Source organism: Anser cygnoides, chromosome 19 (genome assembly GCF_040182565.1).
Source record: "Anser cygnoides isolate HZ-2024a breed goose chromosome 19, Taihu_goose_T2T_genome, whole genome shotgun sequence".
NCBI lineage: Eukaryota > Metazoa > Chordata > Aves > Anseriformes > Anatidae > Anser > Anser cygnoides.
The window spans coordinates 2,408,897-2,544,828 of NC_089891.1; the positions used below are offsets into that span (position 1 = coordinate 2,408,897).

The window sequence follows — 135,932 nt, forward strand, 5'->3', positions numbered from 1 at the left end:
TTTTTTAATAGGGAGAAAAAAAAAAAAAGTGAGAGTTGTGTGATGCCTGCTGCTTGCTCCAGGAGCAGGTAGCTCTTTGGGTGAAACTGATCGTGGGCTTTATGGCATGGAGCCAAAGGAAGGGAGAGCCGGGTATCTGGCTGTGTGGCATTAACTCACAGCATAGTGCTGTGATGGGAGCTCCTTGCCATCAGGAATTTGGCCCCCAGGCTGCCATTCCCCCCTCCGTGGAGGACTTCTCCGTGGTGTGCTGGCTTGCAGCCCTGCAGAAGGGCTCACGTTGCTGTTGCCTTGCTCTGCCCTGGCACAAAAGCCTTTCAGTAAGTTTTTTTAACACGCTAGCATTGAACTAACTTCACAGCGTTTGTTGATTTGCGCATCGCTCAGCGCCTCGGGGTGTCTGCTGGCGTGGAGGTGAATCCCCCGGTGCTCAGAGCGGGGGAGCCCAGCCCCAGGCTGCTCTGTGTCCCTGCAGCAGGCGGGCAGCAAGTCCCCAGGGGGTTCAGCTGGCACAGACCCGGCCAAGAGAAGTCACAGCGCAGACACAGAACCGGAGGGTGACAGGAGCATGGAATGGTTTGGGTTGGAAGATCGTCCAGTTCCACACCCCCTGCTGTGCGCAGGGACTGATGGAGACTGCAGGGCAAAGTCACTGCTTTACTCCAAAAGCACTCTGTAGGCTGCCAAGCGGGTCCTTAGGCTAACGCAGCCCAGAAGGAGCGGCTGGGTGTGCTCTGACCTGCCTATCGCACACAGCCGGAGCGTGACGGAGCGCTGCTCCTCACCCCAAATCATCCTGTCCCCAAAAAGCCAGGGCTTTCCCAGCCCCCTGCAAAAACGGAGTTTCCAGGTTATGAAACATGGGGATGGACGTGCAGGGCTCTGCACGCTGATTTTGTTCACCCCGGAGAATCCGGAGGGATGTGAGTGCCTGTGGCCGGAGGCTGGTTCTCACCCGAATCCCTGGCTTGTGGCTACTGTAACGGGGCTCACCGCTCCTCCTGTACCCCCAGCTTCAGTGCCTGCTGCAGGGATCTCAGCCTCCACGTTCACAGGGGACAACGGGTGAAAACAGCCCAAAGACACCCACTCAGAGCAGCAGCCAGGGACCGCACATGTTCATGACAAACAAAGCTGAATTGCGAACGACGTGTGTGAGTTAGAGCAGCTCAGGGGCAGCACGAAGTTGCCGGCTGACCTTCCGTGTTCCACGCTGCAGGAGCGCATTCGTCGGCTGCCAGCTCCCCGGACTGGCGGCATTTACCTGCCTCGCTGCTGCGCCTCCGCTCCCCAAAAAGGCAGGACCCATGCATCTTTCATGTGGCTGCTAAATAACTTAGTTTGCTATCTATAATTTAATCAGAGCGAGGAGGCCGAACGAGGAGGCGTCTCCTGCAGGAGGAAGCTTTCCCGTTCTGCCTTAAGCCGCGAAGTCGGATGTCACCATTAGCGGGTGGCCCCCCCCGTAACGATGTGGGACCGGCATTATGGCTTTCCTCGGGAGCACAGAATCTTAAAAACGGACGCAGGCTTCGGTTGTCCTCGCTTGCACCCAGAAAGCACTTACCATCTCCAGAGCCCCCCTGCGAAAGCAGGCTCCCAGCCCGCCCCGCAGATGTTCCTGGCCCGTGCCGAGAGAGCAGGGAGGCTTCGATAAAGAAAACATTGTCCTGGGGCAAAACCCAGCGAGCGTGAAGACTCTTTTTTTCTTCTTTTTCTTTTTGCTGTGATTTGGCAGCATCGGAATGGATTTCTGCTAGGCTGGACTCAGCTCAGCTCGGGGCTGAGGTTTTTGTTCCCGCACCCCCCCCGACACCCCGGTGCCGCCCTGCACAGACTCTGCCCGCCCGCAGGGCACGTTTCTGCCACCCTCCTGCCACAGGAACCTCCCTCTGGTTTTATGCCGCCTGGTGTCCGCGGCACCGGGGCAGCCCATGCCATAGCAGCACGGATTTTTTTCAGAACAGCAGGCGGGTATTTTCCCACTCTCTTTGTAGCTGATGTTTAGGTTTTCCCCACCCCACGTTTGCTCCACGTCTGAGCCTGGTGTGTGCAAAATGTCAGCTTGCACGGCAGAAGTGTGAGAAAGTCGGGGGCTCCCGAAAAAGGCGTTTAGAGAAAAGGCACTTACACAACCCAGCGCTGCCTGCGTGCTGCAGCGCCAATAAATATTTGATTTGAGCTGAATGGGAAGGCACGGGGTCCAGAATCGTGTGAAGAGTGCAGGTTGCGAGCAGGATATTACTGAGAGGCAGATTAACATAGCGAGCATTCCTGGCCCTCGCCGCGCCGTGGGAATCGCTCGCTCCCAGCCGGGAGAGGCCGGCGCTACCTGCGGAGGGCTGGCAGCAGGGGCAGGCGGTGCCACCAGCGCCGTGCCCCGTGCCGCAGCTTGCTGGGACCCCAGCACAGCCACTTCCACGGCCTGGCACATGTCGCTGTCTAATTTGGGCAGGCTTGGTTGTTGTTTTTTGGTTCAGGGCTGTTTCACTGTCTCCCTTTTCTGTTCTCTCCCATGTGCCCAGCAGGTTTGCCTTTCTAATTCCCACCGCTCGCAGCAGCCACACCTGACGACCACGTTCCTGGCCGGGCTCCCCGGCTCCTGCCTCCACGTCCCAGCACCCTCACTTCTCCCCGTTGCCCTCCCGTGCTTTCAGCAGCACCCAGGCTCGGGTTCCCGGGTGCCCCCAGCCCAGCAGGATGCCCGACCAGGCTCAGCCCTCGCTGCCGTGCGGTGCTCAGGGGCGATGCTGCCGGCCTGGTGCCCCCGTCCCTGGGCAGACCGACACGTGCTTTTGTTAGCAGCCCCCCGGGAGCTCCCGGGGTTGACGAAGCCCGCTCTTCCCGCAGCACGCGAAGCACAACCCGGCTTTGGAGGAATCCCCGCATCCTCCCGTGAATGCTCCCCGTTTCCAGCTCCTGGCTTGGTGCCGGGGAGCCCCGGGGCTTCGCCCTGCAGACCGTGACCTTTGCAGAGAGGCGCTGCCGCTGCTGATGCTCCCTCCGGCTGCTGGGCACCACCGGGCCCCGACGGATTGTACCCGAGGCCGGGGCCGGTGCCCGCTGCCCCCTGTGCCCCCCCGGCCGGCCTCCAGCCTCGGCTCCCCGGGGGAGGTCGCAGCCCCCCTGTGGCCCCCGGGGGCCCGAAGCGGGCACGGGACGGGGCAACCGGGGCTCGGCCGCTTCCACCGCCACCGCGGCTCCTCCTCCTCCTCCTCTTCCTCCTCCTCCTCTCCTCCTCCTTTCTCTTCCCCTTCTCCCGGAGCCAGCCCGGCCGGGGGAGGAGCCGCCCTCGCACACAAAACCGCCCTCCCCGGCCCCGCCGGCTCCGCACCGGCGCCCAGCGCCCGCCCGGGGCCATGCGCGCCCCGACGGCACCGGCACCGGCACCGGCACCGGCACCGGGACCGGCACCGGCACCGGCACCGGGCCGCCGCCGCCGCCCCCCGGGGCCATGAGCGCGGCGTGGGGCGGCCCCGGGGGGCGGTGGCGGGGCGGGGGGTGGGGGCGGCGGCGGGGGGGCCGGCGGCGGCCCGGGGGGGCCCGGGGGTGCCGGGGGTCCCGGGGGACCCTGCGCTCGCTGGGCGGCCTGGCGGGGCGGCTGCTGCGCGCCTGGGGGCGCCTGGCGGGGGGGCGCGGGGCGCGGCGGGGGGCGCCCGAGGACGACGAGGGGGGCTTCGGGGGCGGGGGGGCCGGGGGGCGGCGGGCCCCGGGATCGGGGCAGGGATCGGCGGGCCCGGGACGGGGACCGGGCCCGGGATGGGGATGGAGGTGGGGAGCAGGGTGGGGGCGGCGGTGGGGAGCGTGGCACGGCCGCCGGGCGCGCAGGGGCTGCGGAACCACGGCAACACGTGCTTCATGAACGCCGTGGTGCAGTGCCTCAGCAACACCGCCCCGCTCGCCGAGTTCCTCGCCCTCGGCCGCTACCGCGCCCGCGGAGCCCGTGCCGAGGTCACGCAGCGGCTGGCGGCCCTGGTCCGCGCCCTCTGGACCCTCGACTACAGCCCGCGGCTCTCCGCCGAGTTCAAGGTACGGCCCCGACGGCCCCATCCCGGCCCCATCGCGGCCCCGTCACCCCACGGCCGCTCACCGGCTCCGGCGGGCACCGACACGGCGGCGCTGAGCCCCGCTCGCAGCCACGCGTGGGGCCACGCACGGAGCGCGAGGGATGAGGCGACTTCGGGCTGAGCCTGGGGCTCCCTCCCGCTGGGTGTCTGCTGCCTGCTGGGCGCATTCACCCCGGCATTTTCTTTATTCTGCCCTTACGCCAAGCTCCCCTGTGGCAACGTGGCAGCAGGGCGGGTGCCCAGGCGGCTGCAGAGCCCCACGAGGGCTCAGCCTCGGCGGTGACTTGGCACCGCGGTGCCGGGGCTGTGCCCATGTGGGGTTTGGGCACTACGCCTGTGCACGGCGCCCGGTGCGCTCCGTGGCTGGCTCGGTGGCAGAGCTGGGTTTGGTGACAGTGGCACCCGACTGGCGCTGCGTGTCCCCAGCGATCTGTGCTCGAGGTGTCGGGCTTGCTGCGATCCCGGCAGCGCGTCAGGGGCTGGGCCCTGAGACCGAGCTGGGCAAAGCTGGAGGGGACCTTGGGGGGCACCCAGCTTGGCTGAACCCCCCCGCCCCCCCCGGTCACACTGGTGGGGGAATTTGCTCTGCTCAGAAGAAGGGGAAACTGAGGCACGGGGCAGTGCATTCAGCTGGTGGCCATGGAACTGGGGGACCCCAAGGCCGAGCCTCGGTTGTGAGGGGCTGGAGCTGTGCAAGGGGAGACTGCAGGGGACAGGCTTGGGGGCCTCGAGGTTGTTAGAGCCTCTGCGGGGCTGTTAGCTCATGAACTGCTTAATTAGGGAAGCCTTCGTTATCGGGATGTGCCAGCCAGTTGGAGGGTGCTGGGTGCCGGGGTCTGCCCGCGCGGCACCGGGCGGTGTTGGGCTGAGCACGCCCCGGGGTGGCACCGCCAGCATCACCCGGCTGGGGAAACTGAGGCACGGGGTGGCACCGGGCTGGCAATGGGCTGCTGCTGATGGGGTAAGGGGGGCTTGGCCAGGTTGGGGGGGTCTCTGGTGGCAGCCCCGACCCCAGGAGCATCCCTGCTGCCTGCTGGGGCGTCAGCGGCTCCTGGTGCCCAAAAGTCGTCCTGCAACGAGCTGCTGGGAGATGCTCCCCGGCCGGCCCAGAGCTGCTGTGACAGCCCTGCAGCCCCAGGACAGCAGGCACCTGTTCGTTATGGGCTTAATTACCGCGGGCTGGGACTGGGATGGGATCAGAGCCTGGTGCCGGGGTGTCGGTTAGCTCTGGGACGTGTGTCCCGGGGCTCAGCGCCGTGCCTTGCAGAGCATCGTGTCCAAGCACGGCGCGCAGTTCCGCGGCAACGCGCAGCACGACGCCCTCGAGTTCCTGCTCTGGCTGCTGGACCGCATGCACGAGGACCTGGGCGCCGCCTTGCCCGCACAGGGGCCCTGCACCACCGCCGAGGTGGGTGTCCCCTGGGGGGAGGGAGCACCCCAATTCTCCCTGGGACCCCGCTGAGCCGGGGGGCGCAGCCTTGCAGCATCCAGCCAAGCCGGGCAGCACCGGCACAGCGCCCACAATTAAGCCTCCCTCTGTCTGTCTGCGCTCTCAATGTCCCCACCCCTAGCGAGGTGCCAGCACCTGGTGTGACACCGGCGGTGGCCGTTTGGCTTCGGGACAGGGCCCTCTGTGCCCCCCAGCATCCTTTTTGCAGCAGTGGCTCTCAGAAGCTGAACCCGCTGCTGCCCGCCCCTTGCATCCCATGGGCAGCGCCCTCCTCCTGGGTGTCCCCCCACCGTTGTGGGGTCCCCGTGGAGCCCAGCGCCTGCCCTGGGTCCCTGCAGCACCCGTGGGTGCAGCAGATCGCTGCCGGGAGCCATCTCGGTGACACTTTGGCTCCAAAGTGGTGCCTGTGGGGGGCACTTTGTGCTTTCCCTCCTGCTTTCAGAACCTATTAAACAGGAAGAAAAGCTGAAACGTGCTTTTTGCCATCAGACAGCAGCTCCCCAGGCGGCTGGGCGGGAGCTGGGAGCACAGCTCGAGAAATCAGCACTCGCGTCCCCCACCCCGAAACCCGCTGCTGGTGTCACGCGGGGTGACACGGGGTGGGGACGCTGTGGGATGGATGGAGAGCGCGGACACCGGGCCTGGGGACACTGATCTGGGGCTGAGGTGGCACAGCCCTGGTGTGTTCCCTGCGCCCTGGGGACAGGCAGAAGCCGCTGGTGACAGCTCACCAGCGGGACTGAAACGGGTGCTGCATCCGCCTGAGCAGCACCAGGGGTCCAAAGGGTTTGCTGATCGGAGGGCTGGAGGAGGAGGAGGAACCCTCTGGGGAATTTGGGGCAATTTGGGGGAATCAGAGGGGGCACGGGCACTGCTCAGAGTGAGTCAGGTCCCCCTCTGACACGGCAGATGGCCCCAGGCAGGCCGTGAGGACACGTCAGGCTCAGCGGGACCTGGTGCCAGCAGATGGCACCAAGAAAAGCCACAGCCTGTCCAAATACCTCGTGTGTTTTCAGGCTTGCTCATGGCCGTACCAAAAACTCTTCAGCCCCTACACCAGCCCAGTCCTCCTGCAGCATCTCACGGCTTTCCCCCTTCCCACGGCTGGCTGTGCGCACCCTGAGGGCGCCCATTTCACAGGACTGGAGGCTGAGGCAGGGCAGGGACAGGGGCCGGGGGTGGGGGCTGAGCCCTGGTTTTCAGCTGCCCAAGCCCTGAAAAGCCGAGCGGTTGTTGCATTTTCATCCACGTCCCATAAGGAGCAGAGCAGGGGAACGCCTGCAGGGCATCTCGCCTCCCCGTCTGCGTGTCCGGCCTCCTTGGCTCTCCCAGGTCCTCCCTGCCCCGGGGCTGCTCCTGGCTGGGGATCTGGGCCGTGCTGTCCACATGGGGATGTGCCCCCAAATCCCCCCGCAGCAGACGCCCATGGGGCTGGGCAGGGGTCACTCCCCATGCCACAGAGCCCATGGGGACACCACAGAGCCCGTGGGGACTCCGCAGCTGTGCCTGGCTCCCCATGCTCCCGTGGTGCCCCGGGCTCACCCCGCTTGTCCCTTGTCCCCGCAGCCCGTCCCGGAGCAGAGCAGCGGTGCCGCGGCGCCCCGCGCGCAGAGCTTCGTGCAGAGCCACTTCCAGGCGCAGTACAGGTGAGCGGGCACCGCGGGGGCCGCATCCTGCCCTCCGAGCAGCGCCGCAGCCGTGTAGTACTGCCGGAGGGGGGGACACCCATGGGCTGGGACCCCCCCGGGTCTGCTGGGCTGGGAGGGCTCGGGGAGGAGGGCAGCGAGGGGACACGTCTGGAGGTGTGGAAAAAAGAGAGGGGGAAAAAATTGAAAGGGGAGAGAAAAGGAGAGGAGAGAGAAGGAGAGGTGTGCTGGCTGCTGGCATTAAATATTGATTTGAGCCAGGCTGTGCTGGGGCTGTGCGGCCAGCACCAGGTTCTGCAGCAACAGTCGCTGCGGTGCCATCGATGGGTTTCAGAGTGAACAGCCGGCCGGGGCTGTGCGTGGCTCTGGGTAGGCACCGTGGGGGTTGCAAGCCCCCCGCCTCCATCTCGCAGCCCCGGTGGGGCCGTCCCGTCCCCGCATGGCTTCGCGCCGCGCCCCTCGGGGACGTGCCAGCGCCGTGCCCGTGCCCCGCAGGTCCTCGCTGACGTGCCCGCACTGCCTGAAGCAGAGCAACACCTTCGACCCCTTCCTGTGCGTCTCGCTGCCCATCCCCACGCGCCAGACCAGGTGAGCCCCCCGCGCCCCCCTCTCACTCCCCCAAAACGGAGTGATTTGCAAAATTTGGGGAAAAGGTTTGCGGTGTGGGTGCTGGCTGAGGGTGCGCCCCCTGCCCTGACGCCCCCTCCCCACGATGCCGTCCGCAGGGCGCTCAACGTGACGCTGGTGCTGCAGCGCGAGGCCCGGCGCCCGGTGCGCGTGGGGCTGGCGGTGCCGCTGCGGGGCACGGTGGCGGAGCTGCGCGCCATGGTGGCGCGGGAGGGGGACGTGCCCCCTGAGCAGGTACCGGGGGTGGTGGTGGCGGCACCGGAGGCACCCCAAATCCCCCCCCAGGCAGGCCCCCCAGCGTCGTGGTGTCCTGCAGGTGATCCTGGCGGAGGTGTCCCCGCGGGGCTCCCTGCGCTCGCTGGGCGACGCCGAGGAGCTGAGCACGGCCGGGGAGGGGGCGGCCCTGTACGCGCTGCAGGGCCCCCCCGGGCCCCCCGCAGGTACCGGGGTGCTGCTGGGGTTGGTGGGAGATAACAGCCCTGGGCTGGGATTGGTGGGAGATAACAGCCCCGTGCTCTGATTGGTGGGAGGTAACAGCCCCTGGGCTGGGATTGGTGGGAGATAACAGCCCCTGGGCTGGGATTGGTGGGAGATAACAGCCCCGTGCTCTGATTGGTGGAAGATAACAGCCCTGGGCTGGGGTTGGTGGGAGATAACAGCCCTGGGCTGGGATTGGTGGGAGATAACAGCCCCATGCTGGGATTGGTGGAAGATAACAGCCCCTGGGCTGGGATTGGTGGGAAATAACAGCCCCGTGCTGGGATTGGTGGGAGATAACAGCCCTGGGCTGGGGTTGGTGGGAGATAACAGCCCTGGGCTGGGATTGGTGGGAGATAACAGCCCCGTGCTGGGATTGGTGGGAGATAACAGCCCCTGGGCTGGGATTGGTGGGAGATAACAGCCCCGTGCTCTGATTGGTGGAAGATAACAGCCCCTGGGCTGGGATTGGTGGGAAATAACAGCCCCGTGCTGGGATTGGTGGGAGATAACAGCCCTGGGCTGGGGTTGGTGGGAGATAACAGCCCCGTGCTGGGATTGGTGGGAGATAACAGCCCCTGGGCTGGGATTGGTGGGAGATAACAGCCCCGTGCTCTGATTGGTGGAAGATAACAGCCCCTGGGCTGGGATTGGTGGGAGATAACAGCCCCATGCTCTGACTGGTGGGAGATAACACCCCCCCCCCCCCCCCAATTTCATGATTGGTGGAAGCAGGTGCCTGCCCTGCTGTGATTGGTGGCACCCTCCTTCCCCCTCCCAGTGATAGGTGGGAGCCGTGTCCCTCGTGCTATGATTGGTGGGGGCAGGTGTGTGCTGTGCTGTGATTGGTGGAGACTTCACCCCCCATTACAATTGGTGGGAGGCGGGGATCCCCTCTGCTGTGATTGGCGGGAGGTGGGTGCGCTGCGCTGTGATTGGGCTACGCCGTGCCCCCTGTGCTGTGATTGTGCCCCCTGTCCCCGTCCCCCTGTCCCCGTCCCGCAGGCCGCCCCCCGGCCCCCCCCATGCTCCTGCTGCTCCTGTGCCACGCCGCGGGCACCGGCCCCCGCCAAGCCAGGTACCGGCACCGCGCCCCCCCCCGTACCCCATCCCCGGGGGCGTCCCCGCCGGTGCCCCCAGCCCTGCCCCAGCCCCGTCCCCTCCGTCCCCAGGTTCGGGCCCCCCCTGGTGCTGTGGCAGGAGCGGGGCGCGTCGTGGGCGCAGCTGCAGCGCAGCCTCCTCGCCCCGCTGCGGCACCTGATGAGGAGCGGGGCGCAGGTGAGACCCCCCCCGCATGCCCCCTGCCTGGGGACGGGGCCGCGGCGTCACCCGTTCCTTGGCACCTGGGTGCCACCATCCGGGGGTCCCCGCGCTGTCCCCAGGGCTGGGAGCGGGCAGCCCCCATGGGTGGGACCCTGTCCCCATGGGTGTCCCCACTGCGGGCGCGGGAGCAGGATCGGAAGCCCCTCGGGACCCAGAATTAAATTCCCAATGCAAACGAGGATCAGTGCCTGCGTCCAGCCTGGGGTGGGCGCTTGGCCGGGGGTGGTCTCACTCCTGGTGCGGCCGAGACCCCGCTGAACCCCACTGTGCTGTGCAGGGCGCAGGGACCCTGTTCCGGCTCCGTGTGGCCGGGGACGCAGCACCCGGCACCTACCTGTCCCCGCAGGACGCCCGGCCGCTCTGCCACCCCGCCGTCGACAGGTGAGGGGGGGACGCGGCCGTCCCCATGGGGAGGGGGGTGCCGCTGCCCCCGGCCCCTCCGGGAGGGAAACTGAGGCACGGAGAGGGGCCGGGGGCTCGCGGGGCTGACGCTGCCCCGCAGGGCGCTGCGGCTGAGCGGCGCGGGCGGCCCCCCCCACGTGCAGCTGACGGCCGAGTGGGACGTGGCCACCAAGGAGCGGTGAGTCCCGCGTGGGGAGCGGGGGCAGCGTGGGGCGCCCTTCCCTGAGCCCCCCCCGGCCTCCCCCGCCCCGCAGCCTCTTCGGCAGCCTCCAGGAGGAGGCCGTGCAGGATGCCGAGAGCGTGCGGCTGCAGCAGCAGGCGCACCAGCAGCAGCACAGCTGCACGCTGGATGAGTGCTTCCAGCTCTACACCAAGGAGGAGCAGGTAGGGGGCACCCCGAAAGCCCCCCGCGAGCACCACGGTGCCGGGGGGAGGCTGCTGGAGCTGCCGGGCTCGTTTCGGGGTGCCCACAGCGCGCGGTGTCCCCAGCTGGCCCCGGACGACGCCTGGCGCTGCCCGCACTGCCAAGTGCCGCAGCAGGGCACGGTGAAGCTGAGCCTCTGGACGCTGCCCGACATCCTCATCATCCACCTGAAGCGGTTCCGGCAGGTGGCCGAGCACAGGCACAAACTCACCACCCTGGTGCGCTTCCCCCTGCGGGGGCTGGACATGGCCCCGCACCTGGCCCCGGGGGGGGGCCGCTGGGCACCCCGGCACCTGCCCGAGAGCCGCCCCCGCGCCTCCCTCTACGACCTGTACGCCGTCTGCAACCACCACGGCAGCATGCAGGGCGGCCACTACACCGGTGAGTGCGGGGCGGGACGGGGCACGGCAACGGGGTGCGCTGCGGGGCAGCGCGTGGGGCTGGGGGGCACCCCGGGGGGGTGGGCAATGGGACAGGGCGTGGGGCTTGGGGGCACTGCAGGGGATGTGCAGTGGGGCTTGGGGCACGCTGCAGGGGCCGTGCTTTGGGGTACAGCCTGGGTTTGGGGTACGTAGCAAGGAGATGGGGCACGGGGTTGGGACATGCTGGAGGGGGATGTGCAGTGGGGCAGGACGTGGGGTTTGGAGGGCACTGCAGGGGTGTGCAACGAGGCTTGGCTGGCACCTCCGGGGCACGTGTGATGGGGTTTGTATGGCGCGGGGTTGGGGGGCACTGCAGGGGATATGCTGTGGGGCAGGACACGGGGTGGGGGGCATGCACAACGGGCAGGGAACATGGGCTGGGGTCGTGGGGCTGTGTCCCAGAGCAGCGCCTGCAGGGGCCGGGCTGCCCACGCTGTCAGCACCACCCCGCAGCACGATGGGGCTCCCGTCCCCGCTGTACTGGGCGAGGGGCGGCCCGGGGGGGGGTCCCTTCCCCCTCGTGCCCTCCCTCACCCCTGCCCCAGCATACTGCTGCAACTCCCTGGACGGGCGGTGGTACAGCTACAACGACAGCACGGTGGAGGCGGTGCAGGAGGACGAGGTGAGCACCCGCAGCGCCTACATCCTCTTCTACCAGCGCCGCGACGCCATCCCCGCCTGGTCGGCCAGCAGCGCCGCCAGAGGTGAGCGGAACCGCCCCAGCGGTGGCACCTCACCGCCACCTGCACGCTGCCACCGGCCCGACGGTGCCTGGGAGCCTCGGGGGCATGCACGCGGGCATGGCCCAGTGCAAACAGAGCACCTGGGCACAGCCCAGCCAGACACGTGTGTGTGCAGCACCTGGACGCGTGTGTGTGCACGGTATGGTGTGCGCATGCGTGCACCCGGGGACGTGTCCCCATGCGTGGACAGTGCCGCAGGCGCACGCAGCACAGCTAAGTGCACACACGTGCATGCAGCGCGTTGTGCAGACACACCACAGCCAGCTGTGCACGCTTGCGTGCGCCTGGGTGATTGCACACACTGCACACGTGCTTGAGTCTGCAGCTGCACAGCGCAGACAGCACGGCGTGTTCACACTTAGCCCACACGTGTGCACACCCACACATGCACACGCAGCTCTTTGCAGCTCCCACATTGCTGCAGCCCCACGAGCAGCTCTCGTCCCGCTCCCAGGGGTGCTGAGCCCTCCCAGGGCTGCGGACGGGACCGGTGCTGGGGCCGGCACTGCGCAGCCTCTGCACGGAGCCCGGCCCCGGCACCGCTCGCAGCCCCCCCGCTCCCCGCAGGCCCCACCAGCTCGCCCCTGTCCCATCACTGGGTGGCCCGGCTGGGCGGCAGCAAGCGGGACAGCGCCAGGTCACAGCCCCCTGCCCCCCGTCCCTCCCCGCCCAGCACCCCGGACACCAGCACCGCCCAGGAGAAAGGTGAGCAGCACCCGCAGCACCTGCAGCACCCCCAGCCCCCTGGGGCGGCTGCTTCGACCTCCTGCTCCTTTCCTTCAGGCGGCTTCGAGGCGAGGCCCTCGGTGCGCGGCGTCCAGAGCCGCAGCCTCAGCGTGAAGCTGCCCCCCGCCCGCCGCGATGGCCCCCCCAGGCCCATGCCCCTGCGCTGGTCCTTCACCTCCCGGCCGCGGGCACCGGGTGCCCCAGGGGAGCTGCTGGTGCACCTGGAGCCGGGGCACTGGCCCCGCCGCCCCCACCGCGCCGTCCTCCCAGCGGGGGTGGGTGAGGATGGCAGCCCCCACGCTGCCCCCCAGGCCCGGAGCCCCTCGCTGGGTGAGGCAGCCGGCACCCCCAAAAAACCCGAGCTGCCCCTCTGCACCCCAACACTGCGCCGAGCTCGGAGTGCCGGTGCCGAGGTGACCCCGCGCCTGCACCCCAAAAGCAAGAGCCCCCCCGGGAGCGGGGAGCAGGAGCAGAGACCCCCCCGGGGGCGGCAAGAGGGCAAAGCAGGGGGGGCCGCGCTCTGCAGCAGCCCGCAGAGCCCCGAGCCGCCCATCAGGCGCTCGCAGAGCTCGGCCAGCCTCCCCCTGCACCCCTTCCGCCTGCTGCGGCGCTCGGCCTCGCTGGGCAGGGGCGCGGGGGGCCCCCCACAGCCCCCACCCGGCCCCCCGGGTGCGCGGGGCACGGTGCTGCGGGGCCGGGAGCGCACGGCATCGCTGCGCCACGCGGCCGTGCCCGAGTCCAGCTTCTGAGCAGGGCCCGTGGGGCTGGCGTGAGGCTCAAGTGGGAGCGTCCGGTGCTGGGGGCATGGCGCAGTGGGGTGCCCGCATTTGGGGCATTTCTGCACCATGAACATCCCGCACCCGGGTGTATGGTGCTGGGGGCATCGTGCACTGGGGTGCCCGGAATCGGGGCATCCCTGCACATCTGGCACCCCAGGACCATCCCACAAGGGAGCATCCTGCACCTGGGCACCCCGCAGCGGGGGCACCCCATGCTGGGCATGCCCTGCACCACGGCCCCAAGCGCCTTCCCAACCCACGCCTTACCTGGGAGCGAGCACCAGGCAGCGGGCGTGGGGGCCGTGGGGCAGAGGGATGTCGGGAGCTAGGAGTATTTATTCTGTACGGAGAGAGTTTTATGCAGAGACGGTTTTGTTTTGTACGAGGCGACTCCCTGGCAGGGCGGCCGGCAGCGGGGCGCCGCTCGCGCTCTCAGGGCTATGCAATACGCGATTCCTCCACCCAGCTTTTGTACGCGGGGGCTGCTGGCGGCGGCGCGCTGAGCTCTTTCTATTAAAGACACGTGAAAGGAGCCGGTGCCGCGTGTGTGAGCGTGTGGTGCCCACCCGGGGGGTGGATTCTTGCTGCCTCCCTGCTGAGCAGAGCTGAGCGTGGGAGACCCGAAGCCCCCCAGCAACCTCCTAGAGTGGGTCTGGGGGGGTTTGGAGGTGGCCGTGGGCACCCCGGGGCACGGTGCAAGCCGGCGGGGAAGGGGCTGGGGTGCAGCACAGCTGGCAGGCAGAGCCCCCGCCTCCTCCAACACCCACACAGCAAGGAACAACTGTAACGGGGTTTTCCTTCACCCCGCACAACCCCCCCCCTGCTTTATCCCCCAAACCCTTCCCCAAAGCCCACTTCCACAGCACGGCCCCACGACCACCGCCGCAACTGGCTGGAAGCCACCGCAGGCGTCGAATAAACCCAGGCTCGGGGCGAGTTCAACAGCAATTTGCACATTTATTTCGGGTGCTCCCGCCCTCCCCTCGCCCGGCCCCCCCCGAAGGGGTGACGGTCACATCGCGGCGGGGGCCGAGGGCAGCCTGGGGGGGGTCTGGGCTGTGCAGCGCGCGGGGAGCGGGGCCGGGGGGCCGGGAAGGCGAAGCATTTCCATTTACATTGTCCCTTGTATGCCAGGTCAGGTGGAATGGCTCCAAATAAAACAAATATATATATATATATTTCTATATATACAAATATATAATATATATATATCTATGCCCACCAGATATATATATATACCATCTCTCTGAAAAGGATAAAACGTTACTTTGTCTCTGCATGCACAACCAAAGCCTCTGCTCCACGCCACCAACCGACGACGACAGCGAGCGGGGGCTGCAGGCGGGGGACAGGGACGCGTTCCCCCCCCCCAGCACTCGCGTTATTGCTGCTGGGCCGTCCTCCCCCAGCCCCGCTCGGCCGGGGCCGAAGCAAGGAGACGAGACCCCGGAGCAACGCCACCCGCGTGCCCCCCGCGCCCCATTTCGGGGGGAGGACGGGGCTGCCGGCACCTCTCCAGCCCCGGTGGCACCGCGGGGACGCCGGATGCGCCCTGGGACGTGGGTGCCTGCCGGGGGGGACATAGGCACCGAGTCACAAGGCAAAGTCTGGATAAGGCGAACCCAACCCAACCGAACTGAACCGAACCCAACTAAGGAGCAGCGTCCCCCGAGCGCTGGCCGGGTGCCGCGGGGACGGGCGGGGAGGGGACGCTGTCATAGGGCCGTGCTCTCCGAGTCCTCCGAGTCCTCCGGGGGGGCTTTCACCGAGAGTCTCTGCGCGGCGTCCGGCGGGTCCCGGCGCAGGGCGGCATCGACGCCGAGGTGGATGGACGGGATCTCGAAATGGACCAGACCTGCGGTGGGCACAGATGGGCAGCGTGAGGGGCTGCCACGGGGGGGGGGGCACGGACGGGTGCTGGCACACGGCGTGCTCCGACGGGCTGGCAGCGCTTGGTGCCACTGCTGGGGCGGCACACAGGGCTCCAGGTCCCCATCCCAGCCAGCTGCCTGTCCCCGCACCTGGAGGGACATCACAGTCCCTCAGCAGGCCGCAGAAACCCACCCAGGGGAGCGGGGAAAAGTCCTGTGCCCTGCTCCTGCAGCTGCCGGCTCGGGGACCCTGCCACACGTGGCAGCACCCAAGGGCACCCAAGGGTGCAATGCCAGAGCGCAGCGACAGCTGGGTGCTGTGCTGGGGTCACCACGTATGGGTGCTGTGCTGGGGTCACCACGTATGGGTGCCGTGCCAGGGGCACCGTGCCTGGGAGCGATGCCCGGTGCAGTTCCCAGGTGCACCGACGCCTGGGTGCAGCGCTGGGGCTGCATCTCCTGGGCGCCCTGGTGCTGAGCTGCCTCCGCGCCTGGCTGCACACCCACTGCAGTGCCCGGGGGCACCACGCTGGGGTGCGCTGTGGGGGCTGCACCGAGGCCCGGGCACAGCACCGGGGCGCTGCAGGGGGACGCAGCACGCCTGGGGACAGCCCGACCCCACCGCTGCACGTTCCCCCCCCGTCCTATCCCCTCCACTCTCACTGTGTCACCGGGCACATCAAGGTCCTGTGCGTGGGGACACCCGGCTGCCAGCCACACTGCGCCCTGCAGGACACGCGGCGCCCCTGGGGCACCAAGCTCTGCCAGCACCACGTCCCCAGGCTGTCCCCACCACCAAAGTGTCCCCTGAGATGCCCAAGATGGGGAAATGCCCCCCCCCCCCCGCCACCACGTCCTGCCACCCCTCTGCAAAGCCCCTCGGGAGGCCAGCTGGGGACGCCAGCGGCTGCCCGCTGCCGCTTTGCTTCTCCGGGGCCGTGGGGCAGGAGGGAGCCAGCGGCACGAGGAAGCCGGAGCCAGGTGACAAACGTGTCCTTGCTGGCGGGATGGGGCTGGGGGGGCACGCGCTCACCCGCCCCGTGCACCCAGGGGTGGCAGTGGGGTGGGGGTGGCAGCGGGTGGCCCTCGGGGACAGCGGTGGTGGGCGACGGGGACAAAGAAACAGCAACAAGGTCAGGACTCAGCGGACACGGCAGCAGAGCTTTGGGGCACTTCCCAGGGACACTGCCACCCTCCTGGGGACGTTGCCATCTTCTTAGGGACACCGCCACCTTCATGAGGGCACTGCCACCTTCCAAGGGGCATTGCCACCTTCCTGGGGACACTGCCACCTTTCTGGGAACATTGCTACCTTCCTGGGGACACTGCCACCTTCCTGGGGACATTGCCAGTCTCATGAGGACACTGTCGTCTTTCTGGGAACACTGCCACCTCCCCAGTGATGTCACAACCTTAGGGCAATGCCACCTTCCCAGGGACACTGCCACCTTTGCGAGGATATTGTCATCTTCCTGGGAATGCTGCCACCTTCCCAGGGACCCTGCCACCTTCCTGAGGACACTGCTACCATCCAAGAGACACTGCCACCTTCCTGAGGACCTTGTCACCTCCCCAGGGACCTTTCCACCTTCCTGATGACAGTCATCTTCCTGGGAACATTGCCACCTTCACGAGGACATTACCACCTTCCTGAGGACACTGCCACCTTCTCAAGGACACTGCCACCTTCCTGGGGACACTGCCACCTTCCTGAGGACATTACCACCTCCCTGAGGACACCGCCACCATCCTGAGGACATTACAGCCTTCCTGAGGACATTACCACCTTCCCGAGGACACCATCACCTTCCCAAGGACATTACCACCTTCCCGAGGACACCGCCACCTTCCCAGCGATGCCGCCACCAAACCCCAGGACACGAGCAGCCGTCCTGGTCCCTCTGCTCCGCAGACGCAGCCGTGCCCCCAGACCAGAGCCCCGGCTGCCCACGGGGTCCCAGCGGGGTCCCCAGTTGGGGTCCGTGCCCTGGACCGCTCCGAGCACCCCGGCGCAGCCCCGGCGCGTCCTCAGCGTCCCGCAGCGGCTGGGTTACCTGTGGGCACGCTCTCCCCGGGGGCCACGGCGTCGAGCAGGGGGGGCTCCGCGGGCTGGGGGCTAGAGCCGGACGCGCTGGCCGTGGGGGGCTGCGGCGGCGGCAGCGAGGGCCTCTGCCTCGGCTTGGGGACGGGTCGAGATTTGGTTACAGAGCCGCCCAGGGGAGGAAGAGGAGGAGGAGGAGGAGACGGGGAAGGTGCGGCGGCTGGGGACAGCTGACCTGAGGCCAGGCAGTAGCCTTGCGGGTAAGCGAGTCCATAGGGCGCGGGGGTGCTCGGTGGGGTGGGGGACAGGCTGGCGGGGGACGGCTGGCCCGCCGGCGGCTCCGACGTGCCCCCCGAGGGCGCCTTGGGCGGGATGGGCGCCAGCTTCTTGGAGGCTGCGGGAGAGACAGACAAGGCGGACAGACAGACGGGCGGACGGACGGACGGCGGTCAGGGGGGCGAGGGGCGCGGGGAGGCGGGCGTGCCGCCGGGCACCCACCTTTGCGCAGGCTGCGCGGGCTCTGCTCGGCGGGGGACGGCGGCGCGGCCGCTGCCTGCTGCCCGCTGCCCTTCTGCGGCCCGGAGACGGGGGAGAGCTCCTTGGGTTTTAAAGTGCTGGGGGGGGGTGGAAAAAAAAACAGCAGTGAGGTCCCGTCCTCCCCGGCACCCGACGCCCCAGCACCCGACGCCCCGGCACCTGCGCGCGTCCCGGTGCGAAGCGGTGCCCAAAGGTGCCCAGCGCCGGGCTGGGGGGTTGCTAAAATCTGATTTTGCTTTAATTGGAGCTTTTTAAAGCAATTTCTCCGCACGGAAGCCATGCTGCAGGCAAGCCCCTGCACGGCTCGCAGCCATTCCCGGGGACGGCGGTGACACCGAGGCCACCGCCCGTGGTGGGGGCACCCAGGGGTGGCGGGGGCAGTTACCTGGCCAGGCTGGCTCCCGCAGGCGTGCGGCCGCCCCCGGGGGCAGAGGGCAGCGTTGGGGGCCGGGGGCCGGGCAGGAGCAGGGGGGCAGCGACGGGGAGCGGGCAGTGCCACGGGGCCAGGGAGCGCTGCGGGGGCACCGGCAGGGAGCAGGGCTTGGGGCGAGCGTGGGGGGCGAGCAGGGGGCGAGGGGAGGAAGAGGAGCAGCGGGGGGGAGGCAGGCTGCGGCTGCAGCCCGGCCAGAGGCGCAGGGGTGCGGGGCCGAGCCCCAGAGCGGGCTGTGCCCAGGGCAGGGGCCGGGGCTGGGGACCAGGGGCCAGGGGACCCCGCTTGTCCTCGGGGCGGGGGGGGCTGTAGCAGCAATCCGGCCAGGCAGGCGGCGCATCACCCGTGCTGCAAAATGTCCAAAAACAACCACAGAACAGCAAAACGATAGAAGGAGGAAATAAAATAAGACGCGAGCAGAAGCATCGGCAGGGGAGGAAGCAAAAGCGGCAGTGCAAACAGGCGGCGTGGGAGCGGGCACGGCCCCACTGAGTGCTTGGGGCTGCTGCAGGAGGGGCCGACACCGAAATGAGGGGGGATTTGGGGGACAGCCCCTTCCCCGCGGCTGGAGAGCTGGGCTCCAGGCTCTGCATGGTCCCAGCCATGGAGCCATCTCTAGAGGAGCCCTTGGCACATCCCCATGGTTTGCGGTGCCATCGGCAGCCCAGCTCGGCCGGCACCTCTCCTCCGGCCAGGGGAGGAGGAGGAGGAGGGTGGGGTGAAGGCAGCACCAGCACGGGGGACACGGTGCCCTGGGAGCCGAGCGCAGTGCAGAAGCAGGTTGGGAACAAACAGCTCCAAAATTTAGCAGCTGCAGGACAGGGGGGACCCGACGGGCACCCGCCGTGCTGGGCGCAGCAGCAGGGGACCCCGACAACCCCCCCGGGACAGGGCTGGGACGGCTCCGAGCCCAGCTCCAGGATCCGGCCCCTGGGCACGATGTGCCCGGGGAGTGCTGCAGGGTGGGTCCCACCTCCATGAGGACCCCACAGCACCCATGGGTGCTCACCCAGCCCTTCCCCGTGCAGCCTAGGCAGTGCACAGCTCATGGCTGGGGGAAAACAGCCCTGTGGGGTGGTGGGAGAGGGAGGCTCCCCATTTTGGGGCAGGAAGGTGTGATTCAGATATTTTCCTCTACTTGGTCCATGCAGGTTGAAGGCAGACACACAGACCTTGGGCTCGGGGAACGCCCGGCTCCTTCAGGCTGTCACTTTGGCCACTGCAAGCCCAGCAGCTCCTTCCTTGCTGTTATCACCCAGGTTCCAGCCCAGGATAACCACGGCGAGCCATGCGAGAGCCCCGCAGGGAAAACCCAGCTCGTTGCAGACCCCATGGGGGCACCACGGGGACGAGGAGCATCCTCTCCTCCCGCTCCCAGGGGGTGGCCGTGCCCGGGGAGGGAAGCACCACGGGGACGTGGGGGGGGACGGGGGTGTCCTTACCTTGCCCGCTCGGCTGCGGGTGGGAAGCCGAAGCTGGTGGGAGGAGGAGAGGGGGTCGCCGAAATATCGGGCGCTTGCTTGGGGATGGGCGAGTGCGGCGTGCCGGGCAGCTCGGCGGGCGGCGCGGGGGGCTGCGTGGCGGGGGGGGTGGCGGACGCCTTGCGCCCCCCCGAGGTGCCTCTGCGGGCCACCCACGAGGTGTCCATCACCCTGACGCCCATGCTGGGGGGACAGAGACGGGTCCTCAGCACCCGCACGGTGGGACGGGACCGTGCTCGGGCCCCTTTGGGGCGTCCCAACCCCGCACAGCCGCCCCAAGTCCAGCTGGTGGCCAGGGCTCAGGGCTGGCCGCTGCAGCGGGGTCTGGTCCCTACGAATGCCTCTTCCACAGGGAAGCTGTTGGGAATGGACCTCCACGGCCATAGGGCAGCGGTGGCTTTGCAGGACAAGCTTGTGTCACCAGCCACGTCGCCCTTTGCCCTGACACCAGCAGGCACCAGCATCCTCCCAGCACCCTCCCAGTCCTGCCGCGGAGGACACCGTACCTTTGGATTTTCCTAAGGCTGCATGGACAGAAACACACAGTTATTAGTGGAAAAGCAGCTAGAACGAGCCACACGGTGAAGCGCCTGCTGCTTGGAAAGGGAGCTGCGAGGCCAAGGGGCTTGGAGCGTGGGCGCAGGAGGGACACGGTGGGGGACCAGGTTGTGCTGGAGCTGGGGAAGCCCAGGGGATGGGGCTGGGACCTGGCTGTGGGTCCACAGCACTGAGCAGGGCACAGGAGGTGACACGGGGGTTGTGCAGCCCCAGCCCCACAGCATGGGCCCGCCTGCTCCCATCTCCAGCGGGCTCAGGGCTGGCGAGAAGCTTGAGTCTCATCTGGGCATCCCCAGATCGCATCCAAGCACCCCCAGCTCTCATCCCAGCATCACAGTAGGGTCCTCCCATCCTGGGACCACCCGACCTCCACCAGTTTGTACCCTGGGTGTGACTCCCTCTGTCCCCAACCCCAAACCGGCCCTACCCATCCTTCTTGTAAAACTCCAGCATCATGTTGTCCGTGGCCACGCTGAGAGGCCGCCGCGCCTGGTCGTGCTGCTTGCGGTCGGCGTGGTCCATGTCCGGGGAGGGCATGGAGCTGTAGTTGGCGTTGTGGTTCACGTGCATGGGGCTGCCGTAGTTCCCCGTGACGTTGAACTCAATGTCTGGGTGGCAAAGCGAGACGGGGACATCAGAGCTCTGACTCCCCTGGGCCAGGAGGGGCAGCCAGTCCCTGCGATGCCCGTCCCATCCCACCCCATCTCATCCCATCCCGTCCCGTCCCATCCTGTCCCGTCCCGTCCCATCCCGTCCTGTCCGTTCCCGTCCCGTCCCAGCACGGGGCTCAGCCCACCTCCGGGGAAGAACCAGTCCGCGTGCTGGATGAGCGGCTCGATGATGCCCACGATCTGCAGGGAGACGGTCGTCATCATCTCCGTGATGTTCCTGCAACACAGCGGGCAGCGGCTCGGCAGCTGCCACCCCGCCACGGCCCGACCCCGCTCCCTGCTGGGTTTTGGCCGCCCCTCGCCCCTCCAGCAGCCCCTCAGGTCTCTTGCCCGGGGAGCGGGTGCTGCTCCCACACTGCAGGAGAAACCTTTCGTGCCCCAGAGCTACGGCTTCAGTCCCCGTCCCCCCCTCGCACGTGCCCAGCGCCGTACGCTACCCTTCTGCCTGCGGCCAGAGGAGATTGGGACCCAGCACGATGGCCACGTTGCTCGGCGTCATTTTGTTCATGTCCTGGTACTCAGTCAGCTTGGCCAGGAATTTGATCAGGTACCTGGAGGGGCGAGCCCAGGCGCCGGTGAGGCAGGGTGCGCCCTCCCCACGCCCACGGCGGCCCCTCGCCCGCCCCACGCTCACCTGATGTTGTTGTAGTTGGCCTTGGGCAGCTTCTCACAGGCGCTCCACAGGGCCTGCAGCCGCTTCTCCTGCTCCGGGATGCTGCGGGAGGGGATCGGGGTGAGCACCCCACAGACCCCGGCCCTGCCACCCCACTGCCCGCGGCACGGGCACCGCACCGAGGGGGACGCTGCCCTTCACATCGGGGCGCTCGCTCCGAGCTCGTTCCTTTACCAGCCGGTACCACCGTACGGGTGGGTTTGTGCAGTTATACCAGAAGGTCTGCGTGCCCTTGGGCAGGGCGGATTTGCAGACCCGGCCAGGAACAGGACCAGAGCCCAGCTGTGAGGTGCTGGGAGAGCTGAGCCACCTTGGGCAGGGTGCTGTGCACCACGCTGGGGACATCAGGGTTTGGTGACATCAAGGCCACCCTTGCACTGGGACATGCAGTGCCCAAGGAGTATCACAGAGAGCCCTCGGACCCTGGAGGAAACATCCCAAATGCTGCCAGCCGGTCAGAAACAAGTCAACAAGGGTGCCCACACTGTTTTTGGATACATGGGAGCATTGGACCCGGAGCCTGGAAGCTCCCACACTGCCGCCCTGCACGCTGCTGGCCATCCGTGGGCCGTCAGCCTTCGTGCTCAGCCTCCCCACCCTCGGGAACTGCCACGGGGCTAAAACTTGCTTGTTTAGCCCCTCCTGAAACTCATTTGAAACTGCTTTGGGGAAGACCACCGGCCAGACCTCAGCAGATGCTGGCACTGGACCAGGGCTGGGGCACAGGCGAGGCCAAGTACGGGGCCGGGGCTCTGGCGAGGCACCCGCGGGGACAGCCCCAGCCCCAAGGCCACCTCCTGACCCGGACTCACTTGGAGGCCTGGATCCACTCCTCGTACAGCTCAAACGTCATCAGCGGCTCCGGCAGCTCGCGCAGGTAGGACTTGAGCGCTCCTGAAGCACACAGCGGGGACGGGGCTCACCACGGCTCACCGGGGCCACCTGCACCCCCCTGCTGACGGCACTGCCCAAGGTGTGTGCTGCCTCCCCAGACCCGGTAGGTTCATTGGAGCCTCCTCGAACCCCAGCAGCTGCTGAACTTCCACCCCTTGCAGCTCCTCCCTCTCCCTTTCACCTCCAGCAGCCCCTCTGCCTCTCCTTTTTGCCCGGCACCGTGCCCCAGGCCCCCCACTCAGCACGTCTCCGGGAGCACTCGGCCGGTGGCTTCCCGGCAGGACACCAGTGCCCAGACCCTGCGGCCACCAGGAGCCAAGCCCAGGAGGGGAAAAGCTGACTCATGTTTAAACCGAATTAATGCTCATTGACAGCCCAGCAGGCCGGGCTCTGCGTGCAGAGGGCATCTTGCATCACTGCAGAAGCAGCAGAGAGATGATTGAGAACTCAATTAGGGTGCGTGTGTGCAGCTCCCCGGCTGCTCCTGGTTCCTCTGGAGAATCTCAGGCTCGGCGTAACCGTGGGTTTCATCCCTCGGCAGGGGCAGAGGGGAGGTGCATGCACTCAGTGAGGGATGTCCAACTCAGGCTCGAAGGAAGCCTGAAACCAGCTCTTCGATGTGTTCACCGCAGCGCAAGCACCTCGCTGGCTCCTGCCCTCGGCAGCATCCCCCCCGTGCCCCAACGCAGGGCTTCCACATTGCCCGACACGGGCAAGCCCCCGACCAGCAGATCAGGACCAGGGCACCCCAAAGCCACCTGCCCGGGGAGATCCCCACCTGCGATGGCGTGCGGGTCGGCCGAGTACTCCTGCACGTCCACCACGCAGCAATCCAGGGCGGCCTTCAGCTTCTTCAGCTTGGAGGCGGAGGGAGCCACGCGGAACAGACCCTTGGCAGATGACACGGGGCAGCGTCGGCACCAGGGCACGGCCCCGAAACCTCCCCGGCCACTCGTCCCCGTGCCACCAGGGGTGGCCAGGATGCCGTCGGCCAGCACCCACCTCCTCCTGCATGCCGCACTCCAGCAGCATGGTCACGCAGGCCTCCACGGGGAAGGCGATCTCCCGCCCGCTGACGGCCAGGTGCTCCTCCAGCGGCTTCCCGAAGGACGGCTTCTCCATCCACGCTTCTGTGACGGGCAGAGGGGTGATGGGGGACAGAGCGGGGGGCACCCCGTGTCCTCCTGACCCCCCCAGAGGAGAAGTTTGGGGATGGCAGCGGCTGTTCGGGTGTTGTTGCAACCCCAAGACCCCACATTTCTGTCCTGGGACACCCAGAAGTGGGCTTTAAAGGTGAAATCCAAGCCAAATATTTCCCAGCCATCACATTTCAAGGGGGCTGAATGATGCTTTCCAGGGGAGCAACGTCTAGCAAACGTTTGCAGGGTTTTCCCCCTTCTTTTGCCGCAATTTGAGTCAGGAATAATTTGAGGAACAAAGATCCCTCCCTGCCCAACCACTGCGGCACCCCGAGCACAGGGCGGCTGCCGGGGTGACCACGCAGCGGCCCCAGGGGACGGGGACACTTCCTCAGCTCAGGGACAGGCGGGATGCAAAGAAGGGGAGCAGGCAGGGGGTGCACAGCTGCAAGCCAGGCACCACGCCACGCGGTGACACCGCAGCCCGAAGCCACGCACGGCTGCCGGCGTGACGCCGGGTGATGGGCTCCGTGTCCCTGGTGTCACCCTCCTCGGGAACGGGACAAGCCCTGCGTGCACTCACCCTGCTGGGCTTTTATCTGAGGCAGCACGTTCTGCAGAAGCGCCAGCGACTTCCTGTGGTACTCGGCCTGCACCTCGATCAGCTGGGGAGAGAGGGCACAGAGTGCGCGCGGTGCCGCCGGTGCCGCGGGGACAGGCACGGGGCTGCTGCAGCACGCACAGGGATGACGGGAGCGGCCGGCTCGCAGCGCTTACCGTCTGGAAGTAGTTTGCATAGTCGATTTCTTTGGCCACGAAGCTGTACATGTCAGCCGAGAGCTGGTCCTGCGGGGAGCACGGAGTTAGGAGCACGCCTGGTGCCGTGGCCACCACGATGGCAGACCGTGGGGGACAGCGCAAGCGCTGCACGCCAGCCTTCCTCCCTGCCTCACATCCTCAGCACTGAGCCCAACGCAGCACGCGGCATGTAACGCCTGCTCGAGGTGTGCCCAGGACCCCACGCGCCCAGCAGCACGGCGTGGCTTCGCTTTCTGCTGCATTACAAACTTCTCCACTCTCCCACACCCTTGCAAAAACCCCAATTTGCCATATCGAGCTTCGCAGAAGGATTTACATGGAAACCTCCTGGGCTGAACAGCACGAATCTGGCACAAATGGCGCGAAAGTTTGCTCTTCGCTTGCTGCATCGCTTCTCCCATGCGAGCAGCTCCTCAGCTGCACGTTTCTGCAGCGCAGAGCAGCAGCGCAGCCCGTGTGCCGCGGGTGCTGCATTAGCGCTCACGCAGCGCAGACTGGCAGGGCCCTCAGGTGCTCCTCCTGTTTTCTGGCAGTGAGGAGGAGGGAGCTGTCTGCTCCCAATCGCAAAGAGCCCTCCCGGAGCTGCACGCAGCCCCGCAGCTCACGTTTTCTATCCTTGCGCTTTCTCAATGTACTCTGCAGCTTCTTGAGCTGCTCCTTTCCGTGACTCCCCCTCCTGCACTGAAACCGAAGGAAACACACAGGGCTGGGAGCAGGTTTCTGAGGCCACTCGGGTCCCGGCTCTGTCCCCACGAGGTGACTCGGCCGAGCCCTGGGGACGGGATGCTCTCGGGCTCCCGAGGACTGTGGGACACGGGGGGCCAGAGGAACTGTGGCTGGGAAGCATCACCCACACCCAGCAGTTCCAGGGCACAGCGCCCGCTTTCGAGGGTGGCACGTGCTGTGCCCGAGCACCCCACAACGCCCAGCGGGGCCGGGAGAGGACCAGGGCTGCCAGGGGGCTGTGCTGGGCATGGGGCCAGCCACAGGGAGGGCTTCTTGTGTGCAACGGGGAGGCAGAGGGGGTGATGCTGCAGGGTTCCCACTGCAAGTGGCACCTGGGATGCGAGGGGATGCTGAAGCCCTGGCTGCACGTGGAGCAGGTGTCCCCAAGCCGTGCTGTCCCTACAGCTGCACCCTGACGTCCCCACACCCCCACGTGTCCCGGGGTGCCCCCGCGAGCGGTACCCTGCAAATCTCCACTCGGTTTGCCGCCTCCTCCATCTCCTCCCTGAGAGCGTCAGCTTTGGCGCCCGACGGCTGCAGGTTGCTTGACAAACTCGATGACTTCACGGACTGCTGCCACCTGCGGACAGCGGGCAGGGTGTCAGGAGGGGACAGGGACCACGCAGAGCCATGGCCGGAGCCCAGCTGAGCCGGTGGGCAGCAGCCCAGGGACCCCCTGCCAGCCCCACCGCGGTCCCCAGGGCTGAGCACCACGGAAAGGGGCCCAGGCCGTGCTGGGATGCAGGAGCCACCCCCAGCCCAAACGATCCCTAGCTCCAATTTAGCAATTATTATTTTTCAAACGCTTGCAGACAGCCTCGGGCACAGCCCCAAGCGGGCTGCTCCAGCATCACCTGGGACACGGGGTAACGCCAAGGGACATCCCACGTCCCCAGCTGGGCTCTGCCAGCCGAGCGCTGCTCTACAGCAGCAGGAGCAGCTGGCTCTTTGCCACCATGTAAGAATTCAGCAAGACAGGGAGAACAGGAAAAAATAAAGATTCGGGCCAGAAAAAAATACATTTTTTTTTTCCTGCAGTGTGCATGCAAGGAAAAGGGATTTTGCAGAGAAGAGCGGAGCTATGGGCTCATTGCAGAGCTTGATTTTGAGGCACAGTGACATGGCCGGGCTTCCCATGGCTGCTGGCCGTGCATTTTGCATCACCCCAGCCACCCAGGGACCTGGGGATTTACAGAGCCAGGGGCATCTCCGAAGCCCCTCGCGAGGAGCGACGCCTGCCCAGCACAGGCAGCCCGGCTGCAGTTCCCACCTCGTTCTCGAGGAGTCCATGTCCAGCACCAGCTTTGCTAAATGCTTCCTCTGTTTTTGGATATTTGGGATTTCCACCTGCAGCAACACAGGGGCACGGGGGGAGAGGAACACCTCACTTAAATCGCCGCAGCATTAGGAAGGCAGCACAGCCCACCCCTCCTTTGCTTCCCACCTGTGATGCACAAAACCCCTCGACACCAACATGCAAGTGTGAAAACCCCAACCCCAAAAGAGGCATCCTTTGGTCAGTAAGTCCTCCTGCACCTGGATACCTGGCTTACGGAAGAAAAACTCTTCCTGGGATGTGCCAGCCATAGCAGCAAAGCCTGCCACACACAGACAGCGTCTGCCAAGGGCTCTGCAGCAGCTGAAAGCCCCAAAGCTGCAGCCTGGCCCTGCTCTCCTGTCCTATCACCAGCAACTCAATAAAGCTCTTCGTATTTCAGCTGGGGGCGATAAAATCAGAATGGAGCCCATGACATTTTGCAAGACATAAAAGGGAAAGAAAAAAAAAAGCATTTGGCAAAATTAAAAAAAACAGAAAGTTGGCAGCAGGAGGAAAAAGGAAGAAAAAAAAAAATCCCAGACAACAACCTCCCTTGTTTGGAGCTTGGAAACGTGTTTCAGAAATAAAAGTGTTCAAGCCTCTGCCTTGAAGAAAGACAGAAAAGAGCAACAGCCAAGAGGGATGGCAGCTGAGCAGGGCAGGGAGCTGCCCCGGCAGCCGGGCCAGCGGACATGCAGACACCGGCTGCGCTGACAGCAGGAGCCAGCACCCAGCACCCCTGGGCGACCCCGAGACGCCACCGCCCACTGCGCCCGGCTGCGTTTTGCCCAGCCCCACCTCAGCCAGCACGAAGAGCGGCTCGATGACATCCCTCTCCACCTGCAGCTCGAACTGGATCAGCTCCTGCGCCAGCTTGTCCTCCGCCTCCCCGCACAGCCTCAGCATCTTCCTGCAAGGGGACGGCGAGGCTGGGGAGGGACGGCAGCGATCCCGGCCGGAGCCGTGGGGTGCTGTGCCCCGAGGTCTGCAAGGCGAGGGACAGGGACGGCAGGCACCGTGGGGACGTGGTGGCACTGCCACCTCTTACCCCAGCAGGGAGTCGTCGCCCAGCACCGCCGAGCCCTCCATCAGGCACTGCGCCAGCGTCATCAGCGGCAGCTTCTTCTGCAAAGGGAGCCCCCCCGCCCCGTCAGGCTCCCCGCGCTCGCAGGACGTCACGCTGTCCCCAGGCCCAGGTGGCTATGGCCACCCAGCCCCTCCTGCTGTCACCCAGCTGTGCTTCTGCATGTGTGCTCTGCCCAGGACCTCGCTTACACGGGTGCTTTATTCACATGTATACAACCCCTCTGCCCCACGCACTCATGCGCGTGCACCCGCGTGCGCCTGGCTAAAGGAAAGGAGGAAACGGCTCCGCTGCCCACTCGGCATCCCCAGGGGAGCCTGGCGAACCTCACCGAGCGCTTGTCGGCGTCCACGCCTTGCTGGCCCTGCAGACATGCCGTCAGCTTCTTGTGGGTGCTGTGGGAGACCTGCTTCACCAGCTCCAGACGCTTCTCCACCTGCGGACACAGCGGCACCCGTCACCGTCCCGTCCCTCCTCATCCTCACCCTGGTGCGGCCATATCCCTTTGTTAATCAAAGGGATTTTAATTGCCGGTGCGTCAGGCTGGGTACAGACTCCTGGCTGCCCTCCACCACCCTGCTGTGCCAGGCAGAGGGTCAGTGGCCCTGGGGACAGGCGTGGGGACAACAGCAGTGCTGGGACAATGCTGCGCGCTGCAGCCAAGTGAGGGCAGGAGCTTTCTCTCCCCAGGAAAGCTTTGCTTGCACCAAACTGGCAGATACTCAACCCCAGGGCTGAAAATTGCCTGATTTGCCTCAGACTTGCTTAAACAGGGAAGTCCATTCAAAAGTTCAGCGAGATGAGTCACTAAAAGTCAGCAAACAAGATCTGACGAAAAATGTAGCCGAGACCATCGGGGAAAACGCGCAGCTAAGCAGAAAGCGCAACATCTGGGAAAATTATCCGGAAAAACAAATAACCCTGCCCTGGGGACACGGGGACGTGCCGACAGGGCGGCAGGTCCTGGAGGGAGCAGAGATGGCAGGATATGTGTGGGACAGGCTGCTCTGCCTCGGCCGGGGCCCTGCACACTAGTTGTATGTATCTACACGTCCGTGTACGCCTCGAAAGATGGGGCACTCTGTGCAGGAGGAACACGGGTGTGTGAGACGGAGGCAATGAGACACCACTCCAAAAAGCGGCTGGGTTCCCGATTTTCCCTTGAGACAATCTCCCCGAAGAAGGCACTGCACCAACACAGAGCAGCTCGCCCCTTCTCCCCACAGCACCTTCCTCTTCCCCAAAAGACACGACCGCCCCACACAGCACCGAGGCCCAGGCTGCGCGGTGTCAGCAGAGACCTGAGTGTGCACGGAGAGACACCAGGAACTAAAAATGAAGCAATGAGAAACACTGACCTGCACCGCCAGGCTGGGGAGCCCCCATCCGGCCCCAAACCTCCCATCCCTGTCCCCGTCCCGCACCCCCCGCCCTGTGCCGCTGCAGCACCCACAGCCACCCGTGGGTGTCAGGGCTGTGGCTGCTCTCTTCAGGGCAGAGGCACTTTACCTGCAGAAGATCTTCGCTCAAAACCTCTGTCTTCTCGGCCCTGCAAGAGCAGAAAGACAGAAATGAGCTGGTGAAGGGCCAGGTGTGCGGCTGTGCTGGGCACAGAGGTATTTGCTCCTCCACCGGTCCGTACCGGGACCGTTCCGTATTCCTGTTGGAGACGTGGTCAGTGGGAGCGAGGGCACCCTCGGCACCTTGCCGATGACCCCGGGCCGCGTGGTGCAGCAACCCTTGGGAAGGCAGGGCTGCCATCCTGAGGGGCCTGGGCAGGCAGGGAGGTGGGCCTCTGCGGCCCTCATGAGGTTCAGCAAGGCCAAGGGCAAGGCCCTGGGTCTGGGTCAGGGCAATCCCAAGCACAAACACAGGCTGGGTGCAGAATGGATTGAGAGCAGCCCTGAGGAGAGGGACCTGGGGTGTTGGGTGATGAGAAGCTCAGCATGAGCCGGTAATGTGCGCTTGCAGCCCAGAAAGCCAACTGCACCCTGGGCTGCACCACCAGCAGCGTGGCAGCAGGGCGAGGAGGGGATTGTCCCCCTCTGCTCTGCTCTCGTCAGACCCCATCTGGGGCCCTGCGCTCAGCTCCGGCCCCCAGCACAAGAAGGACGTGGAGCTGTTAGAAGGAGTCCAGAGGAGGCCACGAGGACGCTCAGAGGCTGGAGCACCTCTGCTGTGGGGACAGGCTGAGGGAGCTGGGGCTGTTCGGCCTGGGGAAGAGAAGGCTCCGGGGGTCACCTCGCAGCAGCCTGCCCGTGCCTAAAGGGGGCTGCAGGGGAGCTGGGAGGGACTCTGTGTCAGGGGGTGTGGTGGTAGGACAAGGAGCAGTGGCTGTAAACTAAAAGAGGAGAGATTTAGGTTAGATATGAGGAAGAAATTCATTACTCAGAGGGCGGTGAGGCCCTGGCGCAGGCTGCCCCAGGAGCTGTGGGTGCCCCATCCCTGGCAGTGCCCAAGGCCAGGCTGGATGGGGCTGGGGGCAGCCGGGGCTGGGGGCAGGGGGCCCTGCCCATGGCAGGGGCTGGAACCAGGGGGGCTTTAAGGTCCCTTCCAGCCAAAGCACCCTGTGATTCCATGACTCTGTGCACACACCGTTTTAAGGCTCTCTGGTCCATCAGCCCCGTGAGCAGCCCCTGCATGAGCCCCACCTGCTTTTTTTTCCCAGTTATGGTTTCTGGTCAGAAAGCTTCTCCCCACCACATCCTAGACAAGCAAAGCCTGGAGCATCGTCACCACTGCCCGGTCTCTGCTGCGCAGCCAGAGATATGGCCCCTCTGCAGGGACCTGCACATCCCCGTGGGTGGCCTGGCCTCTTTACGTGGGGCTGAGCACACAGGGGTGGCGCACAGCCAGCAGGACGAACCCAGAGGTGCAAATCCAGCTTGCCTGGTTGTGCCAAGGCGCAGGATGCTGTAGGACCTCACATCCAAGCTGCAGGACATTGCAGAACCCCATGTCCGAGCTCCAGGATGCTGCACGACCCCACATCCGTGCCCCAGGACACTGCAAAACCCCATACCAAAACTCCAGGACACTGCAGAACCTCACGTCCGAGCTCCAGGACACTGCAGGAACCCACATCTGGCCCTAGAGCGTCCCTCCTTTGGATCACAACAGCTATCACCACGCTGGAACAGGGCACGCATTTCCCCCCCCATGCACCCTATCATTGCCCAGACACCCCAATGGGGTCTGAGCACCCTAAAATGCACAAAGGAGAAGGAGCAGCCCTCGTGCCTGGAAGGATGAGCCCCAGTGATGTGCTGGGCTCCTCTGGGGACGATGGTATTTTGCTGCAGAAAGGCCAATTGGCACAACTTACCTGCAAAGCCATGAGAGTCCCTGCAAGCACCCACGCTGCGCTGGTAGGCAAGGGGACATGTTTAAGCCATTGAACACTGCAATGTTTATTCATAATCATAGAGTTTTTTTTAAAAAAAACTTTAGTAAACCATTTCTTCTTTAAAAAAGTTATCTGTGTCAAGATGCGCTTGGACAGAGAGTGGAATTTAGCTAAAATGTAAAGGTCAGTTGTCCTCTCAAGGTTTGTCACTGGTTAACGTGAGACTGGAGCACGACAGCAAATTGCTCTCATCCTTTGGCCTCCTTGAAAAAAAACAAAACAAAACAAAACAAAAAAAAAACCACACAAATAATACCCAACACCTAACTTGCCCAAGCTCTGTTTGCTTTTCAAAACCCAACATGATTTTCTCAGCCCTGAGAACCCAGCTACAGAATTGAAGTGCTGCAAAAGTGGAAATGCAGAATATGAAAGTGGAAACGAAGAATTTGAAAGTGGAAGTAAAGGGCACCGGACGGAAAGTTCAAAAGTGGTGCCAGCGGCGCGGCCGCGGGCTTGCAGCCAGGGGAAGGACTTTGTCTGCAAGTTCATCGGCGAACACGCTGAGTTCAAAGCCTTTATGAAAATGTAAATGAACGGTGCTAAATCCAGCTTGCATAGGAAACTTGTCGTAGCGTCCAATTTAAGTCAGTTTATTTTTAAAGAGGCACAGAACCCATTTGGTTTAATTAAAAAAACTGGATTTAAACGTGCACCTTACACCTCCGTGTGTTTGGAAAGCAATCGACCTGCTCTCCACCTGCCAGGTTACGGCCCCAGGGGCTCTGCTCCTCCCCGCTGCTCCCTTGGCACACCTTCCTACAGCCTTTTGTGAAGCTTTTGTCCTGTCTTTGGGAGAGGGGGGCCCAAAAAGTCCCTGGGGTGCAAAACCCCATTTATCAGTCATTTCTAGCATTATTTGTGCTCTTCTAAGGCACCATGCTAACACCCGTGCCCGCCCATGTATGGATGGAAATGGGTGAATGTGGAAAACCAAGGATTTTTACACCCAGCCTTGGAGGTAGCTGAGAAATGAGCCCCTGGGGAAAACAGAGTTTGGAGCCCCTCAGAACCAGACTTCCCTTTAAAAAAATAATAAAAAAAAAAGGCTGTTCAAGTGTTACTCCTCTTCTGCAAATCACCATCGTTAACCCTTCTGGGCAAGGTTGGAAGCGGTGCAGAATTACCCTGGGCATGGCAGAAAGCAGCGAGTACCCAAAGGCACGGCCCCATCAGAACCCAAACCACCCCGCGGCCACGCGCATCAGAGCCGCGCAGCACCCACGCGGCGCTCCCTGACCTCGCTGCTGGGAGCAGAACACTTTCAGCATCAAGCCTCTGCTATACAGAAGCAGATATGGCATATGAAGCTAAATCTAGTCAGCACCCGTGGAGGGGAAGGAGCAGGGATGCACGTGAGCACCGTGCACTCACAGCACCCGGGGGAGAAGCTGTGCCACCGCCGAGCATCGCTGCCACCCGCTCCGCGCCCCAACCCCGTGTCAGCTCCGGAGGAGATGGAGCAGCTGGCTGCTTCCCTAGTCCACGCAACGGCCATCACCATAGAGAAAATGGATAAAATAAAAATAGTGATGTTTTTTGCATGCTTTCTCCTTTTCTGGACAGCCAAATGGAGGGGTTTGCACGCCCAGGCTGCCAGGATGGTCCTGCTCTGGCAGAGCTCTCCCAGCCATCATAAAATACCTCGCACAATGCTGCAATGCATGTGCACGAAGCAGGAAACATCTCAAACAGGGTAACAAAATCTGGCCTTGTTCTGCTTTCAAGCACGTTTGCAATACAGAAAAACCTCAGCGTCCTTACCATCCACCCCAACACAGGCACCCGGCACCCAGCCCATGGGACGTGTAATCGGGTTAGGGGGCCTCCAGCAAACAATTTGGCTTACTAAAGGGGGAGAAAAAAAGGCTGCAATCTTAGGGGGGTCATTCATGAGCAAACGGGAGCTCAGCACTGCTCCAGGTGGAGCAAGCAGCACATCCCTAGGGGTGCTGCATGGTTGTCCCCAGCCTGTGCCTTGCACCCATGGGTGCAGAGGAGCTGCCGCAGGAGCCAGGCTGCTTTTGCAGTGGGATGGAGACCCCACAAGGCTTCATGGCCATGCTGCAGCCACTGGCAATGGCATGGGCACTGCTGCGATGCGATGGCACTGCTCACAGCACTGGGAGCGCACTGGGCTGGCTACCACGTCAGGCAGGACGGATCCTGCACCACCGAGCCCAGCCCCGCAGGCACCAGCAGGGAATTTCCCTCCAGCGCAGCCCCACCAGCCGGGGTCAGCCAAAATGGGCTGAAATCGCTCAGTTTTGGAGCAGGTGCAAGGTCCTGCAAACCACCGGGCTCTGCCGACTTCCTGCCACCAATCCTAAGGTTGTTCTTTCTTTTCCAGAATGCTCAAAAAAAAAAACCAACCCAAAAGCAATTTTCTTCATTTCTGTGTTTGCTCCCACCGGCAGCACTCCAGAATCTGTAAATTATACCCAGGAGTGTGAGAACCGAGCAGCAGCTCCAAATGCACATCAAACCAGAACAAGCCGTTCCAGATGGCCGTTCTACACGTAAAGATTATAAGGGAAAAAACAACACCGTCCTACTCCCCAGCCATCGGATTGCATCGCAGCTCCATGCTGGCAAAATCCCGTCCTATCTGTTGTGTTCCTACCACCTCAGCCCAAAGTTAACACGGTTTTAGGGGGGCTGGGGCCTCTTCCCTGCCGCGTGGCGTGCACTGCGCTGGATGATGCTTTATTGTCCCCCACGGGTGCCTCGGAAGCTGCAGCCCTACAGAAACTCACCAACACCAAGTGAAGCCGGTCTGGGTCTCCCAGTGCTGGGAATCGTGTCTGGCAGCAGAAGGGATGCTCTCGTCTTCCAGCCAGACGTCGTGCCCCCCTGGGAATGCCCCCTGGCACCTCCAGCCAGCTCCTGGCCACCTCGCTTCTCGCCCAGACGTTTGTCCCTGTGCCTGGTGATGTGGGTGCAGGCAGAGCAGGACAGGGACCCCCGCACTGGGCACGACCGCATCCAGCCCCAGCAGGCTGGTGACGCCGTCCCCACTCACATAACGCATCCTCTGCAAGCGTCACCGCCAGGACAGGGGCGCGGGGACCCTCTGGCCATGCTCCCACCCCTTTCCCCGCTGGGGTCCCGCTCCCGTGAGCAGCCCCAGCCCCTTCGCAGCAGGATGAGCCCCGGGCTCTCCATCCCGCAGCCCTGCACACACCAGGGGGAGCACGGACACTGACAGCCAGAATAACCCCGGTGCCCCCAGCCCCAAAACCCCACTCGTTACACGCACCCTGCAGGCAGGCAGGCGGGATTAGTGGCTCTCTGTGCCTTCTTCCATCTTTCCACTAGGCAAAGGAGAGCACGCTCCTCCCCTTCCCCTTCAGATTCCCACCCCAGAGCTGTTTTTCTCAGCACAAATCCAGGCAATTATCAGCCTCGATCATCATCCAGACACTTGTGTCCCCGCAAACATCTGGGAGAAAGGGGACGATTTATACGTGGCGCTAAAAGCCAACGAGGGGGGGATGCAGCCACTGTTTGGTCGGCGTTGGCTTCTGCGAGAAATAATTGCTGCCAGTAGAAATCAACACGAATCAAGCAAATTAATTTGATTTAAACATAAATACTACATAATCTTCCAACATGAAATTGTGCGTTGACCTCGGGAGCCTCAGCGAGCTGTCTGCTTCCCCCGAGCATCCACGCAGCACCCGGATTTCTGTGCCGCAGCTGGACCGGGTGGCACAAACTTCCACCAGAACGGGGGTGCAACGGCTTCCCCAACACCGTCCCTCACCTGCCAGGTCCCAGGGCTGAGCCCAGCCCTGCTGCTGTGGCCGTGGTGCTCGGAGGGATGCAGGAATGCTGCTGCACCTGGTCGGGTGATGCACGTTCACCCCAATACGTGCTTGTCCCTATGTGTGGCATCCCCATGCATGGGCGTCGCGCCCCGCTGCCCTGCACCGCTCCGCATCACCACAGAACGAGCTTTTAGGACGAGCAAAACACCCACCACAAGGAGCTCGATCTTTAATACGGCCATTTCAACCCCATTCTGGATTTAGCTGCTGTATTCTCTCCAAAAGGGAGAAGCGTCACCAAATTTCTGACCGGGTGCTCCGAGCGGCGCTGCCCGCGGCAGCAGCCCCCGCCGGGGGCCGGAGGGGTGCAGGACGCAGCTGGGGCGGCTGCTCTCTGCCCGCTGCGGGGGCTGCGGGCTCCTGCCCCAAAACAGCCCGGCAGCCGGCCGCAGCGAGGGGGAGGCAGGCTGCAGGCGACCAAGGACTGACTCCCAAGGACGGCCAGGGCTCAGCTCCCCCTCCAGGAAGAAAAGGGCTGGGGACTGCCGGCACCCGGATGCCGGTGCACAAGGGGCTGAGGAAAGGCAACCCACAGCCAGCAGCCGTGTCCCAAAAAGCACGGAGGTGACCCAGCCCTCGCAAAGCATCCTCAGAGCAGGGCTGAGCACCTCTGCTCCCTGTGTCGAGCCCCACGCCACCCTCCAGCACCTCCTCGTGCGCCTTTGGGTGCCGGCACCCATGGGGCAATTCGGGTCCTGAACCCCAGAGCCCCGACTTGCCCCGTTTCACTGGGCTTAGAGGCACACAGAATCCAGCAGGCACCACGAAGATGCCACGCTCGAGGCGGTGACACTGCCGTGGGTGCCCTGGGCTCCTGAGCTGTGTGCAGCCGGCAGCAGCCCCAGCTCAGCTCCAGCTGAGCAGAGGCACGGGTCTGGCACGGGCAGCACCGGGTCTGTGACAGCGGGGCCCCAGCATGTGCACGCGGCTCCAGCGCGAGCTGAGGACACGCAGCCCCGCAGACTGATGGAGGGAGAGCTCTGCTCAAGGCATTCGCCTTTGCTCCCCGATTCGGGGCAGCTTGTGGAGCCCCCAGGCTCTCCCAGCTGCTCCTCCAGCCCCGTGTCTGCCCACGCCGAGGTTTCGTGAACCCAGGGCAGCCACGGGGACGTTGCTTATTGCCCGTTCCCACTCACCCCTTCCACGCTCGCAAACGCCTCGTTAGCCCCCCAAACTCGCTGGGAGCATTTCTGCCAGCCCCAGGGGCTCGGGGAGCCGACGGGAGAGCCGGTGATTTATGTGCAATTTGGGGACAAAACATTCAGACTGCTCCATTAATATTTCATCACTCCATTTGTCAGCGCTGCCGGCTTAGGAGGAGGATAAAAATATCCGCCCGCCTGCCTTCGCTCGCAGCTGGCACCTCCCTTCTCCCGCTGCCGCGCAGCTCCCGAGCCCCGCGAGCCGAGGGCCGTGATTCGGAACGGCCACGGAGGGGGGGCCGCAGGGACCAGGGCCCCACACCCCGTGCGTGCAACCCAGATATCCGAAGCTCGTCGCTGCCTCCTGCAAATCCCACGGGAAAACCCCCGGCGGCGCAGCTCATCCCCGCGCCCTCCGTCCTTATTTCCTGCAAGGCCGCAGGCAGAGCAAACCCTTCTGTACCGCAGGCCTCGGGATTTAAGCGGGGACGTCCCGGTGCTTAAGGGAAAGCGACAGCTCCAGGAACCGTGCGCCAGCCTGCAGCACCCCAGGCAGCCTCGCGCTGCACCCCAAAGCGCCACCGTGGTCCCCGGACACCCAGGACACGCACCCTGGGTCCCCTTTCTCCCCCCGCATCCATCGAGCACGTTCCCAGTCGCCTGCTGTGCCTTCAGGGACCTCGAAGTGTCACTTCGCATGAGGCTGCAGCTGCCCGTTTCCTTCCTGGCGCAGCGAAGGCAGCGCTCCGACACTTCTGGAAAGCCGACGAATTTCTGCTCTGGGAGCAGTGCCGGGGAGAGCTCCCGGCGGCCTCGGTGGCCCCACGCGTACAACGGGGAAATAGAGAAATAACCCAGGAACGTGGCACTTTGCAGGCAGCATCTTCAAAGCGTTTTACAGCCACTTACTGATTTCCCTTCTCTCTTTTCGCCCCGTGGAGATAAATATTATGAGCCTTACAGCCACGCTACGCAATTCTCCCGAAGGTCGGGCACCGAGCGCGTGTCCAAGCTGGGACGAGCATTCCCAGATCTCCGACTCTCCTTAACCGCCAAAGCAAGGATTCCCGTGGCCTCACGTGCTTATTTTTGTGATGCTGCTGGGAAAAGGTGCTGCGAGGAACCATCCGTGGCCGTGCCAGCCCCCAGGAAGCGGGAGGGCGCAGTGGGGCGGCGATGCAGGAGGGGACAGCTGGAGGGGACAGCCGGAGGGGACAGCGCCCTGGCCAAGCGGCCATTTCCTTCCTTGCTGCTGCCCTCTCTCCTTGCCCTTCCCCTTTTTCTATTGAGTTAAAAAACCAAAATAAAGGAGTAAAGGGCAGAGCACAGCCCTCCGGTCCCCATCCATCCCACCTACCTCCAAGCCCTGAGGTGCCGGGGAAGGGACGAGCCTTGGTCCCGCAGGGCAGCGCCGCACCTCTGGGTGCTGCTGCTCGCTGGACGGGGCACAGGAGGGGAGTTCCTGGTTTTATCTGACTCGCGTTAGAGCAAGTCAATTAAAATTAGTGCAAGTCAATTAAAAGGCGTGTTGTTCAGGTGTTGGACAGGTGAGGTGATGAAGGGAACGAGCCAGGGGGTGGCAGGACGGAAAAGCCTTGTGGCTGTGCCAAACTGAGCCCAAGCCACCCGTCACCACCACAGCGATGTCCCTGGGGGGGCCGCAGCCCCCAGACGCCCCCCAGGCACACCCCATGGCAGGGGGATGTGGCCACGGGATGGCACCGCTGGTCCCCTGCCCCCTGTCTCCTGCACAGCGCACGCATGGGGGGCATGGCCACCCCCGCAGGGGGCTTGCTGGGAGGAGCGGGGACCCCCTCCACCACCTTCTTCGTGGCCCCCCTGGTGTCCCCCCCAGTGCAACTCGAGGGACAAGCCCCAGGTACAGCGGAGACCCCAGCGCAGGCTGCACCAGCACCAGCCCAGGATACGGCCCGGTGGTCTCCAGCCCCGTCCTCGGCAAGGACTCGCGGGTGAGGCACCGCGGGGGACGGTGGCCCTGCAGCCACGGACCCGGCGCTCCGAGCTGCCGGTCACAAGACGGCCGAGCTGCAGCCGGGCACGGAAGAGGATTACTGATTGATCTGCCTGCTGAGCAGCCCCTGCGTGAGCGAGAGCACCGAAAACCCGGGACTCGGGCCGGCTGCCTCGCGGCGCCGTGCAGCACCGAGCCTAGCTGAGGACAAACCACCGCTGCTCACGCCTGCGATGGCCCGAGCTGCAAATTCACATCCCTGCCGAGGACATCCCGGGGACAACGAGCAGGGCTCCCGCAGCCCCCTTGCTCCTGCCCGCCTCACCTTCCGCCAGCATCCCCAAAACCACCGGCACCCGGAGCGCTGCGCCCGCCCGCACCGAGCCCAGGGGCCACCGGGCAGCGGGGAAGGAAGGAAGGATGCTCGGACACCATTTTGAAGGTGTGCGTGAGCTCACAGCACCACACGCGGTCCCCCGGCCTGCTCCCCGCTCCTCCCCAGGGCACCCGGCCCGCTCTGCCCCAGCGCAGCCCCTTCCCGAGGGGCTCCGGGGCCCAGCCGGGGACCCGCTGCCACCGCCGCCCGTGGGGACGCCCGGAGCGGGGCTGCGGGGACGAGGCACGGAGCTGCGGCCCCTCGCGCCCGCACCTACCGGGTGCTGGCCGGGTGAGCACCTGGGGCTCATGTCCCCAAGGAGGAGGAAGAGGAGGAGGAGGGATGGAGGGAGGGATGGAGGGAGGGAGGGATGGAGAGATGGATGGAGAGATGGAGAGAAGGATGGAGGGAAGGAGGGAGGGAAGGAGGGATGGAGGAAGAGGGATGGAGAGACAGATGGAGGGATGGAGGGAGGGATGGATGGAGAGATGGAGGGAGGGAGGGAGGCAGGGAGGGAAGGAGGGAAGGAAGGAGGGAAGGAAGGAGGGATGGAGAGACTGATGGAGGGGTGTAGGGAAGCAGGGAGGGACAGATGGAGGGAGGGAAGGAGGGATGGGGACACGGCCAGGGGAGCAGGGTGGCAGCCCCCGGAGGAGACCACCCTCCCCTTAAAAGTCGGAAAAGGAAAATAAATAAATAAATGCCCCCCCCGCACCCCCCACCCTCCCCCACGCACCGCTGCAAAAATCTCGGGGAATTACACAACAGCCACCGGCACGGCCGCGGGCCCGGCGCGCAGCGGAGCCCCCCCGACACCCGCGGTGCCCCCCCGCAGGCACCCAACGCGCCCTCCCCGCACCCAACAGGGCGGGCTGGGGGGGGGGGGGGGCACCCATGGGTGCTGCGGGGGGGGGGGGGGGGGGGGTCAGGCTGCGGCAGCGGTGCTGGGGAGGGGTCCCCGCGGCTCGGGGCGGGGGGGGGGCAGGGAGGGTGCGGGCATGGGGGGGGTGGGGGGTGTGCGGGGGGGGCCGGTGCGGTGCCCACCTGCCCACGGTCTGGTTGGCGAGCTGCCGCATGCGGTTGAATTGCTTCTTCATGGTGCCGGCGGCGCGGGCGCCCCTTTACGCGGCCGCGCAGCGCGGGGGGGGCGAGGGCCGCTTCCACCGCCCCTCCCGCATCCTCGCCCGGCCGAACCGAGCCGAGCCGGGCCGTGCCGAGCCGCCCCGAGCCGTGCCGAGCCCAGCCGGCCCCTGCGCGGCTCCGCGCCCCGCGTCCCCCCCCCCCCGGCTCCGCGCTGCGCCGCCCCCGCCGCGGCGGAGCTGGGAAATGTAGTCCCGGCGGGGGGAGCGGGGCGGGGGGCTGCGACCCCCCCCCCCCGGCATCCTTCTTTCAGCCCCCGGTGGACCCCCGGCATCCCTACGGCATCCTCCTGCAGCCCTCCGGCAAGCCGCCAGGCAGACCCCCCCGCCCCACCGCGGTCCCCAGCACCGCCTGGTATCGCCCACCATTCGTCCAGCACGCTCTGCAACCCCCCCCGCCACCCCCAGCATCCCCCCAGCACCCCTCAGCATCCCCCCAACATCTCTCAGCATCCCCCCAGCATCCCCCACATCCACCCAGCACCCCTCAGCATCCCCCCAGCATCCCCCGGCATACCCCCGGCACCCCTCAGCATCCCCCCAACACCCCTCAGCATCCCCCCAGCATCCTTCCAGCATCCCCCACCATTCCTCCAGCACACTCTGGAATCCCCCAACATCCCCCCAGCATCCCCCCAGCATCTTCCAGCAGCCCCCCATCCTTCCAGTGCCCTCCAGCATGCTCCCAGCACCCCCAGCACCCCCAGCCTCCCTCAGCATCCCTCCAGCGTCCCTCAGCTTCTCCCCTGCATTCATCCCCAGCATTGCTCCAGCATCCCCCTGCAATCCCCCTCATCCCTCCAGCACCCTCCGGCATCCTCCAGCGTCCCCCCAGCACTCCCGCTGATACTGTTTGGAGCCCCGCAGGGTTGGGGTGCTGGAGGTGCACCAGGGTTGATGTTCTTACCCCTGCACAGCTCAGCAGAGCTGCAGCAGGAGCCTCTCTGCACCCCGGGCACGGCTGCGGTGCTTTTTTCACCCAGGACACGGCCGGGGGGGGGCCGGGACACCTTGAGGTCCTGCTGCCCTGTGGGTCAGGGGGCGGTGGGATGTGGGCTCTTGGTTCGCAGTACACAGGAGGGTTACTCCAAACGCTGAGCAGCACGGCAGTGCTGCAGGGGATAGGCCCTGCACTGGGCTGTGAGCACGCTTTGAAACCATGCTACCACCTTCGGTAACAGCCCCGGGCATTTTGGTGTGGACGTGCTTCAGGTTGCCCCGTGCCCGACTGCACCGAAAGGGGCTGGGGGACTCAAGCTCCCTTACACCCGGCAGCAGCGCCTCTGCTGTAGCCTCAGAGGTCCCACCTGCAGCATGGGGCAGAGGGCTGGGGCTCTGGGGGAGGAAGGCGCTTCACAGCGGCCTCTTCTATGACCGAGGGGATTTTCTGGTGTTCAGCAGTTCCCATGAGCTCTCTGTTAGGTGCACAAGATCATCCCCGAAATAAGACTATCGGATGCTTCAGCTGCTGTTCTGGTCAGTCCAAACAAGCCCTGCAAATAACTCAGCGCTGCCACCGACGGTGCCGGCACCGGCACCAACCCGGGCACGCAGTGTCGTGGTGTGAGGTTCCTAAACAGACATCAAGCCCCAGCCGTGCTCCTTCCAGCTCCTGGAAACCCAGGAAAAAAAAAATCGATGCTTGTCTCGTGGAAAAAGCCAAGAAGCGGAGTGCTAATGAAGAGCAAAACCGCCCCCGGTGGACCTGGATGAGATTAGAGCTGGCCTGAGAGCGTGGGGCGTGCGGTGCCGGGGCACCACGCAGCCTTCTGCCCTCGCCCCTCTGCCAGGTGGCATCTGAGGACATTTCCAGGCTTGTGGGCTGAGGGTGTTTGCCAAACAACGGTCCTTCCTTCCTCCTTTCCCCCGCCCCCGTTACCGTTTTTGTGCAAAATCTGTAGGATTCTTCCTGGTGGCTTTATTCACTCCTAAACCGATGTAATTTCCACGCTGAGGGCCGGGTGCTGACGGCCACAGCCCCACGTGCTGCCCCATGCACCCCACACGAACCAGAGCCTGCCACCTGCAGGGATTTTCCCCTATTTCCCCATGCCCGTGTCCCCGGATCCACGGGCGTTTTTGTCACTCAGGGGCGAGGTTCGGGGCTGTCCCCGGGCAGGCAGCGGGGACCCCCGGGGCAGGAGGGCAAGGACCAAAAGGGATCGCCCTCGTTTCGGGGATGCAGGCTGCAGCTCTGTGTGTGTTTCCTTCCCATACAGGTGCAAGGAGGGGGCGCATGCTCCCCAGCGCTGAGTCTTCCAAAGCACCCCTGGGATTTAGGAGGAGTGGGAAGCAGGATTTCTTCCCCCGTATCTGAGCCCTTCCAAGCAGGCTTGCCACGTAGGAACTCCCTGATTTCTAGAAGCAAATCCCTCCTGCTTTCTTCTCCAGGCTCCTCTGCCTGCCAGGGTATTTCTAGAGTCAGGTTTTGGGTGTCTCCAGGATTCCTCGTTCTGCTTTGAGAAGACTTATGCTGAAGGCAGTTCGGGCAGAGGCTGCTGCTGTGATGCTTTCGGTTCATGGCAGGGCACAACCTGCCTTAATCCAGGAATGTTTTGCAGCCAGGGACCTCCTGGCATCTCCCCTGGCATCAGCTGGTGCAGGCTCCTTCTTTCCTCTTATTTTTCCACATTTAATTGCAGCATTTTCCTGGCGTGGCAAAAGGAGGAGGGGGGGCCACCCTGGGGTGACAACAGCTCGGCGCTGTTGAACCTCCAAGACCAGATAGTGCTGGCCCAGATTGGTCACAGCCAATTAGCATCAAAGCAACCCATTTTAGTGGAAAACAATACAATGGCTAACAGCCCCAGCAAGAACAGGGCACTGTCCCAGTTGCCCGCACCCACAGGTCCAGCACAGGCCCCCCCGACCCACCTCTGCCCCTCAGTGACCAACCTGCCACCAAAATGTGCCACGAGCAAATGCCGCATCCCACCGAGACTCTGCTTGGGTCTTGCTGGCCCCTGTGCCTGGGCTGCCTGCGGGTCCCTGCCCTGGGGCACAAGCCTTTTCCCTCTGCCTGCTCCCCAAACCCAGCCGGCACCGGGCTCAGCTCTCGGCTTCATTCTCGTACAAGTGTAAATAACCACCCGCACCCTCCGGCATGGAGAGGCGCTGGCAGAGCACGTCCCCAGGCAGCAGGGCTCGGCCACGCCGCCGTGCCCAGCCCGCGGTGCCTGCCTGGCCCCGCTGCACCCCGCAGCCATCTGCTGCTGCCCTGGCTCCGTGCCGAGCCCTGTGGCACCCGAGCAGCCCCTCTCTGGGCGGGTGGGGAGTGATGGCGTGGGTCCAGCTCCTCGTTCCCCTCCTGCATCGTTCCTGCAGAAATCCCGCGTGCCACCGGCCGTGCCACAGGAGCCAGGATTAAAGCCCCTGGGAGAGGGCTGCTTCCAGAGCCCAATTCCCAGGACGTTTTCCCCGTTACAGAAATGCAGACGAGGGTGTTCGCATTTCCAGCCAGGGCTGGAAAGCCCTCAGTGGAGGTTCTCCGTGTCCCCAGGGCACGTCACATCCCCGCCGCAGGGACATCCCGTCCCCGACAGGCAGCCCCCTGGCTCCCCGCACAGCCCTGGGACCCTCCGCTCGCAGTGATCTCTCCCCACCTCGACAGACGTGCTGGGGAAGGTTTAAGCACCAAGTTGAGTGCAAGTGCTATTTTTTCCCCTTCCTGGAATTAACATATTGCAACGAGCTTTATAGATATGGTAAATACACATATGCACAAGGCAAAAGGAACGGAGGCAGCGGGCCCTTGGTAAGGACACGGTGTGTTTGCACGGTGGCACAGGAGAAGGGGGGGACTTTTTTTTCTCCATGATTATTGCAGGAACAGTGAACAGCAGGACAGAAAGGTTTCAAGGCACTGCAGCCTGCACCTCTGTTATAACTGAGAAACGCCATGTATTTTACATTTTTTAAATGATTTTCTTAATAACTCGCTAACATTGTCCCCATACCCATAAACCAGAAAATGGGAGCATGGCAAGGGGCGGCTGGTTTTCCATGGGCACAGCTCAAGATTTGCTCCCTCTGAGCCCACCCCAGAAAGCTGCATCCTCTTAGTTAAAAATAAAGCCGCGTTAATAACCAAGAGCAACTGCCCGTGAGGAGCAAGCCAGGCGTGACCATGCGTGCCACTGGTGGGGCAGGGACAGCGGTTGGTCCCTTACTGGGCAGAACTGGGGCACAGAAAGCACGACTCCGGCGTGAGCTGCGCCCTCCCTCCTTCCTCCAGAGCCAGCAGAAGCAGTGCATAATTCCCTGTTCTCTGGGGAGCTTCAGGGAGGGACTAGTGCCGTGGAACTGAGCAAACGGAGCCTGCGCAGGAGACACCGAGCACATCGGCCACGGCCGCCCTCGCCCCGTGCCCGGTCGGGGAGGCAGGGGCTGATTCCAAGTTTAATCACATTTTTAGACTCGGGCATAACCTGGGAGCTGGGGCTCATCTCCTGCAGCAGTGCTGCTTTTCCTCCAGCAGGTAATTCCTCCGCTCACTTCATCCGCTCCCATGTGGCAGCACGTGGGTGCACCCCGCGGGCCAGCACCACGCGTTATGGGTGCCTCTCAGGCCACGCAGCAGCAGACATTTGATATTTGTGCCATCTTCACACCCGCTGCAAGCAGCCTCCAGGGCGTGCCCGCTTCGATGGGCACCGCTTTGGAGTGTGATCAATCCTGCAGGGCAGCTCAAACAAAGCCTGCCTTTGCTTTCCTCTTGTGGAAATGCTGATTAATGGGCAAAATGTCTTTTTTTTTTTTTTTTAAACCAGCAAAGTGATGCCTGGCAGCCCGCAATTAACCATTACCCTGCTCCCAATGCCTGGATCATGCTCTGCTCCCCTTGCTGCAGCTGAGCAGTCACCCCGTTACCGCCCTGTTAAAATTCAAATCGCGGTGTGCTGGGAGCCAGGCGGCGGTGACATTCCTTCAGTGCCAGCGGGAATCGCCTCACCTCGCTGCCTGAGCGCCAGGGAGGCGGCTGGGAGGACGGCCACAGCCACGGCCTGGGCTGGGTGCTCCTGAGCAAAGCCCAGCGGGGACCCCCGGAGGGTGAAGGGAGCGGCAGGATGGAGCGCAGGCAGTTACAGATGATGCTCACCCTATAATTACAGCCAAACTCCGACGCAGTGAGTGCTGCTGTGTCCTTCGGAGCGACCAGAAACACCAGCTCAGCTGCGGTTTTGCAGCCCCGTGCCTGCAGAGGGGCAGAGGAGGCACTAACGTGGTTTGCAGCTGGTTTCACGTTCGCTCTGCTCTGCACAGCCGAGGCCCCGAGGTGAGCAGAGCATCTCCAGCACGCCCAGGCTTTGGGCTGCTGGCAGGGGAAAATCGCATTAGGGTGATATTAATTGCCTTAGTGTATGTAGTGTGACGGCTTACCCTGAGCTGGCAGAGCCAAAGCGGTGCGTGAGGTCAGGGGAAGCCAAAGCTTCGCTTCTAACCAAGGCGGGGTTTTGCACTGCTGTTTTGCACTGCTGTTTTGCTGCGAGGGAGGTCAGACAGGGGAACAGGCAGCCCAGGCTGTGCAGACTCCTTCCTCAGGGACATCACATCCCAACCAGACGTGGCCCGGAGCCTCCAGTGCCAGCCCTGTGTGCAGTGCCTTGGCCAGGTGCCCCCGGGGGGCTCCAGCCCCGGATCTGTGGCCGTGAGCCCCCTTTTCTGGCTGTGCCGTGGCTCCGCTCCCCGTCCTGCTCGCCGTGACACGGGACGTGCCCCGCGCCTCCCCGCTGCAGCACGACGCCAACTAAGGGATGGGAACAGCCGCCGTGATCTCCTCCGGCAGATCTCCCCGGATCTAATAACCCAGACGTTACTGACTTCTTCATTTAACCGGAGCCATCTCCTCTCGCTCCCGAGTCGCTGCGCTTGCCTCCAACTGCAGCTCTTCCAATTACACACCAGTGCTGGAAAACACCCCACAAACATTTCTCCTAATTCCTTGAAGCTGCCCTGGAGATAGAGTCAGGTCTGACCCAGCAACAGGGCTTTGAAATGAAATCCAAAGTTCCTGGCAATCTCTAAGAGGATTTTTTTTTCTTTTTGAAAAGTGCTTTTTTTGGCTATGTCACATTGTTCAGCCCATGGGAATTTTTATCTGGCCCTTTCCTACTATTTTAGGCTTGGGGGCAGAAAAGTCCCATGGAGTGCTCCAGAAGGGATCCCAAAGCCCTACAGCAGTCGGCTTCCCTACAGACCCTGCTCCCCAAAAGCCCTTGTAAGAAAATCACTAGAAAGAGAAAAGCACCAAAGCTTTTGGGCCCATATGAAGTGCTTTGGGGTCACTTTGGGTCTGGCTGCACCAGAGCCCCTCCGTGCTCTTCCCCAGGGAGCTTTCTTCAAAGTGGCGTTTAGCTGCCAAAAGTGTAGCTGACGATTTCTAACTTTCCTTTATTTTTTTACACCTGAGATACTGACACTGCCCGGCGGGCCTTTGGGCTTAACTTATTTTGCAGATTATGGAGAGAAACTTAGAGCAAAGTTTCAGGAAGCTGCTCAAAAATGCAAAGTTTCCTCATCTCTGGGAGCTTTCTCTTGTTGTTTTTCTGGTGCCTTGGCACCACTCACTCGGGGTGATTCATTCATTTTCTCTCTTTTGTTAGTCAAACACGAAATACTGATGATTTTTGTTGCAAGAGAGGCATTCGTACTCCAGAAATGCAATGAGGAGGAGCTGCACTGGAACATCACTGGTGGCCGTGGCTGTGTCCGAGCGCTGCCCCCAGGAGAGGGAGCTTCCCATTGGATTTACACTGCAGTTCGCCTCGCTCCCGGGGCTGTTCCTTTTCTGTTGTTCCATGAGTCCTCCCTATTGTTGGGCTGCTACTGGAAAAGCCGCGCAAGCCACCGCGAGGCTGTTCACCCCTGTGCCAAAGACAGACGTGACATCAGCCCCTGGGCAAAGTTCCCCACGTGCAGGCACCGTGCCCAGGGCTGTGCGGCGTCCAGGGGGGTGGCACGGACAGACGGACGCTGACTGTCTGACCCCTGGGGTGACCTGCGGCCGCAGGAGAGCGGCCGGGAGCCCAGGCACTGCCGGCGGTGCTGAGCATCCCCGGCCGCCAGCCTGACACCTGCGAACCTGCCGCATGGCCCCGAGGTGCGGAGCAGGGCTCCTGCCTGGTTCTGTCGGCCGATCGCAGTCCTGGCTCGCTGTGCTGCCTGCCTCTGCTGTGGGCAAGCATCAGATCAGGCTCCTCTCAGCGAATGTCACTCAGTGCCCTCTGCTGAGGGTCTCCTTCCGTCGCAGGGACTGCTGCAAGTCAAAATCCTCCCTCTTTTCCTCCAGCGCTGTCCTCCAGGAGGAACTGCACCCTTTGCCGGCACCTGGCTTGTGATGAGCTCGCTCAGCCAAGGGCTGCAAGAGCTGCTGGCCGGAGGCGTGGTGTGCTGCCAGATGTGCTCGTGTCAGAGCAAGGTGCCCAAACCCAGGCTGAACCCCGTCCCTGGAGGAGACCCAAAGAAGCCGGAGGAGCCCAAGGACAGTTAACCCCACACCTGCAACAGCCACAGCATCCTGGACTGACGTTCCTCCTTGGGTAAAAACATGAGTGCAAACCCAAAATCTTTCAGAAAACTCTTCCCCCACCCCCGGACTGACCCATTTTCCACCCAAAATGAGCTCTGTGGGAAATTCCCACCCAGCCCCAAGCAAAACCCTACAAGAGCAGGGAAGTACACCCAGCTCCTGGGCTCTGCCAAGCTGGGGCAGCCTCAGTTCCCCGTTACGAAACGTCCCCCCCGGTCACTGCAGCACTGAGCAAGGCAGCCCCAAGAAGAGCAATGACCTGGCGATGGGCTGGGGGCTTTGCCGTGGAGGTGCCAGGGCTCTGCACCGTGTCCACGCCGCCCTGCAGCCCGCCCGGCCCCGCGTTGCGACACGGAGCCCCGGGTCTCACCTGGCCGGGGGGAAGCAGCGTTTCCGTGTCACTGACCCTGGGGACAGCCCCGGGGACACGGGGAGGGCTGTGCCTATATAGGGTGCCGGGAAGGGTGCGGGAGGCAGAGCTGGGCTCCTCGCTGCTCACTCCTGGTTTTTCCCTAGAAGGGAATTTCCTGATTTTCTCCTTGCTCGGCGGCACTGGGTGAGGATGGAAGCTGGGGTGGCCGGGGTGCTGCTGCCCATCCTCCTCCTCCTCCTCTCCATCCTCTGCCTCCTGGTGCGGAGCAGCGACAGGAGGAGCAGCCAGCTGCCTCCGGGACCTGCCCCGTGGCCCATTCTGGGCAACCTGTGGCAAAAAGACGTCCTGCCGCTTCACCAGAGCTACGAGAAGGTAAGAGAGCAGCTCGCAGCTCCCTGCTGCCCCCGCCAAAAGCATCCACGTCGCACGCCAAACCAAAGGGGGTCACACGGGTGACCGCTTTCCCCCCTTTCTTTTCTCTCTTTTCTCTTCTCTTTCCTCTTCTTTCCCTTTCCTGCTCTGCCAGACGAGCCAAAATCCCCGCATTTTTGAGCACAACCAGCACCTCTCTCTGGCTTCCTGCTCCGCTGGCAGGCCCCACGCAGTGACCCTAATCCTCCGGCCGAGCTGTGCCGCTGCCCCTTCCAGCGCCGCTCCGCTGCGTGCGGGGACGATGCTCGGAGGTGGGACACGACGCAATGAAGGGCTGAGGGCTGCAGCCCTCGCTCACGGCCGCTTTCCCCCCGTCCCCAGCTCAGCCGCAGGTACGGCCCCGTCTTCACCGTCTGGCTGGGGCGCACGCCGGCGGTGGTGCTCTGCGGGTATGGGGCGGTGAAGGACGCTCTGCTGGGCCACGCCGAGGAGTTCGGAGGCAGACCCGAAATCCCCCTCATGGCGCATCTGTCGAATGACTACGGTGGGTGGCTGGGCTTGCGCACGCTTCGTTGTTCGCTGGGTGGGCAGAAGGCCCCGATGGCAGCCGGCTGTGCCGTGGGGAGGGAGGGACTCAGCACCCTGCACCTCTCATTTCCACTTTCCCACCCTGAAAACCCCTCCATCTATTAGTTCTCTTGTCTGAGGACAGTATTAATTCCTGCTAGCCATCAGTACAGGCTTCCAGCTTTGTTCTGAGATCCTCAGCCTTTCAAGGATGCTGTGCACACCAGGGATGTCCCTACTGCAGCACCCGACGGCTCCTCGGGTGGGCTGAGAGCAGAGGGTCTCGGAGCAGCCACGGGGCAGGCAGACGAGCCATCTCCGTCGCCCCCCCCCAGGTATCATCACCAAGAACGAGAAGAAGTGGCGGGAGCTGCGGAGGTTCACGCTCAGCACCCTGCGGGACTTCGGGATGGGGAAGAGCTCCATGTCGCAGCGGGTGCAGCAGGAGGCCCAGCACCTCGTGGAGCTGCTGGCGAGCCTCGAAGGTGACGTGGGTCCTGCCTGCCCCGGGGGACACGCAACACGGGACAGGGGTGGTCCCCGGGGCTGCGTGCAGTGGCTGGTGTGGGTGATCCTCACGGAGGGACTTGGTCCCATCGGGATGGTCGCGGCTCAGAGATAAGGGTGGGAGATCCCGCTCCTGAACTTGCGCACGTGGTGGGGGACCACCGAGGAACATTTCATGGCAAAAGAACAGAAATAGGAAACTAAGTTTCTGAGAATGCACCAATACCAGTGCCCTGGTGCCACGGGGTTTATCGGGGTGATGTGCTCCTCTCCGACAGAGCCAAACTTCTTCCCCCTCCTCCTCTGGCTCTTGCTGATCCAAGGTGGGAGCAGGGCAGGTGGAGGCTGGGTGTGAAGCACGGTGCTGTCCCTGCAGCCCCTGAGCCCCTGGGGTACAGCAGTGGGAGCCCACAGCGGCTGGGGGTGTCTCTGCCTCCCTCCCCCCAGCTCCGAGCAGGGATTTAGGATCAGGCAGGCAGGCTGAGCAGCCCACGGCTCCGCTGCTCTGAGACCCAGCGGTCACCCAGGGCTCAGAGCTACGAGAAAGCGCTCGAAGGGCACTTTCTGTGTCAGAGCAGATAAACAGCTGTTGACTTTCCGATGTCTTTCCGGCCCCTTCTGTCGCTGCAGGAGAAGCCTTTGAGCCCACGATGGTGTTCAGGCACGCAGTGGCCAACGTGATCTGCTCCGTCGTCTTCGGGAGCCACTTCAGCTACAGCGACACGGCCTTTCTGAAGCTGCTGGACATGATCGGGAATTTTGTCAGCTTCTTCGTCTCCCCCATTGCCATAGTACGTGCCCCTGCTGTGCCCAGCAGCCGAGGGATGCTCCTTGGCTTTGAGCTGGCTTGGATGGGGCAGAGGGAAGGTGCGGGGGGCTCCGGCCAGGCACCGAGCCCTCCTGTGCCTCTCTGGCTGCAGGTCTACAACATCTTCCCCAGCGTCCTGCTCCGCCTGCCGGGGCCGCACAGGAAAGTCCTGGCCAAGTGCGAGAACCTGAAGGGCTACATCCGAGAGCAGGTCGAGCAGCACAGGCAGACGCTGGACCCCAGCTCCCCCCGGGACTACATCGACTGCTTCCTTATGAAAGCAGAAAAGGTAGAGCTGGTGCAAAGGGTTGTGGTGCCGGAGGCAGTTCCCAGGGGGGCTTAACCCCTGGTGACAGCCCAAGGGAGGCCCCCAGGGTTGGTGCCAGGGCTCATTTCAGCTCCTCCCCGGCCCTCCGTGCCTGCCTGGGGCCAAGGGTTGTGCTCCGGAGCTGGGAAAATCACCCGGACTGGGCTGAATTCCCTCCCTCTTGCACCCTTGCAGGAGAGGAGCAGCGTGGAGAAAATGTACAGTGACGAGGACTTGGTCATGTCAGTATTCAGCCTCTTTGGTGCCGGGACGGTGACCACCAGCAACACCCTGGTCTTCTTCATCTTGGTGCTGGCCAAGTTCCCCCACATTCAAGGTAAGGGCAGCAAAACGTGGCCGTTCCCTGCGCAGTGCAGGCAGGGGGCAGGCAGAGCCCCAGCCCATGCAGGGAGAGACCAAAACTGCCCAAAAACTTGGTGTGGCCACCCAAAGTGAGAGCCATTAGGGCAGATGCAGGCAGACAGGGGGCTCTGGGCACCAGCTCCCGGTGCCTGCCGGCCTCCCCTCTCCTCCCCGTCCCTGGCTGCAGGGATGGCCTGGGCTGGCCCACGAGAAGCCTCAATCCCACCCGATCCTGGCAGCTCTGCGGACAGAGGCCCTAATTCTGGTCCCTACAAGGGGTCACTCCAGCCTCCTCCCCCTCTGCCAGCTTGTGCTGTAGCCCTAGTGTGAGGCCAGGGAGAAATCAGCGGGGGCCTTGCAGGGAAAGCACCGCAGCTCTGCACCTCCTTTATCCCCAGCCAAGATCCAGGAGGAGATCGACACGGTGGTGGGCCCCGGCCGCGCGCCCCGCATGGAGGACAAGCTGAGGATGCCCTACACCAACGCGGCGATCCACGAGCTGCAGCGCATCCAGCGGGCCGGCATCGAGAACTTCCCTCGCATGACGATGCAGGATGTGGAGTTCAGGGGCCACACCATCCCCAAGGTGCTGTGGTGGCCCTGGGTGCTCTGCACCTCCGTGGGGGGATGGCAGCGGGGCTGGAATGAGATCTGCCCTTGTGCCAGCTCCCCCCAGGGGGGACGCCTCCCTCCTTCGGGCTTTGTGCAGTGAGAGGGCTCTGAGACCTCGCTGGGAATAACTCCAGGGCTGATTTCCTTCTCATGGTCGTGACCCGGCCGCACTGTGCCTGCACAGTTTGTAGGGCAGAGCCATCACTCGGGGCTGTTTCCAGCTGTGGGATGTGGGTGGGCTTTGGGGAGCACCCCTGCACCCCAGCTGCTCCTCGCTGCGCACTCAGCTCGGCAGAGCCCTGTGCCGCGGTGCTGACGTCCCTCCTCTCCTGTCCCCTCTCTCGCAGGACACAGCCATTATTCCGCTGTTTTCTTCAGTGCACATGGACCCAACCCAGTGGGAGAACCCCAAAGAAGTTGACCCAGGCCACTTCTTGGATGAGAAGGGCAACTTCAGGAAGCGCGAGGCCTTCATGGCTTTTTCAGCAGGTGAATGCTGCTGCGGTGCCTGGGTCTGCTCCGGATGAAAGAGCTGCACCTTGGCCGGCACCCACCTTGATTTGGGCTCCTTACCCATCCCTTTTCCCCCAAATGCAGCGATTCCCTCAAGCACTGGCCGAAGCCATCAGCCCCTGCTCATTTTCCCACTCTCTGTGCCCCCCAGGGAAGCGGATGTGCCCAGGAGAGGCGCTGGCCCGGATGGAGCTCTTCCTCTTCCTCACGACGCTGCTGCAGAGCTTCACCTTCCAGCTCACCACGGAGTCCAAGGAAACGGATTTATTCACCCTGTGGCGGAAGATAGAGAGGAAGGCGATACCGGGCACGTTCTTCGCCATACGGCGTACATGCCCTTGAGCGGATGGTCCTGGCAGGGAGGAGGACGGGGCCGTCGCTTCACCCCAGAGCAGAGCGAGCAGTGCAGACCTGAGCACCACGGCAGCAGCCACAAGCAGGAGGTGGCCTCGAGCTCCTGCTCCTCCAGGAGCCATATCCCAGCCCTGCCACCAGGCCTTGGGCGTCCTGGCCCCCTGACCTACCCGTTCCTGTCCCGGTGCCACCAGGACTGGTTTTCCTCCCCTGCATCTATCGGCTCTGCTTGAACCTCATCTCCTCATGCTGCCCGGAGCTCCCAGAGCTCAGTGGGGCAGCACCTGATTTTGGGGAGGGATTGGAAGCTTCTGCAATAAAAACAGTCATTGTGACTGGGTGTTGGTGTTCGTGAGGACACTTGGGGTGCCTCTTGGTGTAAGGGTGGTGGTGCTCAGCCTTCACTGCCCTTCACAGCACTGCGTGAGCAACCGCAATGCACCGTGATGAAACCCTTGCAAGCTACCACTTGTCAACCATAACATAAAAGAGGATGACTGGGGGGAATGTGCTGTAGGAGAGGGGTGCTGAGCATGGGAAGCAAAAAGAATTTGCACCAAAGTCACTCCTTTCTTCTTAGGGGGACCCACACTTTTAGCTAACCCTACAATGCAATGAGGGATTGAGTTGGCAGCCACCAGGCACACTCTAGTCTTTAGAAGGAAACATTGGGACTTTAAAGAAGAGGTATTTTTCTTTAAATCCCTATTCAAGGGAAAAATGAGTGGGTTGCATGCACACCCTGCCCGGGCTCACACCACAGCACTGCACAGTCGGGCACCTCGAATGGTTTTGGGCGCTGTGCCGCAGAGTCCCCGGCCAGCCCCAGGAAAGCAGGGCGCTTCCTGCTGCATCCCGGTCCTCCCACCCCAAACCTCCCAGGTACGGGACTTCAGCTGCACGTCCGTTCTGGGGGTGTCTTCATCTTTCCCGTCTTCCAACTTTTTTTTTTTTTTTTTTTTTGCGTATCCCAGGATGGATTGAGCCAGGAAAACATTCAGTTGGTTACAGCTGATTTGCCAATGTGGCTTTAAACTGCAAATGGATCTTAGGTATCTCAGGAGTTTACTGCTTGCTTCAGAACATGAACCCCCAGCCTCTGGCTATGGGGGGTCCCGGGCAGGCAGAGGAGCTCGAGGAAAATGGTTGCAGCTGGGGAAGGAGCACCTGCTCCCAGTAAAAGGGCTGATTCACAGCCCAGACCCAGACCTGTTGTGGTTCAGGAGAGCGTGGGAGAGCAGAGCAGATAAGCAAGCCAGCGTGCTGCTGGGTTGTCCTTCTCCGATGGCCTTCACAGCAGTATTTACCTCTGGCAAACAGCCTCGGGTGTGGCTCGGCTGTGTGCAGCTGTGATCTCATTTCAGGGGTTTTTGGAAGAAAGTGGCAGAGCAGGGCAAGCTCCTAGGAAGGGGGCTAGGTTTACTGCAGAGGGGCAGGGACCAGCGTAGGGGTGTTTTTCTGGGGCCTCAGGGCTGGCTTTGGTGGGCTTTGCCTTGCTGGGGTGCTCCTGCAGGGAGGGGGGCTGGCAGGAGACCTACTGTGGGGAGATGTGGCTGCTTGCTCTGGGACAGGTGAGGTCAGGGGTGGGTGCTGCTTGGGGGTGCCGTGGGCTTCTTCCACCCCAGGGCAGCACTTCCCAAGGGTGAGGGGTGCTGCCGTCCCCAGTGGATGCAAAAATAATACGTAATTATTTCCCAGGTAGCACTGTAAAAGGAGCATTTCTGTGCACGAGGGAGGGAAATGTCCCTCTGCAGGTGGGGTTGTGATCTCTGCAGCAGGGGGCTCCAGGCTTCGGTTGAGACCAGCAAGCACGCAGAGGCACCCGTTGCTGTGCTCAGTACTGGTGACAAGCGGTGGATTTGCTGCAGGAAAACAACCTGCACGGGGGAACTGCTGAGGCTGGGCTCTTTGTTCCTCCAAGGAGGCACGTTAAAATCCTGCACAGTGAACGTGACCGCAGCGGTGTTTGTGGGATGGCGACCCCAAGATCGCTGTCTCCACGGGGCACATTTGCTCTGCGTGCACTGGGCCTGAAGCCCCTCCAGGACTTGCTGCCTGGTCACAAGCGTTGTGTGCCTGGCCTATGGGGCCTCCTGCCCGCGGTAAGTGGGAGAGCTGGGGGGTGCAGGGAGAGCCCCTGGGTGTGAGGGGCTCCCTGTGCCTCCATCCCTGCGGGGTGAGCCCCCGGAGAGGCGCAGCGCTGTGCTGCCTGCTCTGTGCAGCTCAGCCCTCCTGCCTTCCTACCTCAGCCCTCCCGCCTTCTCCCAAACAATGGATGCAACGGCTTTTATTCTGCGTGTGTTTTTAACTCATGGGATCGTTAAATGAAGTCTTCCTTCAACCTGGGGAAGCTTGGTAACGTGTTTTTGGCCCAACAAAGCCAACAAAGTGCCTTTACACAGCTGCTTCCCAAACACCCCCTGGATCCCTTCTGCCCACCCTGTGCTTGGTGTCGGCGGCGCTTCAGCGTGTGCTAAAACCGAAGAGGAACCAGACCCCAGGCGGCACCCAGGGGCCGTCCCCTCCCTCCTGACACCCGTTTGCGCCCCTTGGCAGCCGAGGGGGGGGCTTCAGGGCCCCCCACCGCGTTCCCTGGAGCCGGGCAGGGAAGCACCGGGGCCGAGCCCCCCCGCGGCCTGCGGGGCCTGCGGTCGCCTGGCAGCCGCGGCGGGGCCGCCCGAGATGGCGGCGGCGCGGCGGGGGGGCCGCGGCCCGGCCCGGCCTCGGCAGCGGGGCCCCGCGGGTGAGCGAGGCCCGGAGCCGCTGCGGGGGGACGGGGCCGGCCCCTGGGAGCCGCCCCGGTCCCCTCGGTTGGCAGCGGGCGGGGTTGGGGTGGGGGGCTCCGAGGTGGGCGCCGGGCAGCCCCCTCGGTGCTGCTCTCCCCTCTCCGGCTGCTGCTAGCAGCCCGGGTGCCGCAGCCCTTGGTGTGGCTTTATTTGCCTCACGCCACTAGCGCCGCATTTTTGGGGTCTCTGATCCTTCCAGCTGCGGGCTGCGAGGGGGTGAAGCTGTGGGGAGAAACCCCAGGGCCAGAGGGGGCTCAGGGCTGGCGGCTGCCCCCGGCTCATCGTCCTGGGTGGTCGCCTGCGGGAGGAGGACCCCAGCCTGCGGTGGGGAGTGGGAGATGGAAAAACCTCCCGGGAGGAATTGCTGTGGGCAGCACGTCTCGGGAGGGGCGGTTGCGAGCTGAATGTTCTAAGGCACGATAACGGCGCTAAAGAAAGCGCTGAAGGGGCTAAATCTGCGTAGGTAGAAGGGATGGAATGAATAATACTGTGTGATTTACCTGTTAGCTGCTTAATATGCTACTCTAACTTCTGCAGTCCCCTAATTCACCTCTATGCCTACTGTGACTGCGAGGTTCTGCTCTATGCTGCTTTATTCCAGAGGAAGAAGGTACAGATGGATCATCTCCTGAATCCCCAAGAAGCTGTAGAATCAGCAGTCGTCCTCAGTCCGGCTCCCCGATGCCACTTCCACTCCAGCCTGCTGGCACTTCTGCACGCCATGAAAGTCAAAGTGCATCCACAGGAATTGCCCAGCTTGGTACTGCAGGTACCACTGAGTATTTTGGAGGGTGGGGAAAAAAGCATGGCAACACTTTTCTGGAAAGTCCAAAGAAGTGACATGCAGAAGGAGGTGGTCTTTCAGCAGAGACCATGCTCCTAGAGATAAGGAAAGATGGTGTGCCTCCTTTTGCCCACTGAGGACAGCAAGGTCTTCACTTAGGTTTAAGGTGTTCCATCAGCACAAGCTGAATTCTACAGCCTAGCACTGTGTATGGTGCTGCACCTAAAAACAAGGACAGCTGTACACTATGGGGAGCTGCAGGTTGGCAAAGATGCTAGCGGTGGATGTGGACACGAGAAAAAACTAGCGGTAGGATGAAGGGCATTAGCTGTATTAGCCTTTCCATCGTCTTGGGGACAACAGAGAAGTTTCCTGCTGCACTGTCATGATAAAAATCCTATTTTTATTAGAGGAAATCTAACAGCTAAAGGAAGAGTCCACCACTCTTCCCAGAAAAAAAAAAAAAAAATCTATGTCCTTGGCATAAGGCTGTTTTGATATTCTCCCTTAAGTCTAGGACAGACACCTTCCTGTGCTGATGACTGCTGTAGTAGAGGTGGAAGAGGGGAAATACCTCATTTGTAGGGAGAAAACTGTTGCACTGTGTTCCTACCAACAGTACAGTTAGTGGCCACTGAAGCTCAAGCACTTATAAGGCTGTCAATTCTGCTGTGTTATAGGTCATCAAATGCCAGCAGTGTACTTCTGGCCCCGAAACACCAAGCGCCTCATCCAAGCGGGCCTGAATGCAGCACCTGCCTCACCTCCTGAATCCTTAGCCCATGGAGATGTCACCGTGCCTCCTGCATCCCTCCAGTCACTCTCTCATGTCAAGTACAAGGACTTCATTCGCTGCCTGCCAGTTTACCTCTCCCAGTACATCCTGGGTAAAGCTTCCCTAATTTTCCAAGGATGGTTTCCCCTAAGGGTCACAGATGACCTCTGACATGGGTAGGGGTTCACTACTCTGTCCTCTTAATTTCTCAGGGCTTTTGGATCAAAAATCCCTTAAAGCTTGTGCTGCTGTGAATAGATACTGGGCTTTTCTGGTGAAAGAAGTCGAGAGGGAGCATGTATGTCAAGGCTTAGTACAGGAGAAGATCCGGTATTTGCAGGTATGGTGCCTGGACTTCTGCCATTACTACACACTTAATTTTTTTTTGCTGTTGTTGCTCAGACCATTAGATGGAGGTGCCTTTTTGGGAGGCTACCTCCCAGCTTCACCCTGTTCCTCCTTCTTCCATCTGCAAAACTAGGCTAGATGTTCATACAGTCACAAGCACAACAGAATAGCCTTTACTGACCTTTAGGGAGCCTGTAACTGTAAAAAATGGATCAAAATCAAGAATTCTTAATCAAGTAAACCAAGTTTGGTCACAAATGCCAATATTGGACTTGCAGGAACTAGTGGAGATTGTTCTAGCTGCCGTAGGGACTCATTGTAGCTCTGCCCAATGAGCTTTATTTGCTCCACATGGAAGAAGGAAATGCCAAGCTTCTTTTTGGGAAGTCAGAGATAGTGGTTGGGATGCAGTAAAGCAAAGCTGGGAAGAAAGGTTTGCCCTGGTTAGTATAGACCTGTCACAGACAAAGCAAGAGTAAAGGTAAAGTCCATGTGTGTGGGCTCTGCAGTGACTACGTTGCCTCTGCTGGTTTATTCTAGGGGTTGCGCCCTAGGGGAGCAGTTTCCAACTATGCTAAAATAGTCAATGTGACAATTCCCCAATTAAATGAAGAGGGACACGTCATTGAAATGAAACACCGCAGCTGTGAAAGTAAAACAAAGGTATGTTGGAGGTGGTCTGCCTTTCATGGCTTTTCACATCTCAGCATTTGGGGAGGAAGGAGGACATGGTGGTCTTGGAAGACAGGACTGTGAATTTGGACTTAGTTTGCTCTTCTGGTTTGCACAGTTGCAAGCAGTTCATAAGCACCAATGCATGCTCAGCCCCTTCTTGCACAGGAGGGAGCCACCATCCATGCCCAGAAGGAAATTCTACCTTGTCCTAATGCTGACCCCCATGGCACTGGCAAGGCTGGGCACAGGGATGTGGCCTTTGTCCCAAAAGATAAAGAGTGCAGGTGTCAAGGCTTCCACTACTGCCACTGAACAAGGCAAGGATAACAACCCATGTTTCTCTGCTAACCAGGGAGTTCCTGCAGGCTGGGTGTTCCTTACTGACACTTTGTATCTCTGTTGGTCTTGTTTGGGGAGCCAGCGGTGGATGATATGGCTAATGCTGTAGAGTAATGCTGTATTCCCCTTCACCCTGAGTAATACTTCCCTATTTCTCTTTCCATCAGGAGAAAGAGGAGGAGGAAGAAGACAATCTGCAGGCAGCCTATCATGATCTGCAAACTGACACGATCCAGCTGGAAGAGAGGAATGTTTTCTGTGGCTCCTACAATATTCGTGTCCTCACTGACCGGTACGCAGGCTGTGCCCGGCTGCTTCCTGCAGTACCCCTGTAGAGCCAAACATTGGCTTCTGAAATCTTGTCCTGTTCCTTGCAATCCTTTTGTGGGCATGTATGGCTGGAGGAGGGTCTCAGTGTCATTGATGAACAACCCTCAGTATCAAATCCATTTTTTATAAAGATATTAAGGTCAGTCACTTTTGATGGTGCAAGGATTAGGATCTATGGAGTATCACAAGGGATACGGGGCTGGGAGGAGCCCCTGCCCTTCTTAAAGCTTACCCTCCAGATACAAACCTGGGTCTGCAGAACTAGGGGCCTGGTTGTGGTGCCCTGCAAAGGATCTGCCTCCTGAAGCAGATTGCCCACCAAGTTGCTCTTTGAGGACCTCTCAGTATCGAGCCCCTCTAGACCTTGTTAACTGGTGAATGCTCACATCAATCACTGTTTCTTATCCAGATCAGACCAAAACAGAGTAATTCACTACAGCGGTGGCGACTTGGTAGCCATTGGCTCTACAGACCGAAAAGTGAGGTTTTTTGATACATCAGCAATGAGAGAAGTGCCACCTCTGCTCTCTGGCCATGCTGGAAGCATCAAAGCACTGCTCCTTGATGAGAAGAAGGGGTTTGTTTTTAGTGCAAGCTTCGACCTCAGCATCAGGTGAGCCGCCCTGGGACTGTGCCTCAGCTACCATCCCCATGAAAAATGGAGCTTAACCACCCCAATCTTTATGAATCCTCCTTCCCATCACTTTCATTAGAGTACTACAGAGAGGAAAGCTGATAATGAAACACGTCCCCCATAGAACTACTGTTTTCCAGTTTCACCTGATACTGAATGATAAAATAGGAAGATACTTTCTTATAACCTGTGTATGCCTGTATCTTCAAACACCAGGTATGTGTCTAATGGGTGCCTGCAGTGAGGCTCTGGCCCTGCTGAGGTCAGTACCAGTTTCTCCATGACACTACAGAAGTCTTGGTACCTCCTGCGTGTTGACACGAGGAGTGGAGATGAGCAGCTGCTACATCTTATTTATCACTGAATCTCAAGAGTGTTGTGATGAGGGGTGAAAAGCTCTACAGCTCTGGCATGGCAAGCGTACATCTTCCTCAAAGACAGGATTTAACAACAAGGGAAAGAGCTGTAGCGATTCAGGCTCTGTCCTGCTTGTCCTTCCCCTCCCCAAGAGGGCTGTTTGTTCAAGTGCATGCTTGAATTCTCAAGAAAAAGTCAACAGAAATCATCTTGGCACTGGCCAGTAAAGAAATAACCTTATCTGTAAAGCTCTGCTTTTGAAGGTTAATTGAAAGTAGCCATGCCAGAGGTGAAATCCAACTACACATTTCCAGGCAATTTGGAGGTAGATAAACAAACTAAATGTAAAAATTTAACACTAAGCCTGACTTGATTGTTCTGAATCCCTCATTACCTCAGTGGGCTGTCTCCTGATTTTGACCTGGCATGGATGTGAGATGAGCTGGGCCTGTTAAGTAGGAAATAAGTCATCAATCAAGTTGTTAATTGCTGGTTTCCCTTTCTGGTCCTTACTGTGTAGATGCTGGGATATATACAGTGGTGCTTGCATGAAAATCTTTAATGGTCACTGGGGGACAATCATCTGCTTGGATGTGCATGAAAGGAGGCTTGTGTCAGGAGCCAGAGATGGGATGGTGAAAGGTGAGAGCCAAGGGGAGCTGCCCAGACAAGGGCAAATGGCAGCAACAAATGGGCTGAGCACCTGGGAGTAGTGGGGTGCAGTGTGAGTCTGAAAACAAGTGTATAAATCAGAGGGTGAATTTTAGCGTCTTGTATTACTGCGTCCTGAACAATCTAAGCTGGGGACATACGCACACGCAAGGTCCCTGTGTCTCTGCAGATGCTTATAACTGTTGCTTTTATTTGGATTTAATGGCTTTGTGGCTGTAGGGCCAGTCTTGGGAGAGTGGTATCAGCTTGCAGCTTTGCCAAAGGTTGCCTTGTTACTTGCTTACAGATTAAGAATTAAAAGGATGTGCCATCTCAGGGCTTTGTATTTAAGAATTTTGCTATGTAATTGCAGTCTTTAAGTCAGCACCTGGCTCCAAGCAGAGCTGCAGGTACAAGGTGCAGCTGTAATTCCAGTAGCATCTTTTAATTCATATTGCGCTCAGAAAAAACATACCATTGGGGAAAACTTCTAATATTTCTCCCCTTTAATCCTAACAGTGTGGAACTTGGATAGTGGGGTATGTCTCAAGACTCTAAAACACAACGATGTTGTTTGTGTTGTTAAAATGGATGGGATCCATGTTGTCAGCGGCTGTGACAGAGGGCTGGTGAAAGTCTGGCTCGCTGATACAGGTGCTCTGGTCAAAGTAAGTTTCTTAGGAAGATAACTTTATGCTAAACTATCAAAAATCATCCGTACTATTTTATCATAGACTTTTTCTTGTTCTAAAGACTTTCTTAAAAAATAAAAGGACAAAACAGTCTAAGCTAATGAACTGCAGGATTATAGATAAAAGAATAGTATTAAAAACTGATTTTCAAACAACTAAATTGTAATCTGGGTTTTGATTTGCCTTACATTTAAATGCATTCATTATTTAATCTTTGTAGATGCATCTGTCTGCTCTTGTAGGAACATTCAGAACCTGAGAGGAGAGTGGGAGGGTTTAACTAACAGCTTTTAGGGCTGGAGGTGCCCCTTCCACCACGGTCAGGGCAGCCCACTCTTTTGGTGTGAACACCCAGTAGATCACAAATATACTGGTGCACCAGCATCTACTGAGCTTATATAATGATGATGGAAACTCATCAGCAACAAGCCCAGAATATTACTTTTAAGGGACTGTCAAAGTAATGCAGTTATCCCCAGGGTATATTGCAGTAACACCTGATAAAGCAACAATATAGTATACGAGGATGGTATTGAGTGCCGTAAGATCTCTTGGCATGTTTACATCCAGACTGCTGACAGCGTTGCATGTATTTCTTTTACTCTCAGATATTGGAAGGGCACCAAGGCCCAGTGAAGTGCTTGTCCTTTGATCGGTGGCATCTCGTCACAGGAAGCTCTGATGGATACGCCTTGGGATGGAGCATGGTGGGAGACCTTAAGAGATGCCTAACGGCTTTCCGCCACCCAAAGTAGGTATCGGTGTGTTTGAAGGTGTATTCAACAGCACACTGTAAAAAAACAAACTTTCCCTTATAGCAACACAAAATAGCTTAGTTGTCAGTCCTAGAACTTGAAAGAGGCTCTTTCAACAGTCATCTTAAAAAGTGTCAGGCAATCCGTAGTTATAAACAAAGTTTTTGTCCTGACAACCTAAAATGCAAACACACAGCCACTGGCTCACAAGCAGGGGTGACTTAAGACAGTGACAGCGTGTAGTCCAAAACTTCAAGGATCCCGACCTGTAATCAACTGGATGTCATGCTAACTGGTCAAGAAGAGATGCTGTATTCGTTTGCAGTGGCTGCGTTACTTGCTGAACCCTACCAACTGTGTATGATGTCATTTTGTAGATCTGTGAAAACTGTAGCATCTTAGTGTTTTCATTCACTTTCCTAGACATGAAAATGAAACTTAAAATGGAATAGATAGCCATAACCACCATTGTTGCTCTGAGGATGCATTGGTTGTTTGTTTGGGTGTGGTCATTTTGGTCATCTTCAAAATTATGAAGAACTTTATTACTAAGTTTTTAAATATCTTGATCGCTGCTTTTTGCTTTTTTATTTTTTTTGGCTTGTTATGGAGGCAGGTCACTGCATCTCCTGCAAGACGAGGTAGCTGATCTTGTCTCCCTGTGAAGGCATGATGATCATACCGACAGTTGCATGTTGTGTTTTTAGGGAAGTTCTGTCTCTGGAGTTTCTCTATCTCAGAGTTGTCAGTGGCTGTGCTGATGGAAAGATTCGTATATTTAACTACCTGACTGGAAGCTGCCTGAAAGTGTTGATGGCCAGTAGCAGAGGGGAACCAATATCTTTCTGTGTTGTAGGAAACAGGTTGGTGACAAAACTTGTAACCAGTCTCTTTACCAAATTATGCTGTAATTTAAGGAATTATGTGTTTTTCCTTCTACTCTCTGTCTAACAAATAAGGTTTAAGGGACTCTAATGCTTATGGACCGCTTTGGTAACTAATTTATTCTTATTAAAAATGGTTGAAAATTATTTGCTTAGTCCATTCAGCAGACTATACATTTCTGTTTCTATACTATTTAAGACAAAAACCCAACTGTAAAGTCACCTTCAGAACCCAAATTTCTTAAGATGTTGAATAATCAGGCCAAGGTCTGACAAAGCCTTTACCTGCCCCCTGATGGAAAATCCTTCCAGGTTCCTTCATGCCCACACCTCTAAACTAAGGGTGGTTCCCAGCTCCAGTGTAAGTGATAGCTTAAAACAATGGTTAGTAACGCTGTTTTGGTCGCAACTCTCAAACACAGCACTAGGTAGACTGCTAGGAAGAAAACTAACTCCATCTCAGCCAGACCCAGGGCACCCATCAAATTCAGGTTTAAATGTCCCTGATAATATGATACCTACAATTTCTTTTGGCATTACACTGATGTAACTCCGCTGTTGGGACACTTTCATCCTAATTATTTCATTAATTTCACTAACTTTCATCCTAATTATTTTTAAATGAAGTTGTTTGTAGAGAGAAATGAGAAGAGCGCCACTGAGCTCATGCAGACCGTGAGTTAAAAGTACAGCATCTGATTGATGGGACTAAGCGCTAATGCTTTTCCCTTCCCTAACGGGGAGTGATTGTTATCTCAGTTCTGTTTAATTACCCTTAGGTTTTGTGTTACACACAAGCAAATGGGCCCTTTTGGTAATATCTGCTGTGTTAATGATACCTCTGCTTTGACGAGCTTTCTCTTTCCTTCTCCAGGATGGTGATCAATGCACCCAGTAGCCTGCTGATGTTCCAGTTTGAGGATGTCAGGTGGGACTATACCCTAGCTGCTGACCGAGAGATGGTGCGGAAGGAAAAGCAGGAGACCTGTCCTCTGAGCAGAGCACTGTCTCATTCCCAGCAAACCAAGTGCCACGTCGTCGGCCGGATGCATCGCCTCGCTCTGCAGACGCGAGATGCTGACCAGCGCATGCTGTCTTGCTTGATCCGCGGCCGCCTGCCAAAACACTGTGGAGTGCCTCAAAGTACTACATTCAGCCTTTGCAATGCACCAACTTTGCTTCCTGAAATGCGTTAGAAATAGTTTCAAGTACCCAGTGCCTTCATCCTAATCAATAGTCAGACTTTCCACTTTTTTAAAGTACATTTGGGTAGATTGCATTTCAACGGTTCTGTTGTTTCTAGGCTTTAGGAAAACCTTTGCGCTTTTAGAGAGGTTTGGTATAAATTCAGCACACTTAAGACAATAGTTGTCATTTTTTCAACTAAGTAATACTTCAATGCTATTATTCATGTTCTTACAGCTGGTGTGCATGGAAACATGCCATTGATTCAGTGCTTGAGTTATTTATTAAAGTCCCCAGAAAGGCACTGGACGCCTGCATCCAGAATCTGCCATTGCTGGGAAATGCAATTGCACATAAGGAGGCACCTTTTACATTGTAATATGATGTAGTTTTTAGAAATCACTAGATACTTAATACAGTACCACAGTTCTCCAGTTCTGTGATCAAACTGTATGTTGCAGATGAACTGATGGGCTGAGAAAGTTTTAATATCATCAAATGCCAGCTACCTCGATACAGCTGTACTTGGTGCAAGATGTACAGTTTGCAGAAAGAGGGAATGGAATATTTTAATTTTAGGGGCAAAAATGTGGATTGTGTATACATGCAATTAATACTTTTTAAAAATCAGTATTTGCTGTCATCTCTAAATTCAAATACTTGTGGATTAGTTCTAACACTTATACCTTCAGAAACTGTGATAAAAGGCAAAGCAGTAACCAGAGGCTTGAAATCTCATCAGTTTTGAAGATATTATTTTTAGCACCAGCAAAGCTTAGAGATGATGTATTCTTTTGTTTTCTAGCTCTCTACGATGAACTGAAAAAAACAGCAGCTTGCAAGCAACAGGAGCATTTGCTTGAGAGCACAAGGACTCTCCACGTTCAGGCACAGCAACAGCAGGAGCTTTTCATTCCTGGTAACCAACAGCCCCATGCTTTTGCTTTGGGACGGCCAGTGAGAGCATGTTCAGCAAGGATCCTGGCAGGTGCTGGTAAGAACTTGTCACAGCTAGGTAGGGCAGTGGTTCTTCAAGTAAGTGCACCTAAGATGGATAAATGGATTAAACAAAAGGTAGCGACCTCTAGAAAACAAAGCCATTTTGGATGAAAGGTTTGCAGTGGTAAAACAGATCATTTGCGGAGTCTGCAAAAACTGCTTTAGATCAATCAAATAGGAAAAGTGATCAACTCCAACTATAAAGCCTAGTTCTCTGGTGTCCAGGCTTTTTTTTATTTTTTCCATATCCTTATTCTGTTTTTGATATCTCTATCATGTGCAGGAGAATTCTGTACAAAATATGTTCAGGTATTTAGTATTTATAGACAGCAGCTACTCAGAAAATCCTGTTGAAAATATTACATGTGGAAATTGTCCCATTGTTGCCAGCAACGTCAACCTAGAATTTGAAAATGATAGCACTGAGATCACAAACGTGGTTCTTGGTCACATGGCATTTCTCTCCTAAACTTAGAGTTTCTCCTGGGTTTTAAATTCAGAATCTGTTGGATCTTAGAGTTTGACAGACACTGAAAGGAGGGAAGGGGTTGTCCCGCTCTGCTGCAGCCTTGCCTCAAGTGCTGGGTGCAGTTCTGGGCACCCCAATGTAAGAAGGACACAAAACTCTTGGAGAGCTTCCAAAGGAGGTCTACAAAGATGGTGAGGGGTCTAGAGGGGAAGACGTATGAGGAGCAGCTGAGGTCCCTGGGTTTGTTCAGCCCAGAGCAGAGCAGGCCGAGGGGAGGCCTCACGGCGGCCTGCAGCTCCCTCACAGGGAGCGGAGGGGCAGGCGCTGAGCTCTGCTCTCTGGGGACAGCGACAGGACCCGAGGGAACGGCATGGAGCTGGGACAGGGGAGGGTCAGGCTGGGTGTAAGAGGGTGCTTAGGCACTGGAACAGGCTCCCCAGGGCAGTGGGCATGGCACTGAGCCTGCTGGAGTTCAAGAAGTGCTTGGACACCGCTCTCAGATGTAGGGGTTGGTTTCTGGGTGGTTCTGTGTGGAGCCAGGAGTTGGACTCGAGGGTCCTTGTTGGTCCCTTCCAACTCAGGCTATGCTATGACTAGTCTGTTTCACTGTATTCTGCCTTTCCAAACTGTAACTTAATGTTCTCTGAAATACATTTCCAGATGGCAGAAGCTTCAATTAACCAGGTTAGCCGTAACAGCCAAGCAATGATATACAAACAGCACGACTTTGCTTTGCAATGCGACAAATTAACTGCTATGGTGAGGCTATGGCACTGAGCGCTGTACAATCTTTGTTAAAATCTCCACTTATTTCTTAGTTGATGATGGCATAATTACACAATCCATCCCAATGTGTCTGTTAGACACCACAGGTCACTCCTGACATCACTTCAGACATTAAAGCTAGACTGTGAAGCGTGCCTTGTGACTTCCAACTCAAATGCAGCTCTGAGTAGTAGTAGTTCAAAGTTGTTCTTGGATGTTAGCTTTTTCAGATTTCTACCAGGAACAGTCTTTTCTTGAAGCCTTTTCCCAGTGCACAAACTGTAGGACAAGAAAGGGGTGCATGGGAAGTAGTGGTGGAGAAACCTCATTCTTCTTAGAAACTATAGCTTCAAACGAGGTGGATACCTGGCATCTCCACATAAATAAAACTTGTATTACAGAATTACAGCCTTTTGTTTGGCCTGTACAGACTATGGCAATGAACACTCCTCAGGTCACCAAGGCAGAATTACCTCAGGTGCTGACAGTGTTGCTGGTAAGGCTAAAGATGAACAAGCTGAAATGGGCTTTGTTGGTGTGTTGCCTACACTGCCTGTCCTGTAGATAAACTTGGACTGTCTGTATGCCCATCAACCCAGCACCCATCCCTGGTCTTACTCAGAGTACTGCCCTACCAACAGTGATCACAGGTAATGTCCTTGTGTCCAGTTACGTTCAGTGTTGTTTTGTTTTTGAAAACAGATGGCACATCTGAATATGGCACTCCTGTCTGTGTACCTGAACATCCTGACATGGCAGAAGCCATTCTGCAGCACAAAAAGAAAAAGGACTCATATTATCCAGTGTCCTCTTACAAGTTCCTCTTAACTCTCAACATGCTGCAGAAGAGCTGCAAGTCGTCCTTTGCCCGCTCTAGTACAAAGCCTCCTATAGCAACTGGGAAAGCATGGCAAGCTCCGTTGCATCAGCAACGACGCCTTGAAAAAAGGCAAATATACATAACCCCTCTGCAGCACAAAAAGGATCAGACAGCCCGGCTCCAACGTGTGAGATCTCGCAGTGATTCTCTGACTATGAAAAGAATTTCTACACCCTTCGAAACCAAAATGCTGCAGCTCAAACTGAAAAATTCTTTGCATGGACCCACTGTGAGTTCCTCCATTCCTGCTCCATGCATTGTACGTCCCAAGGCATGTGGTGGTTTGCTACAGGAAAAGAAAGCTCATGGTGGTCACGGTGAAGTCACTCCTCTCCCTGAAGAGCGGAGTCAGCTTAGCAATCCCTGTACAACTTCTGAACTGATCAAATCAACACATGCAGGGATGGCACAAATGAAAAATGAAGCAGTTTACGGGGGAAAGAAGCCCTTCTGTGCATGTGCTGTCCAGACTGATGGCGGGTTCAGGCTTCTGACAGGAAACCAGAAGGAGGCACATGAGGCGTCTACTATAGCTCAGTGTCAGGCAAACCAGGCAAAGCTCTTAGAAGATCATCAAAAAGCATGCAAGAAGGCCTGGTTAAGGAAAACTAAAGGCCTACCCCCAGACTCTTTTACTAAGGAGGGGAAGATAGCTGCTCCTGAACTTGGACTTAATACTTTTATCTGAGATAATCGAGTAGTCCAACAAACCACTGGTATCTGGGGCTTCACAAACATGGCAGCTCCCTTGTGGTGTCCTGCTGAGCCTGCTGTGTCAAGATCCCTGTGGTTTCTAAATAAGTATGAAAGACATCTCTCTTGTAAGTTTTCCGAAGAATCATTATTGGGACCTTCATCTCTTTCTCAAGGTAGTGAATGGAGTGACTCCTGGATAAAACCACACCTGGGTTTTGTCTTATTAGACCTGTTGTCACTATAAACACAGTGCTGTTGTTGAAAAACTAATACACAAAAGATATGGCTCAGCTGTTTGAATAGAGATTTTTATTGTTCAAGTTTATATACACTGACTAGAGTTTATAAGCTAAAGAAATATGGGCTGAGAAAATAATTGCTATGTTTACACCTAAATGTGCATGGTTTCTGCTAATATTCAGGACCTGAACTGGCTTGAGCTGGGAAGACAAAATTTGCCCAGTTGTACAGCTTTGAGCTTTTGGGCCAGTGTACCAGAAGTCTGTTATTTCCTCACATTGAAAGCTTGGGGCAGGATCCTTCTGCCCGTGGTCATGTCATGGGTCCTGGTGGCAGCAGTTCTGGTTTGAGGTGAATGTCTGTGGGACCCCCAGGCAGCAGGGTGGTGATTTAAAAACAAAAAACAACTAATGTGTTCTCTGACTTCCAGTTCCTGGGCTTTCTGCCAGACCTTGTTAACAGTGACAAATAACAGTAGTTGTACCCCCAAAATTATAATGAACGGGTAAAAAGTACTAAGTGCCAGTGTAAAACTACAAGGACGGCAGAAAGTAATGAAGATGGGTGAGCTGGACTGTTGCAATTGGGTTTGACTGCTGGAATACTTCATGGGCAGGGAGTGAGGGAGGGCAGGAGGTTGGCAATGGGCTGTACTGCAGCGCAGCTGGGCTATGGCACAGGGATTATAATGGTCTGAAGGGGCTTTGCCTGACTGTGGTTCTCAGACTGGAAGCAGCAAGGACCTCACAAGCCACGGGATGGCACTTTCTCACAAGAAATCAGGCATAAGCCCAGCACAGCCGCTGCCAGAGGCCCTTGGGTACAACTCACTTGGAAGAAAACATCTCGTAGAGGCAAAAAACTCACAGAAAGGGCATCTCATAGAAACACAAAGCTTGTGGAAAGGCTGATGCCTTTTTAGTCATGCTAAAACGAGGAGGATTAGAGCACTGTCGTCCTGTCTGGAGCCAGGTCAGCATCTCCCTGTGGGTGCGGGCACTCGGGTGGTCGCAGGGTGCTGCAGCCGGCAGAGGTGGTGTAAAATCGCTGGCGATGGCAGGGCTGGACCAGGGATCTCTGTGGTCAGCTTCAGTTCAGCACAGAGGGTGCGAAGCTGGGCGCTGAGAGCCAGAGATGCCTTTGAAGATGTCGTTCACGGTGTGCGGGGTCCCTGCTGGAGGTTGCTATGTGCGAGTTTGTTTTGCTTATTGCAATTCACGGCTGAGGCCAACCAACCTTTGTGTTCCTGGCCTTTGGGGACCTGGGGGGGCACCCGGGGGGTGCTGTGGGCAGGAATGGCGGTGTGCAGGGAGCGGCGTGTCTGGGCAGGCAGAGATAAGGCCAGGCAGAGCGGCAGAAAGCGTTTTGGTAGTTTTGTGGTTTTTTTTTTCGTTTGTTGGGTTATTTTTTTGGTGGTTAACGCGCCCTGCTGCGCGTTACGCTGCTCCCCTGGTGCCTCGCTGCGTTTCTCAGGGTGCTAATGAAAGAATTAAGCGTCGGTTGGAACGCAGGGGGGTTCTTAACCGGGGCTGTGTCCCTTATGGCACTGACGCTACCCGGCTCCGGGCGTTTTTCCTAAAATCTCCCTGTTTCTGCCCCACACGGAGACCCTCCCCTCCCCCGGCCCTGTGGCAGGGGCCGGGCCCACACAGTGCCTCCCCCGCCCCAACTTCCGCCCTGCTGCCGCCGCCCCCCTCCCCGCGGCGTCACCCGCCCGCAGCGCGCAGGCGCGGCCCCCGCCTCCACCTCCCTGGGGATTGGCCGGCGGCGGTGACGTGGCGGCGGCGGGCGGGCGGAAGCGAGGGGCCGCGGCCATGCTGCGGCAGGTGCGGGCGGGCGGGCCCCGGGGGGCGCGGGGCCGGGCCGGGGGGCGGGGGGTGGGGGGTGGAAAGGCCGCGGGGTCCCCGCAGCGATCCCCGGGCCCCGCCTCGTTCTGGGCCTGGGGTGAAGGCGGGGGGGGGGGGGGGGGCGGGGGGGCTGCCGGCGGCTGGGAGCTGGCGGCGTTCGCGTGTGCGTTACCGGCTGTGCGCGTGCCTCCCCGCAGGACAGCGGTGAGGACATCGAGGACGTGTCGCTGTTCGACGCGGACGATGAAGCGTCCCGGAGAGCCAAAAAGTCGAAACTGAGGTCAGCGGCCGGGAGGGGGTCTGCGGGTGAGGCCTAGAGAGAAGCAGGGAGGAGGAGGAGGAGGGGCCGCCCCGCTACATCCGAGTGCAGGGCAGCAAATGCCTGTATTAACTTAACAATAACGGGGGGGGGCCGCCGCGTAGCTGGGAGCGCCACGTCCCGAAGCTCAGCTGGAGCCTGTCCGTCTGTGCCTTTGTGCTTCTGGCCGTCTCCACGTTAAACGCGGTGTTTGGCGTCCTGCGCGTATACCGACGCAATGTCTCCGAGCTGCGTGTGGCAGGAGGCTTTTGCTGTGCTGAACGCTCGTTTCTGGGCTGCTCTGTTATCCCTTCGCCAGTCTCTGTTCCCAAATTGTCTTGGTGCTGCCCTGCTGCCTGCCGTGTCCTGATGTGGTCAGTCCTGCAGCCTCGTTCCTCTTCCTGCCCCAGGTCCTGGTGTCGTGGTGACCTTAGCTCTGTAGTTTACGTTTCTGAACTGGAAACTGCATAAGTGGTAAAGAAGGGCAAGTCTGTCATGTCGAGAAATGTGATCTTTCTTCAGCTCAGTCTGGTGTTTCTTCAGTCAGAAAACCATTTTCAAATGTACCCTATAAAACACCAGGTAAAATTCCCTGGCCCCTTCCTCACCAAATTCTCTTTGCACCCGGGATGTGGCTGCAAGTGGAACATGTCCTCCTTACGATGAGCTCCCAGTCAGTTTATTCCCTCTATTTTTGCCAGTTACTGCACGCTGTTTTCACGGAACGGTGCTGATCCTTAGCCGTTGAGTTGGTGGGAGAAGATCACCTTGCAATGTCATTTCTCTGAAATTGCTTCAGTCTTGTCTGAAAGAGCTGTGACTGTGCTGTACTTCATTCCAGGCATCCAGTGGCATCATTTTTCCACCTGTTCTTCCGAGTCAGTGCGATAGTTGTCTATCTGCTCTGTGAGCTCTTAACTAGCAGCTTTATTGCCTGCATGGTGACAATTATCCTCCTCTTGTCATGTGACTTTTGGGCTGTAAAGGTAAGTTCCTCTAAGGCTTTTTGTTATCTTTGCCTAGTTATATGAGAATAATTGAACAGGGTGATGTTCGTGTCCCACAGAAAGTAGCTTCTTTGTGCCTTTCTACCAGAATGATACCCGAGATACCCCCAAGTACTGTGATGTGTTGCAAAGCATTACAAAATAATAACTTAAACCAGTGTAGTTGACTTCTGTTTGAAAATAAAACAGAGAATGTATGTCAGCCTTTCTTTTAAGGTAATGCAGGCCTTGTTATCAGGAAGATCCCCTTAGAATCACCGCAAATATGCCTCATTTATGTTGCTACAATAATTTATCGTTGTACTGAACGTACCAGAAAACAGACTGCTGTGGATGTAAGAATTGCATAATGTTTTCTCACGTGGGGCAAAAGAGCAGCATTGAAAGCAGCAACCCAAGCAGCTGAACTTTGGCAAGATTAAGAGCAACAAAATACAAGATCTTTACGGTGTGATGCCTGTCATTCTAAAATACAGCCAGCGTTGTTAACTCGTGCAGCCACTGAGCGCGCAGACTGCTGTGAAGTCACTCCAGCAACTGCTGCTGGTGTAAGAAGTAGCATTTGCTGCCAGCAGCATTTAAAGCTCCTTTTAGAGCTGATAGCGATGAGGTCTGGGGCTGAAAGCTGCCATTTGTTCCTGGGTCCGGTGCTGAGGTGGAACGCTCCCAAGGATTTGTGTGGCTAATGGTTTCTCTTAGCAGCAGACTGAAAGCTCATGGCTTTTTTTTTTTTTTTTTTTTTTTTTAAAATTTCAGAATGTCACAGGGCGACTAATGGTTGGCCTTCGCTGGTGGAACCAGGTGGATGATGATGGTAGAAGTCAGTGGATATTTGAAGCCAGAAAGGTAAATTCCTTTTTTATTTCTTTTTATTGTTTCAATTTTATCAAACCCCTGTTAATTACCAGTTATGCTTGTGATGGTAAATTGCATGATTCAGACACGTACTTCCAGCCACAGATCTGTAACCACCTGCTTGTTTCACGTGGGCTACTGAATGAGGATGACTTCATTTTTTTTTATTTTTGGTTTATTTAAAAAATCTCATGGTGTACCGATCTGACTTCACGTAAGTAACTGGTTCGTATAGAATGCAGTAAAGGTTCCCATGTCACGTCAATAACGTAGACATTTTCTGGTGTGAACGTGGAACAGCTGACATAGTTCCTGCATCCTGTTGAAAATTATGGGAACTAGGAAGCAACATAGAGCATTCCTCGTGGTTGCTGCTGCTCCCTTGCATTCAGTAGGGCTACTGCTATGCCTCTAGTATCCCGTCTGTTGGCACCTCACATCACGTCACGTATTTACTCTTTTGGTCCTTGTCTCTTACCTCTGTATGTGTGGAGCTAACGGCACTTCTGGTGTACAGCTCCGGTTTGAGGTACAGGTCATTTTCTGCAGTCTGTAGTGGTGTAGAGACTTGACCCTAAACCTTCCTCCAGCTGAATTTGTGCCCTTACTGCAGGCACATTCTTTTGCAAAACTGTGCTAGTTTAGAAAAACTGGAACGTGTTAGGGAGGGGTTAAAAATAAAAAGCTGAACAGCTGAAAAGTAGGAGATGCAGTAAGTTTAGCCATACGTTGTTAAGCCACGCCAGGTTTTTTAGCTATTGATAGGAAGAAGTGAATGCTTGATTGGGATCTGCTCGATAAAGATTTTATAAAATCAGTGGTGTGGTGTGAATCAGGTGTGTCTGTAAAAATTACCCTAGTTTGATGGCTAGGTGTATCAATATTTAGTTCTCCCAGCGTTAGGATGGGTGATATTCTGGTTGTTGTGTCCTGGTTGTGGTGCAAAAGTGGAAAACATTATCTGTTTGGCTGCTTCCGTGCTTTGTAACAACCACACAGTAAATATAATGCTTCCCAAATTTACTACGGCCTTTTAGCCCCAGGTATTCCAAGAGGATTTGTTGCTGCTGCCTCCGCTGTTTCTGGTAGCAGATTGACAAAAGGGCCCTTTAAATGGAAACATCTTCTGTTACAGAAATATCTTAGTGATGTCGAAGCTGGCCTGGAAAGCACCCAGTAATGTTGTATAGAGACAGAACTCAGAAGGCTTGTAGATTCTGGACTGCTTTTAATGACAATGTGATCTGTATGATAGAGCAGCCTGTTAATCTTCATTTACCTTCTGTTTCTAGGTATCAGCACAAGGGAGTAAAGCCTCCTCGGAAGCAGAGTCCCGAATTTTCTGGTTAGGTCTAATCACCTGTCCGATGATCTGGGTGATATTCGCGTTCAGTGCTCTCTTTTCTTTCAAAGTGAAGTGGCTGGTGAGTTGCCTCCCTCAGCTCGGTGACAGAGTTTGCATGTTGCCAATAAGCCGGTGTAAATCAACTGCAGTGTTTTCCTGTGTCCTAGGCGGTGGTTATAATGGGAGTAGTTCTCCAGGGAGCCAACCTTTATGGTTATATCAGGTGCAAAGTCGGCAGTAGGAAGAACCTGACCAGCATGGCGACCAGCTATCTCGGAAAGCAGTTCTTGCGGCAGGTAAGATTTCCAGGGTTTTGGAAACCCAGCCGTTGTATTTGCTTCTGTCTGGAAGCTCCCTTTCTGCTTGAGCCGTGAAAGGAAAGATTTAAAAAGCTGTTACTTGGAGTTCCCTAGTGGGACCCTTCACATATTGCTCCTTGTGAATTTGAACCCCCCTGGTTAAGTCACAGAGTAACTTGCTGGTTACTGGCATCAGGTTCCATCTGCAGCGTATCGTGAGCTTGTATTATTTATTAGCGCTGTGGAATTTACTGGAATGTGGCTGGTCTGTTGGAAACGAGGAGCACAGAGGGAAAACAGTGACAGAATGGAATGGCTTTTGATAAACCCCGCTGCTCTTGGATAACACGTTGCTAAATTACTCCTTGCATTGCACTGCTTCCTCTTCAGGTTGCGCTAACCCCAAAAACATGTATCTGAAGGGATGCTGGGTTAGTCCTTGTGCTTCAGTGCACAGCTGCAGTGTGCATAGCCCTTAGCTGAAAGTCCCACCGCTGCCTTCTGTGGTTTTTCTCACTTCCAGCTAGCTCTTCTCATCGGGTCCTTTTGTGCCCTAGCACTGGATTTCCTTCCTTCCATAGGTCCCTGCAGAAGGAGGTTCTGCCATGCACTGTTCAGCCTCTAGGTGTTCCCTGAACTTCTGCTTTCCCCAAGTTTCTTGACTGTGGAGCTTTGTATTATGCAGACAACTGGGGACAGGTGGCTTGGCTACCACAGCGTCACGGATGTTTACTGAAATCGTTGTCATTAGTGCGATAAGAAGCTTAAACACTGATGAACCCTCGTTCTTGGCAGTCTGTTGGGTTTGTGCTCTTCTGTAGCTGTATTTGCTTCCGAGTGCTTTTGCCCCTGCAGTGGTTAACCAAAGGCCCAGTCTGGTCTCAGTCTCTGGCAGGAATGTCCCAGAATCACGGCAGAGAGTCACACACTTCTCCTGTGATGGACTTTTTTTTTTCTCTTTTGCAGACCGTGGCTAAAGATGACCAAACAGCATCTTGAGTGTGGTGGGAAGCCTCAAGCCGGATTGGATTCACAGAAGTGAACAACGGAGAATGTTGCTCTGACAGTGAGATTTGGGAGCTGCGTGAGCGAGGTGTGAATTAAAAGAAGTAAATAAATTGTGCAAGGCTTCCTGTTAACGCTCCTAGCGGTTTATATTCGGTTCTCCACTAGCAGATTGTGTTTATGTTCTTTCTTTAGTTTGATTAGTTAGAATTAAGTTTTCTGAACTTTAAATAAAAAAAACATCCTAGATAGCTCTGGTGCAGGTTTCTACCTACTGGATGAAAATGCCAGGCATCGTTCTGAAAAACCATGCACAAGCTGAGCCGTCTCGTGCCCAGGAACCACCCCCACCGCCTCCAGCAGTTGGTACCTCAAGTAGTTTTCAGTTGTGGACTCAGCTGCATTTCGTTCTCGGAGGTCATTGCTGCTTCTGTTACGAAGTTTAGGTAGCTCTTTTTTGGCTCTGTGTCTCTCATTCTGTGATTTGAATGGTGCTGAGGTTGTTGCAGTGAAGGAAACGTTGCTGTTGGCTTAGTAGGAAGATGGATGAAGTCTCGTGGAAACTGCAGAAGTGACTCGTGCGCAGCTCTGGTCTTCTATTAATCTGAAGTGTTCCTGGAGGTCTCAGTAACATCTACGCAGGAACCTTGATTAAATCTTGGGATTTATGGTAAGTCCCTCTTTTACCGGCTGGCCTGTGTCTGTGTGGAGAGCGCAGGCAGAGTAAAACCAGGCCGCAAGGAGAGCTGCACGCACGGTTTCAGAGGTGGAGTGAATCTGGGACCAGGTGGTGACAGAGCTGTTGCAGCGATGCCACCTGGTGTCGTGTCACTGCTGCACGGCAGTAATAACGCATTTGGTGTGTTCCTGTGGCCACGAGGACGTGGTGTGCTCTGGTCTGCAGGCTCTTCACCGTCCCGCAGTGCCCGGCAGTGGGGAGTGTGGCTGGCAGGGGTACCAGGAGGCTGCGTTACACACGCAGAGAACTCCCTGGGCTCATTTCAACACCCGTGCAGCTGGTTCGGGGTTGCCCATTTACACAAGAGCCGAGGCTGGATGTTGACTGTTTGCCTTCCGCTGTTCAATGACCAAAGGGTGTTTCGGATCACCTGCCTGCTGGGGCCGTCTGAACACCTGGCGTTACTGTGCTGATCTGCAAGGCGCTTACGTTCCTTGAATCCATGCAACGTGCTGTCCCCCAGCTGTGCTCCCCAAGGGGTCTGCGGGCTGGGAAAAACCATCGGTACGATCGTGAAGTGTTCACCTAGGTGGCAAGCAGTGGTGTGTTCTGTGTGAGAGGCGTCAGGTCCTTCTTGTCACATCAAACTGTTCAAGGCAGCTTGTGCTTTCACGGCGGGGGGTAGTGCGAACTTCTGATGAGGTATTTTAAATTAAGAATGTGGTTTCTTTTTGAATAAATGGTATCGTAAATTGTGGGATCGCATTAATGCTATATGTCTCCCTGTACTGTAGCAATACTCGGGAGCTGTACATTTGTCTAACTCTTTGGATTGATACCTTCCTTTTGTAAATATATATTTATAAGATCTTGAAATTAAAAGAATGCTTTGTTTAACCAGACCAGGTGTCCCTTCTGTGATTCATGGCTGTGCTCTGTTTATGTTCAGTGTTCTTGCAGTTGATCGGGGTTACTGAAGTTAAACAGTGCTAATGATGAGCTCTGTCCCCATCGCTTTCCCCGAGAGTCTTGGAGAGCTTCGCCTGTGTAAACACCTTCTTCATAAGCACGCTGGAATTGTTGTCATACAGCTGAAGTGTCACTCTGGCAGCCAGATCACTGACGGGGGTGGCTCGGTCTGGCTGTTTCTAGTTTGATTCTTGGTCTACCACCTCGTGCACCTGTTCATTGAGACCTGGCTCGAGTGCCGAAGGTGCTGCTTTTGAGGGGGCTCTGAGGACCCCTCTGTCTGCCCAGGTCCCAGGCTCGGTGCTGGCAGGTGGCAGCGTGTGGCCGTAACGCCAGTGCAGCCACGTGGCTGGAACTTGTCCCCTTTTTCCTGGACAGGACGGTCTGTTTCTAATGAATGAACGTCACCAGGCAAACCGAAGTAACTCACTGGAGTAAAGGTGCTTCTGCAGCCACGCGGGGACGCACGAGTGCAGCATCTGGCCCCTGCAGCGTGCTGGAACAGAAATCCTTTCTGCTGCTGTTGAAGGAGCCCCCCGTGTGCCGCTGCCGTTGGACTGACTGCGCTGACTACGGCAAAGCCTCAGCCGCGAGGTAGTTGTTTAAAACATGTTGAAAGCTTTGGACTTCACGTTTACTGCTGCCAAAGCTCCCCCCACGCTGTTCCTGGAAAATAGTGTGCTTTTCTGAAAGTTGCGGTGTGATTAATCAAGGACAGAGACATTTATTAGTACATGCCTTTAACTATAGCCCTCTGTGGCTTATTTTTAGCCTCTTGGCAAACATTCAGTTTTCTGGCTTCTGAGAAGCTGGCATTTTATCACATTGCTCTGCAGCGTGGATCAGAACCAAATTTCTTATCTCTGCTCCACTTGGGTGTGATAGTTGTTTGATTTTTTTTTTTTTTTTTATTTGCTGCCTGCTGGAGTTTCCTGTGAAAGAGGAAGTGGGAGTCGCAGCGGAACGGGGAAATTCTCTGAATATGCTTTTTTAGGCAAGTCTCGGGAATCCACGCTAGGTCAGTTTCTCGAGCATTAGCTGCGTCATGGTGGCCCCACCTTAAGACCTCCAGGCCTGGGTGTTGGCTGAACTTTCAGGATTCACAGAAGCAGAAATAATCCAAGAGCAATACTAGTAAATAAATAAATAATAATAAAAAAACAAACAAACAAAAAAACTCCAACTATTTGCTCTGAAATGGCCAAGTGAGCCTCAGTTGTTGCAAGCTGAAAGGTGGGCTTGAAATCCTCCTCATTTTACAGGCGGAGTTGTTTTGAGTCCTTGGAGCATAGCCTCCAAAAGCAATGTGTTTTCTGCCCTGATGTTCTAACAGTGTGATGTGTCTGGATAGTCTCAAAGCACAGAAGCTATACAGGCACTTCTGCCCCATCTCAGTGCATCTCCCCTGCCCTGGGGCAGAGCTGCTGGGCCAAGGATGCGGTGCAGGAGGAAACGGCGCTGAGTGGGCACGGGCAGCCTGGCACCAGGCACTTGGAGCCTGTCTTTTCCTCCACGACCTTCTTGGAGACTGGCCGGGCCCGGAGGGCTGCAGGGAGAGGTCTATTGTAGTGGCTTGGCAGAGGCCCCAGCCAGCCCTGCTCACACAGGACAGGACATCCCAGCTGGTATTTCCTAAACAAAAAGCTGCAGTGACTAGCGGAGAGTGACCTTTGGGGAGACCAAAGGGAGCAGGGATGCGGGCGAGGAGGGGTGGATGCTGGCCAGGGCCCAGCGCTGCTTCCAGGCCTCCTGGCAGGAAGGAATTTCTCGCTTCCCTCCTGCCTTTCCGTGCAAGCAGCCCGAATATGGGAGCGGGCGTCCCATCTTCCTGCACACAGCCCTCCCCTCCCCACCCGCAGCAAAGCGAGAGCCTCCCAGCCGCCCTGATAAGGCAGGCGAAGGGTACAGAGAGAGGAAATGCTCTTCCTGTTTTCCTGATAACAGCACTTCTGTATCGCCGGGGGAGCACAGGCCCGTCGTCGCCTGTCTTTGTGCGCCAAAAGCAAAGGGACTTTAATGTGACTCCGGCTCCTTCGTATCCTCCGTGGTGTGGCGCAGGGCAGCCGACGGCAGGGATGTGCTGAGCTGGTTTCCACTGCTCGGTCGCACCCTGCAGCCCTCAACTGCTCGAGTTTCATTCCTGCTTCGCAGGGGCAGGCACAGCCTTTGCGTGCCACCGTGGGGACAGGACAGCCTCCTCCTCTGCTTGCAGCTGGCACCCGCGCCCCCAGCTCTTCCTCGAAGCGGTAAGAACGGTGCTCTGGATCCATCTGACCCCGTCGCACCCAAGGTTGTCTCCGGGCAGTCGCCAATCCCACGTGCCTGGCAAAGACCGAATGGAAATGACAAACTCACAGCTGTGCCTCCCAGGAGCGCTGTTTGTACCTCCGCAGGTTTGGGGCTCTCTCATCTGATGGATTTTGCTTCCATTGATTTGGCCGGTTCCTTTCTCAGCCCACGCAAACCTTTAGCATCTGCAGTGTCCTGCTGCAGAGAGCTCCACAATTAATGCCGGCTGTGCAAAGGTATTTCATAGCTCGTTAGTGTGGAACCTGCCAGGCCAGGGGTGCTCTCTGTTCACCTCTTTATATGACAGAGGCTCCAGGTTTTGTGCTCAGCGCTGGCTTTGAAATGTCCCCTGGCAGACAGACTGCTGTTTGCATTCACAGATGAACTCTATCCACTTCCAATAAATGGGTTCATTCATATAAAAAGGGCCGCTCTGCATCACGCAAAAGGTCCTTCTAATCCAAAAATCGGTTTCTGACCCTGCTCAGTGATGCTAAGGAAATGGTGTATAAAACAATGATGACTCTCTTGCAGTTGCAGTCTGGGGGACAGGATCTGCTCCTTTGTGTTTAATAGCGATGAACTTCATGACTTCATGGCATCATCCCCTCCCTCCCTGTATATCACATAGAAATGATGCATTCCCAGGAAACCCCTTTGTTGACCTTCCCCTGGTACAAAACCTCCCATTTTAGTCCCATCTTTGCTATGGATCCTTTCACAAACTATTAATTTCTCAGATTCTCCAATTAATGGCCATTAATGCTAGATCAATTCATCCCCCAGCTGCTTGCTATACATTTCAAACAGCTTCGTTATTTCCCAGGTGGGACTTCTCTTGGCAAAAGCTGCATCAACGCTCTGCAGCTGCTGCTTGTCTCTGTGAATGCTGCTCTTCGGGACTCTGAGCGGTTCGCTCAATAAAGGAGTTAGATTTTCTGGTCGGTTATTCCTCATAGTCCTCCCAAAATCTCTTTAAAAAAAACCAAAATCTGCCTCGTAACACCCTCGCTGCCTTCCACCCAGCTGGCAGCCCCAGGCAGTGGATTTATTTGGGGATTCGTGGCTCGGCAGGTTCCTACCTGAGCCCTTTGCACTCCTCCAGGAAACCTTGGCCCGGTGAGTTTATTATTGCTTGTGCTGCCAGCTTGCTCAAACCTCTTCCTCTGTAGTTCATTTTGGGCGAGTTCTTTAGTTTTCAGTTTTTTTTTCTTTTTTTTTTTTCAATCACAAAGAAACGTGTAAACAGTTCCGTAGTAACCTTTGGAGTAAATGAGTCACTTAGCTCTTCTGCCACAGGACGCGCTCGTTTGCTCTTGCCTGCTGCAGCGTTTCCAGATCAGAGGCTGGAGCTGGCGAGCCGCGTTACTCACCGTTTCCTACTCCGCGTACCGACGTTCAGCCTGGCCCTGCTCTGACAGTTTGTGTGACTTCATCCTCGACCGACAGATCCCATTCACCTGCGGGATCTTCCTCTCCTGTCATCTGTCCCCAGCCGCGGGTTTTAAAGCTTCCGTGAAGCGCCGGTAGCTTGGTTACATTTCTATTTTCTTGGAGCCCTCCCTCACATCTGGGCCCATTTCAGAAGAGATTTGAGTCACCCACCGACACCGCCTCTGCTCTTGGGATTTCCACACCCGTGTCCTGGTGCTGCTCTGCTGCATCTCGTGGGTTTGGGGAGCCCACGGGGCTGTGGGTGCCCAAACCCACCTCCAAGCAGCATCCCAAACCCAGGGCTTCACAAAAATATTCTTCAGATGGTGAAAAAGGTAAGGGCCCTTCTGCACAGCTCTTTGGTAGGTGAGCCTCGGTTTCCCATGTTTCAGACTGCAGGGTCGTGCCCAGCTGGGTTTAATTAGGATCTGCAGCTTGGAGCTGGGCTGAAGAGAGCAGGCACCGGGACTTTGCCTGAGTCCTGCTCGCTCCCCAGCCGGGAAACCAGAGCCTCGTAGGCTGAGTCCGCCCCGTAGCCAGGGCTGGCAGGGGCAGGAGTGCGGCACAGACCCCGCTGCAGTTTGGGGCACCTTGTCCTTACCCGCGGGATGCGGTGCCTTTATTCACCGAGCATCGCCACCCACGCGGGGTTCATCCCCTCGGGCTCTTCTGCAGCTGCCAGGAGCAGGATAGCAGAAATCCCACCGCTCCCAGCTGCCCTGGCAGCAACTCAGCAGAAGGGCAGGAAATCAGGATCCGTAGCATCTCTGTTTTTTCTCCGTTTGCAGCAGGGTGGGGGGCGCAGCGTTCCCTGCGGTGCCGGAGGACTGGGCAGCTTGGAGGGGATGTTGAAACACCCTTTTAGTAGCACCCACCCTGTCATCCCCTGGGCGAAACCCTTTATTCTCCCACAGCCCTTGTGTTTAAGGACAGCTTCAGCAAGCACCTGGAGCAACACCACCGGGCTGACCGTGCTGTCGGGGCCCTTCCAGCCTCCCTGCGCGACGCAGGCTTCGGTCTAAACCCTTGCAGCGGCAGAGGGAGCTCTCATGCTTGTCTTTTAAATCAGAAAAAAAAAAAATGAGCAAATAAAGTTTTCTGGAAGAGCTGCTGGAAACGCCTCCTAGGATCGATCCTGCACCCGGAGCAACCTGCCCGGCCTGGCGCATCCCACGCGAGCGGGGCCGTGGGGACGGTGTCACCGCCCTGGGCGTCTCCGCTGGCCGCGGCCGCCGTCCTCCCGCGCCTCGCAGAGGGATGACAAAGAGGAAAACAATAACCGAAGCCACCGCGCCTTCCTCTGGTGCTCCCTCTGCACTCGCTGGGGCCGAGCGGGGATATAACGGGAACATGATTTCACTGCCGTGATGCCACGGGGCGGTGTTGTGCAGCCGCTCGAGCTGGAAAAAGTAAGTAAAAAGCAAAGTTGTTCCCAGCTGGGTGTGTGCGTGGGACCGGCCGCCTGGGCTGTCTCATCCAGCAGGCATCGTGACCTTCCCGCTCCGGGCTTTGGATTTTGTGTGGAAAATCTCCCTTTTCAATAAGTGCTTCATCAGAAGTGATTCAGCCTCGCCTTCCTCCTCCTCCTCTTCCTCCCGGTGCGAGGAGAGTCTCGGTGAGGATTTCGGTTTGGGGCCCTCGCCTGGAGCAGGCAGGGCTCGGCGCTTTCCCCACAGGGAATTTTTGGCTGTGGAGACGCTTGGTGGCTCCTGCTGGGAGCCTGGGCACTCCTGTCCCTCCCAAGCAGGTGCCCAGCCCGAAGCACAGGATTTCTGAAACGCCCCACTTCGGTCTGCCCCCAGAAACCAGAAGGGATTTTCCCATCGGTTTTAGTCGGAGCCTCTGGGTTTACCTTTTGGACACCACGAGGGAAATCATGCCTACAGCTTGAGGCTCCTGTCTTCAGTGCTGTGCAGAGCAGCTCAGTGCTTTCCCTGCCTCCCAAACGATGGCGTTTTGGGGTGACAGGACCCCCTGGTGCCAGGGGCTGCCGGCTCTTAGCCCCGCACACTGACACCGCACGGCGCTTAGCCTGGTCCTGTACAAACCTGAACAGGTCACCACCGTCGTTTTGTGCTTGCAAACACCCCTCTCCATCTCCTCAGGCTCTCACGTTCCCCTCTTACTGCCAGTTCCCACAGATCGGCCCCCACATCCACCAGGGCCTGGTTTTGCAGCTTTCCCTTATCCCTCCTGCTCCCCGCGTTGGCTCAGCCCCGCTGCCCGGGTGGGCTCTCGGAGACGCCAAGCACAAACATCCCCAGTGTGATTTTTGGCAGCGTCGGAGCTTCTGGCTTCAGATCTATCACCAGGACTTGTCATTGCGTTTAGCTGCTTTCCCTTATCCTTGCTCCCATAAGACCTCAAAGTGCTCTGACATGATTTTGGGCTACCCACAAAACAGCCCACCTGCTATCCAGGAACCGGATTCCATTTTTTACAAGGTGCGGCCCCATTTTGCATGTTGAACCTCGCCATCTGACATCCCCTTCCACGCAGAGCCCTGCAGCAGCCTCATCCTCCACCAGCATGCTCCACCAGCATGCTCAGGTCTTCTCTCCAGGCTCCTAGGTCTGTCTGAGCTGGGGTGAAGCCTTCGACGTTCTCCTCCCCAAATCCCAGTGTCCTGGGATCTCCCCATCGTGTCCTAAGCAGCACTGGGGCAGCCCCTTCCCTGCTGCGTTAGCTGGGGTGGGAACTGCAGGGACTGGAGCTTGCCATAATGTCCTGCGAGCACACAGGGCAACGCTGGCTAAAAACAAGACAGTAATTCCCTAAATTACTAAAGAAAGCAGCTACAGAAAGGCTGCCCTGTGCCCAGCTTGTTGGCATTGTGATAACGCTGCTGGCCCCAGAACAACGCACGTAAGTACACTGAAAGCAAAAGTGTCTGGTGGCCAAAAAAGAAAAGGATTCTTTATTACTTGTATGGCAGTGAGGAGGCCAGTTCATGGCATTTTCTTCTTTTTACAACATCATTTTGCACCGACAATAGGAATCCAGGCTGTATTTCCAGGGGATGCTCCCCTGGAAGCGAGTGGTTTCACGGCACGCCAAGGCTCAGGAGGCAGCGGGACCGTTCTCTATAAAGGTGACGATGGCCACAGAGAGCTCAGGTGTGCACCACCTGAACGCCTTCCCCAAACGTGCATCAGCATCAGGCCTGCCCTGATCCCAGCCTGATTGCCCCGGGGGGGGGGGATATCTGCCCCCAGCCCCGCAAAGGAGCCGAACACGCTGTGCTAGTGAGCCCTTGAAATTAAATACTTCTAAATTAAACACATCTAAAGCATAAAACTCACCTCTCTGAACTATAAATCAAGCCCGTGCTCTCTGGTAGGTCACGTTTGCATACTCATAATCACCCTCTTGTTGCTTAATCATTTTATATTAAGTACCTCTTAAAATGAGTGTACTCATGTAGAAAAGTCAATTAAAAATGAGAGTCCAAATGACTAAGGGAGGATCTTGCATCTGTGTCCAAGTTGGCACGCAAATATGGACATTTGTAGGCAGAACAGTCATCCTCCAAATATTTCTGCAAAAAAAAAAAAGAAAGCCCGGGCAGGGAGCGAGTGATGGGAGCGCGCAGGACCGGGGCTGACCCAGGCGGGCGCTCGGGGCGAGGAGCCTGCTGGTGCTTCGGCTGCAGCTGCCCGTCTCCACCTTGACCCGTGCAAATCCAGCTGGGCAAGGGCAGAGTTGCTTGCAAGTACACATTTCCCTGCTTTCCGGTGGCCCTTTGCCAGCTGAAGCCTTGGGAGAGGAAGAACGTGTGGCAGCCCAGCGCCGCGGCGGGGCTTTGGCTTGAAAAACGCTGTCTGTACTGGGTGGCGTGACTTCGGGCGGCAACCTGGGGGTGTCCTCTGCTTCGTGCAGGCTGGGCCTGGCTGGGGAGTGTCCCACGGCTGCCTCGGGCGCTGAGGTTCTGAGGGGAAGTACGCGTCCTGGGACTGTGTGCCCGCTTGGGCCTGGGGAGCCAGGCAAAGGTCGCCCCCCAAAACGGGGCTTTGAGGTCGTCCACCAGGAGCTTCCCGGCGGTGCGCAGACAGTTGTGGCACTCGATAAAAATCAGGTTATTCATCTCCTCCCGGCATTTGTGGCAACTCTCACACCCGATGCCCATGGACAGACACCCTCAGGCACGCAAGGACACGGGGACAGTGCTGGACACACGAAGCAGATGGCACAGGTGTTGGCACCCAGCACACCTGGGCATGAGAAAGCAGGTCCCTACGGGGACCCAGCGCCCCCAGCCAGCCACCCACACGCCCCCCACCCCTCCCAGCACGGCCTCCTCGGCAGCACGGCCATTTTTTGCTGTGCATTTTTGAACCGAAGGCAGGGGCAGGGCTCGGGGCTGTCAGTGCATCCTCAGGGAGGTCCTGCAGCTGCAGAGGATGAGCTCAGCACGCGCTGGGCCGAGCGAGCCACCACCTTTTGGAAGCCCTGGAAGCCAGGACAGAGGTTGCTGTGATTCCCCTCAGGCAGTTTTTCAACTTAAAATGACCTTGCCTCCGTTCCTTGCCTGCTTGGCCGCTGGGTGCTGCCAGGCGAGGGGGGTTTCATGGCCAAACTCCGTGCAGCTTTCATGCATCTGTAATAACGATGCAGAGCAATCTGCCTGCAGGGGGAGGATACACTCCTCCCGTCCCATGCAGTCACTGCAGACCCTGGGTTTGCTTTTCCCACAGGCTCCATCAGGCTTTGATCACCTCCGCTTCTTGCAGCAGCCCGGTGGGACGCTCAATGCCCCCACGGCCAGCCCCTGCTCTGCAGGTCCCCCCCTGCTCCCCTGCTCTTGCCCAGGGCTTCTCGGCTGTGTCACGAGCCCCCTGGGGACCCATCCGTGTGCCAGAGCTGCCCCAAGCTGCTGGGCACCTCACTTTGGCTCAGTGGCACCTGAAGGGGCCGAGCATCAGGATCCTGGGCAGGCTGAGCCCCCGCTGGGGAGGGCGGTGGTGTTTTCGTGCTGGTGTCCGCCTGCACGGACAAAGGACAGCAATTTTCCTTCACGGAGGAGTTGGGGCAAAGCAGGGCGAGATGTACCACAGGTTGCATCCATGTGCTTTGACACCAAGCCCCTGACCTCAGCGTGGGGCCACCGGCCCTGCCTATGCCCCCAGCTGCAGTGAGAAAAGTCTGCCCGTGGTCTCCCGTTGCAGGGGGAGTTGCTGATGATTGAAGATGTCCCGGTTCTGAGCCCAGGCCACAAACACGGGAGGAACCTGCGCCTCGTGTGCTGCAGGGGACACCGCGGCCATGCCCCGTGGCAGCGCCCACCTCCACATGTACCCTGCGGGCCACAGGCGAGCTGCACGGCCCAGGTCCCTCGCAGCCTAAATAAGAATTCGAAGGAAATTCCAGCCCAGACCCCTCCTGGCAAAGCTTCCCTGGCTCGGCTCTTGTGGTTTGATCGCGCAGGACCTCTGACTTGCAGCTGCAAATATCTTGTACTTACACAAGAGGAAGCAGCCGGGCTGATGTGCATGGGAATTATCCCATGTCCTCAAAGCCCACTGGGCCTGGACGCCATCTGTGCGACCCTGCCCGAGGTCGGAGGTGAGACATTCCGTTTTTCCTGTGTCATTCGGAACAAAAAGCAAAATATGGGCTGGTGCCTGTGTGTGTCAGGGCGGCTGCGATCTGTTTTCTTTAAACGTGGTTTAGCAATCCCACAGCGCTTCCAGCACGCAGCCCTGCGAAGGCACAGCCCGGGGATGTGTCACATTCCTGCGAGGAAAGGGAAAAGAAGAGGAGCGCAAGTGAAGGGCTGCAGTCTTGCATGAAATTGGGAGCGTGTTTGTAGGACGTGGCAGCTGCAGGAGGGAAACAGCAGCTGTTGCGGCCATCTCAGTGTCTGGGGAGAGCTTAAAATGCAGGACAATGAAAACAAAGTTGTCAAAGTGCTGCTGCAGTAAGACGTGCAATTTGTTAGGTCATTACATAAAGGCTCCTGTAAATGAGCGGTATCAGTTGTTACCAGCTGGAGTGATGGGTTTAGATTAACTCATTTAAATTGGAATCGATTAATTGAAATTCACCTTCAGGGTGAAGTCGAGCCCAGCCAACTCAGACCCCTGGGCTGCCCACGGACAGCTCACCCAAAGGACACCCACTTGGGACACCCGAGGAGCACCCAGGGCACAGGCGTGATGCTGCCGCACGTGTCGCCGCACCCCCCTCACCCCTTGTTTTAGCCCTTTAGGGATTAATTTCAACATCTCCTGCACGTGCCCCATCCTGACTGCACTCCCTGCCTTGGGCTCTTTGGGGGAAAACCCAGCTGTTTGCGTGCTTCCACCACGAGGGGGGCCATGGTGGGCTCGCTGTGCTGGGGGACACCGGAGCCTTTCACCTGGGGCAAGGGCAAACTTTGCCCCAAAGAGATCAGGGACAAGACCTCAAGGTGACCATGGGTGGATAGGAGGCGGTGAGGTGCTGCCAGATCGTGTGTAACGGAGCTCCTCGCCATGCTGGGGCCACGGGGTCCTGGCTTAGGTTCTCCAAATCTTTCTGGAGACGCTGCTTCCAGGAGGGAGTGCTCAGTCCCAGATTGGCACGTTCTTCCCCCAAACCAAAAAGCCACAGGTGTCAGTGGGGTGAGGGGAGGTGGGTTTGGGCCGGCCTCACGCTGGGATGCTTCCTACGGGGAACAAACGAGGCACGCACGGAGGAGGGGAGGAAATCCCCCTTGGAAAGGGAGCTTGGTTACCGCACCTCGTGCTGAGCCCAGACAGGAAAACCTGCCCTTGGCTCCCCCTTGCCCTGGCAGGGCAGGAGGTGGATTTGATGCATCAGGAGAGCTGCTGGGGGCCCATCCAGACACCCGCTCCCCGCCCCACTGGGCTGGCTCAGACCTCCTGGAGATGCAGCGATGCGCTTAGCTCGGCGCTGCCTGGGGCGCCGCGACCCCGCCAAACCCCCCATGGCCACCGCTGTGTCCCGGGAGCTGCGGCTCTTCCCCGGCTTCACCCAGCGGCGAGAGGCCTCGTTGCATGGGACAGGGCTGAAAATTCCTCGGCACAGCCCTCCGAGAGCTCTGGGGTCCTCACTGGTGTGCGTCACGGCACAGCTCGCTCCGGCGCCACTTCCAGCCAAAGTGAACGAGGGCTGGCCTGGGCGGGCAGGGGAGGCGCTGGGTGTCTGTCACGGCCCCCTTGCCGCAGCATTTTGCTGTTTGCATTTATGACACTGACCTGGTCTCTGCTCCTCATTCCAGGTTTTCACCCTTTGCTTTTTAACTGCCCGATTAGCAGAATGGGCAGCCACCAGCCTCACCCCGTGTCACGTCCCGCCGTGGCCACCCAGCGCTGCTCTCACCTCGACGCCACGTGTTTGCTGCCTTCGGGGGCTGTCTTTGAGCTTTTGGGGAAAAAGGTGAAGGAAGAGACTGAAGAGGTTTTTTTTTTTGTCCTCAACGTCTGAAAAAAGTGTTTTGTTGTTGTTTATATGTTTGTTTTTCTAAAATTATTTTATTTTATTTTGATTTTTTTCCCCAGCAGCTTTGTTTGTTCTTCTGGCTCTCAGTGGGGTTTGAAGAGACACGGAGAGGATCGGATAGTTCAGCTGTGCAAGAACGAGTTCAGGTGTCCAGCCCTGGCAACACTTGGAAGATTTTCTTGCCTCGTTTCTTATCCAAAATGCAACAGGGACCTCCATGCAGTCTGAGCTCTCTGCATCCCACGCTGTTGGGCTTCTTGGCCTTGGTGCTGTATTTAAATCCCTCATCTTCCTCTTCCAGCCTCTACACGAGGCCACCCGGCCACCTCCTGCTGGGGTCTGCTGCTCCATGTCCCCTCCAGGTGACATCTCCCTCACCCACCTTCCTCCTCGTGCTTCCTGGGACTTTGTGAACACCTGGAGTAGGAGATGGGGGAGTCTCCCATTGATGTCTGTGATGCTAATTTAAAGCTTTCCATCCTTCTCCATGCCCTGCTCCCCTGCTCCTGCAGTGGGATGTGCTCTTGCAGGTCTCCTGGAGCTCAGGCTTTGCTCTGTGCTGCTCACAGCTTGAAGCATGAGCTCACGGAAAGAGAAAGGCATCGGCTGTGCTGTGCGTGGCCCGGAGCGTGCCAGAGGAACGCCAGGAGCCCATGCACAGCTTATTTTTTTGTGCGGCTTTACGTGCTGTGGAGGCAGGCACTCTGCCGAGAGTCACCGCTGCTGAGACAAAGCTCCATCAAAAGCACCGGCTGCTGCTTTGCCCATAAATCCATCCCTGCCTTGGATGAACACGTCGATCCTTTTACCTCTGCACAGGGGGGCACAGAGCAGCACCCTGCCAACACCGCCGGGCACGATGCCACGCGGGGTTGTTCTTCAAACTGTCGCTGGCTCCCCAAATCGAAGGGCTGGGTGCCGTTGCCCAGCTCTGTGTTGCAGCATCTCCTCCTGTCCCAGCTAGGAGAGGGCTCCCTGGATTCACAGCGTGCTGCAGTGCCTCCGGCCCACGCCGTGTCTCGTGTCTGCTTTAGCACTGGCCGGGCAGCAGCCGTGGAAGCCGGGGCTGCTGAGAGGCTCCACACAGCCACAGCGGGCTCGGCGCTGCTCTGCTGGTGGCTGGCATGCAGAGCAGGACTTGTGCAGCCACACTTGTAATGGCTGCTGATGCTTTTACGTGGAAAGGTGTTGCTGCCCTGCGCCTCCTTCGCACAAGCCGGGCTACCAGTGCGTACTGGTGGAGATGTGGAGGGTTTCCAGGTCCCCGTGGAGAACCTGGATCCTCCTCCCAAGTCCTCCACTTGCAGCCCGGAGTGCAGACGTGGCTGCTGGTGCCTTCCCCTCCCTCGGAAAGAAGTTGCCATCACACCATGGAAACCAAAGCCAGGGGTAGGGAGAGCTTTGCTGGAGCTGGGCAGGCAGATCAGGAGAGCACAGCGCCGGGGCTGGGAACGGCATGGGAAGGATGTGCTCGACTTCAAGCCCTGCTCGGGGGATGAGCCACAGCACGCCGAGGGCTGCCATCAGCTCTGACGGGAAGGATTTGTCACAGCTCAAGGGATGGAAACGCTTTGTCGCTGTATGGAAGCAGCTGGAGGGATCGGGGGATACAACTGCTGTGGGTCCAAGGCAGAGGTGCAGGCACTCGGGGAGAGCTGCTCCTTCCTGCAGCCGCCTGCTCCCAGCAAATCAAAGCAGACACCCAAGACTGTTGCCATTACTTTATCACCCTCGTTATTTTCTTATATTCTTGGATGCCAAAGGCACACATTTAGAGACGAGACCTCGCATTCCTCTGGACCTGGCAGTGCCACCAGCCTTTAATCACAGCTTCAGCATCGACCCCTTTGCAGGAATTAGTCTGCCTCAGCTCCCTGCCTCAGTTTCCCCCAACGCCAGACCTCGTACAACTGTTCCCACCAGGACAGCGCTGAGCTGCCCTCACTACCAAAGTGCTTTCCCTCCGGTAGGTCCATCTGGACCACAGCAGCATCTCACCACGCTCCTTTTCCTTGCCTGGTGACACCTCCCCAGCACGAAGTGAGCACCACGAGGCGAGCAGGGAGCTGCAGAGCGGGTCCAGCCCACGCGAGGTGCAACTACCTCACCTCTGCAGGCACTGCCTCGCTGGGTCCCTCTTGCCATGCACACACCGAGCTTCCCTTACTAAAAGCAATAAATGTGGTAAATGCGTGACGCATCCCACTTCTGGGGGAAAAAAAAGTGCTTTGCTGTAAGTGACCCGGCGGGGTGGCAGCGGATCCGTGTCACGCCAGCCCCGCACATCCCCGTGAGTGGCTCGGGCTTCCTGCCGTGCTGGCAGCTCCAGGCTGTGCCTTTGTCCCAGCGCTTCTTTTCTCGGACCTGGAGTGCCTGTCCCCAGGGCAGGGGGCGGCGAGGAAGCGATTATTCACTTCCAGGAACATCTGAACCAGGGAAAGCTCCTGGACGCCTCGCTGGGGACTGATGTCAACGTCTCCTTGGTACCATGACTTTGGCAGCCAAGGGGGCTGGGAGGGGGGCTTGTGCATCGCAGCTTTCTGAGGCAGAATAACCTCGCCCCCAGCTCCGAGCCCTGCTCCTGCCCCCAGCCCTCCTCCTCTGTCCCCTCTCCTCCAAGCCCAGGGCTGGGACGCGGCTGGGCCGGGACACCAGAAGTGACCTCAGCGCTGAAACTTGTGGCTGTGCAGGGAGGGCTCTGCCTTCTGCGCGTGTTCTCTGAACTCCTCTTTATTTATGATGCTCTGGGAAAACAGTTACCGGCAGCCACAAAGAAGCCGCGCGAGCGCCCGCCTTTCCTGCTGCTGGCCGGGAAGCGCGGCGGAGGCGCCGGGACACGCCCGGGGATGGGGACGGGGATGGGGACATGGGGATGGGGATGGGAACGGGGATATAGGGATAGGGATGGGGATATGGGGATGGGGACGGTTCTCTCTCCTTTGCACATCACTGCTCATCCCATCAGAAGGGACACGCTGGGCAGACAACCAGCCCAGATCCCCACTCCCGGGGTTGTTTTGGGATGAATTGCTGACCTTGGCTAAATTTATTGTTTTCTGCCTCTTGTCTTTCCCAGCGCATCCTCCCCGCTTCGCTCCCCCCGCCTCGGTGCCTGCCGGCTCCCAGCCCTTCGGCAGCTCCCACCCGCTGCCCCCGCCCCGGGCGTTCCCCTCTGCTGCCTGGGGAATTGCCAAACCCAGCCCCTAAATGGGACGAGGGGGCAGGGGAGGAACGCATGCCATCCCCCCTTCCCCTGCCATCATAGCCTGGGGACACCGAGGGTCACGTGTGGCTTCCTCTGGGTGAGGGCGGCAGGGAAGCTGGCACCGGGGTGCGTGTGGGTGCAGGACGGGTGCCGGCACCCCGAGGAGAGCTGGGCTGGAGCGGGGCTTTGCCCACCCCGCTGCACAGTGCAGGCTCTTGTGGCACGAGATGCACCGTGACACACTTCCCAAACTCGCCTGCTTCTTGCCAGATGTATTACTCAATCCAGGCACGCTGTGGGCGTCCAGATCCCTTCCCTGTGAGCAGTCGGGTGATGAGCATCACAGCAGGCTTCCCGCAGGGAGTGCTCAGCCACCTGCTGCAGGTGCAAACCCGCGCGAGCAGCTCCGTGTTACAGCTATCACACGTCTCTTTTACCTGCCTGGCCTCAAGGCATGCGCCCTTAGGGATGCACAGCAGCTGGAGGCTCAGAGCACTTGGATTTATGGTGCTGCCATGGGGCAGGAGGGTTGAAAATGGGCTGAAACCCCTCAGCTCCCTGAGGAATGGGCTCCAGCTCCAGCTGCTCCCCAACCGTCCCTTCTTTGCCCGGGGTTTATCCTAAAAAGCAAACTGGAAGCTCTGGGAGGGATCACAAGCTCCCAAAAGCTCAGTGCAGAAAAAAATCCATGAGGTCAGCCTGTTCTTCCTGCTGCTATTGCAAAATTTTTTCAGTGTAACTTGCAGATGCAGAAGTTGTTGTGAAATCTCCCTCCTGCTACAGCAGGCTGAGCTCACGGTCCCTGGCTGGGTATTTTTAAATTACACAGAGGTAAAAGCAGGATATTTTTAGAAGTCCTACGGGTCCACCAGCTGATACACATAAGGAGTCCATTGGTGCGATATCTGTGGTGTGCTGGTGCCTGGTGTTGCTTTGCTCCTTGTGCAGGGGTGTGCAATGAGTGCTCAGTTCGCCAAGGCTACAAGACAGTGAAAACGCCAGCTGAGCTGCTGTGCAATGCCAACAGCCAGTTTTTAAGGGAGCTAGGACCCTATGCATACAGGTTAAAGTCTTGTTCTGGGGCTGAAATGTAGCAGGGAAGTACGTGAGCTCTGCTTCTGCACGGATGCTCACTTTGGTTATAGCGGTTTTAACACACCAAGGTTGGCAAATTCCCTTGTGTGCCCAAGCCTTTAGCCTTCTTCTGCTGTACTGGCTACCAGGAAAATGAGAATGACATCCCTTGTCTCACATGCCGCTTGATGCACGTATCCAGATCACCGATTCCCTGCCAGAGCCGCCCAGCTCCAGGTGACAACGGCCGTGGGAGCAGCGCAGCTGCAGGCAGCGCCCACCCCGCGCGGGTGTCACAATGCGCTGCGGGGCGCCCGCGGGGTGAGCGCTGGCGGGATGCTGGGCTCAGGATGTGCTCTGGTGGGACCGGGGATGGGGTGGGAGAGGTGGTGACACGGGCACAGCATCCGCCGGGGTGCCCTGTTTGCCACGAGGAAGAGGAGGGTCTGAGCGTTGGGCAGATGGGGGCAGAGAGGGTGCCACCGAGCACCCAGGGCGTTGCTTCCCTGGGCAGCTCTGGCTGCTTCTCCCCCTTTATGAGCCCAACATCTCGTTGTGGATGTGTGGCTGTGCTTGCAGCAGTTCCTTGCTGCTCCGGGGGGCATTTTGAGCAAGCTCTGCCCCTCTCGCTGTCAGAACGCCCTCACACCCTCCTGGGGGGCTCTGGGTGCTGCCCAGCTGGGTGCCTGGCGCTGCTCCCTAGCGCATCTCTGCGTGGGACATGGCTTCCCCAAAATGAGGTTGGACCACCAGAGAAACGCCCACCAGGGGACGAGGAAACACCTGTAGGGACAGCTGAGGCCACACACAGGGCAACAGGAATGGCTGGGGACATCGTGGTTGGCTTTAGGGTTATTTCTGGGGAAAGGAGCTCTGTACGAGCGCAGTGCCTGCCCCCCCCCCCAGCCCTTCCACCAGCTGGCTGATTCAGCTGAAACTCCTCCAAACAGGACAGATCCCCCAGGGCGTGCCATGGGGTGGCTGGGCGAGCAGGCACAGCTGCTGCCACTGACGGCGGAGCTGCTCTGGGGCTAAAAGCACCTCCAGCAGCAGGGCTGAGCTTCCCCCTCTCCTTTTAATGGGTGCTGGAGGGGCTTTGCTCTGTAGTGAGCATCTAGCTATGGGCAGAGCAGTGCTTGGCATGGCCCTGCTGCTGCTGGGCCTGTCCCAGGGCTGGAAAGAAGTCCTGGACTTGCTTTTCTTTGGCAAAGCAAAATCATGCAGAATGGGCAACAGAGGTCCTGGTGGGGAAAACTGCAATGAGGCAATGGGGGCTGCGTGCCCAGTGTGGGGAGAGCTGGGGTAGACCTAGCTCATCTGTGGCGCTCCTGCTGTTTTCTTTGAGATGCCTGCCTTCACAGCCTGCCCAGCGCTCTGTTAAACGTCAGACATGTGGAACTAGGTTCAAACCCTTTGCAGCCGGGTTCACACCGCCCGTGGTGGCCCTCGGACCAGCCTGCTGCCCGCTGTGCACGAGGCCGTGACCGTGCTCGGCCCGGAGCAGCTGCAGCGCAACATCTCTATAGAAACCCCGTGTTTGTTGGCAGCACCGCAGCATCCTGCTGCTGGCCTGGGGGAAAACGCAGGAGAGGTTTTAGCCCTGTAGCCTCTTGTGGTACTTTTTTTCTTTTTCTTTTTTTTTTTTTTTTAATTTATCCTCACCTCATGCTTAGTGAGCAAGATGGATGCTTTTTAAAGGAAATCCTGAAGCCTTCAGAGCAGGAAAATTTTGACCTCTTGACACGGATGGAAACATCTTCAATCAACAGCTCGGGTGCAGGTAAGTGCTCAGGGGGCTTGGGCAAAGACCTTGGTGCCCCTTATTCGTGGCCTTAGCCATCCCCTGGGTCGATGTTTAAACCTGGCTGCTGTATGTCGCTGAGGGTTCGGTGTTTCAGGAAAATAGCAGGGCTCATTTAAGCTGCTCGTGGTAGGTTGTGTCCCCAGGTGTGAGCTCCTTCCCCAGGTCTGTAGCAAGGGAGGGTGATTAGTGGCTAATTACAGCCATTGTAACAGGATGCTTCAGTCTTCGCTGCACACATGATCTCAAACTGGGGGGGCAAGGGAGCGCCTATTTGCAGCAGGTGATGTTCAAATGAGTGTTTTGTGTGTGGGACGGGCACAGTGAGCGTGGCCGTGTGTGTGTAAGGCAGCCTGGCTTCCTGCTGCGGAGCTGAGAGCACTCCTGGGGCTGCGGCTTGCACATAAGAAGCAAATGAGAACTTCAGTGATGTTAAGTCTATTGGATATTTATTGTTTGGTGTTTTGCACTTCCCTGGATCTTGTCTAGCTCTTTGCATTATGTGTTTATATGTATCTGGTACCTGGCTACCTGCTCCCAGGATTTTTTTCCTGGGGAAATAGATGAGCCCGAGCACAGCTTCTGGGGCTGGCTGCAGGGATGTGCAGGGAGGGGGGGTGATGTGCACGGAGGGGGCTGCCTGATGCTGAGCCATCCTTGCTGTGCCAGAGCTTCTTGCTGTGATCTTGGCTAGATCAGTAACTCTCTAGCTCTTCCCCTGTTTTTTGCCATGTTTCTGGGTAGTAAAACCCTTGCATGTGTGTGAGCTCCCACAGCATGAGCTGCCCTGGCACTCTGAGCACAAAGCAGCACCACCCCCTGGGCTCTCCTGCTTGTTTTCCACCCAAACCTCTGCAGCACAGGGACAATTCCAGCTGGAGAGGCTGATACATTGGATTAAGAGGCTATTTTTCATGTCTGTAAGCTAATAGATATGTAGTCGATCAATATAACTGTGTTCTATACATATGGTTGTATTAATGCACAAATGGCCAGGGTATTTTTTGTATGGATATTAAAAAAAAAAAGTTCCATGCATCTTTTCTCTTAGTATAGCATTGAATAGCTGGATAATGGTGCTTAGATGGCCAGTGGCTGTCCTCTTAGCATAGGGCTTGAAGCTGCCTTGATACCTGTGTCTTGGTCTTTGAGCAGGTGGTGACTTGTGTGGGATGCAGGTGATGTGTGCCCGCGGGCGTAATGAGCTGAGATCCCCCAGCTGGTGGTGCTGGTCACCTCTGGGGTGCTGCTGTGCCCCTTGCCAGCCCTCCAGGCCACCGGGGAGGCTGCAGCACAAAGTGCAGGGATGTTGGGGCTGCCACTGGCTCATTGCATGGTCCCTGCCCTTTGGGTCCTGGGTAGTGAGGCACACGTCACCCTGAAAGGTGACCTCAAAATCAGTGCACGTGTGGGACTCAGCCCTGCGCTGGGCTCCGCTTGCCCTGGGAGGAGGGATGTGCTGTCCTGGCACTGAACGTCCCCCTCCTGGCATCCTGAGGGGGGACACCAGCTCCCTGTGCCCCCTGGTTCCTCCAGCCCTGCCCATGCCCCAGGCTGCGGGTGGCTCTGCTAGCACCGGGTGTGGGGGCTGCAGGTTGCTGCCTCCCTGCTATGGAGAAAGGATGCTCATTGGAGAGAGAACAGCCCTGCTGGGGTGTACTGGGGGAGGTGGAACTGTTTTCCAGCCCTGTGTTATGGGCAGGAATCACAGCTGCTCTGTTTCTAGCCTTTGTTTTGTAGCCTAGCTCTTTCTCAAGGGATGAGGTGTGTTTTTTTGAAAGCTCCTGCTCTGCGCTCTGCTCCTCCAAGTTCTGCTGGGATTGCTGATCAGCAGTGTCTGAGGAGAAAAAAGCCTCGTGCTGCGTGGAGTCGGGCAGGCAGATGCACACGCTTTGCTCCTGGAGCCTTGCCCGGGGGACATGGGAAGCAGATGTTGGAGCGCTGACCTGCTGGATAGGCGACGGCTCCTGGCTGCCTCCTCGGTCTGCCTGGGATGGGGCTGGACTTAACTCTGCAGGGGCTTGGGGGGCGTTTGTTTAAAGGTCAGGTAGCTGCAAAGCAGACCTAAAAGCCCTCTTAAATAGGAACTGAAGTACAACTGAGAAACTGAGGTGCTCTGATTTTTCTCTTCCCTTGTCTTGAGGTAGCCTGGGGGCTGCCCTAAGTTGTTGGGCTCTCTTCTGGGGTCAGTCCTGCCACTCCAGACCCATCCCCACTCAGTCTTTGACCACTGTGCCCATTTGGGCTGGATGGGGCCTCGCTATTGGGAAAAGAAATGCTCTTCAGCTGCCTTGGCAGAGCCTGGGTGTGTTGGCTTACCTGCTCAGACCTTTCAAAGAGCATGACGGCATCTGCTGAAGCACAGATCAATGCTCTCATCACTGAGGAGGTTCACCTGGACTGCCACAACTGCCATGTGTTTTTTCTCCACTTCTGGAGGTAGGAGCAGTGATGAGGCAGTGCTGGGGCTCCTGCTGCTGTTCTGGGGCTCACTGAACTGTGTGGAAATGGACTGAAATCTTCCAGTTCTCCAGGTGGGGCAGGTGAGGATATCTCTGCCTTGGGACGGGTAAGGAGAGCTTCTGCCAAGGGCTTGAGCTGCCCTGGAGGAACGTGTATCAATGGAGCCATCAGTGCTGGGTAGCTGCTGCAGCGAGTGGCCGGTCTCTTGTCCCCCCAGTTCACTGTTGTCACCTGTGCCAGGTCTGGACTGTAGGAAACTGAGGCTGGACGAGTCTGTCCTGTCCCACATGTTCCTGGAGCTGGGAAGTCTCGGTACTTCTCTGGGCTTGGGGCAGGACACTGACTATGTGAATTTAGGGGCTTGCTGTTGGTCCTTCTTGATTTACCCTACAGAGCAGGTAAAGCTGGGGGTTGGGTCAGGTCTTCATCTCCATTTGAGCTTCAGACCCAAAGAAAGGCCCAAATGGGTGAGATCCTCGGCTGGGCTCCACAAAGCTTCTGGACTTTGGTGATGGAGATGCAGGAGGTGTCTGACTCCTTCCTCTGCGTTGTGCTCCAACGTATTGCCGTGGCTTGTGCCAGGTAACACTTGCTCACTGGTCCATAAGTGAGCAGTAAGGGCAATATCTTGCTGAGGATGATGAAAGTGGGTCCTACATGCCCTCTAAATAGGGCCAGGCAGCAGGCTGGGCTGCTGCATAGAGCCTGGGTGCGCTGGCAGTGTTTTGGTGCTTTGTGTGCCTGAGCAGTGTTAAATCCCCTTGCTGACCCTGGGGCCAGGACACAACAGGAGGGAGGAGCTGGTGCAACCCAGCGAAGGAAACTTTCCCTGCCCAGCATGTGAGCTCCAGCAATTCCAGGAGCGTTTGCAGCCCGGGGCAGCGAGGGTCCTGGTGCTGGCCGAGCACACTGCTGCCTGTGTCTGCCTCCGGGTGGGAAATTCCTCCCAGCGCGGATGTGGCGAGGGAACGGCTTGCTGCAGAACAGGGAGGTGCCTGTGCGAGCCCATCCGAGTTCCTTTGCTCCTTTAAAAAAAAAAAAAAAGATTCATTTTATTCTGCCTTGCCCATAGGCTCTGTTTACTGCTGTATTTACAAAGTTGGTTGGAAGTGCATGGCTGAAGAGAGTATACAAAAAACAGCTCTAGAGGAAACGTGAGCAGTCTGCTTGAGAAGGAAAACCTTTCAGTGCTAGGATGACTTTCCTTCTTGGAGTGAGGGGCTGTTGTGAAATACGCGCTGGAGAGGATGTTTCGAAGGACTTGAGCGCTTCCTGCTCCAAGCCGTATGTACAGCTGGAGTAGCTTCAGCCCTGGCTGGTGTTCAGGACAGATTAGGAAAACTAATTGGAATCAAATGCCCTGATTTGGCCCCCCAGAATGTAGAGTATTTCAAGTGGTGGATTTGGGGAGCAAATGTCTGCTGTGCAGGGCTGAGTGCTGCAGGTGGGGACGAGATGTGGCTGAGGACACAGCAGGGACTCGGCTCTGGGAGCTCAGCACCTCCGAGGGGGCTTCGTCTGCATGGAGGAAACACCGCCCAAGGATGCGTCAGGGCTGGGAACACAAAACTCCCTGGCTGACTTTGGAAATAGCTTTCTGTACTTTCATTTGGGATCAACCTGCTTTATACAGTGTTTCATTGTTCTGAGTTCATTCTTTTTCCTCTATCTGAAACAACTTTCCTACCAGCTCAGGAAAAGTCAGAATTTTGGGTACTTGCTGCAGCCACTCATTGGTTTTGTTTTGGTTTCACCTTCTTAATTTACAACTCTTGGGAAGATGGTCTTGCTTCCATTTTAGAGAAAATGGAGATAACAGCCAAAATGCTCCCTGGCAAGCAGAGGATGCAGTAAGGCTTCAGGGAACTGAGCCCTCCTCTGGGAATCACTATGCAGCAAACAAAAAAAAACAAATGACTTGATCATGGCTTAGGAAAAGAAAGTTGCAAGTGATTAATTCAGTGATGAGTGCTCATATTTATGAAGAAACTCATGTTGCTGATGCTCAGGCTTCTGCAGTGTTGCTTTTCCTTGAAAACTATATCAAATGCTTCCTTGCAGGAAACTCACAAGCAAATATCTTGGGGGTGCTTGCAGAAAAGCAGGGTATGATTTTAACTGTGGATGACTGATGTGGGGGCTTCAGTGTCAGAGCGTGTGTGTCCTGCAGGGACAGGGCTGTCCCCTCGGAGGGGCTGCCTGGCGGCCCCGTCACCGAGTGCTGCTGCTGGAGCAGGCTGGCTGCTGGAAGAGATCACTTCCCTGGCGGCTGCTCCAGAAATCGCCACAAAGCTCTCTTCAGATAGTTTCGGATGTGCTCCTTACATTTATCCTGTGCTGCTGGCTGGCTCTAGCTGCACGTCCTCCAAGTCTGTGTGTACATCTGGAGGGGTGCGAGCATGCTTAGCTTGCTTCCTGACCTCCCTCTCACCCAGACTCATCTCTCGTGAGCTTCACGCGCTTATTCTTACTCTTTTCCCTTATCTGTGCATTTTCACAGCTTTCAGAAAGTTACCGCCATCTAAAGGGTGTGAACAGGCTGCCCTGCAGCTGTAGGACCGTGGGGTGGTGTGTGTGTTACCCGAATCACTGTCTGGTGGTCTTGGCACATGGGAGCCTGTGAAGGTCTCTCTGGGATCAGCTATGTTCTTTGTATTGCTCCGAGCAAAAACTGGCTGCCTTCCAATTTATGGCTAAAAAGCAGAGCCGAGTGACACTGAAGTAGTAAGCAACTGCCTAAGTGTGACTGCACAGCACTAAAATGGCTGGGGGCTTGGTCCTGGGCTTTGCAGGAGAACATCAGCACATGTATGTGTTAGTTCATGGGGATTGGAGCTGTGAAGGATGGGGGCTTGGTCCCAGGGCTGGCCCCAAGCTGGGTCCTAAAGCTGGAGCTGGTCTCTGCAGGAGAGCAGGGCACCCGTGAACAAGAGGATGATCTTCCCCAAATAAAGACTTTCAGGTTCTCATAGCTTTGTGTGCATAGCTAGCCAGCCAAAGGTGAGACTTTGTGTCCTTAGAAAGCATTTGGCTTGCTTGTTGTTATTACATTCATGGCTTGTTCGCAGCGTTCAGTGAGGGCGCTTTCCCTTTGGATGAGCTGTGGTCTAATAATGGAGACGACTTCCCGTGTTGAGTGAAACTGGCTGTCAGAAATTTGTCTGAGATGGCAGACATGGAAAGGGTCGTTGCTTTGTCAAAACTGACTTCCCTGCTACGGACTGCAGAGGAAGGGCTTGCTTACAGGAGGGCTGTAAAGCACACCAGGCAGTTCTCCTGGGGGCTCCAGCTGCTGTGCTCCTGGGCTGTTCCTGATGGATAAATGTGCCTGTACTTCGACCTTTAAAAATAACTCTTTTTTTTCCCTGGTGTGCAGCAGCCATCAGTGTTTCTCAGGCCACGGGCTTGCTAAAATCAGGAAAAGGAGGTCGCCAGGAGGCTGCTTTCGCTGACCTCCTCTGCATGAGTTGTTCCGGGAGGCTCCCGCAGTGACCACCTGTGGGATTTTTCTTTCCTGGCCTTGTGAAACTCTCACCCTCTTGTGCAGGCTGCTGCCCTGACAGCAGCGTTGCAGAATCTGGGGGCAGCAAGAACAGACAGGAACCTGCTGCAGCTGAACCACGCCAGAGCCTTTGAGCAGAGAAACGTGACAACCCGTGTGGGTGAACTCAGCAGCCCATGTGCCCAAACACACGGGCCCCTTCCTGAGCTATATTTGGTGGCACGTCCGTGCACGGCTTCCTTTTATGCCCTGGCCTTTGTTCGGCTCCTGTTTGTTGTTCAGGAGCTCTGTCCTGGGTTGTCCCGGGTTTCCTTCGGGCGGGCCGGGGACGTTCCCTTCCCCTGAAAGACAAATTGCATGAGCTCGGGGTTTCTGTTCCCGAGGCTGATTTGCCTGGATGCTGAACATTCCTGCCTCGCATTTTTGGCGTGGCGGGCGAGTGTTGCAGCCTTGCAGCATCTTTCTGCTAAGAACAGATGCTATTTCGGCCCTGGGCTCATGTTGCATGCCACATCCAGAGCTGCTTGGGGCCAGGGGCTTGCACGTGCACACCTTGCCACCATGCCACCATGGGCAGCTGTGGCATCCCCTGGAGGGCATGAGGAGGGTCCATCCCTGCTCTGCTTCCAAGGGCCAGGTCGCTTGCTAACGCAATCCTGCGCCTCTGTGAGGGGATATCTGTGGTCAATAAATGGAATACTTTGTCAATAAATATTCTGTGGGTCTCCAGCTGGAGCCAAGTGCTGCTGGTGGGAGATGGGATGGGGCCAGGAGTGCAGGCACATCAGGATGCACCCCATGGCTGGAGCACTGTGCTCGAGCCCCAGTGGCACCCCAGGGCTGTCAGGGAGGTGTTTTCCTCTGCTAGAGGGAATTTCATGATGAAAAGAAATCAAAACAGTGCAGGTTTTCTGTTTTAAGGTTTGCTGTTTTGAGAGATTGTTTTGACCAAAAGGCAAAGTCTTCTGTTCTCTTGGCTGATCAGGGTTTTGATGCAAAGTGGACATTTTCCAGTAGGCGTTGACTTTTTGACAAAATGAGAGAACTCCAAGAAGCAGATTTATTCCAGCAAAATAGTTTCTAGCTGAAGCCTTTTTCCTCCCAACTCATCTCCAGCCAGCTCAATTCATTATTGCTGTTGAGATTGGATGTTGCCTGATCCGAGTGCTTTTGTACAAATACCTTTTTTCCATGCATAATGATTAAAAGGTGGGCTCTTAGTGAAAGCAGAAGAAACATTAAACAGGAAAGTCTCCATCCTCAGGATCATTCAAAACCTGGCCAGACAGCCCTGAGCAGGCTGCAGCTGAGCCTGCTTCAAGGAGGCAGGTGGGACTAGAGGATCTCCAGAGGTGCCTCCAGCCTCGGCAGGGCTGCGAACAAGGCAACGTGCTTTAAGACTTGGGGCCTCCCTTGTGGCAGGGAAATATCAGAAGCCGCAGAGGCTTGACCTCTTGCTCAGTGAAATTCCTTCTGGCTGCTGCTGGGGCTGGGGACCTGCAAGCACAGCTCCTTCCTTGTGCTTCCAGGACAGGCTGGGAGAAGGGGACCCTCTTGCAGCAGGACCAGGTGTGCTGCGGAGGTCGGGGTCTGTGAGCTCAGTGCGGTCCTTGCCCCAGAGAGCTTCCAGGATGGGCAGGGAAGACGACAGGGCTGGAAGCTTTGCCTCCTGCTTCTAGACACAGGAGTGGGGGTGTGGAGAAGCTGACTCAGTCTTCCAGGAAATCCACTGAAGAGTAGCTCCATCCCTTGGTCCTCATCTGCTGGAGGCTCCCCAGCTACACGGGATCCCTCTTTTTGTGACCAGTTTGTATGCTGGTGCCTGTTTTTGCAGCTGTCTGCATGCTGCAGCTCAGCACGCTGCCTGGGTGTCCCTGTCCCTGCTGCAGGACCACCAAGCGTCCAGCACCTCGGTCTCCAGCACCACATCCTGACCCTCTGATAACAGCACCCAGCGCCACGGGGCTGTAGCTGACCACAGCAGGGGTGGAAGTGCTCCGTAAGGGAGAGGCGGCCTCTCCCAAAGCCCCTCCGGGAGCAAGAGGGTGTCCCCCATCTCTCATCCAGCTGGCAGTTGGATCAGGCTGCTGGGTGGGAAAGGAGGTGTTTTCTGCAGTAACTTCTGATCTGGTCTTCTCTGTTCAGCCTGGAAGCTGAGAAACCCTTCTCAGCCAGAAAGTGGGATGTCCATCAAAATGGTCATTGGAGAGGGCTTCTCCAGCAGCCACGTGGAAGCTGTTGGTGGGGATTTGCCAGGACAGTCCTTGAGCCGCTGCTGAACTGTTCCAGCTCTGCTTGAGCACCGGGATAACAGCAGCATGGGGAGCTCCGTGGGGATGGTCAAAGCTGAACCTGGAGTCTGGGTGTGAGCCACCCTGGCAGTCTTGCACCATCCTTTCTATGCTTGCTTGCTGTATGTGCACTGTCTTTTCCTCTTCTTTTTGGCTGAGTCACATTATAGGATGTGTCAGTAAAGGGAAAATATGTGGCTTTCCTGAGTAATCCACTTCTTCTGTGAAATTCTGTTGGGATTGCAGATAACAAAAGAGGCAGGAAGGAGAAGAGCTGGAGCCCAAAGCATCCTTCCCGTTCCTGTGGGATGCAGGAGCCATCAGACGCAAGCCCAGCAATGCACCAGTTAACATTCAGGCTGTCTCGCCTGACAAAAAGGCAGCACTAAATAGCTGGGTGGGCCCCTTGGCATCCACAGCTCCCGCTGCGTGCTTCACGTCTGAAAGATGTGCGATTCCATCCAGGAATCTTTCAGAGGAGAGGTGCTCTGAATTTAAGTGGCCAGACAGAGCTAGCTGTGGTCGTGGCATGGGATCCCTGCGAGAGCCTCAGCAGGAGCCTGCATCTCGGGGTCGCCTTGCTGCAGGGGCTAACGGCGCAGTAATTAGGGTAAAACAAATATTAGTTTGAAGCTGTGCCTGTAACTCAAATCTCATCACTATTCTTGATGCGAGGCTTGATTGCAAAACCTTCTGTTTAATTTGTGTTGTATGAGCCCGATGGCAGCTGCTTTAGCGGGCTGAGCGTGAGCCAGGCCGTCCGCTGGCGGGGAGCTGCAGCGCTGCTCTGTGCCGGGCTGGTCTCCTCGCGGTGCTGTCCGCATTGTTCTGGCGTTTGCTGGGGTGGTGTCTGAGCGCAACCGAATAGGAAGCTGGCCTTGGAGGCTGCGAGGAGGGAGAATACTCTTTTCCTTCCTGCGGAGCTCTGTGTAAGCTTTTGTTAGGGCCGTTTGTAAGTGTGGCCAGATCCATGTCTGGGTTGAGGTTTCTGTTGTGCTTCAGCATCTCCTCCCTGTACCTGTTAGATGTCAGAGAAAATGCCCAGGGGCATGCCCTGCCTTCACCGCAGCCAAAATGCCGCGGGGCTGTCGCACAGGACAAGAGGAAGGATGCTCCATGGGGGCAGCTCCTGGTGAAGGAGGGAGGAAGAGCCCTGGAGGAGCAGAGCATCCCTGCTGCTCCCCTCCACAGCGGCAATTTCCTCGCTCCTGCTTGCTGCCTGAGAAACAGGGACTCCTCTCATCTCTAGCTGCGGGCAAGGCTTTCCGTGTGCATGCACAACAGCCTCCTGTTGGCCTTGCAGAGCCACATTTTACAGGTCTGGTGCTGCAGCTGGGTGGGCAGGGGTGGGAGCTGCTGCTCCTGGCGAGGGCGGACTCCAGGGGGACTCCCCTAGTCACCAGCCCAGCTCTGAGCTCAGTCTCCAGACCCAGAGCGTTAGCCTGGAAGTTGCCCCATCCCCTGGCACCTCCAGGACTTCAGCTCTGCTATGAGAAGTAATCGCAGCATGGCTCTTCTGGAGGCAGCACGTGGCTTGGTGCGGTGAGGCTCTGGTACCCAATGCCGAGCACCCTGGCCATAGTGCCTGGGGCTCCCTGGCTGGTGCTGCTCTCTGCTTGGGCTCGGGTTCTTGGCTCGCTTTGTGTCACATTTTGCCTGGGGCTTCGTTCTCATGCGGAGAGGGCAAGCGTTAGGTTGTGAGGGGCAAGTCCTCACTGGGAAAATCCTCCTCCCCTCCTGCTGGAGTCCTTAACCTGAGCGCAGCGCCTCTGCAGAGCTCTTCTGCTGTGGGAAGGACATGAACTTTTGACTCTTTCTGACTAATGTTGGAAGCTGCTATCCCTCCCTGCATGCCTGCACTGCCAGCCTGTTTCTCTCCCCTCATTCCTGTGATTTCATCTGACCCCAAATCCAGTCCTTGCCGCATGCGGGGTAACCGCGGTGTGTGTTAACCACCAGCTCGGGGTGGTTCAATGCTTGTGCAAAGACTGGAGGTGCTGGGAGCTGTGGCAAGATCCCTGGGGGGGAACGCAGGTCACTGTGTTGCAGCATCCCTGAAGCAAATTAATGTGTGCTTGCAGAAGAGGAGCCCTGTGACAGCAGGAAGCTCAGTGCTTTCTGTCCAAATATTGATCAGATTATGTGGGGAAGGCTTGCAGCCTGCAAGGAGCCTGCATTGCTAGCTCAGAGCCTGCTGGAGCCTTGTGCTGGGGGCAGGCACCCTGTTCTGGGCAGGACCCACAGCTGTCCGTGCTTTGCTCTGGGTACGAGGCTCGGAGCATCTCCACCGAGGTGTGTGAGAGCCCTGCAGGAGTGGCTGGGTGCGCCTGCTGAAGAACTGTGGGTGGAAAACATTGCTTTGAGCTTGTCAGCTAGCAGTGAAAAATGGCCATCCTTCCAAGGAAGCACTGGCTAACGCCTTAGGAAAGTGATTACTGGGAAAAACATGGTCATTACTTGTACTTCGGTAGGCTTTACTTAGCTCTGGTACCCCACTGTGCTGGGCACCCGAAACAGCAACGCCAAGAGGGTGATGCTGGGACAAGGACGCATGTAAGGACTTCCACCAGCTTGTCGCTGCCGAAGCAGAAAGTGAAATTTGGTGCTGGGGAGCTGGGAAAGCCCGACTCTCCCTGGAAATCTTCCCAAAGCAGGGATGTCAGCAATAAGGCAGTCACAGGGACGGTGCTGTTGGTGGCTTTACTCCACAGTGTGCGCCCTGCTGCCACGTGTCCTGGTGCTCCCCCTGCCCTGGCACCTCTGGGGACAGCCCGAGCACTTGGGAAGGTGCCGTGGCCTTCCCGTGGGGTTAGTCCAGAGACAGCATGAGAAAGCACAGCCCCAAGTGACTCAAAAGCCCCAAACACCAGTATTTGTGGTGGCACTTCCAGCAGACCTGCCACAGGAGCGTCCCATGGTGGAAGAAAGCAGTGCAGGAAAACTCCGAAAGCTCTGACTGTGAAGACTGCAACGTGCACGTTGATCTGTAAATGGGAATAACATCTCTCTGGCTTCCCTGGTAGTGTTTGTATGGGTGGAACGACATGCCTGATTAAGCTTTTTTCAAGATCTGACTCACAACGAGGCTTGCTGCATTGCTCTGTCACTGTGAGCTGTGGGAGGTTTGCAAGAGTCATTAAGTGGAAGCCGCGCTGTAACAACACCCCACGCCAGCTCACTTCCAGGCAAGATCAGAGTCAGCGTAGCTCAAACGATGTGGTCTTTACAAATGTATTTCTTTACAAACACATGAAGTGTTGCGGCTCTTATTCCAATCTATAGCAGCCTGGAGGGCTTCTAAGGCAGCTGTCCGAGCCATGACGCAAGGTGTACAGCTCTGCTGCAGAGGGTTTATTTTATTACCATGGTGTTTACAGACATCAGAATTGCAGAGGGTGGTTTTAGGGACTGCAGAGTGCAGGGGGGTGGCACTGGGGTGTGCATTGCACCCGGGGGGTTTATGTGGAAGCAGTGATAGCAAACCCGCAGCCAGCTGGGGCTGGGGTCGGTGGGGTGCGGGATGAGGTGGCAAGGCAGGGAACTGGGGGAGCATCCCGTGAGGCAGCCCACTGAGGGGCTGGGGCTGTGAGCTGCCACCAGGAGCTCCTCCTGGGCAAGGCCCATCTCTGTGGTCCTGCCAGAAGTGGCACAAACCTGTCTACAGCCTGGGCTGGGGAGGAAAATGCAGGAGCCTCTTCTGCTGTGGAGGTTGTGAAGACATTTGTGGCCACCAGTGCTTTGGGAGCTGTGGAGCAGCATGTGCTGCTCTCTGCTCTGCAGTAGGTAGAGATGCCATGGAGTTAATCGGTTAATTAATTAATTGGGGGTTAATTGCTGCCCTGGGCAGCTCCTTGCAAGGTGTGTTAGGAGGCTGAGGATGTGGGGATGTGATGCTGGCTGCATCCCTGTCCTGCCATGCAAGAAAGTGTTGGTAATGCTGCTGATTTTTCCAAAACCAAGTCTCTTTCAGTCAAAGATTTTTTCTGGATGAAAAGTATTGTCTTGCTTTCTTTGGTCTCTGATGTCCAGCGTGCAACAGCCACGCTCCCAGACAGGCATTGTGCATGCTCAGGGCTCTGCAGAGCTTGCTCTTCCACCCCCTTGCATTGCAGGGACTTCTAGGCAGGTTGTGCACGGACCAATGCTCTCTGGAAGCTGCTGCATGGTAGCCTGGTGTTACAGCATGCCAGAGATTAACCCGTATTCCTTGCATTCACTCCTCACAGCCCTGTGCTTTGTAGGGCCTGTATGAGGAAGAAGGTAGTGTAAGGTACTGGGGGGTACTGGGATTTGGATAGGGGTAGATGGCACTGCTCTGAGTGCTTTGGGGAGCTAGTTGCCTTCCATCATGTGCAGTTTATCCTAAAAATGGCATCAAAGGAAGATAAAGCAGGAAAAGGAAGATATTTACAGATTGCTCGGGGCCTCATGGGGTTAACTGCTGCCCGAGCTCATAGACCAGTGTTGTGGAAGTTGAGCAATCTGGGATTTATTACGGAAACTCAAACCGGGAGTTAGGAAGGAGAGCTCTAGCCAGTCAGAGCGCTTTCTCAGAGGACTGAAGCCCATTTTCTCCAAGCTAAGCACTAATTCGAAGTGGCAATGCCAGAACTTCTTGCAGGGGCCTCTGGGACACGAAGGATGAGCAGGCTGGTCTGTTTGAGCTGTGCCACCGACTCTGCACGCCACTTGTACTGCTCTGCCGTGTGCTCCTTGCCCACTGGGCTCGCAATGCACCCGTTGTTCCCCAGGCAATGCTTCCTCCCCTGCACTGGCTGGAAACGGCGGCGCTGGTTTCTCACCATTGACTTCCCTGTGGCCATAGAGGTGAAATCCTCCCTGAGGATGTGCAGTGCCACAGAGGCATAAAATCTGTGGAGGCAATGGTTTATGGCCAGGTGCTGGGGACCAGGAAGGGCTCCTCAACTGAAAGCCGAATTGCTTGGAGGAAGAGGAGGCTTTGCTCTCCATCCGGGCTTGTTTTTTTTGGAGGCAATCAGGGTTTAGAGGTGAATTGGTATCCATGCGAAAGAGATGGTGCCTGGCTGTGCCCAGCGTGACCAGGCTGGCTCCCTCTGCTCAACATCATGGCTGCAGATGCACTCAATGTTTTTGGTTTCCTCCCCCAGAATCTCACAGTTAACTGGGGAAATATTATCCTGCCAACTCCTCTGCTGATCCTGCCGGTGCCGCCATCCACGTGCAGTCCCCACTCGGTCCCGGCTCCCTGCCAGCCCCGCTGCTGGCTCGGTGGGGTTGTTCGCCCGCTGCTGGCATGGGGGCACGCTCGGTGCTCGCTGCCTGAGAATGGGGTTTTTATTTTCCATGCGCCTTCAGCCTTTTGTGTGAAGGCTGTCCTAAAGTGACCTCAAGGCTCTGGCTGTGTGCTGTACATGTTCTGCAAGAGGAAAACGTGGCGGGACTCCAGATGAACTTGGAAGGTCTCCGTTTTCCCCTTGGTGCTGAGTGGGTGAGGCAGGGAAATGCCTGCAAGAGGCAGGAGCTGTGCTGTGTCCTGGTGGTGAAGGGGATTTCATTCCAGCAGCGGTGGCTGTGTCAGGGCTGGTTTGTTGGGTGCTTTGCTTGCACGGAGGCGTCTCTCTGGCTGATGGCAGACGTCAGCTTTATTCCCTGTCCCGGCTGCTTTCCAGCAGCACGGGCAGCAGCTTGGCTGCCTGTGGAGGATGAGTTGTTTGACCATCCCCGGCTGGAGATGGCACGGGGAGGTTCAGGATGAGCAGTGTGCGGGGCCTGTGCCAGCCTCACCGAGCTGTCAGGTTGGCAGGGGCTTGGGGAGGGCCAGGCAGCAGATACATCCTTAATGATCTTGGAGAAATCTCTGCACCCGCACCACAGCGGGATGGAGAAGAGCTCTGTGGTGTTTACGGCACCCTGTAGCTGCTTGTTGGCTTGGCTGGCTGCTTTGGGGCTGCTCCGAGGCCAGGCGTGAGCCCTGCGGCACCTCAGGGCTCTGCTGCAAGCAGCGGGGGCTCTTCGGGGATGGAGCGGGGTGGCAGCAGGGGGACAGAAAGCACTTGGAGGCAGATGCAGGGCCACATGTGAACATCTTGTTCTCTGCGTCCTACTTTGTCCTGCGCTGTGAAGCACGGGCCAGCGCGTCTCCAAGGGGAGAAAATGCCCAGAAATTCCACTGACCCTTCAATATCGTTTCTGTTCTGCAGCGAGACAAAAAAGGTCCCTTTGTGCGAGGGCTGAAAGAAATAGCCCAGTCCCACAGCCTCCCTGAAGCCTTAATGTCAACTATTTGCCTCCTTGTGCTTGCACACAAACAAGCACTTTCTCTTGCCTGTCCCTGCTCTGGCCGCTCCCCCAGCTCCGTGCCCTCCTCGGTGACACCAGCGGTACCCAGCCACCTCCTGGTCGGGCTCCTGCAGGTGGAGATGCAGGACCAGCTGGGAGAACATGGGCTGGAAAGCAGTGGAAAGACAACTAAGGCTGGTTTTGGAAAGAAACGACCAGTTTGTGCTGCTTTTAATTCAAGGGGCTGCTGCATGTGTGATAGCAGGGGGTGAATTCTCGCTTGCAGATACAGGCATGGGGAGCTGGTGTATGTTCCCCTCTCCACCAGCCTGGCCCAGTATCCCGTTCTGCTCTTGCCTGGATATTGCCCGTCCTGCTTTGGGGTCAGATGTCCTCCTGGTGTGACAATCAGATGAATAGCTCCACACAGCCCGTGGCAGCTGAGGAACCACCCCTGCTATTTTAGTTGCTGTTTGTACATACACACGCTGCAGTGTCCTGGGTGTGATCCTGGCACCCAGCTTTTTTTGTCACGTTCCCTTCCCCTTCTTAAGAAGAAAAAATAAAGTGCAAAAGACTATAACATGTCTGTGAAGTAGAAACAAGTTACTCAAAGGCCAGCAGCATTCCTGCTGTTCTGTTCATTCAGCAGCCTGCACATGTGTGCTGAGCACAGCTCCTGTCCCCAGCCCTGAAACCTGGCACATCGCTGGGTGTGTTGTAAAACATCTCCGTGAAACCGGGAGCCTGCGGTGCTTTCTAGCTGCTGCTGCTGTGGGAACTCTTGGTTTTGGTTCCTTTATGTTCCCCTGTCAGCTCTTCCTAACTCATGACCAGTTCAGAGGGAAGCTGGTCCCAGTAACCCTGCCTGGATCTGTGATGTGCTCACTGGGGTGGCTCTCCTAGAAGGTGAGGTGATGGAGGGGACATGGCCTGCATGGGTTCACACCTTGCTGCCTCCTGACAGCACCTTGCAGGAGTATTTGGGGGTGATGTGGTTGCACCTGCTGGGGCAGGAGCTTGGCTGACTGCTCCTGGGCCATCGTGCTTCACCCCAGGGCTCAGCCTGCAGAGCACCCAGAGCCCCTTGGAGGCAGTGGCTGGGCACCACCAGCTCCACCTGACGTTAGGTCAGGCCCATCCTGGAACAGACAAATAAAACCTTTGTGATGCCGTTTGTTTGGATGATTTTTCACTGTGGTCCTAGCGCTCAGGCAGGGTTTCTCTCCTTCCTAAGGTCTTTCATGGGGTATATCCTGTGTTCCCAAATTCCCCCTGCTGCCTCTTCTGTTGATCTCTTCCTCCCCCAGTCCTTTCAGAGGCTGTGATCATCTCTTTCCATCTCTACAAAACAGCTTCCCAGTTCATATGTTTGGGGAGGAGTTTGGGTTGGAAGCAGTTCATGGAGCATTTCAAACAGTAAAGTCAGATGAATGAATAAAGGATGGTTTTGTTGCTCTTATCCTTTCATCAGCTTTGTTTGGTTTCCAGCAGTTCTTTTTGCAATTGCTGTTCCATCTGGCTCCTTGCTGAGGGGTCATATTAAAATCTTTCTGAAGATGAGTGAATTGCTGTTGAATTGTATAAGGGCTGAAGCTAACTTCTGGTGAAGTAGCACTTGTATGTTGCTTAAACTGAAAGGCTGAAGTATCTTTGGGCAGGAACCCTGAAGACAGGACCCTCCTGTCCTGAAAATCCCTGGGCGATGCAGGTTAAGCTGAGAGACTGTAAAATACAGTGTTAAGGTATGCCTGATGGTCTGAAGCCTGATGGCTTTCCTGGAGGGGTGGAGGTGGTCCCCACCCTGGGCCATGGGGAAGATGCGATGGGTACAGCATGGGGCTAAAGGCTGAGTGAGTGGTGGGGAGTTAAACTGCAGGGACTGGTGTTTGCTCAGACCTAGGACCTGTGTGTGAAGCATCAGCATCTACTAGTTCATCAGAGACTTCTTCCAGGGTGGGAATTTGATATGATGGGAAATGTCTTCCTGATCCTAAATAGCTATAAATTAGAAGGCTTTGCAGTAAGCTCTGGTTTAACACCTGCTGGCAGAGGGGCCAGAGCACCTTCAGATGAAAACAAGATGCTCATCTAGTTGGAGAAATCAGCTGCTGATGTCTTCCCACCTCAGATGAGCATTATTTAGTGCTGTATTTCTGTTTGGCTGTAGAAAAACAGATGCTTCAATTTGCTTGAGGTGGGATTTTTCCAGTCAAAGGCAGACAACGTGATCCCCACCCCAAGTGCTCTGTGGATGAGACTTCCCACCACCTCCAGTGTGTTGCAGGAACGCAGAGGCTGGGGGCCCAGAGCCCGTCAGCAAGGGCTGGCTTAAAAACAGAGAGGAAAATAGTTCTAATTATTGCAAGCTTTTAAAAACACAAAATAGAAGCTTATTATTTTGCAGAATTCCCTTTGCAGCGTGTAATTTCATTCCCCCCCCCCCCCCCCCCCCCCCCAACCCCACTTGCTTTTACTATGCGTTCTGGGTGCTGTCAGAACAGCCTGATTTATATGTGACAGCCTTGGCTGTTTTTCAGGCTGGTCCCTCTAAATATAAGGGTGTGAAAGCTGTCCCGCTGCCAGCAGCGCGCTCAGAATTAACTCGCCCGAGTGGCAGCACGGAGCGATGTGCTGGCTGCTTTATGGCTTACATGCCGTTCATAAAAAGCAGCCCTCCCTCTGCTCTCTTGGGAAGCTTTTTCCTTTTATTACGTTGAATATCTCAACCTGTAGTTGGAGAAAATAAAGTTGAACAAGCAGTTGCTGTTACCTCACTGTTTCCCTGCTACCAGCTTCCTTGTGTGCTGTCAGTAGAGTTGTAGTGCATGAGGGAGGCGTTCATTGACCAAGGGTTCTGGCAGCAGAGCTTTGTCTAAGGTTTTCTTCCCATCCTGAAGAGGCATATAAGGAAAATCAGGAAAATTGAGTGTAACACAAGGGAAGGTATACAACACAGCTGACTTGCTTTAAATGCCTTGATATTAGCATTGGAAAATTGGGGAAAGTCTTAACTGACAGCCTGAACAGCACTTAGCGTGTGCTTTAATGTTCTGGTTAATACAGAGAAGTTGTGTTCACAGCATAACGTTCCTTCTGTGCACATCTGTGAACAAAATCTCCTCTTGCTGGTGGGAGGCCCTGCTGGTGGGACCGGCTACTTTTCTGGATGCAGAAAGAAGAAACGAGGACCTTTGACTGTCAGTGTTTCTATAGACCAGAACGGCTCAGTTGGAAGGGACCTGCAAAGGTTGAGTCCTACTGCCTGACTGCTTCAGGGCTAACCAGAAGTTAAACATTATTATTATTGACGTTATCCAAATGCCTCTTGAACACTGATGGGCATGGGGCATCAGCCACCTCACTAAGAAACCTGTTCCATTGTTTGACCACCCTCACAGTAAAGAATTTTCTCCTAAGCAGTAGATTTGGGTTTAAAACTAGCCGCATGTCCCAATTCTCACAGGAATTGTAGTTCTTTTTGGTGGCTTCCATTTTAATTTTTGTATTGCCCATTTTCATTCAGCAGCTCAAAAGGATCATTGAGTGGTGTTTTTTAATGTGGTTCTGTGAAGTGTGCTGCTGTGGTATCCCAACAATTGTGAGTCTGATTTAATTGCCTGGTTGGATGGGGCTGGCTGGAGGCTTGTGCTGCCCAGCCACTGCGAGGTGACCCAAGTGGCTCCCTGGCTCTGGTCTCTCTGCTGCCCATACAGCAACGCTGGGCAGGAATGGTGAGTTTTTGCTTGCAAATAAGGTGTTTTGATTTGATTTTTGGACCAAATGTATTCGTGAATGCCAGGATACATCTCAGAAATGCTACTTAAAGGATATAAAGAAGAGCTCCAGGCACAGCCCTCTGCATGTGGTATGGGGAAAGCTAGGGGCTGGGTCTCTGTGCTGGGGAGAAGAGAGATTCTCTCTGGATCTGAAGTACCCAGATTCTCAGAAGGTATAAAAACTTTTAGAGTTGAGAATTGTGTGAAGTGGTCTGACTGACTTTCCTGAGCATTTTAGAAAGGTTTTAATATTGGAGGGATTTGCAAAGGTCCACCAGGCAATGTTTGCAGGAATAATGGCCACAGGTGTTAAATCAGCATCCTTATAAAACACACTGACTATGAATGCATGTGCCTTGAGCCCACTGCTGTCCCCAGATAAGCTCCACTTGACGAGAGCAGGATATAATTCTAGGTAGGACATTAGGAAGTTGAAGTCAGACCTGGAAATGCCCCTGCCCTGTGAGCGTGAGCGGGTTTAATTTCACATTTCCCACCTGAAGGCTGATGGGGAGTAGTGTTGTGCTACGTGGCCCCATCCCACAGGGAGCCACTCCTTGCAGCCTCCGCAGTGGGGCAGGGGGTGCCATGGGCTGCCTGGCTGGGTGGCTGTGCTGGGGCGATGAGTTTTATTTCAGGGAAAAAAAAAGTGATGCTAACATGGTATTTTTTTCCAGTTCAGTTCTAGATATTACATCTTTTGGGGTCTCTGGAAATCATGCATGTAGGGGGATTTTTTAGCCTTATACTCTAGGGTTGCTACTTTCAGCAGAAGTGCATGAAATTTAATAGCGCAAGGCTGAATGTTCAAGAAGCTGAATGTGCTGCAAGGGCCTGGCTCAGCTCGAGGGCTCTTGGCTGGCCCAAAGGAAGGGCAGCTTTCAGCTGGCCTTAGATGCAAGTGAGGTGCCCTGGTGCCTTTGGCACTTCAGTTTTGTAACCATCACTTTTAGCCACTTTCTGACCTTGCTTCTTCACTCAGGTTCTGTCTTTACATTTGATATTTCTGTCTTCATCGTTATCTCAGGGAAGGGAGTCAGAGTTCAGAATTGTGCCTGGTTTGTGAGCCCCAACTGCAGCATGGGGTGGGATGTGGAGGGAGAGCCAGGCACTGCGTGCTTGCGTCTTATCACAGCGCGCCCACTGCCCAGGCAGGGCAGCGAGATTTGGTGCAGAAAATGAGGTGGAAACAGATGGGAGGAGAATGGTTGGCTGGGGAGGCTTGGGGGAAGTCCTGGTGGCTGTTGTGGCTGCAGGGAGCAGCCCGGCTGGTGCCTGTGGCCTGCACGAGGTGCTGCATGTCCCAGGCTGATCGATTGTGGCAGCAGGACGAGGGACACGGGACAGGCATGCGGCCTGTTGCAGGCCCGTGCAGTGCGTGGCAGAGCAGCGCAGGCCGTGTTATCAGGCCGTGCTCCCGGCTGCATGCCCGAGGGAATCCCAGGCTGGCACCAGGGCAGGAGAGCAGCACGTTGGAGCATTTCCCCTGGAGCATCCCAAAAGGAGACATCTCAGAGATCATCATCAGATAAATCCCAGGCTCAGCCTGCGATGTCCGGCCCTAATCCCGGCACTGCAGCAGGACGGGACAGAGGTCAGCCCTGCGTGCTCCAGGAAGCCCTTGCCAGGCCACCGGGACGGCCTGGAGATGGGTCTCACCGGCAGTTGCTCACGGAGCAATGGACTTGATCCGCCTGGAGAACTTCCAGGGATGTTTGTGGAGCCTTTTCTCCCCGTGCTCCGACAGCACTCCCAGGCCAGTAGCCAAGCACAAGCTGTAAATAACAAGTGGCGGCTGCTGACCCACTCTCATGTTGCTGTGACACGCCGTCAGCTCCAGGCTTTCCCTGGATTCTTCTCTCCAGTGCTTTGTGTTCCCATCCTCTGCTCCCCAAGCTGTTGTGGCACCTGTCTCCTCACACCCCCCTCGACCCAGCCTCGACATAGCCCATGAAAAGGGTGGAAACCAGGGGCCAGGGCTCTGAGGACAGGGGATGTTTGTCTCCTCTCTCTGGGGTTCCTCTGTTCACAGCGGACTTGGGAAGAGCTGGAAGGTCAGAGGAGAAATCTCTGAGACTTGCAGCAGGCTCTGTCCCAGCGCCTCAATGTGGGCAATTCAGAAGGCAGGTCCTGTGGCCTCACCTGGGTCTTTCTTCACCAAAGCACCCACAATTACCCAGGAGTGTTCACCTGACAGGAATCCAAACTTCAGCCTGTCACCGAACTTTCCCACCTCTGCAGATATCCACACTGGGGTTGCTGTCCATCACACTGCCTTTTTCTTCCTCACCATTTGGGAAATCGTAGGAACCTTTCCTTTTCTTGCCCTGTGAGATGCTGCTCTAACGCTTGAGCAATGCAGTCGGGCCCAGGCCTCTTTGCGAAACCCCAGTCTACGTGAATATCACATGAGCAGTAGTATTTACCCAGGATCAAAATAATACTGTGCAAAGACTGAAATATTAGCGCATGCACGTGTCTTCCTGCTCCAAACTCGTGAGCTTAGCTGGCCTCCTCTCACCAGAAATGCTCTGGGCTGGGAGCATGTGGCTGGGTGCAGCACAGGTGGGTGTTCCAACAAAAACAGCGAGAGGTGTGGGTCAGAGCCACATCTCAGCACTGTAACCCTTGTCCTTCCCTCTTCCACCACCTCGTGTTGCTCATTCCTCGCATTTTTGTTGCAAAACTGGTAGCTTGGGTGAGGGACCGAGCTGGAGATTTGTTTGCTTTGCAAACCATCTAGCAGGTTTTGTCGTGGGGCTATATGCAGAAATAGCTCACCATCTCCTTACAGTGTGGTCCTGGCCCTCTTCCAGCCTGTGTTTGCTTTGTTGGGAGCTGCCGCTGCCAGTGTGGTTGTCACTGTCCCTGTCACCCTCGCAGGCCCCTGGTAGCATCCCGCAGCTGTTGGGGCTGTCCTCAGAACAGGCGGAGAGGTTTAACTGCACCCCTGGGGCACACAACGCTCCTTCCCGGCTCTGTTGCTGCTGAATTAAACTCGCAGCCCAGCCCTGTGCCGGGGCCAGCTGCCCAGGTTTCCCTCAGGGTGTTTATCTATTATTTTTTAGTCTATTTTAAAGACCTGAGCTACAACTTCTAAAAATGAGGAGAAGGACTCCAGATCAGCTCTCCTTCTTGTGCCTTGTTTGTGTTGTGTTTGGGGCCAAATCCTGCTGCAGGACTGGACCCCTCGTGCATGCTGGCTTGGAAAATAGTTGGATTGTCCTTTAATGCGACTAAACCTCCTATAGCATTTCTTCTCTGCAAATTAGCCTGACGAGTTCGTCGTAAAATAATGCTGTAACAAAGGGTTAAAAACTGCAAGTACAGAGTGAGAACAAGCCGTGGAAGGGCCGTGGACTATCTCAGCTTGTCAAAATAAACACGTCGCTTCAGCACAGCGTGCTGCCCTCAGAAAGCTTGTAGCTCAGAACAAGGCAGCTTTTGGCAGGGCTTTTCCCTCTTGTAAAGCTGAGAACGTGTAGCATAGGTATGGGACAGCGGAACTTTATAGCAACAGCATTTCAGTGAGACTTTTTTTTTTTGTGGGGGGGGGGTTGGAAAGTTTTTGTTTTTTTTTTTTTCCTGTGAATACGTCAGGTTGTTTCTATTTATAAGCTTGGGGAAGAGCCCGCGCTGCCTGCAGGCTGCTTGGCCCCATGCAGGGCCCTCTGCTCGTCTTGGGGGGACAGGCACAGCATGGGGGTGGCACCGGGGGTGGCTCAGGGCGAGCTTGGTGCTGGACATGTCCCCGCAGCATGAGCGTGGCTGGTGCAAAGTGAATTCCTGGTGCTGGCACAGCCTGCAGGAGCAGGGAGCCTGCAGGAGCAGGGAGCCTACAGGATGTGGCTTAGTGCAGAAGGCACTGGATATGCACCCCCCCCTCCCCCCCGCCTTTTTGTCCCTGTGGTTTTGGTGGAGGATAATCTGAAGCAGCACGTTTCTTTAAATGCTCTTCTTGGACATGGAGCTCCAGGCTTCTTTGGTTTTGGTTCGTACCAGGAGTGCGTGTCAGGACCTTGGGAAATGCTCGCAGCGCTGTCCCCATGTGTCCCCGTCCCTGAGTACCCAGAGCTGCCCTCATTCTGATGAAGGCCCAGTGTTTCAGCTTAGTGCCAGAGCCCTAACACATCCAGGTGTATCTTTTTCTGGGTGTTTTCCTGTTATGTGCAGCGTGGCCATAAAGAACTGACTCTGCAGGAGAGGAAGCAGAATCTGTCCAAGTTAAATAAATAAAAAGGAAAATGGTGCATGGCTGAGAAGTAAAGACTGGACTTTGTGCAAATACCTGACTGATTTAGGTGTAAGGCATGATGCACACAGGTCTGTAAATCCCACCTGGGGAGACTTTGCCTCCTTCCCCTCTGCTCCCAGACCTGCAACCAGGGGCTGCGGAGTCCTACAGGGTGTCCAGTGAGCTGCCACGGAGGTGCTGTTTTCAGGACAGTTGCTCCATCCTTCCCTCCTTGCCTGCAGCTCATCCTTCCTTGTTGCCTGCAGGCTGCTGTTCAGAGCTTGCTGCAGACTGGTCGCAAATACCCTGTAGAGCAGAGTTTGTCCCTTTGGTGGAGTTGGACCTCCAGGGCAGTCTCGGTCAGCACGGCTCCTTGTTGTCCATCTCATCCCAGCTGCTTGTGCTAAGCCAGGTTGTGTTTTATTACTTGACTACCTGGTCATAAGTTCCCTAACTGTTGTACTAGGCCAAGGTAGTGAAATTAAAGTATTAAAATCAAGCAGGAAATTCTGCTTTTGTGCCATGTGATTTTTAAATGATTGGCATTTGAGTGAAAACAAGCTCGTTTATGAAAGATCTTGTATCTATGTAGGGTAATACTTTATAAATGCAATACCAGTGGTTTGATTTGTGATGATCTAGGTCCCTCTTCCTCTTCTGCATGATTTTTTTCTTTTGGGATTTTCTGCTGTGTGAAGTTTCCCTTGAGCAGACATCTTCTCAGGTCTACTCAGTCTAATCCTTGCAGACTTTTCTACCAAGGTTTGAGGCACAAGACTTGGGTGATTGAGGGTTTTGGGGCACAAAGTTAAGACTGGAAAGATCTTCAGTGTGGTTTTGCCCTGTTGTCAGCATTGATCAGTGCTGCAGAAATTAGATCTGATTATTTTCCCCATTTTTTTCTACTGTGCATCTCAGGTCATGCTGACCTTCTGCAGCTTCTCCTTGCTCAGTGCAGTCAAGCCCTGTACCCCAGTATAAATAAAGGCACAAAGGCTGGAAATGGAAGGTGCCATCTGCATTTCTTGTGTGGGTTATCTGAGTCTCATTGCAGAATAGCCACCAGGTGTTGCCCTGCTCTCCTCTCCCATAGTGCTGCCTGGCCCTCTGTGCTCATAGCAAAGCCCTCACTGACCCCAGCTGTGGTCTTCAGCTCCAAAGAGCCTCTGTGGCATCCCTGAAGGCATCCTTCCTTCTCCCCTTCCCAAAGGGGTAAGAAGCCAGGAGGCAGCTAGCTGCGGTCCCGTGCTCTCATGCTCTCTCTCTTGGCTTGCAGAGCACACCCAGCCCTTGGCCAACGTGGGCCTGCCCAGCCACCTCATCCAGTGCCACCGCCCACGTCCTGCCTACGCCACCCACACGGCCCCGGTGGTGAAGATGCTGGCTGAGCAGGATGACTGGAGGAAGGCTGCAGCCGCCCGCCCTGCGTGGAGGGAGCCGAGCCCGGAGCCTCCAGGAGCTGCTTCTGTGGACGAAGCCCCAGCGCCATCAGGGCTGAGCGGAGGTGGCAGCGGTGCCGGGATGGGGAAGGGCTCCCTAAGAAAGTCCACAGCTGAGAGCAGCTTGTTGTTTCCAGGTGCTTGCAGTAGGGTTATCTTTGCAAGAAAACCTCCCTCGTGTGTGGTACCGTGTGGCTCCCTGGCATGTTCCAGCAAGAAGAAATGACTTGTCTGCAGCTGGAAATGAAAAAAGAAAAAGGGAACTCTCAAATGTTTTCCTGAGCGCATTAAATTAGAAATGCAAATAGACTTCAGTTTTTGGACTCTTTCTAAAAGCCTTATTTGAATGAAAGCAGATGAGTGCAAAACATGGGGGGGGGGGGGTGGTGCATTTTGCCCTTGTCTGCTTTCAGGTCTGGACAAAACTGTAACCACCACCTCTCTGGCTCGCTTTGGACACACGGGCAGCCCTTTGCTGCTCGCAAACACCCCACAAGGGGTGCGGCGCAGGGGCACGGTATGGAGATGCAGATGCCTGTGCGCCCACGCAGCCCAGCACACACAGAGCCCCGTTCTCTGCCCTCCAGCACCCCGTGACCCCGCTGGCAGCAGTGCCCAGCGCTGCCGGGGACTTGGCTGCGGGTAATGGCCTCGGGGGGCTGCACATTGGTGTCTGTGTCTGCTCGAGATGTTGGGCAGCTTCGGAGGAAAAGTGCCCTGAGGAAATCCATGTCCATGTCGTCTTCAGCTGCGTGGGGCTGAAGGAGCGATGACTGGAAGGGTGAGGAGTTGGCCACTTGCACTCAGGCCCTGCCTATGCGTTTATCCCTTCTTTCCATTCTTTTTTTTCTGTTTAAGGCACATGTACCAGCCTACGTGTATGGGTACATGAATATTTTCATGCACAAGTGAACTAAAAGAAAAACGGTGCAGCAAAAAGCTGAGCATGCAGCAGGTAGATGAGCAGCTATTCCTTTCTCACTCTAACAGAGGAACAGAGGTGTTAAGGCTGAGTACAGGCAGAAATCATATCTCCCCAGCAATTCTGAGCTTATGTGATACTGGAAAGTTTGTGCCTGGGGTCTCCAGCTGCTGGTGCACGCCAGCTCAGGCCATCAGCACTGAGGAAAATTGCCTTTTGCAAAAGCTTTTGAAAAGTCTGGTGTCACCTATTTCCTCTTGGGCTGACAGAGGTAGAATCCAGTTTTCCAGGACCATCTGTGTTGCCTTTGTCATGGCCACCATCCTTTGCTGAGACCCAACTTGTGCAGGCACCTCAGAAGTGCATCCACCTCTGCTAGGAATCGTCTGCCCTGCACGTGGAGCGGGGCAGGCCTTGAACTTGACAAAACATCAGTGGCTCCCTGATTAAAGACTGCAGCAGAATGCCAGAACACCAGAGCAGGATTCTCTTCCAGCATGGGCAAGGGGAGCACGTAAGGAGCAGGAGGCTCTGCAGAGGTGGGACAGGGGGTGCCCGCTTTGGCCACGTGTGCTGGTGCCCAAAGGACTTACGTGGTGGTGGGGCCCTGCTGGGGATGTGGGGTGCTGTATTTCTCCTAGAGTTTCTAAATCAGCCAAGTCTGGTTGGGAGTATTTGTCACAAAGAGCAAAAATCATATCCCCCTGCCTAATTTCTGATCCACTTCTGCAGGGGCTTTGTCTAATGCGCTGTGAAACCAAGTGTTTTCCTATCCCTTGTGCTTGGAAATATTTTTCTCAAAATATTTTCACAACAAAACCAAATTTGCTCGAGGAAGTCACTCGCCCTGGGCTGTAACACTGGGCAGTATTTGCTGCTGCACCAGCTCGTGTGGTCTGGCTGAGAGGGGGCTAATGCCACCCGTCAGCTGAATGCTTTGGGAAACGCTGTTGGGCATCTGCAGGGAAAAATGTCAAGAATTAGAAAACACAACAAATCGCCACTTTCTATGGGAGTATTAATAAATCTGTGCCCTGGCCCATTCCAGCCCCCTTGTGCCCACGCAGGTGCCGTGCCCCACCAGCCCTGTGGTCAGCAGCGCCGTGCCTGCCAGCCTGCGGCTTTGGTCGCGAGCCACAAAACGGGCAATAAATAAATAAACCTTCATTTCCAGCTCTTCCTGCCACCTCTTCTGTTTACTGCGAGGGATCCTGGAAAAGGGACCTGTAGTGTCCCGTGCTTATATCCTTGCTGATGTGGATATCATCTGCAAGGGGGCTCTGGTCACGTATATTTAGTGCGATGTAAGGTGTGCTGTGAATTGTTGCCCAAATCTCTCGTGGGATAAGGGTTTGCTCTATGATCGCTTATCCCCAGCGATTTTAGGCTCTGGCTGCTGCAGGGTAGTTCTGTGCAGAGGATGCTGAAGCGGGTGCGGACGATGTGCTTGCACAGCTGGGGAATGGTGAGAAACAAAACATCCCTTTTCCTTCTTGTTCTGCCAGGGCTGGGATCTTTTTCGTGCCCCTGCACTGAACCAGTTTCACGACTGCGCCTCCTCCCCTGGGACGCAGCCATCCCCTTCCGCAGGTGAAAAACCAGAGTTATTTATAGCCAGTTCTGGGGCAAGAAAAGGTATAGAAACAGGTGGAAATCATCCCTAGAGAGCCAGAAATGGTAGCTGAGGTGACTGAGAAAACACAAGGCTTTTTCTTTTGCGTGTGCAAATGTTTGCATGCGTGCTGGACTGCGTATGTGTTAGTTTGCTGGGGAAGGTGTCCCAGGGCACCCATGCCACACTGCCTGTCCAGCTGGAAAACCCCATCCCACGGCCTAGGAGCAAGGGAAGACACCGCAGGCTGCTCTTTGCTCTGCTGTCAATCTGGTTGTCCTCTCTGGATGCGTGAGCTCTTTGTGCCTCAGTTTCCCCATCTCTACAGCAGGGACTGGAACATGACCTTGTGTGTTGGATTTCAGGCACATCAATGCTGCTGGAAAATGTTCTGAGGGAGCAGCTTTCTGCAGCAAAAAGGCCAGAGACGTAAAAGCTTCAAGGAGCTTAATGATTTTATCCAAAGAAACAGTTGAAAATGCGTCCTGTCTTTAACAAATGTTGAAGCCTTGCTTCTCCATAAGTAAGGGAGTTACAGTAAACAGACAATGGAGTCAGACAAATATGTACATTGTGAAAAGCACTGGGGTAGGGGGACGGTGGGGAGGGGACACATGCTGGCTTTGGCAATTCTTAAAATGAGTTTTTCAGTAACTTCTCTTTATGGGAAATCTTGACTTTTCCATTGTCACTGAGGGACCACCCTCGAGCTGCAGTTTCTCAGAATGGTAACTGCAGATTTCAGCTGGTCCTGCCCACCAGCGTTAACAAAAGGCTTCGAGGGCTCCGTTCAGCTCCGGCTGAAATCCGTGGATGCTGTTTTGGAGCCCCAAGGTGGGGCAACACGTGGTGGCAGCGAGCCCAGGGCTGCAATGACAGTGGTGCAGGGGGTGAGTTCTGTGCCCTAGCCACGCGTCCTGCAAGGCTCATAAATCATCAAAATGATGGTGTCCTGAGCCCTGCCCTGGGCAGGCAGAGCCTTGCTGCATGGTGAGGTGCAGCAGCAGTGCCCGGGCTCAGTGGACGGTCCCTTGCCCACAGATTTTGCAGGGGTCCTTTGGAGATGCCCACAAGGAAGGTGGCAGAGCAGCAGCAAGGTGTTGGCTGTGGCACAGGGAACACGGGGGGTCTGAGACGGGAGGAGATCTGGGGTGTTTTGGGGAGGTGGGGTGGAATCGACCCTCCTGCAGCTGTCAACAGGCGCAGCAGCACCCACTTCATTATTATAATGTATGGCTGGGGGCCCAGAGCTAATTGCAGCTCTAAATGGCTTCTGTTATGCTGTGGTTGCTCCTTGCCTGCTGTATTGAAACCAGATGCTCAGGTCATTAAATAGATGTAAGCCAGGTGCTGACTGCCTTATTTAAGCAAAATACAGATTGATTTCCTGCAGGAGCAAGCGTGGTTGTAGATGTGCTGGCACCAGAGAGCAGGATGACAGGGGTGTGGAAAATGGTGACCGTGGGCTTTGGTACCCAGGTGGTGCTTTCAGGGGGGCTTTGGGCTGATGGATCAACTGGCTGTGAGGCTGCTGAGGGTTTTGGGGTGGCTGCTGTGCTCTGAAGTAGTTCCTCTGAGCCTGTCACCAATGCAGGGATATGTTTTTAGAAAAGCCTCTCACCCCTAGGGTGGGTCTGTGGGGTGTCTCTGTGCACCCACCCAGTTTTACCCTCGCACGCAGAGCTTCTTGCTGGAGGATGGTAGCTCCTTGCTCAGGCGCTGTTGCAGCCTGCACTTGCTGTCCCATGCTGCTCCGACCATCTTCCTGGGCTACAGAAATGCTTTTCTCCCTTCCCCAGCACTGATGCCGGGTGCATTTTGTGCTTCTCTGGGTCTCGGGAATGACTCGGTCTCAGTAGGAGCTTGGTATGATGTCAATGTTTCGAGTGGGTGAAGCAGAGGAGGCAAAAATAGACATTTAGACATTTTTCCAGTTGTGCCTTTTTGCAAAGGAATATTTATAGCGTGGCACACAAACACAAGCTCTTTGTCAATCTGCCACCAGTTGCGCCGCGGTGCTCAGCCAGCACATGGCCCCCCGGGTCCGTGCGAGGGGACCGCTCAGAGCCGCGCTGGCCTCCCCCAAGGGGGACCCTCCATCCCCCTGCTCCCCACCGCAGCACCGGGAGCGGTGGCAGTCCAGGTGTGGAAAACCCACAGACATCTTTGGGTGCTCGGGCCCCTTGCAGCAAACTGCTCTGGCTCACCTCCAGGGTGTGGATGCGTGCTCCATGCTTGTTCTGTTAACTCTGAAGCCTAACGAGAACTGTGGTCAGAGTGGCTTTACCAGGTCACCCATCGCTGGGTGCTGAAGGTCCAAATCCCTGTTGCACTTTGCCTCTGTTTCACCATCCATAGAATTTGGATAATGGCTTTTAATCAGCTTGAAGAGCTTTAAGACTCTTTCAGGGTGGGTTTCAGGTATGGCCTTGCTTGCAAGGGCCTTGGGGTCTCAGTTTTCCTCATACGTTGGTAAAGCTTTCTGGCTCCTGTTGCCTCCACTGTCTCAGCAGTAATAGGAGGTTAGATGGTGGTGGCAGCCCTGGAGGTCAGTGCTGGCTCTTCAGAGGCTGGGGGAGTTATGTTTTTGTCCTGCTGCTGCTCTGCAGAAAGCATCGGCTGTTTCTGGCAGTGCTTTTCACTGCACTCAGCCGTCTGACGTGTAGAGAGGTGGTGCCCTGCAGTCCTTCACCGTGTGATGCTCACGGGAGTGCTGGGTCGGGTGTTTGTGGTCGTGGATCCATGGTGAGACGTTGGGTAGCAGCGTGGTGGAGGGCTAAAGCTCGCTTCTGAGCGTGTAAAACTAGCAAGTCTCTGCAGCATGAAAAAGGTGGGTGCACCTCTGACACTGCCAGAGACCTTCACCTCGCCTCAAACCGCCCGCGTCAAACCCTGCACTGATCTCTGGCCATCTCTCCAGGCTTCCTTGTGTCACAAGCTCCATTTGCATGGCTCGTCTCGCACCGCTGAGCTATGTGCCAGCTCATCAGGTCCCACAGCACCCGCCGGCTCGTTGCATGCCTGGAGGTCAGCGCTGCCTCGTGCACCCCTGCCCTGCTCAAGCACTGAGTGCCTTCGCTACTCCAGCGGTCACATTTTAATTCTGTTGCTGCAGATGCAAAGGCAAAGTCTGGAGAAGTTTAGTGCACAGCAGCCCAGCCCTGGTTTCCCAAACTGCTCCAGCCTGAGCTCCAAAGTGAGCCGAAAGCTCTGGGTGCAGGAGCGCTGTGTGGGTGGGCCAGAGATGTTGTTTGTGGCCCTTTGCTGCCCAGGGGAAGCTCAGAAGTGCAGTTCTACCCCCAAAACCAATCTGCTCGAGGGAAGGAAGCCGTCACTTCTACAGGGCTTTTGGTGCATTCCCACCTGTATTAAGGTTCAAGACCTTCTGCATATCACAGCATGGATGGGGGTCATGGGAAGGAGAACCCAAATGCTGGAATTTGTCTTTCCAAGCTGATCTTTCATCTCTTTCCTCTCTCTCCTTGCCTGATCTATCTCTATCTTTAAGCTGAGCTGCTTCTTAGTGCAGCGAGGGCAGGAACAAAGCTGAAACACTGCTTGAGATTCCCTGACTCCAACGTGAATGTGAATCCTTGCACCTTGCATGCTATCAGGGATCGCTGCCTTTCGGCCTTGCCTTTGGTGGGTGGTATCTGCTTCCCTGAGGCTCCCCTTGGTCCTGCAGTGGGAAGAACAGGGTTGAATGAGGGATTTTTACACCTTTCTCATAATGGAAATTTCTTCCTGGCTAAATGAAAATGGTGGATGCCTTCCTTAAGTTTTCCTAATGCACAGTAGTCGCTTTCTTAAAGGCCTTACAGTTTCTCGTTAGAAACGTACAAGCCACAAACTGATGTTGGTTTGGTTTTGACCACAGATTTTCAGTTGTAAATACATAAATAAGACCTTTCTGATGAGCCTGGGGAAGGAGAGCCACGCCGTCCCCTAGATCTTTGGCTGCGTCTTGGCTGGGAAGGACGGCCCTAGGAAGCACCCATCACCTGCAGGGGCACGGGCTGCGAGCCTGCCCCAGGGGTGCAGTTGTTGCCTGGGGGAAATCTCCTGCTCCAGGACTGCTGTGTTATTTCCACACAGCGATGCTCAGGGTAACAGCTGAGGACTTGTGGCAAGCCTTGGCTGGGGATGCTGTACTCTAACTGATGTGGCTGCCAGGGCAGAGCTGTGAAGGGGTCTGCCAGTGCCGTGCTCCCTCCTGTTCTCTGCAGGTCTGGGGTTTGCTCTGCTGGGAGCAGGGAGCTCTTGGTGGGCTGGAGTTTAAGCTGCTGGTGGAGTTGGGAGCTTAAAATGCCAGCGGGGATGGGGAGGAGGCTGCACGTGCAACTGCCACCACTCTTCCTGCATCCTTCAGCCTGCGGTCCTCTCTGTGCATCAAGGATTTCTTTTACAGTCATTGGGAGCTGCAATCAGACCTGCTGCTCGGCAAACATGGCTCCCTAAATGCCAAAGCCATGGTGGAGGATGGCACAGAAGGCAGCAGCTGGGAAAAGTCTCCGACTTGCAACCAGGGCTTGGCAATTCCTGCAGGACTCCTTCTTGGGGCTGTACCCACAGCTCCAGGGGGACGCGGCTGCCTGGTGAGGGGTGGGGATGCTCACTCTGCTGCAGCTCCACTGCGGGCAAAAATATTTCCCCCCTCAGTGCTGACATCCTGGGCTGCTTTTTAGCAGCCTCGAGAGATGGATGGCATTCCATCTGCCCACAGAAATCATGTCATCTAAAGGCAGCCAGAAACTGGGGAGTTTATAAATAAGTCATGTGCCTGTCTGCTGTTGCATCCTACACTTGATGCTGCAGAGCAGAAGAGGGTTCGTCGGATGTTACATCTGTACAAGATGCTTTGTTCCTTCATGATCTTCCTGTAAGGATACTTGTTTGACTATGTTGCCCCCCAAGTGTTCATTAAATGCTTGAAAAAGAGAAAATGTTACTGATCTTTCTTGAAAAATTCAGCAGAGGTAGCAAGCCGTAGGGGTGCTTATCAGAAGGTGCTGCCCGGGGGTGAAGGGAAGAGATTGTGCTGCTGTCCATCCTCAGCCCTGCCTTGTGAGCTCAGTTATCTCATCAAAGCATGGCAAAAACTCCATGGGGAGCTGCCAGCCCCATGTATGCAGTTGCAACAGCAGAGCTTGTGTGTACCAGGACCCCTGTGCCACTCCGCAGTGATGTGCTGAGCCCTGTAGGTCTGTGCTGGCCACAGAGGGGTCATATCTGAATTTTGGGTTGCTTTACGGCAGGGTAACAGCCAAAGCAAATCTTACTGTGATGCTCACCACGTCACTCCTCTCTCTTTTCCTTCTAACCGTGCCTGGATCCAGAAGCACGTTTCCTGGAAGCTGCTCTTGCTCTCTCCACACATTCACTTGCCGTTGATCTCTCGGGGCTGGAAGCAGCCCCTGCTATTAGCTGGTGCTGTTAGCAGGGCTGCGGGAAGCTCGGTGTGGTGGAGCTGAAAATGTGCTTGGGGAACAGAAACTCTCTGTGGCCGCCCCAGCCGTTCTGGGCTGCTGGCCAGGCTCCTTCAGGCGGATTAATGGAAAGTACAATGACGATAACAAGAGCTATCCTTTCCAATGGAGAGCTAATCCACGGCGAGCAGGGCTCTAGACTTGCTGATTCACTCCCTGATGGATAAACAGGGATGCTCCAGCGTCTGGGTGAAGCAGTGAGCGCAGGGAAAGGTGCTGCTGTGGAAAGCAGCCTGCTCGTGGTGGGGCCACGTGGACCTGTCACTGCTTCCACTTGAAGCTCTTTTCCCTGGAGGATCTCACAGCATAACGATGTAGAAATTACAGGGCGTACATAATACCTGGATGACTTTTGGAGGAGGTAGGGAACGTTGCTGTGATGGTGGCCTTGAAACCAGGTACGAGCAGTTAGGTGTTTTGCCTTTCTGCACAACCGTGGGATTGGAAAACTCCATCTGCTCAGCAATGCGAGCAATGTCCCATTGCTCACCAGGGCTGGAGGATTATTGTTTGCTTTGATTGTTACGGAAAAGGCTCACGGGAACCAGCACACAATGGCTGGTTTTGCATTGTAGCTTAGCATGGGAAAATGCATCTAGCTTGGGCATGCTGCTCCCAATGGCCTCTTGTGATGAGAGGTGGGTGCTTTTGGCCATGCAAATCCTGCTTTTCCTGTAGTGGTGCGGTAGGGCAGGTGAAGTCATGCTTTCCCCTTTTAGAACTAATTTCCACCCCATTAAAGAGGTTTTGTGGTGACAGTGGTGGGTTGAGGAGCATGAGCTGGCTCCTGCACAAGCTGGTTCCTCCATCTCGTTAGAGCATAGCCAGGCTGAAAGAAAGAAATTCGGGCCTCGTGGAGGCTGGCGGCACACATCTCAGATCCAAGAGTCTCTGCTGGGACACGAGCAGAAGCAGTGGTCTGGTGCCGGCCGGGGAATGTCTGGGCCCAGTCTGAAAGGAGGGCTGTTTTGTGGGGCTGGGTTAAAAATGGGGACGCTTCCCAAAGGCCAAGACACACCTGGAGGTCATTGCCAACCCCCTGCAGTGTCACAGGCTTCAAGGCACTTTTGAAGGACCCTTTTTTCCCACAAGAACCTAGTGTCAAACAACACGCAATTTTTGACCTAAAGCTCTGGTTTAGAAGGGGAAAAACAGCAGTTTTGGTAAAGGCAAAGCTCAGTGGGATACTCTGCTGTAAATGGCTATCAGTCCTCTAGGGAGATTCCTGACCTGGTCATGCTCAGCTCCGTAGATGGACCATGAATTTTCATGTAGAAATGAACTTCACTCCAAAATTTTGCAAGATCCATTGCTTCCCGTAATTGAGATTGATGAATTATTCTGAAAGAGAAGGTGAAAGTTGTGGGTTTGGCCCTTTGATGAAGACACATCCGCTGGCTTTGCTCCAGCCTTTCTGCTTGCACCGCAGCTGATGGGCTCCGTGCCTTGTACTCCTGCTGGGATAAAAATCATCCTGTGCTACGGCAGCCTGGAACGAGGGGCTGTGGCTGATGTGCTTGGTGTCCAACATCCCCAGGGCCTGACCCTGCAGCCTGGCTCATGTGAAGGCTGAGCAGCCCCAGCCCCGTGGTGGGTGTGTGGGGAGGAGCTGGGGTGTCCCAGGCTGTCTCTGGGGACATCGGGGTTGCTGCAGAGCTGTTGGTTGTAAACCCCAGCTGTACCCCCAGAGATGGGTTGGGGAAGAAACAGAGCTTGTGGTTAAGGTCTGGCTGCAATAGGAAAAACTCTTTTTAACCCTTTCTTGATGGCATCTGGCTCATGAGAGCAGCTCGATGGCTTCTTGGTCTCAGGCTAGCATGGATTAACTTTGTTAAAGCAAAGAGCTGATGCAGACACAGGGGCTGGAGGGGGGCACTCACAGCACTGGACTTTCGGGGCTCTATTTAATGGAACAATCCAGGTCGTGGCCGTGTGGCACAAGCTGGTGTGGGGCTGAGCGTCAGGCCAGCTGGCTGGCCAGCCTTGACCTGTCACTGCCGGTGTAGCTGGGATCAACAAAGGGGTAGGCAACGGGAATCAAAAATGTCTAATTTTTAGTTCCTACATTACTTTCCTCCCCAAATAAGCTTATTTTATTTGATCTTAAATGTTGAGATGTACAGGCTGTGTTATCTAACAGGTGCCTGGCAGGAGCTATGCGAAGATTCCTTTTGGTGCCCCCAAGAAGTGCCAAGTTAACACATGCAGGAAACGTTTGTTGGTGACAGTCAACGCTTCTCTTATCTATGTATCTCCTAGAATTTACACTGCGTTTGCAGCTGTGGGGATTTCTCTGAGCTATAGAGAAAAGCCCACATCCTGCAGGGCCCAGGATCCATGTTCACTGCGATGGGTGGCGTGAGGTGGAGCGCCTCAGTGCTGTGATGGGGGTGTGAGGTTGTCGCACCCCAGCTTGCTCCTGCCTTTGGCCAGCGCTGCTCAGTGGTGCAGTGAGGGCTGGGACAGCAGCACTGTCAGCTCCTTTCTCTGCAGCAGGACAGACTGGTGCAGGTTTTCTGATGAGGAAGCAGAGGCAAAAGCCAGGTGATGGCCCAGAGAGGGAGCGCTGCCTGGGAGGGACAGTCTTGCGGTGAGCTTCTGCCCCCAGTCCCACCGCAGAGAGGAGAAAACTTTGTAGAAAGTTATGTCAGAGCAGGAACGGGCTTAGAAGTTTCACTTCTTCCAGCAGCTGCTTTTGGAGTATTTCCAAATGAGTTCTTGTGATGAATAAGCGCTTTTGCCTTGGAAAACTCCTCCTCTCCCTCCCATGGCGCAGCGTGGTCCTCCACGACAAACTGGCTGCGTTGCCCAAATTCCAGGCGAGTCACCTCGCCTTCCCCGTGCCCAATTGCTGCCGGCTGACGTGGCTTTTCCTGGGGACAAAGGTCCCCCGGGGAGCCGTGTGTGCGTCACCCCAGGGAGGAGGACCCTCTGCAAACCTCTGCTGAAAGGCACCGAGCGTTTTCTGATGTCTCCTGCTGGGGTTACGGCTCAGGTCCTGTGCCTGGCGCCCAGCCAGGGCTGGGGACAAGCTGGGTGTGTGTGGGTTCATGCCAAATTCAGATGGATTTTATAATTTGCGAATATCCAATATTAAGATCATCTCAGATGGGGTTTAAGTCACTTGCTGTCTTCCTTTGTGGTTAACCAGGGGTTATCTGCTGATGCTGGGGAGGATGTGGGTATCCTGCAGCATCCACACAGCATCTCCTGCCCTGGCCCCTTCCCTGACCCCCCAGGACACCTGAATATCCCACCCGTGTGCAAGCTCAGGCTGGCAAAGGCATTTTGAAGGATGCTCTCGGTGTGCACCATCCTGCCCCGTTGTCATACAGGCATTACACCAATGTATCTGCATAGTCTTTGCTAGGGCTGGTTGGCCTCCAAGGCTGTTGGTGTTTCCTGGGCTTTCCAGGCTCCAGCTCCCTGCCACTTTTGACTCTTCATTTTTCTTTACTTTTTTTTTTTTTTTTTTTTTTTTTTTTAGGACTCGGGGTGACTTGCAGCTGAGAAAAGGACATGGCAAGGACATGACACAATCCAGACCTTTAGAAAAAACAGTTGCTAAACATTTGAGTGTGGTGTCCGCTAAAAGGTGTCGGTGGCTGAATGCTGAGCAATGGGCTTTGCCTTGAGAGGCCGGGTAAAGCAGAATGTCCACAGAGCGGCACATTTCTAATTGCAACGAGGCTAAAAATTGGCAGGAAAGGACTCGCAGGGAGTCAGTCCCTGCCCCAAGTCCCAGCAGATCACTGTTTTCTTGCAGCATGCCTTGAGCATTAATGCTAAGGGATATTTTGGACCGAGAACTGGGAACAAATCCCAGCGTGCCGTAGCCTTCGTGAGAACTCCTGTCAGGCACTCGCCCTCCTTGAGCACCAAATATTTGCAAGTCCTGCGGAGCTGCCCACTCCCAGCAGCAGGGCCGTGGTGTGGATGTGCCCCTCTCTGCTGGACGCGGCTCTCCGAAGGCATGGCCCATGCCGTCCGCTCGGCACAGGGTCACGGAGCCGAATGCCGGAGGTTTTCTCTCTGAAACACAATCCCCTTATGAACCGCGGTCTGCGCGATGGAGGATTGGTTTTCCTGCCGTCCTCTGCCAAACGGCAGGTTTTGATCCACGCCGCGAGCTGGGGAGCCGGATGGGAGCCGAGGAGGAACAGGGGCAGATGGCGGGGACCGCGAATCCTTACCGGGTGTCCTCTGTCTGGCTACGGCCCTGCTTTGGCAGAGAGATTTCTGCCGTTGCTATAAGAGTTTGGACTCATTTTGTATTTTGGGCTCTTGCTTTGTATTAATCTGAGATAAAAATATGCATCTGAATCTCAAAGACAGACTTCTTGTTGGCTAAATTCCTTCTGAAAATGGGTCTGGGGTTCTTCTGTCATTGTTGGGGGCAACTTCTCTCACTTGTCTTTGGCCATCTGCAGGTCTTGGGTGCCTCGGTGGAGGGAGAGCATGCATGTCTACTTTGGGATGGGTGAATGGACCTGGCCTGTGGAGGTGCTGAAGCTGGGGGTGGAAGCCCTGCTTGGACATCGTCCTGAAGCTGATGGGAAACAAAGAACCCCAAATTGTCCAGCAGTTGGGTCCAAATGCAGGCTCCACTTCAGGAGCTGTCTGAGAGCACCCCTGGTTTTGCTCAATGGAAAATTCATTAGCAACATATTTGATGAATGAGGCTCTGTTACGACACACACGTTTCAGACACCAGAAAAGCCCTGTTGGTTACATAGGATTTCATGATGCTGTATAAACACACGAGCGAGTGAGCTCGTGGGTGGTGCTGTCAGCACGGAGCTGCCCCGTGCAGCTTTTGCTGTTTTTCCTGTTACTGTTTTAGACTTCCTGAGGTGCTCGTTGCTGTGGCAGCGGGGCAGTTTCGGTTGCAAAGTTTGTGAATGAGCACTGGGTTCAGAAAGGGAGGGATTGCCCGGGCGGGCGCTCCCGTAGCACGGGCAGGTGCTGCCTGGGTGGGAGCTGCTCCGATGCACAGACGAACAAGTTTTATTTGCAAATTCCAACCAATCTGGACTTTTTTATTCTTTTTTTTTTTTTTCCAGGTCCCAAGTTTCCTCATATTAAGGGAAACAGTATCTAGGGGCAGAATTCTTTGCTTTTCCCAACAATTAGTTACATATTGACTTAACAAGCACAAAAATGCTCCTTGCAATCCAATGTAAAGACCTACGGAGCCAGCAGCTCCTTTAGAGTGCTTTGCAGTGTTAGGATGAAGGGCCGTGCTCTACATCCTGCCCTGATACTTGCGAGCAGCTACTTGAGTGCATAACCCCAGTGCTACAGGGCACCAGCCCTGTGCCAGCCGAGTTCAGCAGGGCTCGGTGTGTCACCGCGCTCACCAGCTGAGCAAGGCTGCAGCGTGAACTGGAGTCCAGCATGAGCGAAAAAGCAACGAGGTGTCTTTCTCTGGGCGTGGGGGCTTTGCATGGTTCGCTGATGGCAGGTTTGTGTTTGTGCCCGGCCGCTCTCGGCTGCTGAGCACGCTGCAGGGCGGTCACATTACCCCGACCTTCTCACGTTGCACGGCTTTTTCTTCACTGCAAACTATAAAAAGCCTGTCCTGAAATTAAAACCACAGTGTGGCTCCTGGCTTTGCTGGAGGGGCCGCTTCTTTCCCTTTGTAAAAGGAGTGAGGATGAAGGGAGGGGGCGGCGGGGCAGCACAAGCAGGGTGTGTGCACCCCGGGGAAGCCCTGCTGGGGCTGTGGGCTCACCCCCGGCTCCCCAGGGAGCCTTGCCTCCTGGCTTAGAAAAGTGCCTGGAATCAGGCGAGACAAAGCTGGACAGATGAGTCACTGAAGTACAAACTTCCAGCCCTGCATAAGCGGGGGCCCTCAGAGGTGCTCCTGGGTGTGTGCTCTCCTCTGGGCGTGGAGCATGGCTGGTCCAGATTTGTCTGCATCTGCAGGATATTCACAGGTTTCTGCCTGCAGGGGAGGTTTGTCACCTCTCTGTGCGGCTTCTGGTGCCTTCCTCTTTCCCTTCCCCTCTGCCGATGTTTGCCCGTTGTGGAGGTATGTGCAGGAAGAAGCCCGAGTGAGCTGTTGAATAGCTCCTGAAGGTGACGCAGAGCACTCGGGACACCCAGGCCTGTGCATTGATACGGTCCTGGTGGGCTGCAGTGGGCACGACAGGCACGCTATTAATAAGACAGAGCATGTAGGGAAGAGGGAGGATGCAGAGTGAGGTCTGTTGGCAGAAATAGCAATGGAGAATATAGGAATATGCATCACATCTTCCAGAGAGCGGTGGGATGCCTTGCTCAGTCTCCTAAGCTCCCATGCGTTTGAGTTAGTGGCACCTCTTGGAAAGGAGCCAAAGAAACTGGAGCTGAATTGTTGAAGAAGTTTACTAGGATTCCCCAGTTTGGAAAACATCGCTTTCTTTATAACCTTTAGACCTGAAAGCCTTTTTATCCAGGTGGTTTCAGAGTAGGCCATTGCAGGTAGGGAGATGGATGCCCTCCAGCCCGTCTGGCGCCGAAAAAACAGATGCATCCAGCTGCACCCAGCTCCAAGTCTCTAAGCCAAGCTCTGCCATGCCTGTCTTCAGGAAATGTCCACACTGCTTTCAGGGAGGGAGAAGACCTCAAAAAGTGAAAATGAGAAGTGCCAGATTTCACCAACAAAGCCCAGTAACCTCCACTGGTTCCCACCGATGTCTGTTTCTCAAGGTGTTGGAGCTGTGACACCACAAGACAACCAGGCTCGGGGGCAGTGACATCCTCTCATCTTCTCCTTGTTGCCTCTGCTCATTTCTCCTGGGGTTGGCAGGACATGGCAGTGCTGTGCTGGCAAATTTTCTCGCTTCTCCTTTGCCCAGCTGTGATCTCTTGGTGGTGGCACATGTCCCTCTGCTTGCCCGCTCCCCGGACCACGCCGTGCTGTGCCTGCAGCTGCTGTTCCAGCTGTGTCCTGCCAGCATGACCCCAGGCACAGCTTTGTGACTCACCGCCCTGCCTGCTGCGTGGCGTGCATTTCCCTGCCACCATCCATCACGAGGAGATGTGACCTTTGGGGAGCTTTGTGGTGGCATGCTGAGCTGGCTCTCTGTGCCTCGGGGCTTCAGCCCCTGACACTTCTACTCTGAAACCATGCTGCTTCAGCACGGGGAGGGAAACCACACGCCTGGCAGTGCTGGGTTTGTCTGTGCATCGTGTGCGGGGCCAGGGCAAGCTGGGGACAGAGATTACGACACAATTTGTCTTCTGGGAAACGCAGAGCACTGTACATCTCATATGGTTCTGTGCAGGCTTTTCACTCAAAAATAACTCCTCTTCCCAGCCTCACCAAGGCACATGTCTCCTTCCCACAGCATTTGAACAAAAGCAGGGTGCTGGAAGTCCGCAGTGGATATCTTGTCACAGTGATTTGCCTCCAGCTGTGGCTGTGGTTGCACCTTCTGAGCACCACCAGTGGTAGCAAAGCTTGGGTGCTCCCATGGGAACCCGCCTTCACGTGTCCGTGGGGAGTCCCACCACGGGCTGGAGGCTATCAGTCTAAAACTGTTCCCTAAACGAGAAGCCAAATAGATAAATGGGGTGACAAGTGAAAAAGACAGGACTTTAAGTCACCAAGATAGGTATTACTTGGGATAGCTGGTCATACAGCAACGCTGTGTATGAGCGAGGGGTTTCCACCTAAAAAACCCAGGTAGTTCACAGGACACGGTGAATCACACTGCTTCCTCCAGATGTGCATGGGATCAGGGCAGGTGCTCTCCACCCCTTTACTCCCTCCAGAGCTCTCCAGGAGCCCAAACCAGCCCAGGCTGTGCCCAGGCCACCTTGCAGACCGCCCCCGCTGCCACCCCCTGCCGCAGCCAAAGGCCGGGGCAGTGCAGGTGCTGGGGACAAGGACAAACGGCCCAGTTCTGCATAGCCTGAGCCCTGGATTTGCAGTGAGGGTGGTATTGCTGTTATAAAACACAGCATGCCCACACTCAAGTTCACACCTTTGATTTTTTGACTTCTTTAGAAGGGGAGGAGAAGCGCAGCACGAGCACGAAGTGAGCTCTTGTTGCTTTGTGCGGTTGGAGAGCCTGGAAGAGGTTAGGTGGACACAAAGGCATGATTTTGGTCATGGGTAAATCAGTGTGGGCATGGTCCTTAGTAAAGTCTGGGGTGCAAAAAGAAGAAATACATTTTTCTTTGATCAAACATTAGTGCTTTTCAGTTGCAATTTAAATTTTGAAGATCTCCCTTTTCACCAGTCTGAAGGTAAGGACGCAGTTGTCTCCTGCACCGTGGGTTTTCCCGTGGGTCAGTGGTGCTTCTGTGGCTGGTCCTGGTGCTGGACAACTGCAACCTCCTCTGAAACTGGCTTTTTCTCTCCTGTCCCTTCCAGGATGTGTTTTTGTTTATGACCTGGGTGATCCAGGGACGGGGTGCGTAGCTACACAGAGGGGAGCTGAAAGGCAGAGCCTCGGAAGTTGACATTTTTTTATTTTTATCTTACAAAAAACTTGAAAGGTTGGCTGAAAACATCTTGGCACGGTGCAGGGGACTGAAGAAATCCCCAGATGCTCCAGGGGAGCTTTGGTGGCAGATGTTTGAGACATTACTGAACCAGTTCCTCAGCATGGAGCTAGGGGGAGGTACCGTCTTTCACATGGGATAAAACCAAGGTCCTTGTGACCCTAAAAAATTCCAAGATGGTTTTTGCAAGAATAGGGAAGTTAAGACCAATTTTATGGCTAACTGCATGTACACCTCCCTAATAATTTTGGTCTCAGCACTTGATGTTCTGTAACGTTATAAAATCTGCTGCTTCTTCCCAGAGATGTCCACACTTTCTCTGAGCATTACGTGATGGCTACAGGAGGGATACCAGGTTCAAGTATCTTTCAAGCAAATTAGGAACCTTTGGGATGAGAGGCATTAATTATGTAAATGAACCTTGTGGTGGGATTGTCATGGATAGGAGCAAATGACTCACTGAGGAGTCCCCCTCTGTGTCCCTGGCACGTGTCACAGTGAGCTGTAGAGCCAGCTCTCCACCCATCAGCTCCATCTCCCCTCTGTTGAAATGGAAGCATCGCCGAGCTGGAGCCAAACTGCTGCCGCAGCGTTGGACCCCGGCTGGTCTCAGCACCCCGCTCCTGCAGGCAGCTGGCCCTGCCGTGGGGGAGTCTTCACGTGTGGAGATGTGAGGAAGTCACCCAAGTGTGCGGGTGTGGGAAATCCTCCTCGGTGTGCGAGGCTCTAGCTGTTGAATGTGAATGACTGGCAGGCAAAGACGTGAGAAGGTCTTCTGCTGGGGGCATGAGACATGGTGGGGGGCTGGGAGAAAGCCCTTGATGGCGACGGGAACGAAGCCAAAAGCCAAAGGGCAGAGACATTTCTCTCTTGTCACAGCCTTGTGCTAGGGCCTGGAGATGTCCCAAGCTTTGAGCTAATTCTGCAATACCGATGGAAGCGGTGCAGGAGGCTGGGGCAGGTGGGAAGCAGGCGGCGAGGCGCTGGGCGAGAGCATCGCTGCTGCGGGCAGCGGCGGAGGGAGAGGAGGCAGCCCAGGCAGTCCTCGAGGCCAGGGCTCAATCTGCAGTCATCTGGGGACCCCTCCACCCTGGTATATTTTGCTGTTTCCTTTTTCCCCCAGGGAAAACTCCTTTTCCTCCAGAAACCTGCATTTCACAGTGCTGGTGTTTTCATCACATGCACACGAAGAAGAAAACAACCAAAGGCGCTGCTGTTGTGTGTTACAGTTTAATTCAGGGGCCTTTTTTACTGCCGGGCTGCTGCTTCACACCTAAGGTTTCTTGGCTTTGATTTTCTCTTTCACGAATCGGGTCTCGGGGGAGGAAGCTGTTGGAGAATACAACCATTTGTTTTGGCAGCCGCGGGCGGGTGCTGGCCCTGCGGCCTTCCTGAACTCACTCAGATGTAGCTGCTCGGCCCGAGGGGTCGGGATCTTTAACCTTAATAAAGGGCCGGTCGAAATAACAATAAGCAAAGGCACCAGCTCGCTGGTGCTTGCTGTGATCTGCCAGCTGTGCCATGCAGAAAGAGGCCAGCACGGAGCTGCTATTTCCAAGGGGTCCTTGTCTCCCAGCACGGGGTTCCTCACTCCGCGGGGTCCTCCACTGCTCGACCCCGCAGCCAGGACGTGGGGCTTGGCCCCTGTGCTTGGGTGATTTTGGTGTTTCAAACAAAGCCAGGTAGTGTGGGAGGATGGAAAATGCAAACGGTAGAAAGGAGGAATTGGAAAACGGTGCTGGCTTTTTCCTCCCTACTCAGCGATGCGATAGCAAGCTGCAGACCTCCAGAATCCAGGTGGGGCAGGCGCAGAGGGCACCTCGGCTGGAGCGACCCGTGTCACTGGGGATGGAGCTGGGTGCCCCTTCCCCACCCTGCAGGCAGGACCAGCCTCTCACCTGCAGAGGATGAGGTGGATTAGAGGCTGGTGCATCACTCTAGGATGAAGCCCAGTATCTGTTGTGCGCTGGAAGGAGAGATTTTACCTTCAGCTGCCTTCATCACTTTGTAATAGCCACCAAGCTGTGCTGAGAGTTTCTTGGTACAAACACAGAAAATGCTATAATTGCTCCCAAACCCCAATCTGGGTGCTGTCTGTATGGTTAGCACCAAATCTTTTTGCTAACGTATTGTTTTTATTACCTTAACCCCAATTATCACAGTACCAGCCCATAACACTGTCCTTTCTCTATTCCCTGCTGTGGTGCAAGGCTACCCCATGAGGCTACCCCTCTTAACAGGGTGGAAGAGGAAAGGATTTCAGCTGCCCAACCCTCAGAGAACAGCAATGTTCCTCCAGAGAAGCCTCACCGGTCCTCACTTCAAGTCCTCCTACCCTGAGCACTGCAAAATGAGGCACCTGAGCTTTGTCACAGACTTGCAGAGTTCTCATCTCTTAGAGAGGCACATCCACGTCCCCACCTCCCCACACCAGAGAGGGAGGAGCAGGGACACCTTGCACTTGAGATACCTTGCACTTGCTTCAAGAAGCCAAGGTCCATAGGGATAAGGTAGCTCTCAGCGGGATCCTCCCCAAGATGCTGCATGACTAACGCTTTTATAAAGCTGCCCACACCTCAAGATGGTATTTCAGGGCCAAAGAAACCAATGAACCCAAATGAATTGGATAAAATATTTAGATGTGTCCCTCCCATGCAGGGAGCAGCCAGGTCCCTGTGCTTTCAGCTCGGAGGTTTCTGTTGTTCCAGGGTGCTGGCCCCATGGGTGGCATGTGCACAGTTATCGTGCTGCCTTTGTGCTGAGATGAAGCTGATTTCATTCAGCTATTCAGAACGATTGTGTTAGCTGCAAAAACAAAACAGAGCTAGTTAACTGAACGTTTTTCTGTTAGAGGTTTCATCAAAATTGTTTAAGGGGGTCTGATGAGATACGAAGTTTAAGTCAGATGAAAGCTCACAATTTCTTCCTTCTTTCCCCATTTTTTTCCCACCTGTGTGTATGTGGAATTTTTTTGAAGGTATTTTCCCTGTGTTGCGTAAAAGCCACTCCATAAACCCTGGTGCATTTAGCTGAAAAGCTCAGGTACTGACTCTGATGGTGCGAGGTTGAGCCCCAGGCAACTCTGCCAATCCTATGTCGTAGGATGCATTTCCTCCCCCTGAGACCCCGACTGATGCTCACCGACAGCCTTTGAGC

At 56.9% G+C, this 135,932-nt stretch overlaps 5 protein-coding genes and 1 long non-coding RNA gene across 22 annotated transcripts; 5 read left to right on the forward strand and 1 right to left on the reverse strand.

Moving 5' to 3' along the window:
- The first annotated feature begins 3,729 nt into the window (after positions 1-3,729).
- On the forward strand, positions 3,730-13,619 carry USP43 (ubiquitin specific peptidase 43). Of its 3 annotated transcripts, none has more exons than XM_066980020.1 (15): positions 3,730-4,029; positions 5,335-5,475; positions 7,084-7,163; positions 7,659-7,751; positions 7,889-8,024; positions 8,107-8,230; positions 9,273-9,345; positions 9,440-9,545; positions 9,868-9,971; positions 10,093-10,170; positions 10,247-10,376; positions 10,466-10,797; positions 11,384-11,460; positions 12,149-12,286; positions 12,365-13,619. In XM_066980020.1, exons 1-15 carry the CDS (start codon positions 3,760-3,762, stop codon positions 13,054-13,056), a joined length of 2,574 nt encoding a protein of 857 aa, XP_066836121.1. In that variant the 5' UTR covers positions 3,730-3,759; the 3' UTR covers positions 13,057-13,619. The 3 variants fall into 3 exon arrangements, with proteins under 3 accessions (XP_066836121.1, XP_066836120.1, XP_066836119.1); XM_066980019.1 differs by having other exon boundaries at positions 11,421-11,542; XM_066980018.1 differs by having other exon boundaries at positions 10,482-10,797; positions 11,384-11,542.
- A 404-nt stretch (positions 13,620-14,023) lies between these two features.
- Positions 14,024-39,335, reverse strand: ARHGAP44 (Rho GTPase activating protein 44). Of its 5 annotated transcripts, XR_010825832.1 has the most exons (22): positions 30,654-31,035; positions 28,838-28,877; positions 27,660-27,764; positions 27,293-27,369; positions 27,043-27,154; positions 26,197-26,273; positions 25,389-25,506; positions 24,159-24,227; positions 23,965-24,046; positions 23,245-23,372; positions 23,021-23,132; positions 22,161-22,242; positions 21,310-21,390; positions 21,113-21,226; positions 20,801-20,892; positions 20,432-20,612; positions 19,953-19,970; positions 19,408-19,629; positions 17,497-17,612; positions 17,234-17,392; positions 17,012-17,135; positions 14,803-14,941 (listed from the first exon to the last, which is right to left on the reverse strand). XR_010825832.1 is itself a non-coding variant. In XM_066980022.1 (21 exons), exons 1-21 carry the CDS (start codon positions 39,149-39,151, stop codon positions 14,802-14,804), a joined length of 2,400 nt encoding a protein of 799 aa, XP_066836123.1. In that variant the 5' UTR covers positions 39,152-39,335; the 3' UTR covers positions 14,024-14,801. The 5 variants fall into 5 exon arrangements, 4 of the variants coding, with proteins under 4 accessions (XP_066836123.1, XP_047931952.2, XP_047931954.2 ...); XM_066980022.1 differs by lacking the exon at positions 30,654-31,035 and adding an exon at positions 39,099-39,335 and having other exon boundaries at positions 14,024-14,941; positions 17,012-17,392; XM_048075995.2 differs by having other exon boundaries at positions 14,024-14,941; positions 17,012-17,392; positions 30,654-31,036.
- Positions 39,336-46,562: 7,227 nt separating this feature from the next.
- LOC106046725 (cytochrome P450 2C16-like) lies at positions 46,563-51,832 on the forward strand. 2 transcript variants are annotated; one of them, XM_048075953.2, is made up of 10 exons: positions 46,600-46,731; positions 47,238-47,466; positions 47,848-48,010; positions 48,369-48,518; positions 49,171-49,331; positions 49,461-49,637; positions 49,851-49,992; positions 50,417-50,604; positions 50,978-51,119; positions 51,295-51,832. In XM_048075953.2, the coding sequence occupies exons 2-10, from the start codon at positions 47,284-47,286 to the stop codon at positions 51,483-51,485; spliced, it is 1,497 nt and encodes a 498-aa protein (XP_047931910.2). In that variant the 5' UTR covers positions 46,600-46,731; positions 47,238-47,283; the 3' UTR covers positions 51,486-51,832. The 2 variants fall into 2 exon arrangements, with proteins under 2 accessions (XP_013053335.3, XP_047931910.2); XM_013197881.3 differs by having other exon boundaries at positions 46,563-47,466.
- An 864-nt stretch (positions 51,833-52,696) lies between these two features.
- Positions 52,697-66,889, forward strand: FBXW10B (F-box and WD repeat domain containing 10B). 8 transcript variants are annotated; one of them, XM_048075945.2, is made up of 15 exons: positions 52,697-53,068; positions 53,196-53,599; positions 54,885-55,052; positions 55,748-55,954; positions 56,055-56,182; positions 56,731-56,853; positions 57,372-57,496; positions 57,944-58,147; positions 59,046-59,167; positions 59,696-59,844; positions 60,477-60,619; positions 61,331-61,486; positions 62,382-62,650; positions 63,498-63,686; positions 65,628-66,889. In XM_048075945.2, exons 2-15 carry the CDS (start codon positions 53,581-53,583, stop codon positions 66,491-66,493), a joined length of 2,868 nt encoding a protein of 955 aa, XP_047931902.2. In that variant the 5' UTR covers positions 52,697-53,068; positions 53,196-53,580; the 3' UTR covers positions 66,494-66,889. The 8 variants fall into 8 exon arrangements, 7 of the variants coding, with proteins under 7 accessions (XP_047931902.2, XP_047931904.2, XP_066836414.1 ...); XR_010825953.1 differs by lacking the exons at positions 52,697-53,068; positions 53,196-53,599 and adding exons at positions 53,958-54,240; positions 64,821-64,919 and having other exon boundaries at positions 65,628-65,759; XM_048075947.2 differs by having other exon boundaries at positions 52,697-53,599.
- Positions 66,890-67,650: 761 nt separating this feature from the next.
- On the forward strand, positions 67,651-74,978 carry TVP23C (trans-golgi network vesicle protein 23 homolog C). 2 transcript variants are annotated; one of them, XM_066980316.1, is made up of 7 exons: positions 67,651-67,713; positions 68,786-68,868; positions 69,728-69,872; positions 70,650-70,739; positions 72,041-72,172; positions 72,261-72,389; positions 73,359-74,978. In XM_066980316.1, the coding sequence occupies exons 1-7, from the start codon at positions 67,666-67,668 to the stop codon at positions 73,389-73,391; spliced, it is 660 nt and encodes a 219-aa protein (XP_066836417.1). In that variant the 5' UTR covers positions 67,651-67,665; the 3' UTR covers positions 73,392-74,978. The 2 variants fall into 2 exon arrangements, with proteins under 2 accessions (XP_066836417.1, XP_066836418.1); XM_066980317.1 differs by lacking the exon at positions 67,651-67,713 and adding an exon at positions 68,419-68,567.
- Positions 74,979-79,679: 4,701 nt separating this feature from the next.
- On the forward strand, positions 79,680-90,807 carry LOC106046714 (uncharacterized). 2 transcript variants are annotated; one of them, XR_001213427.3, is made up of 3 exons: positions 79,680-80,177; positions 85,991-86,148; positions 86,271-90,807. It is a non-coding gene; the product is annotated as an uncharacterized lncRNA (long non-coding RNA). The 2 variants fall into 2 exon arrangements; XR_007167995.2 differs by having other exon boundaries at positions 86,274-90,807.
- The last annotated feature ends 45,125 nt before the right edge of the window (positions 90,808-135,932 follow it).

Bases quoted from the DNA above. Each gene is read 5' to 3' on its own strand.
- USP43 (XM_066980018.1), top strand. From the start codon at position 3,760: ATGGGGATGGAGGTGGGGAGCAGGGTGGGGGCGGCGGTGGGGAGCGTG. The intron at 4,030-5,334 runs GTACGGCCCCGA...CGTGCCTTGCAG, and splicing joins GGCTCTCCGCCGAGTTCAAG to AGCATCGTGTCCAAGCACGG. The intron at 10,377-10,481 runs GTAGGGGGCACC...CGGTGTCCCCAG, and splicing joins TCTACACCAAGGAGGAGCAG to CTGGCCCCGGACGACGCCTG.
- ARHGAP44 (XM_048075997.2), bottom strand. From the start codon at position 27,354: ATGACGCTGGCGCAGTGCCTGATGGAGGGCTCGGCGGTGCTGGGCGAC. The intron at 20,613-20,800 runs GTGGGCTGAGCC...TTTGCCACCCAG, and splicing joins GGACTGGTTCTTCCCCGGAG to ACATTGAGTTCAACGTCACG. The intron at 14,942-17,011 runs GTAACCCAGCCG...TGCCCACCGCAG, and splicing joins CGGGGAGAGCGTGCCCACAG to GTCTGGTCCATTTCGAGATC.
- LOC106046725 (XM_013197881.3), top strand. From the start codon at position 47,284: ATGGAAGCTGGGGTGGCCGGGGTGCTGCTGCCCATCCTCCTCCTCCTC. The intron at 49,332-49,460 runs GTACGTGCCCCT...CTCTGGCTGCAG, and splicing joins TCGTCTCCCCCATTGCCATA to GTCTACAACATCTTCCCCAG. The intron at 51,120-51,294 runs GTGAATGCTGCT...TGTGCCCCCCAG, and splicing joins CTTCATGGCTTTTTCAGCAG to GGAAGCGGATGTGCCCAGGA.
- FBXW10B (XM_048075946.2), top strand. From the start codon at position 54,180: ATGGCGGCGGCGCGGCGGGGGGGCCGCGGCCCGGCCCGGCCTCGGCAG. The intron at 59,845-60,476 runs GTAAGTTTCTTA...TTTTACTCTCAG, and splicing joins ATACAGGTGCTCTGGTCAAA to ATATTGGAAGGGCACCAAGG. The intron at 62,651-63,497 runs GTACTACATTCA...TTTGTTTTCTAG, and splicing joins ACACTGTGGAGTGCCTCAAA to CTCTCTACGATGAACTGAAA.
- TVP23C (XM_066980316.1), top strand. From the start codon at position 67,666: ATGCTAAAACGAGGAGGATTAGAGCACTGTCGTCCTGTCTGGAGCCAG. The intron at 67,714-68,785 runs GTCAGCATCTCC...GCCTCCCCGCAG, and splicing joins GTCGTCCTGTCTGGAGCCAG to GACAGCGGTGAGGACATCGA. The intron at 68,869-69,727 runs GTCAGCGGCCGG...ACTTCATTCCAG, and splicing joins GCCAAAAAGTCGAAACTGAG to GCATCCAGTGGCATCATTTT.